The sequence below is a fragment of the Microtus oregoni genome, unplaced genomic scaffold (assembly GCF_018167655.1).
Source record: "Microtus oregoni isolate MIOR12 unplaced genomic scaffold, Mior012 000114F_ref0000099, whole genome shotgun sequence".
In the NCBI taxonomy this organism is placed as follows: domain Eukaryota; kingdom Metazoa; phylum Chordata; class Mammalia; order Rodentia; family Cricetidae; genus Microtus; species Microtus oregoni.
The window spans coordinates 761,550-905,728 of record NW_024544743.1 but is presented as its reverse complement, the minus strand read 5'-3'; the positions used below and the strand labels follow the sequence as shown (position 1 = coordinate 905,728).

General features: G+C 46.0%; 1 protein-coding gene and 1 non-coding gene across 2 annotated transcripts; both read left to right on the top strand.

Moving 5' to 3' along the window:
* The first annotated feature begins 86,067 nt into the window (after window positions 1-86,067).
* LOC121443902 (solute carrier family 28 member 3-like) lies at window positions 86,068-139,281 on the top strand. Its single transcript, XM_041645658.1, has 18 exons — window positions 86,068-86,222; window positions 108,915-109,004; window positions 111,847-111,932; window positions 112,424-112,515; window positions 114,176-114,365; window positions 116,415-116,559; window positions 118,894-119,007; window positions 119,711-119,788; window positions 120,466-120,546; window positions 122,132-122,212; window positions 124,228-124,353; window positions 126,265-126,395; window positions 128,346-128,514; window positions 129,487-129,684; window positions 133,103-133,184; window positions 133,693-133,791; window positions 134,009-134,120; window positions 136,554-139,281. The coding sequence occupies exons 1-18, from the start codon at window positions 86,112-86,114 to the stop codon at window positions 136,681-136,683; spliced, it is 2,115 nt and encodes a 704-aa protein (XP_041501592.1). The 5' UTR covers window positions 86,068-86,111; the 3' UTR covers window positions 136,684-139,281.
* LOC121443915 lies at window positions 120,766-120,872 on the top strand. The gene has a single exon (XR_005973726.1). It is a non-coding gene; the product is annotated as a U6 spliceosomal RNA (small nuclear RNA).
* Window positions 139,282-144,179: the final 4,898 nt, after the last annotated feature.

Genomic DNA, 144,179 nt, shown 5'->3' with positions numbered 1-144,179 from the left:
GAGAGAGAGAGAGAGAGAGAGAGAGAGAGAGAAAGAGAGAGAGATCCCTAATTGTGTTTTATATCTTTCTTATGAACTTGTCCTGTGCTCCAGTGTTGCCGGTTCCAGCATCTGCACATCCATTCTGTGATACATTGTCAATGTCGGTCCTTTGAACTATGATAGTGTATATTTGTCATATGACCTAAAACGATCTCTGTAGGTAAGTCCTTATAATATGTGTTATTTTTTATTTAGTGTGTGTCTGTCTGTGTGTGTTGCCTGAATGTGTATATGGTCAAAAGAAGGTGAGGGATCTCTGAGAACTAGAGTTACAGATGATGGTGAGCTAACATGTAGGTGCTAGGAATCAATCCTAGGTCCCGTGCAAGACCAACATGTGCTCTTAACCAGTGAGCCATCTCTTCAGCTCCATGGTCTTTGTGAAAATAATGTATTAACTTTTTGAGAAATTCATACAATGTATTTTTGCCAGATTATGCCCTCTCCCACCTCCCTACCCATCTAGCTTCATGCTGTTTTATTTCCCTCCCCCCTCCCCCTTTCCCTCCTCGTACCCCTCTACCTTTCTTTTGTAAACTATCTAAGTTCAGTTTGGATTGTCCTACCACTACTGAGCTGTCATCCACCCTTCCCTAAACATCTATGCTGCAAATACAAGGGCACCCTCATTCATAAAAGAAACATCACTAAAGCTTGAATCACACATCAAACCCTACACATTAATAGTGGGAAACTTCAACACCCTACTCTCAATACTACACAGGGCAACCAGACAGAAACTTAACAGAGAAATAAAGGTGCTAATAGAAGCTATGACTCAAACGGATTTAGCAGAGATCTATAGAACATTTCATCCAAACACAAAAGAATATACCTTCTTCTCAGCACCTCATGGATCCTTCTCCAAAATCAACCACATACTCAGTAACAAAGCAAATCTCAACAGATACCAAAAAAACTGGAACAATTTCCTGTGTCTTATCGGATCATCGTGGCTTAAAGTTAAAATTCAACAACAACCCTAATTGCAGAAAGCCCACAAATACATGGAAACTGAACAATGCTCAAGTGAATCACCACTGGGTCAAGGAAGAAATAAAGAAAAAACTTAAAGACTTCCTAAAATTCAATGAAAATGACTGAACAACATACCCAAACCTATGGGACACAATAAAAGCAGTGCTAAGGGGAAAGTTCATAGCACTAAATGCCTACATAAAGAAGCTGGAAAAATCCAACACTAGTGAGTTAACAGAATACCTGAAAGCTCTAGAACAAAAAGAAGCAAACTCACCCAGGAGGTCTAGAGGACAGGAAATAATCAAATTGAGAACTGAAATCAACAAAATAGAAACAACAACAACAAAAAAAAAAAAACACTATAAAGAATCAGTGAGACAAAGAGTTGGTTCTTTGAGAAAGTCAATAAAATAGGCAAACCTTTATCCAAACTAACCAAAAGGCAGAAAGAAAATATCCAAATTAACAAAATCAGAAATGAAAAGGGGGACATAACAACAGAAAAGGAGGAAATCCAGAGAATCATCAGGTCATACTTGGAAAACTTAAAGGAAATGGACAATTTTCTGGATAAGTACTGTATACAAAAATTAAATCAAGACCAGGTAAGCAAATTAAATAGACTTATAACTACTAAGGAAATAGAAACAATCATCAAAAGTCTCCCAACCAGAAAAAGCTCAGAGCCAGATGATTTCAGCACAGAATTCTACAAGAACTCCAACAAAGAACTAATACCAATTCTCCTTAAATTGTTCACATGAAAGAAACAGAAGGAATATTGCTAAACTCTTTTAATGAGGCTTCAGTTACCCTGATACCTAAGCCACACAAAGACACAACTAAGAAAGAAAATTGCAGACCAATCTTACTCATGAACATTGATTTTAAAAAAATTACTTAATAAAATATTGGCAAACCGAATCCAAGAACACATCAAAAAAATCATTCACCATGACCAAGTAGACTTCATCCAAGAGATGCAGGGATGGTTCAACATATGAAATCTATCAATGTAATCCACCATATAAACAAACTGAGGAACCCCACGTGATCATCTCATTAGATGCTGAAAAAGCCTTTGACAAAATTCAACACCACTTCATGGGGTATAAAAGACATACCTAAACATAATATAGGCAATATACAGCAAGCCAATAGCCAACATCAAACTAAATGGAGAAAAGCTCAAAACAATCCCACTGAAATCAAGAATAAGACAAGGCTGCCCACTCTTTCCGTATCTATTCAACATAGGTCTTAAAGTTCTAGCTAGAGCAATAAGACAACAACAAAAAAAAAAAAAAATCAACAGGATACAAATTGGAAAAGGAAAAGTTAAACTTTCATTATTTGCTGATGCTATTATAGTATACATAAGTACCCCAAAAATTCTTCCAGGGAATTCCTACAACTGATTAATAAAAAAAAACCTTTAGTACTATAGTAGGATACAAGATTAACTCAAAAAATTAGTAGTCATCCTATATTCAGATGATAAAAGGGCTGAGAAAAAAATCAGAAACATCACCCTTTACTGTAGTGGTATATTATTTGTATTTTGATAAATAAATCTTGACTTAAGAACAGAGGCAAAGCTAAAGCCATTAGAAGTCAGGCAATGGTGACACACACCTTTAATCCCAGGACTTGGGAGACAGAGACAGATGGATTTCTGTGAGTTCATGGCCACCCTGGGCTACACAAGATTCAATGCAGAAACAAATTCAGGTGGTGGTGATTCACACCTGTAATCCTAGTACTAGAGAGTTACATATTTAATCCCAACACTGGAGGGGAATATAAAATGAGAGGGAAGAGAGGCTGGCTGCTTAGTTTGTGGTCGCCCAGCCCTGGTAGAGGTAAGACTTCTTTAGTGGCTTGGTTGCTTTGCTTTTCTGATTTTTGGGTTGAGCCCCAATTTTTGTCTCTGGATTTTTATTATTCATGCTACACTTTACAATAGCCACAAATAACATAAAATATCTTGGGGTACTCTAAACAAACAAGTGGAAGACCTGTATGACAAGAACTTTCAATCTTTGAAGAAAGAAATTGAAGAAAATATCAGAAAATGAAAAGATCTCCCATGCTCTTGGATAGATAGTATTAGCATAGTAAAGATAGCAATCTTACCAAAAGCAAACTACACATTCAGTGCAATGCTCAGCAAAAATTCTTCACAGACCTTGAAAGAACAATATTTAATTTCATATGTAAAAACAAAAAAATCCAGGCTAGCCAAAACAATACTGTACAATAAAGGAACTTCTGGAGACATCGCCATCCCTGACTTCAAACTCTAATACAGTGCTAGTCGCGAAAACAGCTTGGTATTTGCATAAAAACAGACAGGAAGACCAATGGAATCGAATCAAAGACCCAGATATCAATCCACACCTATGAACACTTGATTTTTGACAAAGAAGCTAAAATTATAAAAATAGAAAAGAAAGCATCTTCAACAAATAGTGCTGACATAACTGGATGTTGACATGTAAAAGAATGCAAATAGACCATATCTATCCCCATGTACCACTCAAGTCCAAATTGATCAAAAACCTTAACATAAAATGAACCACACTGAACCTCATAGAAGAGAAAGTGGGAAGTACCCTTGAATGCATTTGGCACAGAAGACCACTTCATAAATATAACTCCAGTAGCACAGACACTGAGAGCAACAATTAATAAATGGGATCTCCTGAAACTGAGAAGCTTCTGTAAAGCAAAGGACACGACCAAGACAAAATGGCAGCCTACAGAATAGGAAAAGATCTTCACCAACCCCACATCAGACAGAGGGCTGATCTCCAAAATATACAAAAAAAAAAAAAAAAAAAAAAAAAAAACCTCAAGAAATTACTCATCAAAAGAACAGATAATCCAATTTAAAAAACGGGGTACAGATCTAAACAAAGAATTCTCAACAGACGAATCTCAAATGGCCAAATGACACTTAAGGAAATGCTTAACTTCCTTAGCCATCAGAGAAATGCAAATCAAAACAATTCTGAGGTTCCATCTCATACCTATCAGAATGGTCAAGATCAAAACACTGATGACAACTTATGCTGGAGAGGATGTGGGGTGAAGGGAACACTCCTGCATTGCTGGTGGGAGTGCCAACTGGTACAGTCACTTTGGAAATCAGTACGGCGGTTTCTCAGAAAATTAAAAATTAATCTACCTCAAGACCCAGTGATACCTCTTTTGGGCATATACCCAAAGGATGCTAAATCATACTATAAGGACATTTGCTCAACTATATGTTCATATACTATGTGTGTTGTTATATGTTTATAACAACGTTATTCATAAGAGCCAGAACCTGGAAATAACCTTGATGCCCCTCAACCAAAGAATGAATAAGGAAAATGTTGTACATTTACACGGTGGAATACTACCGACAGAACAAAATAATGACTTTTTGAAATTAACAAGCAAATGGATAGAACTAGAAAAAAGCCATACTGAGTGAGGTAACCCAGACCCAGAAAGACACACAGTATGTACTCACTCATAAGTGGATATTAGACATAAAACAAAGGATAAACAGCCTATAGCCCACAATCCCAGAGAAGCTAGACAACAAAGAGAACCCTAAGAGACTACATGGATCCACTTAGGAAGGAGAAAAAGACAAGCTCTTCTGAGTAAATTAGGAGCAAGGGGGGGCAGGGAAAGGAAGAAAAGGGAGTGGGAGAAAATGTATAGCTCAATAAAAAAGGACACGCACTCCCATACACATGCAACACTAAATAATACAAACCCTACAAGTAGCCAAGCCTAGTCCTAAAGAGTCTTACTCACTGGCCGGAAGCAGGGCTCGGGAAGTAAGTCTCCCCCGGTGAGTCCAGTTTTCAACAAGACTGAGGACAGCTGCCCTTCTAAACCAATGAGCTCCAGGGGTTTGGTCCAATTTGCCTTCAAGGGAACCTCTTCCAGACATTGTGTTAACTAGGGTTCTCGAGAGAAGCAGATTGACAGTGTGTGTGTGTGTGTGTGTGTGTGTGTGTGTGTGTGTGTGTCTGTGTGTGTCTGTGTGTGTGTGTGTGATTGAAGTGCCTTATAGCCTTATAGGCTGTGGTCCAGTTAGTCCAAAAATGGCTGTCTTCCAATGGAAAGCCCAAGGATCCAGTAGTTGTCCAGTCCACGAGGCTGGATGTCTCAATTGTTCTTCAGTATATGTGGGAATCCTAAAGAAGTGGGTTCTAACACCAGTGAAGGAATGGACTTGCCAGAGTGAAACTGAGTAGGTAGACAGGGAGAGGGAGAGAGAGAAAGAGAGGAGGGCTTCCTTCTTCCATGTCCTTTATAAAGGTTGTCAGCAGAAAACATGGCCCTGATTTAAGGTGGGTCTCCCTACCTCAAAATAATTTAGTCAAGAAAATTCCCTCCCAGGTGTGCCCAGCAGTTTGTGTTCTAGCTAATTCTAGACATAGTCAACTTGATAACCAAGAATATCCATCATAGGAATGTGTTCCCTTGTACCCCAAGTTAACAGAATGTCAGTATACACCTTTTAAATACATCTTATACCCATATCTGTGACCTAAACCTTAAAAAAAAAAAAATTGCCCCACGAGAACCAGTTTCATCCCCTTAAGGCATCATCAACACTTGGAGAAGGCGTCTTCTAGACCCGGTTTTGCCCAAAGCAGCCACAAATCCCTTCTATTGTGGGCATCAGGTCCCAGAATAGAGCCAGGCTGCAAAGATGCCATGGGGCAGTGACAGAACCACACAGCCATGACCCTCACAGGGGTGGCTGCTTAGCGGGCAAACCCTCTGTGCCTTCTACCACCCTCATTGCCTGTGGCCTCAAAGTGGTGTGTGCCCCTCCTAATTCCAACAAGTGAACTGTGGCATTACCCGCGTCTCCCTGCCTGTTCTCAGCAGTGAAGATCCCCTTGCTCGGAGGCATCCTCCTGGAGACAAATGAGTTCTCCAACAGCAAAATCTCTCCCTGAGATGTTTTACTGCAAGCCTTGATTGCTAGTGCTTGCTCCAGTTACACTGTAAGTGTGTGAACTGCAGGGGGCCAGGTGGAGGGAGGGGAGATTGGACCACAGCTGCTCTGTGGGAAAAAATAAGTCTGGGAAAAAGAGGAAATGGGAGTCTATAAATTGGGTGTGAAGAGCCTGCTACAGGGACAGCAAATGGAACTGTAATAACAAACCAGGGCAAGTAAAGGTTACAAAAGAGAGGAGAGCTCCTGCCACCCGGCAGGTGTCTGGCTATCCCGGGTGCAGAGTTTCCTATGTAAAGCCAGCTAGCAGGCAGACCCAAGTGTCAGTTGGAAGAGGGCTATATGTCACGACAGGGAAAACTGTACCTAGACAGGAGTGGGAACCTTGTGGTGTTTATCCTGGATGAGGTTCATGACATGTGGCCAGATGAAGAGCTAGCAGCTGCCATTTATTGGTCTTAGGATGTTCTGTCTTTTACAGCCCTGATGATGAGCTGGTGTGACCAGTAAGTCTGCTGTCTGGTAGGAATGTATGTAGTTGTGTGTATAGTTATTTATCGGCACCAATAAATTATCAGTTGTATTTGTTATGTAAGTAGATGGTAGCAGTTTATCTGTACAGTGTAGGCTTGGAGTACAGAGGGCTAGAGAGGTGTCTAAAAGCTTGTACTGCCCTAGCAGAAGATCCAAATTTGACTCCACACCCCACAGCAAGTTATCTCCCAACTACTTGTAACTCCAACTCTAGGAGAGCTGACACCCTCCTCCGGCCTCTCTGATGGGTAGACACACACACACACACACACACACACACACACACACGATACAGAGTATTCTATCTTGGTACTTACGCTCACACTGATGGACCTCAGGTATGTCAGAACTTGCTTCATAAGATTGGTTCTGCCATGCATGCCCAGACACAGTCTGAAAGCTGCTCTCTCTACAGCACACAGGAGCTCAAAACAGGCATTGTGGAGATGCTGCCCAAGCCCTGTGCAGTCTGTGTTGCTTCTCCGTAAACAGCTCTGGGGCTAGAGGGAAGGCGCCACAGGTAAGAGCCCAGGCTGCTCCTGTAAAGGACCAGAGTTCAGTTCCCAGCCCCACATGGCAGCTCACAACTGCCTGTAAATCCGCCACCTTCCACTCTCCACAGGAACATGCGTGCCTGTGCTGCACATAAACTCATGCAGGCTCATCCAATATGCATAAGTTAAAAACATACATAGATCCTAAAGGAAATGAGCACTGAAGGCGTTTTGAGTAGAGCAGGGGTAGGTGGCTGGGTCTTTGTTTCCCAGCATCAGCAGTGACCTGGGTAGGTGTGGCAGCATGGGATTGGCCCTGGCATCATCACTCAGGGAGATCTGCTCCAGACAGCACAGCTCCCGCTCTCCTGTCCAGAACCCAGGTGTCAGCATCACCTCTGCTCCATTGAGAGGGTGGGTTTGTTGTTGTTGTTTTAGCGTTTCCAACATCCTATGGAGCCATAGTAATCCCTGGAAAGCTCATGCAGGTGGATGGTGTTGAGGGATGCTTTCTATGAGCCAGGAGAGCACTGTTTTCTACGAGAGCACTTGTCAATGATTTCCCCCTCCCCTAGCTGAACACCCTGCCCCTGCAGTAAAGTGTAGACTTTGGGGGTTTCCTTCTCTTAGCCTCATTTACTGTGCCATAGTAAATATGTTCTTTGTTGCTCTATGCTATCTTTAACGTCAACACATAAATGACAGTCCAGTGAGTTATGCCCATGGGCTGATAGCTTGTGTTTAATTTTATGTAAGGAATCTAATTTAATTCTACTTAATTCTACAACCATCTTTCTAGGCTCCCAGGGGGTAATGCCTCCTACTTAATTTTATTTAATTTCTAAGTCATTTCTGTTTAATTAACCCACCTTGTGTCTCGATTACCTGTGGGTCTCTCACTGCTACTGTCCTGTGCCATACAGACTTAGTGTCAATTTAAGAGGTTTTTTTTTCAAGATTTCTTGATGTAAGGCAGCACGAGATGAACCGATGAGCAGTTTCTAAAGCACTCGAGCGCAAACACATAAAATGCTGCTGTTTGATTTTTAAGCAGTGGAGCAAATGGCAAAGAAAACATAAGACCTGAAAACACTGGGTAAAAATGATTCCCCAACTTCCAGGATGCTGCGGTACAAACCTAAACGTTACCAGAGATGCTTTCTGAGGCCAAAAGCTTGTGCTTGGCTGTAACTGTTGGGTGACTGAGTCAGAGGCATGAGCAAGTAGCTCCTTAGACTGCAAAAGTTTTAAATTTTATATAATTAGACTTTTAACTTTTTAAAAAATAATCTTATTTTACATACCAATCCCAGTTCCCTCTCCCTCCTGTCCTTCCACTCCCCCTATCTTCTCCCCATCCCAATCTCCCTTCCGCTCCTCAGAGAGGGTGAGACCTCCCATGGGGAGTCAACAAAGTCTGTCACATCACTTGAGGCAGGACCAAAGCCTCCTCCCTGTAGCTGAGCTCAAAAGAGCCAGTTCGTTCACTAGGGATAAATCCTGGTCCCACTGCCAGTGGCCCCACAGACTGCCCAAGCCACACAACTGTCACCCACATTCACAGGGCCTAGTTCAATCTTATGCAGGCTCCCCAGCTGTCAGTCCAGAGTCAATGAGCTCCCACTTGCTTGGGTCAGCTGCTTCTGTGGATATTCCCATCATGGTCTTGGCCCCTTTGCTCATAATATTGCTCCTCCCTTTCTATGACTAGACTCCAGGAGCTCAGCTGTGGATCTCTGCATCTGCTTCCATCAGTTCCTGGATGAAGGTTCTATGATGGCAATTAAGGTAGTCATCAATCTTTAAAGTACCCTCACCCTTATAGCTTAGATTCTTAGCTAGGGTCATCCTTGTGGATTCCTGGGAATTTCCCCAGTGCCTAGTTTCTTGCTAACCCCATAATGGCTCCCTTTTTTAAGGTGTATACGAGTGTTCTGTCTGCATCCATGTTTGAGCATCATACATGTGCAGTGCCTGTAGAGGCCAGAAGAAGGCATCAGATCCCCGGCAACTGGAGTGACAGAGATAGTAGGCCATCTTGTAGGTATAAGTCACTAAAGCTGGGTTCTCTGTAAGAACAGTCAGGGTTCTTAATGGCTGAACACTCTTCAGGATCTGTGAACACTATGTATGGGCTCTTCCAGGCTCTCGGGGCCTGCAGAGATCTAGCTGTCCTGCTCTTTTATAAAAAGGTATTGCCATTCAAGATAAGGACTGGCAGTGTGCAATGTCAGCTGGCTATTGCCTGAAACAGCAGCCCACCAGTGTCTCTCCCTTTGCGGGGCCAGTGGCCTCCGCTCTCTCCAGCTTCACGGGATAAAATAAAGTTCTCCTCAAAAGAGTCTGAAAAATCCACGGACTCAAGAGACAAGCATCTGAGCTCAGGCCTCTGCCACCTGATTTTCTGCATCTTATAACCAAAGTCAAAGAGAACATAAGGCTGGCCCAGCCAGTGACACAGGGGACAAGTGACAGGCAGTGAAGCAACCAGGAAAAGGGGCTCTCAGGGAATGTGGCTGGGGCAGAAACTGTACTTCCCTTATATGGTGGAGAATTCTGGTCTGTTGGACCAGAAGCTGAAAATCTTCTGATACAAACTGCAGATGCCCCAAACAGGAGTCTGGCCCTTCTCTTAAAAATTTCATTTCATCTGAACTAGCCTTTCATTCTAAGGGTCAATCCAATTACCCAGGATAAATACCAGTGCCTCTGCCATGGCCCCATCAATCCCTGAAGATCTGAGGAGGGAGGCGGAACAGAGAAGCAGACTCCCAGGGGCCGCTCTGAGACCATGGCTCAGTGAACCCAGGTGAGACGTGGCCATGAAGACCGTGAAGAGAGCCCTTGTCCTCTCTTCCAGCGCCCTCCCTGTAGAGAAGTCCTTCATGTACTATGATGATCAGACTCCTAATTAGCCCTTAAAGTCATTTTACCTCAGATGACATCTGTTTACACATACAGGCACTAACAACATCAGGTTCGGTTTGTCTTAGGTCTAGCTCACTCCACTCTATACTTCCCTGGGAAGGGTAAATGTATACAAACTTGGTGCTCAGAGCTGGTATGATACAGGCCCATAATTTTTCTTCCAAACTTAGAAATTCCTAAAGCTCTAAGATACACAAACACACACACACACACACACACACACACACACACGGCACAAAATTGTTGGACAACCAAAAAACGATTTTCTTATCTATCCCATTTAGTTTCAACGTCACTATGTTTCACTGCTAAAATATTAATACTGTGTTTGAGAAAGAGCGCTGTTCTGGGCCCACTGGGAGGATTAATACTCAAAACACATCTGGCTCCAAGTCCTTTAGGTGAGGAACTTAAGTATGTTGACTCCATTCTGTGAAAAGAAGCAACTGATATCTCTTCAGGAGAGGCAAGAAAAGGTGCATATTGGACTAAATGTATGTTACATTATCTTCCTTGTTAGGGGCTAGGAGGTAGTGCAATGTGCAAGAGCACTTGCTATACAAGCAAAAGGACACGAGTTCAAATCCTGCACCCATTGAAGATGGTAGTAGAAGATGCCTGATGTCCTCAAGAGTGTACATGCAAATACACACACATACACACACATCAAAAGAAAAAAGAATTCTTCCCTAATACATAGTGTATATCTTTATTTACCTTATAATTTCACTGATGTCCACAGAAGGCAAAAGCAAACTATAAAGGATATGCTGAACAAACAAAAAGGGATGGAAAATACCTCCAAAATAGACTGCATGATGCTTCATTAACCTTGAATTTTCTTAACACTAATGAGAAAACAACAACATTGTTTAATATTGGAGAGACATTGGATAATAGAAAAAAACTTCTGAATTAAATCAGCCAGTGTATTTCATGGATGTGTTAACCTTAGAACGGAAATCAGGAGATGTGCTACATTGGGGAAGAGGTTTCACTCTTGTTTCCACAGGAGAAGAAAAGCTATGGGTACCATCAAAATTAATAAAGATTCAGTTTGAAAAAGAGAAACCTCTGGAGAAAGAAAAATGACAGCTCATCCACAGAGGTGACAACCTTACAGATTGTAAGGAAACTTCACAAGGCTTGGAGCAGGGTTCTGTTCTTGTCTTTGCAAGAGAATATTTATCTTCAAAAGGTCAAGAGACCCTGGACATCTAGATGCCTAAAGAGGAAAAGATAATTATCCAGATAGGATCACCAAGAAAATTATGACTTTTGAGGACAGGTCATCTGAGGGTAAAAAAATATCACTGAATGTGTGGTGTGTGTGTGTGTGTGTGTGTGTGTGTGTGTGTGTGTGTGTGTGTGTGCTGCCCACTAGAACAATAATCACGATTCACTTAAAAATCAAGGCTGACTTTGGAGTTTGATGATGGCTCTATCCTTCTCTAGACGCAAGAATATTGTTAAAAGTTTCTGTCTCGTCAGGAGCCATCTGGTATGGGATAGAAAGAAGACAGAATTTAGAAAAAATATACTTTTCTCCATACCTATTTTTGTTATTATCATACCTTAATTGGATATGTCTATATAAATAATGTTTAAGTTTCCACAATGAACAATGAATTTTCCTGCAGTAACCTTTGAAGTTTCCAGGAAGAAGATGGGGCCCCATAATGACTCCACCTGGTTGATATTTATTGGACATTTTGGAATGTTGTTTGATTGCACTTCCTGTTTACTTAAGTAATATTATTTCCCTTGTCAGGTCTTCGATGGGGTTGAAGACTAGATAGTTGTAGTTACTTTCCTCTCATGACTTGGCCAACTTATTTATAATATAAGACTTAAACTCCTTAGGATAGTACAATTATTGAAACATTGATAGCACATGAAACCACACCCAAAGTGGGCTGATATCTTAAAGGCTATTGGCTGAAGGAGTTCCCACAGTATGTGTGTGTGTGTGTGTGTTGTATGTATGTATACGTGTGTGTTGTGTGTGTATGTGTGTATGCTGTTTGTGAGATATGTGTATGTGGTATGTGTGTATGTGTGTGTGTGTGGTATGTGTGTATGTGTGTGTGTGTGGTATGTGTGTATGTGTGTGTGTGATATGTGTGTATGTGTGTGTGTGTGTGTGGTATGTGTGTATGCTGTGTAGCTTCCATGTGGACTTAAATAGCCTGACTTTTTTTCCCAGTCCTTTCTCCATTTTCCTTCTCTGGGCAGTTTCTGAGATTTACAGTTCGCTTGCCCTGGTTGTGGGGGAGGATGTCTTTTAAACACTAATAAAATTGTCCCTGAGATAGATTCATTTGCGTCCACTCTTAAATTATTTTATTAATGAGACTAAGAACCCCAAGAAGGGACCCTGATTTCCCCTGTGTTGGTTATTCTTGTCACACCAAAGGAACCTAAAATACAGCATCTTTTTTATGTAGCTACTGAGCAGAGGACATAGTTCAGTCTGCATGGCACTTGCCCAGAATGCAAGAGCCCTGAGTTTTATCCTCACCACTGTATAAATGAAAAATAAAATAAAAAGGTGTGGTAGCACTCGCTCTCATCTCAGCCGCGGGGAAACAGAACAAAAGGATTACAGATTTAAGGTCTTCCTTAACTACCTAGCACATTAAAGACTAGGTAGGTGTATAGGAGAGCCTACCTCAAAAAATAGATTAAGATGCAAAAAGAAATTAAAAAACAGCTATTTAATAATTTATACTTGGGAAAGATTCAAGAGTCCAACTAGGTGGTATAGATTTAGGATGAAATGAGGTGTTTTCATTAGCCAAGGTTCTCTAGAGTAGCAGAACTTATAGAATGAATAAATAGAAGATAGATAGATAGATAGATAGATAGATAGATAGATAGACAGACAGAGATGGATGCATGGATGGACAGGTATATGATAGATAGATGATAGGTATAAGATAGATAGATAGATAGATAGATAGATAGATAGATAGATAGATAGATAGACAGAGATGGATGCATGGATGGACAGGTATATGATAGATGATAGGTATAAGATGGATAGATAGATAGATAGATAGATAGATAGATAGATAGATAGACAGACAGACAGGAAGGGATTTATTAGAGTGGCTTACAGGCTGTGGTTCAGCTAGTCCAGCAATGGCTGTCTATGAGTGGAAGGTTCAAGAATCTAGTAACTGTTAAGTTCTCAAGGCTGGGCATCTCAGCTGGTCTTCAGTATAAGCTGCAACTCTGGAGAAGTAGGCTCTAGTGCCAGTGACAGAAGGGACTTGCTATCCAGGGAAGGGCAATCAAACAAAGAGCAAAGGCTTCCTTCTTTCATATCCCTATATAGCTGCCAGCAGAAGGCTGGATTGAAAGTGCATCTTCCTACCTCAGGATCCAGATTAGAAGTAGATCTTCCCGCTTCAAATTAAGCAGAAATCCCTCACAGGTGGACTACTCCATTTTTGGGTTTTAGTTGGTTCCAGATGTAATCAAGGTGACAACCAAGAACAGCCATCACAGGGGTTGCCTGAAGAAAGCAACTCAAGAGGGAAGGGTTGGTCTGGCCCATAGTTCAAGGGTTCTGTCCACCATGGCTAGAAAATGCAGGCTTCAGGAGCACAGCTCAAGGGTGTGGTCCATTGTGGCTGGGACATATGGCTCCAGAAGTTTAAGGCATCTGGTCACATTGCATTGCTGAGTAGGAAGGAGGGGTAAAGACTTCATGTCTGTGTTTAGCTTCCTTTCTCCACATACACAGTCTGGGATCAGTCAGGGAATAACACCACCCACAGTGGGTAGGTGTTCCCATATCCATGAAATCAAGACAATTTCTCTACCAGCACACCCAGAGGCTTCTCCAAGATGGTCCTATATTCTGTTGGGTTGACTGTTAACATGCCATCATAGAAACAGATCAGTGCAGATTCAAAGAGAGAGCAAGAAGGTCCTAGCCAAGGTTCATCTTCTTAACACATCTCCACAGAGCGTGACAAAAAGCTATGTCGGTCTCTCTACCATCATCTCTGTTCCACTCCAACTCCCTCCTGCAGGACACAGGCATGTACAAACACACACACACACACACACACACACACACACACACACACACCATTCCTGGTTCCCAACCACAGCAATCCGTGTTGGGAACCACACTGGGGATTGTGGGATTATTGATTCTTCTCGTCTCAAGGCTTTTCATTAGTGCCCACACTGTTGCCCTAATGGATTCCTCTGTCTAGCTTTCTTTGATATGAAATTTGTCAACAAAACAAAACAAACCCAAATAGTTCTCTTTGATGTTTATGAAACATGGATAGAGCTCCCCCGAGCATTGGTCTGGTCTTCTATAGTTTTAGGATTACTCTTTCTTGGCTATTTCATGAGTCAGCATGCATACCCTTCATTAGAATAAAGGAGATTGCTGTGGCAGAGACTAGCCTATGCCCCAGCTGTGCTGGCCTGACCACTTCAGGGGAATCCTGTGTGCTGAGCGTGTGGACGACAGCAAGAAAAACTAGTCTCTCAGGGCTGCTTTCCCAGCCTTATCTGGGGCATTAGCAGCCTCTATCTCCTGTTCTAAGGCCTGGTTATTGTTTGGTTTTTGGTGCTTTTTTTTTAAAGACCCAGGTTTAAATTTTCTCACACACGTGATCAGAGCACATGGACCCACAAAAATGAATTCAGCAATTCGTAATTAGACCTCATTATGTGAAATGTGTATGTATATAAACGTGTGTTTATATTCATACATACATTATGGCTGACATCCTGAAATAGACCCACAATAGCACACTTTTTCTGTAAATGTAACATCTGAACTACCCACATTTGTAAAGTGGTTTTCTTCGTGTTTGAAGGAGAGGCTACATATGGAGGAAGAAACAGTTAGGGATGCCTTCCCAGCAGGACAACTGAACTCAAATCTTAACTGATCTTGGAAGAAACCTAACAAATCATTGTGGAAAGGAAGCCCACCCTGGTTAAATGAAGAAGGGGTGTCAGTCCCGGGAACCGAGAGATGAGAGAGGGTTATCCCTCCCGCCCAAGCTGCAGGCTGCACTTGGATTCGTGGGGATATTCACCACTGCAGCCCTTGATACCCAAAGCCTCACGCCCACCAGAGCCCCTTCCTCCTTGGCTGTGCTCCACCCCCTGCCAGGACTCAGATAACCTGACTCTTCCTGGAGAGAGAGAACACCACACCTCCTGAAATAGGTTTGCTTATTGCTCTTTTGTTTGTGTTTTTAAACGTGTCTGTTTAGCTTTTTGAGAAAAATCTACTGAGGTTTTCAAAACTCCTACATGGAAACAGGTGGAAAATTAAAATCTCACCCAAGGAGATTTTTTTTTCAACCCCCTTGTAAAGTCATTAAACTTAAATCACCTTCGGATGGGATTAAATATTGAACCCATTGCATGTTCTGACATTGGGGGGGGGGGGGCTCAAAACTCTAATTCTGATGTTCTTCCATCTAGATCTTTTTCATGTTACTTTGTTTCAGAAAGATTTAAATAAATCCCGAGATTGGAATATGCCTGCTGCAGCTCTTCGGAGCATGTTTTGGCCCATATGGATTCTAATGTATTCAGTACTGTGCCGAGAAGTTGGCGGGCTTGTGTCCAAGAGCTCAGGCCTTTGAATCAGTGAGAACAAGGTTTGAGGTCTCGGCTCTGTCCCTCCATAGCTTTGTGGCTGTCTAGGCTGTGACTCTTTTGTGTGATCCATTCCCAGAGAAGCATGTGTGATTCAGAGCGACTACTCTCCCTAACAGTGCAAATACTAAATAAAGTCTGGCTTTGGGCGGGGGTGGGAGGTGTCAAAGCCACCCTAAGGCTCAGTGCCTGACACCATAGGGCATGGCTCTGTATCGTGCCCCAAGTATAGCTCACGTTGGTACAGGAGATCTGGCCTCTGCCATCCTCCTTCAAGGATGGAGACCGCAGCTGCCACCATTTCTACAGCACCAACACTTACCACGGAAGAGAGAAGGGAGCTTGGGAGATAATGTCTAGGTCAGAGGATCTTCCACGTGGAAGTGACCTATGGCCTTTTACTCACTTGTCATTGGCCAAATCAAATGCTGTGACCACACCCACACTCTAGAGAGAAGAGGGCAGGATACAGCTGAGGAGTAGAGTCCTTGACTACCGACACAGGACCTGGGACTGACCCTGGCTGGGGGCGGGATGAAAGGAAATGAAAGCTCCACCCACACCCAGGGGAAGAAAGATTTTCTCCCACTTGGGGCTGTCATCTCACTCTCCTGGTGGTCTCCTTGGTTGGGAAGAAGCATCAAGTTCCTATAACGGCATTTGTCAGTTCTGGTGTTTTTCCCTGAGTCCTTCCCAGAAGGCTTTTCTGAGCCTGTCTTTCAAGTGCCTTCCTCTGGCCCTGTCAGATCTGACAGGGCTGACTAGCCTGTTTCTATGGCAGTGCCATGCTGGTTGGGATACTATAGTTCTGTAGTATAGTTTGAGATCAGACAGCGTGATATCTCTAACACTATTTATTCGACTTAGAATTGCTTTGGCCATGGGGGGTCTTTTATGCTTCCATATAAAATTTAGGACTATTTTTCCCAGGTTTATGAACAATGTCACTGGAATTTTGACAGGAATTGCATTGAATCTTTAGATCACTTTTGGCTGTTTTCACAATATTGATTCTCCCAATGGATTTCCATTTTTAGTGTCTTTTCAGTTTATTGCCCCAGTGTTTATCTCTAGTGTGTTTGTTTGATTGGTGGCTACTGTAAATGTTTTTTTTTTTCCAGTTTTATTTCTGGGCAAGTTTACTATTGGTGTATAAAAAAACTACTAGCCCAGCTTGGAGGGCACAGTTTCCTGAGAGATTGATGAACACTGCACACTATTGCCAGTGTACCCCTCAATCCTCAGCCAACATCAGGAAGATGCCAGTGTACCCCTCAATCCTCACCCAACATCAGGAAGATGCCAATTATAAAAAGACAACAGTAACAGTAGGTTTGAGTTAAATCTTGTGCTCAGTGACGGAAACCTGGGTTATACACACACACGTGTGTGCACACACACAGAGGGCAAGGGAGAGAGAGATTCAAAGGAACCTGCAGTCCATATAAGGAATTACACTTCTCAGTGTCTACTATTATGTAACATAACTGTGCTGTGGTCCCTCAGTCATGGTATTCCAGATTTGTACTTCAAGAAAATAAATCTTAATTTCAATGACACGTGTGATATATCAAGCTCCCTCTGTCATCCGGCACATTGCGGTCCAAGTTCATCCGCTTTGTCAAAAGAAGCCATTCCTTCCGTAGAACTGCAATACAGCAACAGCAAACCTCATGTCTCCTCACCTGACGAGGGGAACCTATTTTAAACAGGCGCTCAACCTGATTACTAATGAAGGCTTCCTCCGGCTCTCTGACCTAAAGCTCCAGTTATTAGCAGTTGCCAGTGTCCAGCCTCCTTCTCTGGTCGACACCGTAAAGGGCTGTGCGTGGCTGTCTGATTTATCACATCCATTGCATTTTGTCAATTACTCACAAGGACTACAGATGCCGAAACATTACAGATGTGGCACACCAGACTGAATAATGGATGGCTGGCATTGAGAAAGATACTAGTCAAGGTCCCACTGGTGCAAGGGAGACCACAACCTTCACATGCAAGTATTCCTTTTAACGGGGGCCAAAGGCCACATTAGACTGATGAATTCAAGAAACGTAATTCAGAAGATCACAGATTAGGAACAACAGGGGGTATATAAAGTTGGAGAGAAACCTAATTATTCAGTCGAAAAGGCAAAAGGCATTAACAGCACAGACTATGACGTCATAGCAACCTACATATCAGGCAGTCCCTGTGCTCATCAAAGAACCAATCAGTCCAAGGTGAGATACAGAGCAATCCAAAGCATCTGGTCCCTGAAGCCCAAGAGCAAATGAACTCTAGCTGGGAGTGGTAGAAGGGGATGGGAGGTGGACAGCAGGGATGCGATTCGGGGCCTCTTTACACTGTGTCTATAGATCATTAGCTGGCAGGTGCACGATTTAACACTAGCACAGCGGAGTGCCCAGGGAATTCAACTTCTCTTCCAACAAATAGCTCAGGAAGAGTTGGGTCATATCTTCATCTCCCCCAAGGCCAGGAAATAACATTGTGTGCATAAAATATACCTTGTAAGAACTGACGAGGCTATGCTGTTTCTACAATCATATAGGTCCCATGAAACTCCAAATTCCTACAACATTCTTCCAAAGTGCATAAATAACATCAGCTTTTGTCAAATGAAGTCACATTGCATAGGCTCACCACGAGGTCATCCTGAATGCTGCAGACACCAGACCAGGTAGAGGGTTACAAACTGTCTTTCCCAAGACTGTTCTTATTCTGACACCATGTCCTTCCCAAGGATTAGTATAAAAATTCTATTTTTTTTTTTTAAATACAATATATTTTGATCACGTTTTCACTCCTCCAGGTACCCTCCCTATCCAACCAACTTCATGTTGTTCTTTTTGTTCTCTCTCTATCTGGTTTGGTTTTGTTTCTCAAAACAGTGTTCCTCTGTATAGCTCTGGCTGTCCTGGAACACGCTCTACAGACCAGGCTGGACTCAGACTCACAGAAATCCACCTGCCTCTGCTTCCCAAGTGCTGGGGTTAAAGGCATGCATCAACACTGTTTTAAAGAACAAAGATAAGTGTGTTCTTTTTGTCATTTTTTTGTTGCTGTAGTTTTGTTTGTAAAGAGATAGAAAGCAAAAAAGATCCAAAACTGCAAAAATATCACTTATATTCTGAGGCAGCCTAGCTTTAACAAGCCATACTCATCCAGGTAATGGAGGCTCGAGAGCTCTGGATGTGGTGGGAGAGGAGGGCTGGGCGGGAGTTCTGAGCTGCCTGAAGGATGGACTGAGTGAATGAGGGTCTCTGCTTACACATCAAAGCAGGGTCTTTCATCCGTAGCATGTGGTGGCCTATGCCTGGGTCCAGACCTGGTGAGGATTCCCCGCAGGCTCCTAGCTGCCTCTGTTTCTCCCTCATTCACAGCACTGCTCTTTCCTGAGGCCTTACAGCAAGGGGGTGGGGCAACCTAATTAAGACCTGGTGATTGGACACTCCTCTTCCAAGGCTTGGTCAGCAAAGCTTTGGGGGAGAAGGGGACTCATATTGCAGGGGAAATTCCAATGAATGTCTGGCCCGTTGTGGAACCAATGCTATGTGGGCAGGGGTGGGGAGTCTCTAAGCTCAGAGCTGCTATGTGGAGAAATTTGAGGATCGTTGAAAAGAATGAGGAGCTGGAGAGATGGTCACTGGTGAAGAGCCCTGGCTGCTCTTCCAGAGGGCCCAGTTCCTGGCACTGACATCAGGGGCTTACTACTGCCTACAGCTCCAACTCCGGGGGATCCAGCCCCTTCTGGCCTCTGTAGATGCTGCATGCACTTGGGACACATACAAACACACACTCATAAATAAAAATAAAATAAAAATCTCTAAAGGAGAATGGTGTAAAAGAGCAGGCCCAGGATTTTCTGCATCTAGTCCACCACTGAATTAGAGGGGCCTCTCCTGCCCCGAAATTTCCCTCCTTTGTTTCTTGACCTCCATAGAATCATACACTCAAATATACTCAAAACCCGTAATTCCTCATCCTTCCCATTTTCTCAAATGTTGGACTTTTTTATTCTCATATATTACATCCCAACCTCAGTTTTCCCTCCCTCCCCTCCCCGCAGTCTCTCCTCACCACTTCCCTTCTCCCCCAGATTCACCCTCCCTCCATCTCCCCTCCCAAAACTGCAGGCCACACAGGGACATCAACCAAACACAGCACGACAGTCTGCTCTAAGCCCGGGTACAGACCATCACATCAGGCTAAGGGAGGCCACGCAGCCGGAGGAAACGGTCTCCACACGCAGGCAAGAGTCAGAGCAGCCTCACTCCCACGGTTAGGAGTCCCAAAAGAATATCAAACTACTCAGTCATAACATGCATGCAGAGGACCTGGGTCAGACTGCTACAGGCGCCCTGATCTCTGCGGGGGCCCCCGTGAGGCCATCCGTTGATTCTGTGGGCTGTATTCTCATGATGTTGGATTTTTTAAAATAGTAATACAGGAATATTTTTTAAAGAAACATCTTTCGGACAAGTGGCATTAGAAGCCCAAATGATTGCAGACACCTGTACCTTGTGTCTCTCTGCGTGTGCAGGACACCCTCCACGCGGGCTACGTGCAGAGTCAGTGGGTCAAAAGCCCTTCCTGCTGAGATTGAAGGCCAAAAGTCCAGAAAACCGTGAGAACCTAGCCTTTGACCTCCAGCATGTCAAAGAGAAAGTTCCAGATGTCAAAACTACTGAGATATTTATTTCTTTATTAGCATTTCTTCTGCCCCTGCACAAGGAAAAGCCCAATCTAAATGGCACAGATGTCAAAAGTCACCTTTTATTTCTCTTTAGGGTGCTTCTGCTGCATTCTGGGAATTCGTGATTGTGCACTCACGTGATCCGTGTTCTGCAGTCAGCTCTGAACCTCCTATTACATTTGCATTCTGTTGCTGAAATAAAACACTGGCCAAAAGCAACTCTGGAGGAGAGGACTGATTTCAGCATAGAGGTTACATCAACCACCAAGGGAAATCAGGGCAGGCACTCGAGGCAAGAGCCTGGAGTCCAGAACCGAGGCAGAGATGGTGGAGGGGTACTGCTTACTGGTTTGCTCAGCTGTCTTCTTTTGCTTTAATTTGTGTGTAAGTGTTATGCCTACATGCATTTTTCTGCACCACAGGCATGCTTGGTGCCCACAGGGGTCAGAGAAGGGTATTGGACCCCCTGGAACTGAAGTTACGGAGGGTTGTGAGCTGCCATGGGGGTTATTAAACCCATGTTAACCAGTGCTATTAACCCTTGAATCACCTCTCCAGAATACCAGCTCTCTTTCTAAACAAGGCCCAAGGACGGAACCATCCACAGTGGGCTACATCAATGAACAATCACTAACACACACCGAAAAAGCCCCAAGGATGTGCGCATAGGCCAATCTGATCCATCAATGAGCAATCACTAACACACACCGAAAAATCTCAGTATCCAACATCTGATGCTTACTGGTGACTCCTGGACTCTGAGAGTCATAGGTAGGTTCCGCTTCAGCTCTGCCGTCCGTAACACAAACATTTCTCCCAGGCTCAGGCCGGCCCCTCTCCATACCTGTTCTTCTTGCCATGGTAGACAGCCCACAGGCCGAACATCTCCAGTATCTCAGGATCTCTACTGCAGCTGAGACTGTGCCTTCCCCCGTAGCCTCTCCCGCCTTCTGTCTGTGTGTCTTTGTGTGTTTCAATCTCCAGCCCCTTGCCCGAAGCTGGCGAACTGTATGGTAGCGCTAGAGCGCAGACAGGCATTGTGCGCTGCAATTTCTATACATCCCAGTCTATCATTGAGGGAAGTCGGGGCAAGAACTCAACAGGATCCTGGAGGCGGGAACTGAAGCAGAGATCATGGAGGAGCACTGCTTGCTGGCTCGCTTCCTCTGGTTTGTTCAGCCTGCTTTCTTAAACAACCAGGACCACCTGCCCAGCACTGGCACCACACAGAGACATGAACCTCTAGTCACTGGTAAGAAGCCCATTATTGAACAGCACCATGGAGTGGGCCAACAGGTGAAAACCTCATCCTCTGATCCTCAAGGCCAAGGCAACACGTGCTCGTGAAGCAGAGCTTGTAAACAACATATATATGTATGTATGTATAAGCTTACATCACATTGACAGAGACAATAACACTCTTTCTCTATTTTCACACATGATAGAAATAAAAGCTCCAGGATGTTACCAGACCATGGCATTGGCCCTGTATTGACTCGTAATATGTAAGAGGCCCATTGCTCACGTGTTTTGATTTGTCAGTAGTGAGGATGTAGTCTTTAAAACCAATCCTTCAACTGACAAAGGTTTGATCTCCAAAATATATAAAGAACTCAAGAAACTAGACCGCAAAAGGCTAATCAACCCAATTATAAAATGGGGCACTGAGCTGAACAGAGAATTCTCAACAGAAGAACTTCAAATGGCCAAAAGACACTTAAGGTCATGCTCAACTTCCTTAGCGATCAGGGAAATGCAAATCAAGACAACTTTAAGATACCACCTTACACCTGTCAGAATGGCTAAAATAAAAAACACCAATGATAGCCTTTGCTGGAGAGGTTGTGGAGAAAGGGGTACACTCACCCATTGCTGGTGGGAATGCAAACTTGTGCAACCACTCTGGAAAGCAGTGTTTCGGTTTCTCAGGAAATTCGGGATCAACCTACCCCTGGATCCAGCAATACCACTCTTGGGAATATACCCAAGAGAGGCCCTATCATACAACAAAAGTATATGCTCAACTATGTTCATGGCAGCATTGTTTGTAATAGCCAGAACCTGGAAACAACCTAGATGCCCTTCAACGGAAGAATGGATGAAGAAAGTATGGAATATATACATATTAGAGTATTACTCAGCAGTAAAAAACAAGGACTTCTTGAATTTTGCATACAAATGGATAGAAATAGAAAACACTATCCTGAGTGAGGTAAGCCAGACCCAAAAAGAGGAACATGGGATGTACTCACTCATATTTGGTTACTAGCCATAAATAAAGGACATTGAGCTTATAATTCATGTTCCTAGAGAAGCTAAATAAGAAGGTGAATCCAAAGACAAACATATAGGCATCCTCATGAATATTAACCTTCATCGGGCAATGAAAGGAGACAGAGACAGAGACCCACATGGGAGCACCGGACAGAAATCTCAAGGTCCAAATCAGGAGCAGAAGGAGACGGAGCACGAGCAAGGAACTCAGGACTATGAGGGGTGCACTCACACACTAAGACAATGGGGATGTTCTATTGGGAACTCACCAAGGCCAGCTGGCCTAGGTCTGAAAAAGCATGGGATAAATCCGGACTAGCTGAACATAGCGGACAATGAGGAATACTGAGAATTCAAGAACAATCGCAGTGGGTTTTTGATCCTACTGCACGTACTGGCTTTGTGGGAGCCTAGGCAGTTTGGATGCTCACCTTAGGAGACCTGGATAGAGGTGGGCAGTCCTTGGGCTTCCCACAGGTCAGGGAACCATGATTGCTCTTCAAGCAGATGAGGGAGGGGGACTTGATCGGGGGAGGGGGAGGGAAATGGGAAGCGGTTGCGGGGACGAGGCAGAAATCCTTAATAAATAAATAAATTTAAAAAAAATAATAAAACCAATCCTTGAGAGTGTTCGTCTCCCAAGAGTTTCTGGGATCTTTTAACAGGCTGTTATTAACATTTCTCAGTAGGTTCCTGCGGATCTGCAGTTCACTGCCACATAAAATCATTTATTTCCCATAGCTAAGCACCGTCCTCCATTTGTTTAAAATGAGCGGGGCCTGGAGAGAGGACTCCGTAGTTAATATCACTTGTTGCTCTTGCAGAGGACAAGGGTTTGATTCCCAGCACCCCATCAGGTGACTCACAACTGTATTTCTGGCTCTTGGAGGATCTGACACCTGTGGCCTCCAAGGGCACCTACACTGGTGTGCAAACACCCACACACAGACACTCCCACCCCGACACATATTTTAAAATAATATAAATCTAAAATCCGACACTTAAAACTAGAACGTGAGTTCTCCACAACGGCCATCATGGGTGCGTGCTAGACTACGGTGATTTTGTTGTTGTTGGATGTATTTTCTCCCAGAGTGGGCTCAGGAAAGAATGCACACAAGATGCCATGTGCAAATGCACATTCTGTGCACATGTTTTGCTCATGCAAAGAAAAGATACCTTGACTAGGAAGATAAAAACTAGTTTTAAGACCAAAAAAGTGGAACCAGATTCTGGGGTATTCTAGTATTTCATGAAAGTTAAGAGGAATTTAAATTCCATATGCAAAGCAAGTTATGCACAGAGTGAAACAATGGCTTGTGACTAAAAGACTAGCTAACTAACTAGACCTAACTGCCATCTGCAAGGGAAGTCGTAAGCCAGTGTGACACCTAACGCTACCAAGCGTCTTCAACTCTAGAGCAGTTGAAGGGAAAGAGAACAATTAGGGGGCAGTCCGCACGGCCAGCCAGGGAAACCGTGTCTCAAGCGTCATAACGTGGGGCACAGAATAGCAGATAACACATGTCCCTGTCGGCACACGAGAGCCTTGAGGCCGTGGGTGACCCCGGAAAGAGAGGTATCTCCCCGAGATGCTGGATCTGGGAGATGAGGAAAACAAATTTGTTTTGTTTCCACCTTCACTCTTTCATATGTTTTGAATTATGTCCCACGTGTACATAATGCATAATACCAAAAACATATTAAAAATAATCATTTAAAACATAACCCATGAACAAATGGCTCATAGCCTTAAACCTCAATAAAGGATCTGGCACGGTGCCACTCATCCCATTCTCATTAACTTATTGAACAAAAAGTCATAGCTTACATGGAGTTTAACAACATACCCCCAAATGCCTCATTCAATGGCTTTCATTCGAATGATATGTTCCCAAAGAACGAAAGTCCTTTTGACCCAAATGAAGCAGCCATATTGTAGAAAGTTCCTAAAGCTGATGGGAAACTCTAACATCAGCTTCGAAATCAGATGCTTCCTACACTGGGATAATTTCCTCCAACTGGTTTAATCAGGGAATTCAGAGAGCTACATGTTTTTAATTACGCTATACCGTGACCAGGGAGAGCGGGAATTGGGTCCCACTCACAAGATTCCCTTTTCCCCTTCAGTAACACAAATCTACAGAGTTGCAAAAGGCTCTGCTGTTTTGTTCATATCAAACTGGAGAAAACAGCACTGTTTGTAGTCAAGATGAAGACAGCAAGAGGTGTTAGGTTTCGGCCAGAGCTGTCAGGCACCTGCCTTGCCCCGCCTACCCACTGTAGTCTCTCTGTCGCTACCCTCACCGCTGTATTAAGGAAACAGCAGGCCCCACTGAGAGAGGCTGTCTGTGAGCCTAACAGACCTCCCAGGAGTTCAGATTCCAGGAGAATAGTCCGGAAACTAATTCTCCCCCAGAGGAAGGTGACAGACCTCGGCGCCAGACTCCGGGACACTGGAGGGCTAGTGCTGGCACATCCCCTGGACAGTAGGCACCCTCCTTCTCACTCCTTACCAAGATCCCCTCCTCCCTTCCTGGCAATGCAAGACATGCCCCCTTCCCCCTGCCACCCACCAGGGAACCAGAGACTTCAAGCAGTACCACAGACAACTCATCAGCCAAGGACACACAACTTTCCCCTCCTAAGCCCAGCCCCGCCCACCCCCAAAGGAAAGAAAACAAGAGAACAAGGAGCCACTCCAGGCCAGAGGGCTCTTTATCTGGGAAAAGAAGCTCAGAGTCCCCATCTGCTTAGGGGGCTGGGCAGCTACAGGGCTGAAGGAGGACGGGGGAAATTGAATGTCTCCCCCTTTTAGACCCACAGTTGGCCATTGCCAGAGGTAACCAGTTAAAGAGTTCAGTGAATTAATAAACAGCTCCCTGGACTAGACATCCATCCTGGGGGAGGGGAAGAGGCCAATAGGTCAGGGGGGTAAGAATCTGGAAACTGGAGTTTCTTTAGTTCTAGGAACCTAATTGCTTTAGTTTCTGGAATTGACATTGTTCAGCCAAAATGGAGCTTTACAGAAGGCAGGACCATGGCTAGCACCCTTGATCTTTAAGAAGGGTCCCTCATTCTGCATCATGGGCCCCAACTCTCCTTAGAGCCCTACCATGTGGCTATCTGGCTGTCTGTCTACAGCACTGATAAATCTCACCCCTAAAAGGAAAGTCTGCCATAGAGTCCCTCTAAGCCTGTACCAGAGACTTTCCAATAAAGAGGGGAAATATGAGGTCAGGCATCCCTAAGGGGTACACAGGACTCTGCTACTCTGGGATCTGAGAAGAAGAACTGCCTGGCACAGCCTGAGTTTGCTTCTCTGTTCTCTGCCTGCAGGTGCAGTGAGGCATGTCTTGGTTGAGCTCAGCTGTAGTTCTGGCTTTTCTTGGTGTTAGTCTAGTCTCACACCCCTTAAACAAGTTCACATCCTCATTCCATAGTCTCAGAACTCTCCTAAGAAATTCAATTTTCCTCCCAGATGAATTGCTGATTTATCCAGTGTCCTCCTCAGGGAACAGGGAGAAGTCCCACTAAGTCTCTAAGTGCTTCCCTACCCCAATTCCCAAACCCACGTGAGCTTCTGTGGGTTAATCAGCTCCCGCAGGGGGAAACCTCAATGGGTCATTTTGAAAATAATTAGATCGGGGTCATTTGAATTCAAGAATCACCCCCCTTCATAGAAAGACCATGTTTTAAAGTGGATAACTCCAAGCACGGGTGTCCGCACATGAATCCTCAGGAAAACATAGGATTTTTCATAGAGAAAAGTGACTTTTGTAGAAAGTCCACTGTGCTCTTGGCTTCTCTTCCCAGAGAGCAGACTTTTGCCCCGTGTCTCACGGCTGCACCATCTGACAGGATATAGACACTGTTCCGGGGACAAAGGGGAGATAAGGGACAGGGAGCTTGCTTCAAGAGTGTTTTTAGCCATAGTCAGAGCTCCATCTTTCATAATTGCAATGGTCAGGATAGAGACAGAAAGAGACATTTACAGGGCACCTTCCACAGATCGGCTGGGAGCGGTGAGACATTCCAGTAATAGGGGTTTTAAATTTTTATTTTTTATTTCACACATCTCTTTAGTGAGTGAATGGCCTGTGTACCATGATCGATTTACCTTAGAGAGTCCTGTTCTATGCAAGATCTTGGCAAAGCAATTCTCTAGTTAGCCCTCCTTATTTCTTTTTCCATCATTATTGCATTTATTTATCTATTTAGGGGGCTCACACTCATGCTACAGTCTATGCATGGGCATCAGATGATTACTAATGGCATCAGTTCTAGCCTCCCACCACATGGGACTGAACTCAGATGGCCAGGCTGGGTGCCAGGCACCTTTACCCATAAAGCCTTCTCATTATCACTGATTTAACCTTTAGTTTTTCTGTGTTCTTAGAATGACCTCAAGGGTAATTTAAACATAATTTTTAAGTATTTGTGGCTTTATCAGTTTGCAATCCTTCATACTATTGATGCCCTCAAGAGAAGAGTATTCTTTGAGGAAAGTCTGTTTGGTCCCTTCCTTTGCTGGGCTTTTCAGTGTTGTTTTTACCTTGTGACTGGTTCTTAGGATGGAACCCAAGTGCTTCTTTGGGCTATTCTTAACAAGTTATTATTCCAGATCTGAGAATAGGCAGCTATTGAGAGCTCAGTCCTGAATGAGACTTCTGAATCACCCCCTGCTCAAGGTTCAGGGATCATAAGAGGGGCCTGGAAGAATGTAGGTGTTGGGGACGCAGAAGAGTGTGTGAACTCTGTCTTGCATGGACAGGAAGATTTCATGTTCAGGCTCAGTATAATATAATAATTATTATACTTATAATACTGTTCAAACACACACGCAAGAATCTTATAATATGGTTCAAACACACACACATGCAAGAATCTTATAATGCTATTCAAACACACATACACACACAAGAATCTTATAATACTGTTCAAACACACATGTACACACAAGAAACTTCTTAAAGGCACAAATAGGAAAAAAAAGACACAACTATTTTCTCACTAGATCTAACAGATATAAAAGTATTCTGTAACTGTCTAAGTTTCAGACAATCCCTCCCCTAACCACACACCAACTGGCTTGTGATGCACACTTTGGACTCTCTGGGTTAGGCAGTTGCCGGATTCTGTTTGCTGCTGTGAAAACAATCATTACCATATTTGGTTAGAGGTAGGGGTCCTAGGAGTTGAACCCAGAACCTTGTGCATCTCAGGAAAGTGTTCTATGACTGAGCTGCACCCCAGCCTGTGTGCTAAGCACCTTGCACAGTCTTCTTATGCTTTTATTTACTAACTCCGTTAGAGATAAAAGGACCAAAGCCCGGGAACCTGGGGGCTGCCTCTGGGCTCAGGGCAATGGCCAGCCAAGGCAGGGTTTTCTTATACTGATGACTAGAGTGTGAGCTTGAATAAACACGGATTATATAAATGCTTTCATTACGCGAAGGCTCAAATGAGGGTAGAAGGTGCTGAGGACAACCGCATGCTGTCTGAGTGGAGGTGGTCTTTGGCTTTACCTCGTCTCTGCTGTACCATTTGCTCCTCCCTGGAGGATTGCCTGCATCATCACAGGACTGCCTCAACTCAGAAGAATGCTTGGTTCTCACTCGTCCTACCCTTCTGCCCCACAGATGCAGAGGGTGTCTGGTGCCCTGGGGCTGCGGATATTCATCTAGAATAGGTTCTGTGACCTTCAGACCAGGTGGGATCAGACACAAAAATCACACATGCAGCAAACCCCTTACAGGCCCATTCCATGTTTGCCAAGGTGTTGTGTTGTGGACAGTTTTAATTTGTCTACTCAAATGAACTGGAGTAAACTGAACTTGTGCAACCCAAGGCACACTGTGTACAAACTCAAGGTCCAAGGAGCTGGGGAAACACAGATGCCAGTGCTTCGGGCTTCCTCAGACAGCACCATGGACAGCTCAGCATCCGCCTGGCTCTGTTCCCTGGATCTTAGTATCAGAAAAGACTTAGTAACAATCTGGAGATTGTCCAGGGCCAGAGTGCCTAACATGCTTGGGAAATGAGGAAGGAACAGCTGGGAACCACAGCTGGGGGGTACATGAATAGGGATGGAAAAAGAAGGGTGGTATATGTCCAGTCTGAAGCCCTTCCCGACCTTCCCTGCCAAGGACACTCCCTCCTCAGCCCTGCCGTGTAGGTCTGATTGCATAGGGCAGTTGCTAAATGCTGAATGTGTATATCCACCCACATCAAACACACATGCTGAACTGCAACTAGCGTGGGGTCTCTAGGAGTCCATTGGTTATGACATCATACTACCATGAATAGGATTTATGTCCTTATCAAAGAGATCCTGGAGGTAGGCTCTCGCCCTTCCCAGTGGGAACAGAGAAAGCACTGTGCCCAGCCAGGCACCAGACATGCTCGTGGGTGCTGCCAGACACCAAACCTACATGTGGACCCTGCCAGACAACACCAGACCAACCAAGACCTTGACTGAGGACTTCTCGATAAACGATGAGAAAGAGATCCCTATTGCTCTTCAACTGCCTCGTTTACATGTTGTTGACAGCCTGGATAAGCAAAGACTCATCTCACCATGACAGCCATTGAAGACCAATAGCTTCTTACTCAGGACAGCTTCCCCTCGAGGCTGTCCAGATGACATGAGTGCTCCCAGCTGAGCGCCAGGGACACGCTTTGTCCAGAACAAGTAAAGGTGCTGTAGAAATCTAAAGTCCATTCTAAGACCTAGAAGTAGAAATAGGGGTTGAATAAAGCATTTAAACAGAATGCACCAAAGCAACAAGATGTTAGAACATAAAGTCAATGGCATTATCAGGACCAAGAAATCAGCAAGAAGAATCAGGCCAACTAGGCTAAACACAAGCAGTTTGTTCTCAAGACCCTTGGCACCAGAGCCCCCACCAACTCCCTTCAATTGAAAACATTGTTTTAAAAATCCTGGGCCCACAAGATGATATCCAAGAATAAATCCAAAACCACAATGTCATTTATAAAACTTAAAATTTAATGGAGGAATTTATTTTCACGTAATGATGGGCACGGAGGAACAAACAAAACAATGTTTCCCAAAATCAAAGAGGTTCCCAGCAGTGACTGACCTCTGTCCCCTACACTGTGACCTCTTATCCCGTGACAGCAACATAGATGAACCTGAGACTCCCAGTGAGGATCGATGAAGAGATGTGGAGCCCCAGAATCATCCAAAACGGCTCCCAGCATCTCCTGCTCCTCACTGAAGAGTGAGGGAGATCTCTTTCTTGCCTAGTGATCACCTGTGGGAGCATCTTGGCTCATTTGCACATCTCTTTTCTGCTGGGCACTCCCCCATGGGAGCCCCATAATGACAATGTCCTTTGAGTCCCTGGCACTCTCAGCCAAAGGCAAGTTACCCAGTCAGCAACCCCAAGGGTGTCAAGAGTATGTTCTAGAAGAGGAAAGCTAACAGGATCCTGGTTAGCCAAAGTATGCCCTAAGATCTAGTGGTTCTAATACCTATAATTTCCTTTTCTTAGCTGTTTTGTTTTATTTTAAGCCTGGGTCTTACTCTGTAGACCAGGTTGGTCTTGAACTCAGAGAGAGCCTCCTGTTTCTGCTCTCTGCGTGCTGGGATTAAAGCTGTGTGTCACTGTGCCAGGCTAAGACTGAAATTTTTTTTCTTTTCTTTTTTTTTTTTTTTTTTTTTTTTTGATTTTTCGAGACAGGGTTTCTCCATAGCTTTTGGTTCCTGTCCTGGAACTAGCTCTTGTAGACCAGGCTGGCCTCGAACTCACAGAGATCCGCCTGCCTCTTGCTCCCGAGTGCTGGGATTAAAGGCGTGTGCCACCACCGCCCGGCTAAGACTGGAATTTTAAGAGAGGGATTTATTTCTCCATCAGAACCACTTCCCCCAAATGCCTGGATCTGTTTAAGTGGAAACTTGGCTCAGATGTAACAGAAGTACTCAAAATGGCCCTTTTGAGCCTAAAATCAGCGATACAAGTGCTCATTAATTTGACATCCTGAACCTTGGTCAAAGGCCTCTCCTTTTCTTATTCTAGATATACTGCAGAATAAGGCGTAAGTAAGCTCACACCTGCATCTTACTGGGTACATCTCATATCAAACGGGAAAGGCCAGCACCCAAGCAGTACAATTCTGGTGTGTGTGTGTGTGTGTGTGTGTGTGTGTGTGTGTGTGTGTGTGTTTCATTCAAGTTTGACTTGAGTTTTACAGATCCAAGCAAGAGGCTGGATTTGACAGACTGTCTGGCTAACGGTGTAACCTGGAATTTTTATCTGTAAAGATGCTGAGCCGAATGTCCTTTGGATTAAATCTGCTTAGGGTTTTGCTCTCACTCCCCTTCCTGGATGCCAGGACTTCAGCTAGGACAGACTCCATTAGATGCTTCCTCCACACACCTCAGTCCTATGCCCTCCTCAGAGCAGCAGTCACCCTAACCCCTTTGAAAGTCAGATGAGCTCAGCCCTTCCTGGAGGCCACGGCTAAAAGTGTGGGTCTCTTAGGTCAGCAAGAATCTCCCTTTCCCAAACTCCAAATGGCTTTGCCCCATTAAGCCATTAGTAGGCCAACTCTAGGTTGCATTCTGAGCATCTGTAAGTGCAATGAGTGTGTGAAGACAAGGATGGGGATGGATATTGATTCTTCCCGCTCTGTTTTGTTAAGCGTTCCTTCAGCTACAAAGACCCAAGCCGAGACTGACTGCTACTGACTGTTGCTACGACAATGCTCACTGGAACACACTCTCCACCCTGAAAATTAATATCACACCTCACATGCCAACTTTACACAGGACTGGGGCTGGTCCTGACTGCCACCCTAGGTGAGGCTAGAAAGGGTGGTTTTTACCACTCAGAAGAGGCAGAGTCACAGGCAAGTGCTGCCTTCCAGGGTTCGGCCTGGCAAGTGGCCTCAGCTGGGTTCCAGTTCCCGCACATCCTCTCAGCCACTTGGAGATGTGAGAAGACACCACCACCACTGTGTACATTGATCCTTCCTCTGTGGTTGAGGGTTTGCCTTTACAGACAGCTTCAGCTATGCATTTAAAAGGAGTGAAGGAGGAGAAGTGGGCAAGGATTGCTAACCTGAGGACATTAGAAACTTAAGTGTTATGCATTTTTAAGATCATCAGTTGTAAAGTTCCTTTCAAGAGATGTGGAGCCTTACAGAGAATAGAACCAGGAAGAAACTGTCTTTTCAATAGTCATTTTCAGAGGGGAAGGGACGCTTGGTTCCAGCCCCATGGGGCTATTTATTATAAGATAGTGGATTCTTTTACAGGTGGGACAAATGAGAGAGAGAGAGAGAGAGAGAGAGAGAGAGAGAGAGAGAGAGAACACTGGAAGCATGTCCTCCAGGGGACAGTAGGGTCTTGACCTCTGCAGCTGAGTCCTAGGTGTTGTTAAGCATGTGGCTTTCTCAGTTGAATATTTCTGCATATGCTTAACAGCCATAAGGTCCCCCAGACAACAGCAAGCCACTTGCTGGAGCCTCCCAACCACTGAGAACATTTTCTCTTTCCAGGGCAGGGGTGGGGGTGAGGAAGTGGGAGAGAGCTGGGGTTTTGCTGTGTAGCCCAGACTGGCCTGGAATTCACTGTGTAGCTCAGAGTGGTCCAAACTCCTGATTCTTCTCCTTTGGTCTTGTAAGTGTTCAGGTTGAAGGTCCATACCACCATAATCGGCTCACTTCCTTGTTTGAAAGTTGGTGATCTCAGGCATTTTGTTACAACAACAGAAACACAACTAACAAAAACATCCAGCAAAGTGAAGAAAAATACAGTCTTCCTGATCACTTTTCAGTGAGTTTTACCTCTATTGTGGCTTAGTGTGGGACACTGGGTCTTTCAAACACCCCATGGGGAATGTTCTGAGGCTGCTGAGGAAACCACTCTTCCCAGGAAGACTGCATCAGATATTTCTCTGTTGCTGGTGATAATGAGCCATGACCAAAGTGACTTGGGATAGAGGCTGTTTTGGCCAAGGTTCCTGAGAGAGAAAGAGAGAGAGAGAGAGAGAGAGAGAGAGAGAGAGAGAGAGAGAGACACCACAATGGCAGGGAAGGTACGGCAGTCTTTGGCCAGAGCAGGAATCTGAAAGATCATCTTGAAACAAAAACAGGAAGCAGAGAGAGCACACAGGAAGTAGGTGAGAAGAAGAACCCTCATAGTCCCACCCCCCGGTGACATGTGTCCTTCAGCAAAGCCTATCACCTCCCCAAATGACCAGGGGACCCAGAGTTCAAATATGTGAACCTAAGGAAGATGTTTCTCTTTCCAACCCGCACGGCCTTCACATCTGACCTCCATGGCTTCAATTCACTGACTCTGTCCTCGGAAGTGATGTAAGCAAATCATGTGGTTTGTGTTCTTTCATGTTGGCTTCTTCAGTTCAGCACAATATTGGTGAGTCTTGTCTGTATTGTAAATATATCTATGTAAATATTGCTTCATCTTTTGTTGCTTTGCAAAATCTCTTCAAGAGTTTACCACTTTCTTTTTATGTGTTTGTTGTGAGCCTGCATGGGCATGTGTGTACCCTGTGCAGCAAGAGGACGTCAGAGCCTCTGGAACCTGAGTTGCACGCAATCGTAGGCACCCATGTGGGTGCTGGGGAGTGACTCAGGGCCTCTGCAAGAGCAGCCAGTGCTCTTAGCTGCTGAGCCATCGCTCCACCCCACAATTTATTAATCGTCTCGCCTACAGATGTTTGGACTGTGACTAATCTGGAGATATTATGAACACAACATCAGTGGCCTCTTCCATGTCAATGACAAAAGCTCATATTAACACTCAGCATTATTCCACAGAGGGATTGACACAATCAAACAACAGTAAGCTAGAGAAACACAACGAATGAAAATAAAGGCAAAATTCCATTGCTTGGTAAGTAAACCAATATGCACCCTACTGGTTCTTTATAGCCACCATAATTGGGTTTCAAGATAGAGACTGAGCTTCCTGGAAGCAAAAACAAAAAGGGAAACAGTGAATTATAAGAACTTCAATCAGGGAGAGAAAGCCAAACCTCTCTTGGCAATGAGTTCTGAGAAAGATTCACATGCAGCTTCAGAGAAGGAGATGTCGAGAGTCGGAGGGCGCTAGTCCCCAAGGCAGCACTGTGAACCTCCACTGAGAGCTCTAGATCAGGACTTCATACAGTCCCCATAAGACTTGATGACACTCCCTAGGTCAAACAGCACCATAGTCAGTGATGTGTGTGTGTGTGTGTGTGTGTGTGTGTGTGTGTGTGTGTGTTTCAGTGTGTGTGTGTCTATGTGTGCATTTGACTGTGTATGTCTGTGAGTATATATGTGTATCTGTCTCTGTGTCTCTGTGTATGTGTGCATGTGTCTGCAAGTGTTTGTGAGTGTGTGTGTGTCTGTGTCTGTGTGTGTGTCTGTGTGTGTGTCTATGTGTCTGTGTGTGTGTCTGTGTGTGTGTCTATGTGTCTATGTGTGTGTGTCTGTGTGTGTGTCTGTGTGCGTGTGTGTGTGTCTGTGTGTGTGTGTGTCTCTGTGTGTGTGTGTCTGTGTGTGTGTGTGTCTGTGTGTGTGTGTGTGTGTGTGTGTGTGTTTTGGGAACCAAGTCTTACTATTCTTACTATGCCTCTCTGGATGTCGTGGAACTCACTAGTTGGGTCAGTCTGGCCTCAAACTCACAGAGGTCCACCTGCCTCTGCTTCCCGAGTGCTGGATTAAAGATGTGTTTTTTTTTTGTTTTTTTTTTGTTTTTTTTTTGGTTTTTCGAGACAGGGTTTCTCTGTGGTTTTTTTGGAGCCTGTCCTGGAACTAGCTCTTGTAGACCAGGCTGGTCTCGAACTCACAGAGATCCGCCTGCCTCTGCCTCCCGAGTGCTGGGATTAAAGGCGTGCGCCACCACGGCCCGGCAAAGATGTGTTTTTAAAGAAGGAAAACTATACTGCCAAGTCCTATTTTAGCCTTGCCCTGGTTTGCTTCCTACTATTGTGATAAACACCACAGCCAAACACAGCTGGAGAAGAAAGGGTTCATTGGGTACCACATCCCAATGCAGTCCCAGGCCTTCACTGAGGGGGTCAGTGCAGGAACTCAAGGCAGGGACCTGGAGGCAGGAGCTGATGCAGAGGCCATGGAGGGGTGCTGCCTACTAGCTTGCTCCTCATGGCTTGCTCTTTCTAATAGAATGCAGGACCAGAGATGGCACCATCCACAATGGGTTGGGCCTTCCCCCATCAACCATTAATCATAAAGTACCCCTCAGGCATGCCCACAGGCCAATCCAGTGGAGGCAAATCTTCAGTTGAGGTTCCCTCTTCCCAGACGACTCCAGCTTGAATCAAGTTGACAAGAAACCGAGCCAACACAGACCCTTTAAGTCAAACACCAGCAAAGTACAGCCCACTGCCCGAATGCAGGACCAGTCTGTTCTTCTAGAGATGGGTGCTCCACACTTACACTGACTTGACTTCTGTGAGTTCCCTAATTAATGATACAAGGACACTCACGCATCTTCCTCTCTTCCTTCTGGTGTGGCTGTCTGCAAAGCCCAGGCGCCTTTATACTGCGTTATGAAACAGGCGGAGTACAATGAATGTGGCCAATGGCAGCTAATGTAAGCATCTGTTCATGGTGGTTCAGTTTGGCTTACTTTTCCTGAATACATTCGCATCCTTATACTCTTCCGACTTATACCACCTCAGCTTTCGGTGGACTTCCTGGGCCACAAGCCCAGAGGAGGTCAAGCATCTCCTGAGTCCTCATGGCTGCATCCCGGCTGTCTATTTATGTACTGCCTCCATTGCTTTCCTGCCTATTTCTGTCCAGAGTCCAGTGGCTACAGCTAGAAGCATCCCGGCTGTCTATTTATGTACTGCCTCCATTGCTTTCCTGCCTATTTCTGTCCAGAGTCCAGTGGCTACAGCTAGGAGCCCCCCCCCACACACACACACATGCACACCCACACACACACACGCATTTGCACACATGCGCGCATGCACACACACTTCACCATGTGACTGTTTACAGACAAAAGAGTGCCAACTCCACTCGAAACCAGTGACGGCTGGAATATCAGGTACTGTTGACAGCCTTGTGGGGAGGAAACCTGGGAACAATCCTCAAGAAAGATAAGGGCTGAGAAGCTCCAGTTTTACTTTGGCACATACATCCTCTCATTTATCATATCACCAATAGATTTGTCTTCTTAAAAACCACAAGTGTCTCAGCCCCATCAGCTTCTGTTCTAAACCCTTCTCAGTGAGAACAGGGGGCAGGCTAGACCCTTCTCAGTGAGAACAGGGGGAAGGCTAGACCCTTCTCATTGAGACCAGGGAGCAGACTCGAGTCCTTTCTCAGTGAAATTATCATAGAGGTAGGCCCAAATCTAATGACCATGGGACCCAGTTTTCATACAGACTATTTCAGATTGATTGGGTTTATAGTATGGATTTATGATTCACGTTCTGTCAAAATCCATATAAACTCAAAAGTGTGTTTAAATCATATCTGCTGTGGGAACTCCTTCAGCCAATGGCCTTCCAGATGCTGGACCACTTTGGGCGTGGCCTTGGATACTATAAAAACAGATGTATAAACATGTTCTCTCTGTCTCTCTCTGTCTCTCTCTCTCTGTCTCTCTGTCTCTCTCTTTCTCTCTCCTGCTCATGCAGAGGGCTGTTAATCTATGAGTCTACCCCTAAATAAAGAACCCTTTTTTATCCTCCATTCTGAGCTAGTGTGAGACTACTTTATTGTAATTCTCTTACACATACCACATGTCTGTTTTGCTGGCGTTGAGGGAGAGAACATGTTAGACCCAAACACAGTGATCACTGAGTTCAGATCTTAGGTCCTGCCTCCCCGTATCTGTTCTGTGTGTCAGTTCTTCGCCATCTGAATGAACACACTATTTCAGGCAGACAGGCGGACCTACAGAGCAGCCACACAACATGAGATGTATAGGGTGCCTGCTAAATATGGAAGGGACAGAGTGAGAATGCATGGAGAAGGAGGGGAATTTTTATAAAGCAATAAGTAAATGAGGTATTTAACCTCCTCAGTCATCAAGGAAATCAGAATCCAAGTGAGATCCCACATCCTGCCTGGGTTCGGCAGAATGGCGCAGGCCGACCCCAGCTGAATCTTTCGCACATTGCTTGTGGATTAGATGGAGCAAGCACTTTGGAAACATCTAGAAATCTCTAGCAAGATGTGCAAAGTCACCCAGAAAACACTTCGTGCCGCTGGGGATTCGGTGCGACAGCTCTGCTTGGGGATAGGCACTGGTGCAGCCGCTACAGAAATAATAGAGCTTTCTCAAGAAATCCGGACTTCCACAGACTGTACCCATCCAGGGTGTTCACCCAGGGAACTCTTGTGTTTGCTGTCCAGGGCCTCTGAGGCTCCATTCACAGCAGCAAAGCTGTGGGACAAGACGGGGCGCCCGTCAACAGGTGGGCGGATGAAGACAATGTGCTGCAGACACACAGTGGGTTTATCCAGCTGTAAAGGACAAGATGAGGGTGTTTGCAGAAATATGGAGGGCGCTGGAGGGAGAATGCTCGGTGAACAAGGCAGACTCAGAAAGGCAAGTTCGTGTGTGTGTGTGTGTGTGTGTGTGTGTGTGTGTGTGATGTCTATATGACAAGAAACTGAACCAGAACTACTTGGAAGAGGGATGGGACCAGAAAGGGGGACAGCAGTGAGACCAAATAAAAACCGATACAGTACATACGTGTGAAGACATCTTGACGAAACCCACTGTACCTTATGCTAACTTGAAAGGACACAGCTTGTGCTGTTCCCAAACCCAAAGCTGTTATCACAGTCAGACTTGTTTCTCACATGGCCTTGGGTTCTTAGTGCCTTTGGCCTTTCACCCATAAAGTCACCTTGTAAAACTTGAGCCCTCATAAATACCACCTGTAAACAAAGTGGCCCAAGTTGGTTTCTTGGAACTTTATTATATTGTGTTCTGTTGTCATTTACAACCCAGGAAACACCCCATAGTCTTTACTCCTAATAAGGGTGGGGGAAAAAATGAGGGTCCAAATTACACAATTCTTAGAAGGCCTTAATTGCCTCTGCCTGCTAGGATACATCCAGCCCCTCAGCCCCACCCCGAGGCCTTCAGCAAAGGGAGACTCGCCAAGGCCACAACCTCGCCTGTAAAACTTTCCTGATTGGAGGTATTTTATTATTCATATAACTTTAATAGCATCTCAGTGCTCACTCAGGGTCCTGACACAGCCGAAGTGAATGTTAGGGGCATTACAAGTAGTTCCTTTTAAATTTTTAACCAGAAGTTTGCAATTCTGAAACAGCAGGGACAGAAGTTGAGACTGTTTAACAAGGCAGCCAAACTGTTACTGGGGCCCACCCGCACACACCCCTCACAACTGTGAAACTAATTGCTTAGTGGTTTTCTACCTCAAGGTTGTGGTGCTTTCTGACGTACGGACCAGAGTTAGGAAATACCACAGGGGGAAGTGAAGCAGGGGGTGCCCTTTTTCTCAGATAGAAGCCAAGCGAAAGCCGTGGGGAGGAAAAGCACTAACCAGGACACGTAAGAACCAAACCTGGACACATAAGAACCAAACCTGGACACCACAAGTCTACTTAAAGCACCAAGGCGGACAGGCTGAGGGGAGGCCAATGGTCAGCTTCCATGGACGGGAAATGAGCTCTGTTAAATACACAGATTAATAATCAAACCCTAAAGCCTTCCCAGCTCCCATCTGTGAGCAACATTCTACACGATGATGACACGCGTGATCCTGCTGGTACATTAGGAAACTTGGAACAGAATCCTTTCCAAATCCAGGGAATTTTCCCTGGCACAATTCCCAGCTGGGGGTAGTGAGACATCTTGAGAAAGGTAAGGTTGAGGGAGGAGGGCCCTGAGTAGGATCACACTGTAATTTCTTGGTGTGTGTGTGTGTGTGTGTGTGTGTGTGTGTGTGTGTGTGTGTGCGTGTGTGTGTATGTGCAGATACATGGCACAGCACATGTGTGGAGGTTGTAGACAACTTTCAGGAACCAGTTCTCTCTCCAGCAAGGGCTCCAGGGATTGAACTCAGGTTTTCAGGTTTGAGCAGCAAGCTCTTTCACCCACTGGGCCATTTTGTAAGTCCGTAATAAATGTTTACATTTACTAAAACACAACAGTAAGCTAAACATTGTTACTGTGCTGACTGTGGTCAGTCATGTTTTTACATACCTGGGATGAGCAATGGTGATCTCTGTAAAGTTAATCTCTGTGTCCTTGGCTCCCCGCTGGTATCTGTTGTGATTTCCTTCCTTCAGATTTCAGAAGGGTGCTGTGGGCTCTCTTGCAGCTCTGTCTCTCATCAGCTTTTCAGTCAAACTTACTCCTCCACGCAGACTTGACAGCCCAGACTCACAGTCATTTCCTCCCCCAAAGGACTATCTGCCTCAGACTTGGAGAAACACCTTTTCTTTTTTAATGCATTTTCATGGTTTACCTGCTGCATTCATACAATGCACTGATTGCCATGCAGTGCCCACAAAGGCCAGAAGAGGGCGCCAATGTGTTAGTATCCAGAGTTACAGATGGTTGTGAGCCACCATGTAGGTACTGGGAATCAAATCCGCGTCCTCTGAAATCGCGGCCAGTGCTCTTCACCGAAGCACAATTAATAAAAGTTCAGAGACTGAAATTGGGGTTCAACCTGAAGGTCAGAAAAGCAAAGCAACCACTGGCTCTTACCTTGAGCTGAGTCTGAAAATTGCAATTCTGCCTCCAGGCATCTCAGAGATGAGACTGAGATTGGAAGCTGTCTCCTCCCATTTTATAATTCTCTTTAGTTCTGGGATTTAAGGCATGCACCCCCCTCCCAGTTTCTATGACAACTAGTGTTACAACTGGGATTGAAGATGTGTGGCCCCGCTGCCTGGTCTGTAAGGCTGACCAGCGGGGCTGCTTTACTCTCTGATCTTCAGGCAAGCTTTATTAAAATACAAATGAAATATCACGACGGTTAACTACTGAATCATCTTTCCAGGTCCAGAGCTTGATTTTCAAACAAAACATTTTCAGACATCGTAAACTGATGTATGCGCCCCTTCCAGGTATCCTGCTCATCATCCTTCCTTCTGATTCTCAGAACACTGACTTTGAGGTCAGTGTGTTATACCCACCTCCTGCCTTCCCTCCATACCAGGGTCTGCTTTGGAAATTCATCCTCCTGCCTCCTCTTCTCTGAGGAAACACGCAAGCTTCAACTACCATGAATGGTGGTTAGGCTTCAGGGCAACCTGGTTTGTCTATGGTGCTCATATTTCAGTGAGACACTGCTCTTGGTGTTTCTGAGGGTAGACAGTTTTGTGGGTGCTTAGCATTGGCAATGAGTGGATTTAAGAAGATTGTGGTGTGGGTGGGCCTCAAGTTAAGGCCTTAAGACCAAAAATATTAAGTTTCTCTAAAGAAATTCTGCCTTAAATCTACAAGACTCTTCAGGTGATGGTGGCACATGCCTTTAATCCCAGCACTCAGGAAACAGAGGCAGGCGAATCTCTGAGTTCTGAGTTTGAGGCCAGCCTGGTCTACAGAGCAAGTTCCAGGGCAACAGGGCTACACAGAGAAACCCTGTCTTGAAAGAACAACAGCAAAAAAGACTACAAGTCTCCCCTTATCCGAGGTTTGTGCTAGAAGAAACTCAGTGAGTATGTGAAGCCATGTATGATAACAAATTTGCACTGTTTCTGTTATACATGCAACCCCACGACAAAGTTTAATTTATAAATTAGATGTAAAAAGAAATTTAAGATAACATGTAAAAACAGAGCAATTATGAAAACATATCCCATAATAGGGTCTTCCATCCCCTGCGAGCTGGACTTTGCAGTGGGCCTCAGTCCCACACTTCACTCTCCATCGGTTCCTGTCACGAGAGGCAGAGCTTTGTTCTGATCAATCATGGCCTCACCCAGAACCAAAAGTCTACATAAGCCCGCGTCTCTTTATAAGCTGGGCAAGCATCTCTGATGGTCGCAGCCACAGAAAGTGAGGGCCTTTCTTTTCCTCCAGTTTCCCTCTGAAATATTCATGCAGTCGCCAACTTTCCCTCTACTGGATTTGGGGACTGTTTTTTTTTCTTTTTTTAGGAAGCACAGTCCTGTGGCACCACGATAGAGTGGAGCTGGTGGGACAGGACGAAGGGGGACAGTGAGAGATGCCATCACCCCTCAGAGTGACGGACAAGGTAAGAATCCATTGTTTGTGTGAGAATTCTCCATTTACTATTTCCTGACTGTGGATAGCTTTAACTGTGGAAAGCACAGCCACGTAGAAGGGAGGACTTCCACATACCTTCAACTCCGGCCCGAATTCTACCTGCCACCGCGGCCTGGGACTGAGATTTGGGGCTTAGAAAATCTCCAGAGCTGCCCAAGCCAGGCCTGACATGCCTACCTTCCTTGTTATGCTGCCGCAGCTGATGGGTCCAAGCAGGGCACTCCCGGGTCACCCATCTCGAAAGAGGCAATCTCACAGTGCATATTAAACTTTATCTCCTAATACTTCACAGGTGGGAGATTTTTAAGTCCTGTCATTTCTGCTATAATTAAATATTATTTCTTCTATTTTCAAACTGACTTGTAATTTGGACAAACTGCCTGGCCACTTGAGTGTTAGCCAAACTGGATTTAGAATGGGTGAGGACTCAGCCACGGTGGGAATCTACGTCACACGGCGCTGCAAGCGGAGGCGGCATTTTCCTGGACTTGGGTTGGGAGGAAACTCTAAGTTTTAGAAACCCAAACCCCTGCTCAAAAGTTAAAGTATATCTTACAGGAAATAAAATGACTCACAAATTTCCCAGCATTTTTTCCAAAACAACTCTTCTTTTTCTAAATCCTTGGCTCTAAATACCTCTAAATAATCAGTCCTCTGCTGATGAGAAACAAACAATACACAGCCTACCTAATTCCCAGCAGAAGAGCGATCATGATTCTCGAGTCACTTGGTGGTGTGGTTATTGACTAGAGAAATCAAACTAATGAGACCACACCACCCACAATGTATGTTGTCGGGATTAACCACCACTAACCGCTGTTAATGGAGGCCTTCGTGGGAACGACTGTTGCCAAGAGAAGATGCCTAACGTATCCTTTGCAGAACTGGCCCCACTTGGTCCTGGTGCCCCACCAGTGAGGACTGAAGGAAAATTGTTCCGCTCTCTCTGGCCATTGAAAAGAGCAAAGTATCGGGATAAAGGTGCAGGCCTGCAATTGCAGCACGCAACCGTTCAGAGAACTGAAGCGGAAGATCACAACTTCGAGGCTAGCCTGAGTGTCACAGGAAGTTCCAGGCTACTCTGATGGGGTGTTTGGTGTTTGCCCCTTAAGTCTCACTCTTTCTGTCTAGTCTTTCTTTGCTGTGTCTCCAGTCTTCTTTGTTCTAACTGGAGTATTTATTTGGTACTATTTTATGTTGGAAATGTATAACTTTTCATTTGTAGTGGCTCACAATTGGCAGGTGAACTTAAATTCCGGAAAGAAAAAAAGACATTGAACAGGGTTGGACTGTTAGGTGAAGGGACTCTTGACAGGGAACTGAATGTATTCTGCATTAACAGAGCCCCATGATCCAGGGTTGGGACATGATGGTTGAAATGTGATGTATTTGTATGGCTGCAGAGATGTAACTGCTCTTGCTGGTCATGCAGAGGACTCCACGCAGCTCCCAGCATCTACATCAGACAGCTCACAGCTTTCTGTCGCTCCTGTTCCAGAGGATCCAGTACCCTCCCTCCTCTGGCCTTTGCGGGCACCTGCACCATGTAGTGCAGAGACAGACAGACAGACAGACACACACACACACACACAAGTGCTGAGTTTAGACAGGCACAATAGCTCACAACTGTAAATCCTAAGGCTCAGGAGACTGAGACAGGAGGATCGCCACAAGTTTTAAGGCCAGCCTGGGCTACATAATGAGCACCTGGCCAGTCCATTGTGCAAAGAGAGATTTGGTCTCAAAAAACACAAAATGTAATGTATTAGGTGCCAAGTGGTGGGATTTTGATAGTAGATGTTTATCACCAACCTGGATGGACTTTAGAATTGTCCAGGAGATGCACTCCTAGGTGAATACAATTTCAGAGAGGTTTAAACGGGGCAGAAAGATCCATCCTGAAAGGGGCAGGGCACTGTGGTAGCAGCAGCGTTTACCTCTGCCCCTTGACCAGTCACCGCTAACAGTGACCTTGTGCCCTCCCGTGTGTCTGCGCCTCTGACAGGACGCACTCCCTAAGGGTGCTTTTCCCTGCATCGTGCTGTGACAATAGAACATTTGAAGACAATGAGCCTGTCATGGATATTCAGAGGCGTGAGAAATGGCAGATGCTTATTCTCACTTCTATCCAAAATGGAAAACTACAATGTTGAAAAGTAAAAGACATTCCAGTCTTCCCATCCTCGTTCCTTGCCTTCACTCCCAGGAAATATTTTAGGAATGACACCACGAACAGTGAAGACACAGTGTGAATCTCGGCAGATTCTGCGGTCTCATTTCTGCTCGTTCTTAACGCTGAGTTTAAAATATGTCTAAATACAGCTTTTGGTTTAATGACAGCATCTTGTGGGTGGGGTAGGTCAATGGTACAGCACCAGCCTACAACATACAAGGCTATAGGTTCAGTCTCCAACATGGCAACGATAAACTAATTAATCCATTGAAATGCCTTTACCCATATAAGATTGTTCCCTTTTTTTCTCCATCAATATATCGCTAAGAATATGAAGAAAGTAAAATTTAAACATTTGGAGATGGCATGCTTTTAGCAAAGTGAGGGTGAGCTCAGAAATTGGCAGCTGTATCCTGCAGGTCGAATCTAGCCCTGAATAAAGTTTTATTAGAACATCTATGTCCACATTGCCTATGACCACCTTCATATTGTCTCCAGTTTCTTTCTCTGGACGCCTCCCAGCAGTCGCCACACTCCCACCCCAATGATCTCCATCCTTTTTGTTAACCAGGATCACACCATTTTGTAAAAGTCCTCCATTTTGGTTGAACCTTGACAACTCCAATAACAATGATAATTTGATTTCTGGAAGTAAACTAATTTCTTTGTCTAGATTCTTGACTCTCTGCTCCACAGACCCCAGAAAAGGCCTCGATAAAGGGTGCCTACTGTTTATCTAACATCGTTAACTGTCTGCACTGGTTACTACTAGCCATGGCCAATCTCAAGTCCAAAGAACCAAAAAAAGAAAAAATAAATAAGTAAAAATGAAAATTCAAGTCTCCTTCCCTGCACCCCATTCAGCCCTGCAACTCCCCAGCACGGAAGGAAACAGCAGACCCTGCTACTCTAGAGCTGCCCCCCCTCCGCAGACGTTCCCCAACACAAAGCCTGTGCTGTCTTAGGCAGCTTACTCCCCAGGCCCATCCTGCTCGCTGGCCTTTCACTTGCAGCTGCCATCACAAGGATTCAGATGAGGTACACAAAACATGAGCAGACTTTACTGCAGAAAAATGTGCAACAACCTCAAGAGAGAACAGACGGGGCTGAAGGAATCTTCTCCCAATATACCTTTCAGGATGGCTTTGTAGGGGAGTGTGGTACAGCAGTAGTGGTGTTGGGATATCCTGACTTATCGGGAAGCCGGGATACACTTAGACCTGCAATAGGACAGCTCTGGTGGGTAGACCTGCAGCTGGTGGGTAGACCTGCAATAGGACAGCTGGTGGGTAGACCTGCAGCTGGTGGGTAGACCTGCAATAGGACAGCTGGTGGGTAGACCTGCAATAGGACAGCTGGGGGGGGGGGGGGGTGCAATAGGACAGCTCTAGAGGCTGGAGCTGCAATGGGACAGCTCAGCCCTGGAGGGAAGGTGTCCTGACTATGGAGAAGCCAGGATACCTGAAGCTGGGGTGCAGTGGGGGATAGTCTTCCTGCAGGATATAGGGATCCTGCGCCTCTCCTGGAGAGCCGCTACAGCTGAGTTCCTCTCTGCTCCCTTATGGAAGCATCCTAGCAGAGCTGTCTGCTTCTTCTCTGACCCAAGATGTTTCTTCTGCTAATACTAGACTAGGGGAAGTCTCCTGCAGAAATGTAGCAATATCCTCCGTCTCTAATGAAAAGTTGTTACTTTTCCTCAGCTAGCCTTGCTCAACCAGCTTAAGGAGCATCCTAGCAAGGCTCTTCTGTTCTACTCCACAGCCTTGCTGAGGCCCTCTAGGGAGCATCTCAGCAAGGTTTTTCGGCTCAGTCCCCTAAGGGACATCCCAGCCAGGTTCTGCTGTTCTGTGCCAGCGGATGAAGGTCGACACCCAAGACTCTTTTGAGAAAGAGGTTTATTTGGGAAGGAGGAGTCCAGGAGAGCTGCTGCCTCTGCCACTTAAGAACAGCTCTTAACTGAACAGGTGGAGAGGCAGAGTCTTCTCAGGGAGAAAGGGGATTGGTTAATTATTCCCTGCTCAGGGATTGGTCAGTTTAGCTGGTCAGGGGCAGAGATGGCTCAGAGTTCATGGCCAATCTGTGTTTCTCTCACTGGTCCTTTTTAGCTTTTTGACTCTAATCTTAGGACCTGGGCATATTTCTTTCACTGTCTCTGATTCTAGGGACAAGGTGTGTTTCTTTGACACTAGTTTCAGAGCCAGGGTACATGTCTTTAGTCTTTCTAAAGGTGTGTTTCTTTCTCTGACTCTGGGTTTAGGGTCAGGGTGCTCAGTGATTGGTCGGTTTCCTGCCCCAGTTGTCCCTTTTACCCTACAGGCTTTCTGCTATTTCTAGAGTCTAATGTGAAGAGCTTTCCTGCAGGTCTGTCCGGACCTAATGATTGGCGTATTCCAGGACAGGGCAGAGAAACAGTCTTCCCCAGGAAACAACACTCTAACTGTGTGTCCAAAACCAAATAGTCAGCCCTGAAAATGAACACATGAGTAACTGTGAGAGCCAAAGTTACATTTTAAATTTTAATTACTGTACCTTAGAGATCCATGAAACAAAAGGCCTCTGATCTCCAAGTCCCTTGCCCAGGGACAGACGGTTCCTGAAATGCTGGAAGCTGTTGTTTATGGGAGACAACAAGCCATGTGTTTTCATTTCCCTAAACAAGTTTGTTTGACCCATCTGCACCTGGTGTGCTTAATCACACATGGACAAGAGGTTCATGGGCAGGAAATGCATGAGGATATATGCAAACTGGTGTGGGATTCCACTCTGTATGCTGTGAATGTGTTTTATTACCATTAGTTAATAAAGAAGTTGCTTCGGCCTATGGCAGGGCAGAATATAACCAGGCGGGAAATCTGAATAAAGATACATAGAGAGAGAGAGTCAAGGAGATGTCATGTAGCTGCCAAAGGAGACAGATGCCCAAACCTTACAAGTAGGCCACAGCCTCTTGGTGATACATAGATTAATAGAAATGGATTAATTTAAGATATAAGAGCTAGCTAGCAATACACCTCCTAAGTGATTGGCCAAGAAGTATTGTAGTTAATATAGTTTCTGTGTGATTATTTGGGTGTGGGTGGCCAGGAATGAAAGAGCAGCCTTGGCTTACACTTGTCCCTGATTGGATGTAGGCTGGAGGTATATCAGAATGTGTGCTTGTCCCTGATTGGATGTAGGCTAGAGGTATGTCAGGATGTATGCTTGCCCCTGATTGGATATAGGCTGGAGGTATGTCAGGATGTATGCTTGCCCCTGATTGGGTATAGGCTGGAGGTATGTCAGGATGTATGCTTGCCCCTGATTGGACCTGATGGGAAATACTTAAGCTACTGCAAAACTTGATTCAGGGCTATTTTTCTGGGGAATCAGAGATGGACCTGGCCAGAGCCCATCCTCCTGGCCAGTATTTAATTGCTTCAAACTTGGCTTTAAACTCTGATGGTGGGATTAACATAACATTATTCAGACTGAGCAGGATATATTTAGGAATATATATGTATATACATATATACATGCAATGACAGTTAATGAAAAAGGAGGCCATGAATTTTAAAGAGAGAAAGGAGAAGTATATGGGAGGGTTTGGAAGGATGAAAGAGAAGGAGGAAATGATGTAATTATCATAAATAAAAGAAATAATAAAATGAGATGCCTCCTCTGCCAACCAGGGCCCTGTCCGTTCTCTCAGCGTGGGATCAATGTGGCATTCAGCTACAGCAACAGTCTGAAGAAGCTAAAGTATCACCTGTCTGTACGTCTACAACAAGAGTTTACTGACGCCTGCATGCAGGAGGGAGACTCAGAGCAGAGGTCATTTGCTTTTAATGCTTTTTGATTTGTTGTAATTTCCTAACATTTTCAGTAAGGGCTGCCACCTTCAACAAGGCAGCAAGTCCAGTTCTGATAGAACGGTCGTCACCAGCACCCCTCACTTGAGCTTCAATGTCCTAGTTTGCCTGGGACAGAAAGAGACCCCGTGACACTCCAGCTTGCCTTGAACAATAGTGGCTACCATCGGCAAAGCTGGTAAGAGACACAAAGCAATAGGAGCTCTTAGCAGCGGAAATCTGTAGTTGGTCAGGAACCTGTCTAAAGCCAGGTGTGCCAATGGTTTGGGCCATATTCTTCCATTTAGCACCTGCTAACATGAGAACCTTCTAAAAGCACCCCATACAACTCACAAAAACAAACAAACAAGATCTACTCATTTACGGGAACTGAGACAGAGGAGTCGAGGATCAGGAGAAAGGGGAGCTAAGGAGTCTGCTCATCTGTCAACTGTCTTTCCACTACATGTTGGTTTTTTCTGGGCCCACGGAAAGGCCTTTTCTGAGGGTTTGAATCAGTAAATCTCACCATCTCCACTCTCCAAAGGACACTAAGTCTGTGAAACCCCTGTGATAGGCCTGGGAGACTTTGCCAGAGAAGAGCTGGGCACTGTGTGAGCCCTGCTTTGTGACCCTGCTCTCTGGGACCTCCTCAGCCACCAGGGCAGTCCCAGCGTGCGATGGACAACCACCCCTGCCCTGTTCCAGGCTTCACTTCAAACAACACAAATACTATTAAATAATTACACGGCATTCCAAGGGTGCAGAAGCCTGAGCCACTGGCCCAGCCATTTGCTGTTACAAACAGGAGGATGATTAAGACTCATGAATTAAGATTTTTCATGATTCAAGATGTTTTCTGCCTTAAAATAATTAATAATCTTGATCTTATTCCATCCTTGAATAAATGTACTTATTTCAAGAACAGTAAATCTCCCCAAAATCCAATAGTAATCATAATAAAATGATTTCTAAAAGAAACCTTCTGCTTCCCTTCTGATTAAAAAGCAATCTTACTTTTTAGTGAAAGGAAAAGAATCTGCTTTTACCAGAACGGCCACCAACCCCCAAGCTATCCCACAGAGCAGAGGCCTGCAGACGGTGGCTCTTCACGCTGTTGGAAAGGAAATCAGGGCCCCTCTTAGGGTGGGGGGTAAGTCTCATTAATAAAGGAATTTAAGCACAGACTCTAAAAGAAGCTCAATAACAATTTTATTAGAGTTTGAAAGAAAACCTCAAAAGCAGGCTGGCTGTCCCTCAGCAGCTGCCTGGAGGACAAGACAGGGCAGAAGAAGAGAGAAAGCCATGCCGTTGGGGTTAGGTATGGAGGTTGGACACATAGTGGACAAGCAGGCACAAGTCAGGGAGTGAACTCCAGGTGTGAAGGAAGCCATACTTAGAAAAGAGAAGAAACACGGAAGTTATGCTTTCCAGAGTAATTCAGAAATACAGAGCTAGGACGCCACCCAGCTGCAGGACGCCACCCAGCTGCAGGACGCCACCCAGCTGCAGCTCTGCAACCAACTCCATTCGAGGAGGAGGTCCAAGGAAGGAAGAGGGTGTTGTCTCACTGAAGGGATAATTATTCCTCCCATCTCTTTAGCGTGGCTTAACGCGAATCCTTCTACCTGAGGGGTGACCTTTGGCCAGACGGTTGGCCCACCCAAGTGGGGTAGCTCAAAAGGTAAGTGTCTACTCAGACTAAAGAAATAATTTTCCCCGAAGGGCGGCCACAGAACCCCCAGTTAAGACTGCTGCAACGAAACTTCAGCAAGTTTCTTCCACACTCAGGAGATTTAAGAACAAGTTTTACGGCATGCATGTTAGTTGATCTTTCTGTCCCTTTGACAAAGAAACTATCGAAAAGGAGGATGGATGTGCTTACTGTGGCTCAGGGTCTCAGACTTCTCGGTTGCAGATTAGCTGGATCTAGTGGTCTATGCCTGAGGAGAGGCAGATGGCATCATGTGGCCAAATCTACTCACTTCACAGTGCTTAGGAGAAGTATGGGAGGAGAAGAGGAGGAGGAGAGGAACTCAGATGAGACATGACCTCTGCCTCCAAGTACACACCTCCAATGACCTACTTCCTCCAACAAAGCCCTGCCTCTGAAAGTTTCTAACGTTTCACGATAATACCATCAAGTTATAGATCCATCAACAGATAAGTCCATGAAGCTAGTCAGAGACCTCCTGCTGAAGCCGTCTCTCAGTGACTGGATTTACCAGCCGGGAAACATTCCTGTAACATGTGGAAAGATGTTCCATAGCCAGATCATAGCAAGGTAAACACGAAAATAATTTAAAACCATAGCAAGGTAAACACGAAAATAATTTAAAACACAAACCAAAGTTGCATGATAAAGTTGATTATAGTTTATACTATGACTCAAAAAATCTGAAAGACACTTCTCTGTAGCGCACCACGCCCGTCTGCACTCTATGCGCTACCATACAGTTCGTGAACCAGGCAAGAGGCTGAAGATTGAAACACACAAAGACACACAAACAGAGGCACATGCCATCCTTGAAACAAGAATGCCCCAAAAATGCCCATTTTATTGTGTTCAGGGGCAGCTTATATAGGGCTCTGGCCACGCCCAGCTCTTAGGATCTTTCAGCTGCAGACCCATCAGCCTGCCCTCAGGGTCTCAGTGCTCAGAGCAGCTGCAGGCTGTCTCAGAGCAAAGGAAAACAAGTTGTTTACAAGAAATTCAGGATCTGGGGGTTCACTGCTCCCAACACTTCTCCTGAAGGCTTTCAAGATTTACTCTAAAGCTAGAGCTCTTTTGCCTTCTTCGGCCATCTAGACATGCAGTGAAATCTGGAATATCACCCAGAGCATATAATACATTCTGAATTTCCCCCATTACCTACTCTAACCCCGCAAAAATCTCTTCTAAGAAAAGAAAGGAAAAGAAGGGAGGGGAAGGGAGGATGGGAGGGTGGAGACTGGAGAGAGAAGGAGGGAGAAAAGGAAGAAGAGAGGAGACCCTTTGACATTTTTCTGAACAGTATCCTGCAGCGGAATATTCCTTTACCTTGTGTGAATATATGTCGCTGTGATTGGTTTGAGAAACAAGCTGACTGGGCAATAACTGGACAGAAAGAGATTGGCAAGAGAGCCAGACTAGGAAAACGCTGGGAAGAAGAATGCTGGCAGAGACAGATGCAGAGGGAGCAGGATGAACCCCACATGGTAATAAAGGTACCGCCACGTGGCAGAGCATAAATAAGGAATATCGGTTAATTTAAAATGTAAGAGTTAGCTAGTAACAAGACTTGCGTTAGCTAGTAACAAGACTTGCCATAAGACAGGCATTTGTAAGCCTCTCTGTCAGTTACTTGGGAGCCGGCAGACAGGACACAAAAGTCTGCCTACAGTATCTCCAGTTAATTGATAAGGCACTGTCAGTTAAGGAAGCCAGTCTTTCTACAGATGAACACTGTTTCTAGTTGAGGAAGATGAGTCAGAACAATCAGAACAACTCAAAAACAATCAGCTTGTGATTCTAGAGCGGAGGAGCAAACCCATTGTTGAATCTCAGAAATACTGTGTTCCATTAACCAGCAAGAACTAGCTGAAATACTCCAACAGAAAAAAGAACCAACAGAAAGAGGCTTGGCATTTTAAATTATAAGGAAAGTCTATGTGTTTAACTTTTTATTAATATTTATTTTTATTTCATTTACATTGGTGCTTTTTCTGCATGCATGTCTTTGTGAAGATGCCAGATCCCCTGGAACTGGAGTTACAGACAGTTGTGAGCTATCATGTGGGTGCTGGGAATTGAACCCAGGTCCTCTGGAAGAATAGTTAGTGCTCCTAACCACTTAACCATCTCTCCAGCCCCATAACTTTATTCTTCATGTAGCTAGAGCTTATTATTACATATTGTCATGCCATAAATATGTGTAGCCCTGAAAAGCCACGTACTGGAACATGGAACCTGATCTAGCATGATAACACTAACACGGGGTGCTTGGGGGAAGTGACGCATCACAGAGACGCTGGATTCGCCTGCCTCTGCACACGGTGGCATGTCATTCTGCTAACCAGCTGAGTTGTGTCACGTGATATCATCATCTTGACCCTTTTGACTTTGAGGGTTTGGGCTCTAAGGTGGACCTGGCATCTCTGATTTAACCCTGACAGGGCCCACATCCTCACTGACGGGACTTAGCCCTGCTCTCATGATGGGTCTACTCAGAGCTTCTACTTGGCAGGATCGGCTCTCCAGCATCTCTACAATGGGGTCTAAAATCGCTGCTCCCTGAGGGGCTCCACAGACACCGGCCTCTCCTAGTCTTTTAGATCTTCATCAGTAGACACGCCACTAAAGATAAAGACCTGGAGGAAACTCCCAGAGTGTGGCGTCTCTTGAACTGCCTCCCCTGGAGTACCGAACCCACCCACAGCCCTTGCAGCCTCCGCCTTCTCTGTCTCCCTTTCCCGCAGCATCAAGTCTGCTGCTCTGCACCCCGCTGAAGCTCCTCTTTCCTGAAGTTGGGGAACACTTAAACCAAAAAGGGAGTCTGAGCATGGCCCTCGCCCTGTGCACGCCCCTCTCTCAAGAGCCACAACCGGTGACATCTTCTGTATAAGGCCTACAGAGAGTTGCCGCCTCTTCTGCTCGGTCTTTTAGCTGCTAGTGACAGAAAATTTAGCTTGTTACTCTGTCTTAATCAGAAATGAGAGTCCTGCATGTTTTAACACTTTAGTAATTTTCATTATTATAATAATTACACAAAACTCTAAGCCAATGTTATCATAAAGGAATTTGAAATGAGTGTTGACCTCGGGACGCAATGCCCAAGTTACTCCGCGGACCCTTGCTGTCCAGCTGTTGTCACACAGGCTCCCTGAACCCCCCTCCCTGTGATAAACAAGCCGAGCATGTGACTGAACCCCCCTCCCTGTGATAAACAAGCCGAGCATGTGACTGCCGATACCCTTCCAGCTCCTGTGTATTAGGATGCTTCCATCCCCATTAGCTAATTGAATTAATGGGATGGACTACTTCAAGAATCAAATCAGCGGTTCCTTGGGAAGGGCAAGTTATTTCTGAAGCTCTCAGTTCATAAAAATCTCATTGACCCCTCCTGCAATCTTTCCACAGGCCCCTCTGAGGACTGAGTTATGTCGGGAGAGGCCCAGGATAAAGCAGGACAAAAGCTAGAGCAAGGCAGATGGGCTGTGTGACAGATCAAGTGAGACCTTGTAACCCAATTGACGCAATTTCTAAGCTCCTGTACACTGATGCCTGGTCATCTCAGAGTCCCTTTCTCATCTGCAAAGTGACCACAATGCTGCTGCCCTGCAAGACTGTTCAGGAGATCAGATAACACACACGTTTGCGGTGATTCAAAGCTCTCGCCATAGCCCACTGATATTTAAGGATTCCCATAAACCCACTTATGAGAAAGGGCAACTCATGCATTAAGATTTCAATGTCTTCCTCAACATGCTCCAACTACTAACATCCATTCTACCTGCACAGGACCAATTTATGGTCAGCTGTACCCCTTAAAGGAACACCTGCCTGTCCCCTTCTTTGGGAGGTAATCAGATTTTTGCTTTAGAACAAAAAGGAATCAACCAGGAAGAATAGTCACAATGCCACCTGGAAGAAGAGGGTAGGGGCCGGCGAGTTGGCTCATCATGTAAAGGTGCTGGCCACACAAGTCCATTGCCTGAGTTCGATCCCCAGAAACCACATTAAGGTTAAGAACCAACCCTACAAATTTTTCCTATAACCTCCACATGTATGTCATAGCAGGTGTGTGTCCCCACATAATATCACAGAGAGAAAGAGAACCCCCAAAGTGTTTACAGCCCTCAAGAACGAGAGGCTCCAATGGGGATTCCTGAGTCACTGTTGGGGGTCAGTCCAGGGGAGAATGTCTAAGAAATACTCAAGAGAACCTACCCAGAACCCCCCTATTCTGGGTAAAGCCAGAAGGAAGCAAACACCTTCCTTTGACAGGTCCTGCTGTGTAGACTAGCCCTTGGCCTGGGTTGAGATCACAGAGGGCAAGAACAGAGGACAATCTGTTTTCAGCAGTGTCCTCCAGTGGCAATCAGTGAAACTGCAGTGTTGCCTCGCTGAAAAACGAAAGCTCCAAAGCCACAGAGAAACCCTGTCTCGAAAAAGCAAAAAAAAAAAAAAAAAAAAAAAAAAAGTTTGGAATAGTTCCAAAAAGAACGTTAAACTTCGGAGAGGGTGTTTGTAGGTTGCAAGTTTGTAGAAACTTTTAGTTGACAATGTTTCAAAATCCGCAGATGCTCTTTAAAGGAAGAGCCTGAGAAACTGACCCTGAGAAACCCTAAGGGCCCTCTCTGCTGGTCTTTTGAGAGGACTCCTGTGTTCCAGGTCAGTGCAGACATGTTACACACGTGAAGGCCAGCAGACGGCTAAGCACATAGGTAACCAGCCCATTATCATGATGACTAAACATGAGCTGAACTCAATATGGACCAAGGTGTCCATGACCGGAGACTTGACGTCCACTAAAACCTAAACTGTGGGGGATGGAATGTTCTCTACGACGGTGAAGAAGGACGCCTAGCACATACCACTTCAACTGATTGGGGGAGGTGGAAAACGAGCATACTGTGTCACATAGCTGTACCCCGATGTACAGTCAGGCACCCCATAAACACATTTCACCCAAGATCACCCAATACATGATGGTTTCAGAAAATTATGACTAATAGAGATTCAGGGAGTTGTACAACATAGGCGCTGTGTTCTCTTTCTTTTTTAATAATTTATTTATTTTTATTTCATGTGCATTCATGCTTTGCCTGTGTGTATGTCTGTGTAAAGGTGTCAGATCTCGCTGAAACCTGAGTAACAGGCAGTTACAAGCTGCTATCTGGGAACTGAGAATTGAACCCTGGTCCTCTGGAAGAGCAGCCAGTGCTCTTACCCACGGAGCCATCTCTCCAGCTCGGTGCTACATGGTGTGTGGTGGTTTGAATGCAAACGGCCTCTGTGGGCTCACAGCATGTGTCACTATTAGGAGTGTGACCCTGTTGGAGGAGGTACATCACTGGGGATGGGATCTGATTGAGGTTTCAGATGCTCTAGCCAGGCCCAGTGTCTCACTCATTTCCTGCTGCCTGCTGATCTGGACGTAGGGCTCTCAGCTCCTTCTCCAGCACCTGTCTGCCTGCATCCCGCGATGCTTCCTACCATGATGACAATGGACTAAGCCTCTGAACTGCACGCCAGCCCCAATTAAGTGCTTTCCTTTTTACGAGTTGCCACAGTCACGTGTCTCTTCATAATGTAAAGCCCCTTTGTACTTCCTTCTAGGAGTCTCCGTGCACAGTGCTGATGTTTGGCTTGTTCCAATTCGACCTTCAATCTAGATGTCATCCAAATGACGGGCACAGTGTTTGTGAGCCTCCCTTCTACACAAAAGAGACAAGGGGGGAAAGGCCCCAACCCTACAAATCTCCAAGACAAGACTGACTACTTATCAGTGAAGACCTTTAATCCCAGCACTTAGGATACTTGGGAGGCAGAGGCAGGTGGATCTCCATGAGTTCTAGGCCTTCCTGGTCTGCGTAGCAAGTTCCAGGCCAACCAGGGCTACATAGTGAGACCCTGTCTCAAAATAAATAAATAAGTAAAAAGGTCACCTAATCAGAGGGGAAAGCCAAACTTTGAATTGACTGGCTGCCTTTGTTTCCCCTTGCCTATAGTCTTCTGGGAGAACGGATCTTTTGGACGTGAATCCACTGTCCTCACAGATCGCTCCCTGGTTCTCTCAATAAAACACAGCTTGAAGATTCAATCCTTATTGTGTGTGGAGCAGAATGGGCCATCACTCGCATTGCTGGTGACAATGCCACTGCCTAGAAGTACTTGTTCTACAGTGAGGTCACCTCAGGACATGCTGTAGGAGTGTCCCTGTCACTGAGGAACACACACCTGCATTTCCCAACAGCTTGGGGACAGACTGCAGCGGCCACCTGACCAAATCTATAGACATCAGCAAGCTGGGAGATACAGTCAGTGTGCTGTGTGGGTTAACGCATCCTGTGCCAAACAGAAAGACCACAGGCTGGAAGCAAGATAGAAAATAATCTCTATCCTTTCCCACCTATATATAGGCTATAAAATATCAGCTACAGGAAATCAGGACAGAGAGAGCTGGGCCTGCAGCAGCCAGCAAGGAATGGGAAAGTTCCAGCTTGGCGTCAAGGTCTAGGTCGCGCTTAATACGGAACGGTGGAAACTGTGTCTAGGATGGGGGACGTGGTGGCTGGTGTTCCAGAATGTTCACAGCATGCTGTGAAGAATGACCTTGGAAAATGAATAAAATGGGCAATGAGGAGGGCTGGGGAGTTGACTCAGTGTTTAAGAGTACTGGCTGCCCTTGCAGAGGACCTCGGTTTAGCTCCCAGCATCCACGCCTCAACTGGCAAGCTCCTGCAGCTTTAGAATGGAATCTTGTGCCCTCTTCTGGCCTCTATGGGTACTGCATGCGTGTGATACAGAGCTGTACATGCAGGTAGAATACTCATACACATCAAATAAAAAATCTTTTTAAAAATTAGTGAATGAGGAACCATTCATTTTTTAGACTTTTTGTTATATGTATGCATTATGCCACCGTGTGTGTGTGTGTGTGTGTGTGTGTGTGTGTGTGATATGTAGGCCAGAGGACAACAACCTTCATGGGTCAGTCCTCTTAATCCACATGGGAGTGTCAGGGATGGAATGCAGGTCATCAGGCTTAGCAGCTACCTTGCCGGTCCAAAAATTCCATTTCTAATGCTGTGTTAAATGTGTGCCACATCACCAAGTAGAGCTGGCTTGAGCACGTTTAGGAAGAAAACAGAGCTCAGCTTCTCCCTCTGACGCTTGACTCTGCAGTTAGGAAGGAAGACAAGCAGGAGCCATGAGGTTCCTGTCACAGCCATTACTTTCCACTCAGGGTCCTATTTTGCATCTTTGCCTAACACCCATAAGTTGAACCTTGAGGGATTGTCCAAAAGTCCCCAGAAGGACTGCCATTGTAGTGGGGCTGCACCAAAATAAGGGAAACACTGCCACCAAGTGGCCTTTTCAGGTCATCACAGGCTGGGTACCTTCCCTTCCTGGAGATAAAACTAGAAAGAGCAGTTAGACCAACACAGGCCTTCCCTTCTTTTTTTTTTTCTCTAAACTTAAAAAAAAAAAATTATATTCATAGAAATTTATTCACAGGACTTGGGGGATATCTCAGCCAACTGAGTGCTCGCCTTATAGACACGAAGCCCTTATTCTATTCCTAAACCTCCATTTTGTTTTGTTTAAAAACCAGTCAGGGTGGTGTAAATCCCAAGGCTGAAGAAGGAGAGACAGGCAACTCCCTGGGCCTCAATACCCAGCCAGCCTGGGGAGCTCGGCTCCAGGACAGTGAGAGATTCTGTGGTGGGCGGCGGCTCCGGGGGAACAACACCCACGGCTATCCTCTGGCCTCCACACACAAGTACACATCATAGTTACCTTCCCAAGCATGCTGAAAAGGAAGAGGAAAGGGAGAAAGGGGAGGGGCAGGGGAGAGGAGACGGTGGGGAGAGAGAGAGAGACAGAGAGAGAGAGAGAGAGAGAGAGAGAGAGAGAGAGAAGCACATGACACTAAGCTCAGAAGAACCTAGGCGGTCCCTGCTTGTCTGCAGAGGTCTCCTTGCCGCTGGGTGCTACTCAGGCATGTATCAAGTCTTTGACCCTGTGCCTGTGATGTCCCCAGCATGCTTGCCTGTTCCTAGTCCCAAAGTCCCTGTTCCCAGATGTTCAGAGTCTCCTTAGCATTCGCTACAAACTCGATTCAACAGCATCCAAGGTCCGAGGCTGAGTTCTGGAGTAGCCCCAAGTGGAAAAGCACTGACCGCTAACCCATGGGGTGGGACATCACTGAAACAGCTTCAGCTGTCCAAAGGACATGGTTGCTCCTACCATGGAGATCACGCAGGGCCTTGCTGTGAGACTCCACTTCGCAGAGGCAGGGTGATTCTGTACCTTGTTTGGGTAAACACCATCTTAGGGCATCACCACAAGGAGAGGAGCCGCCTTGTGAGGCTTGAGTAGAGGGGAAACATGGGCATCTAAAAATCATATTGCGGAATCCGGGCCCAAGAACTCACAAAACACGCCAGACTGAAGAATAGGTGCAGCAAGCTCCCGTGGACCCCACAAAGAGGAGGAGCCAACATGGTGACAGTCCTCGCTGATCTGTCATAGTCTGTGCGTCAAAGGTCCCCAGGCAGAGACACCCACCTGCCGCAGGGCCTTCAGCTCTGCTCAGGCCTCACTGGTGATGTGGCTGATTCACATCTCCATCCTTTCGTCTGCTCGTCCCTCACCTTGACCCGCCCTCCGTGTGTCCATCAACCTGTGCCACTCCTGCTTTTTGTCTCTACAGCCTCCGTGGAGATCTCGTACCCCGTTTCTGTAGTTCAACTATGACCCTGCTGAAGCACAATTAATAAAAGCTCAGAGACTGATATTGGGGATCAACCTGAAGACCAGAAAAACAAAGCAGCCAGCCACTGGCTCTTACCTCAACCTCAGTCCATGAATGGCGACCCTGCCTCTAGAAATTTAAGAATGAGACTGAGACTGAGAGCTGTCTCCCCGACTTAAATTCCTCTCTAGGGGGGCTGGAGAGATGGCTCAGTAGTTAAGAGCATTGCCTGCTCTTCCAAAGGTCCTGAGTTCAATTCCCAGCAACCACATGGGCTCACAACCATCTGTAATGGGGTCTGGTGCCCTCTTCTAGCCTATAGGCATACACACAGACAGAACATCGTATACATAATAAATAAATTTTTTAAAAAATTCCTCTCTAGGGCTGGGATTAAAGGCATGCACCACTGGGATTAAAGGCATGCACTGCCCGGTTTCTATGGCAACTAGTGTGACTACTGAGATTAAGGGCTTGTGTTACCACTGCCTGGCTGTAAGGCTGACCAATGTGGCTGTTTTACTCTCTGATCTTCAGGCAAGCCTGATTTATTAAAATACACATGAAATGACACTACACCCTGTAGCCTGGCCTCGCAAGCAGAAGCTCTAGTATCTAATTCCTGCAGATTTCCTCTGCATCCTAGCAACCTTCTGCTTGCCTCATTCGACCTCTTCAGTAACCCTTGGACTTTGATGTGTTCTCTATTGTGGTCAATCTGTAACTGGATAGACAATAGACACACAGACAGACATACGGATAGATATAGAAAGATAGAGAGAAGGATAGATGATTGATAAATAATTGATAGATTGGAAGATATAGATATACATACACAGACAGATAGATGGGTGGATTATTCATAGAAAGATTATTGATAGATTGTAGATAGGTTATTTATAGGCAATAAATAGATGATAGATAGATAGATAGATAGATAGAAGAGATGATAGATGGATAGATGATAGATAGATAGATAGATAGATAGATAGATAGATAGATAGATTTACTATGATATATAATTTGTGACCTGAGAGTTGACTACAATTAGGATTAAAAAAATCTGTGTTTGCCTCAGCCAACTATCAAGGGGAACCAGGACAGCATGGCACACTTCAGCCAACAAAATGAACGCAGCTGTGAATTTGTTGTTAGTCAGTAAGCTCTGACATCATGGAAAGATACAAGCGTGTCTGTTTCTGATATAGAGTGTGCAAGTCACCTACCAAGTGAGAAATTCATGCAGACACACACTATGAAAACCTTCAGATGGGCAGGAGGTTCTGTGGAGGATCTTAGTCTTATAAATTAATCCAACTAGGAATCGTGCTATGGACAATGACTCTCCTGCCATAGCTAAGTAAACACTCACGGATACAAGATCAACACTGCATTTGAAGCTTCTTTCCGACCTGTATTGACTGTGTGTGTTCTGCCGAGACTATTTTACTAATTCATATAAAGTGTGTATATTGCATTTGAAACATTGTATTCTTTCTGGCCTGTATTGACTGTGTGTGTTCTGCTGAGATTATTTTATGTAGTAGGAAGCCACTAGTTCATTTCCTAGCTGCCTAGACTCTGTAGATAATTGCACAGCAACTATATTATTTAAATCACTACTTGGCCCATTAGCTCTAGCTTCTTAGTTGCTAACTCTTACATCTTAACCCATCTCCATTAATCTGTGCATCACCACAAGGCTGTGGCCTACGAGAAAAGTTTCAGCACCTCTGTCTCCGGCAGCGGCTCCATGGCTTCTCTCTGACTCTGCCTTCTTCCTCCCAGCATTCAGTTTAGTTTTCCCCACCTAGTTAAGTTCTGCCCTGCTATAGGTCCAAAGCAGTTGCTTTATTCATTAATGGTAATCACAGCATTCAGAGGGGAATCCCACATCAATTTTAATAATTCATATAAGGTATGTATATTACATGGCCATGTCAGCGATCTGTCTAAGCACTTTACACTTCTATTAACCCAATAGTAACTTGAATTTTATCAGACCAATATTCAGGTTTCTGCTTAGTGAAGAAAACAACTGGTTTTTCCTTCATTGATAGTAGACAGACGTAACCAGACACTCTGCAGGTTTTAACTCTTTGGTCAAATATGGACCAGTCTGAGCTCCTTCAAAGAATTATTCTTCTGATTTAAATGATATGAACACAGTTGTTTTAAGTGTTTGGCCTTAATAAGTCAATCAAACAACCATGTTTACGAGAAATGGAAAATGGAAAGGCCAGGGTGTGTGCCAGGATGGACCTAGGGTCAGAAAATGTTGGGACTGGCATCCGAGTGGCAAGCGCTCACATGAGCCCTTTACTCATACACACATACAAATGCATTGTGTGTGCATATAAAATGGAGAAACTGAGTCCCAGGAAGATAGAATAGCTGGCCATTCATTTCTCCATTTGGTCTCTGAAATACTCAGCACTATCCAAGTTTTGAAACTCTCGAACTTCCTCCAGATCTCACTGGGTTTCAGTTTCCTTGCCAGCAAAATGATGAGGTGGACAGAGGTTATCTGTGATTTCCCAACACCCCCTCCTGTGTTCCCGACACTCCACACTAACTATGAATCAGAACCACCCGCAGAACAGAAACTAAACACATCCTCCCGGTGCAGCTCTCCCTATCCATCACATCTATAGGTCTTGTCCAGAGGACTCCAGATGTTAGGCAATTTCCTCCACAGCTGGCCTGACCCCAGACTACCTTTCTACTGCAAGCCTGTGTGCAGTGAGGGCCAAACTCCCTGCAACCGGTGGAAGCATCTTCCCCCAGCGATCTGCAGCTGGGAATATGTGCAAATCCACGCCTCAGCCCTGGAGTCAGGCAGAAAGGACAGTCGTCCCAAGGATTACAGCTGCTTCCCTCAGAAGAGCCAGAGAAACTGCACAGAGGCCTTCTGTGCACAGCCCACAAGTAAACACAAAGGTGCCACTGGCTCTCCTCAGTCCTCAGTCAAGGCTGACTTTTCTGTCCCCAGAGAATGAGGGGAAGCTGAATCTGTGCCTAAGCAAGTCTAGCTGGGATGGGGGTGCCTGACAAACCCTACTAGATAAAGGAGCACTAGAGAGTGGGTGTCCTACCAGCCCCCTGCCCTGGTCTGCTTGAGTCATCCCTGGTACAGGAGGCGGCCTGTTACTTCTACAAAACATTCTATCGCCTACAGCTGAGGGAGCTTTGTGAAAGAGGGGGAGGAAAGACTGCGAGAGAGAGGCAGAGGATCAGGGAGTTTGTTGTGAGCTGTGTCTCCCAGGAACAACGGCCGCTCTATCTGTGAGACTCAAACGAGAGTGATGCCAGTGAGCATGCCCAGCTGGACGGGCGAAGGACACAAGCCACACGAGGGACGTTATATACACGCAACGGGTTATATTTAGAAATATGTATGTATCTACAAAGACATACACGCATGCAATTACAATTGGAAAAAAAGAGGCCATGAATTTGAAGGACGGTGGAGAGGAGTATTCCAGAGAGTTCAGAGGGAGGAAAGGGAAGGGAGAAACATTGTAAATGAATTGAACTCAAAAAAAAATTAAATACCAAAAAGAACTCATGTCAGGCCTTGTCATGAGAGGGAGGGTGGAGGGAAGAAAGAAAGGGGAGGTGCGTGAATGCGTGTGTGTGTGTGTGTAAGAGAGAGAGAGAAATCTCAGCAGACATCTAAGATGTAGAGACCGCACAATGAGGCCTCATAGCAGGAAGAGATTGCCCTTGACTCTGAGCCCTGGTCCCAGGCCTTTGCAATCTCTGCTCGGCACAAAAGTCACTTCCACTCCGAAACTGTGTCCCAGGCTGCCATCATCCTTTTTAAACGTGCCCATCTGAAAGAACACTTTCCCAAAATGTACAGAGAGGCCAGCAAGACTGGAGCTGAGCTCTCAGGGGCCCTCCTCCCCCACTCCTGGAAGTATCCTGTGTCTCCTCCCCTCCAGCCCCTCCAAGATATGCTCTGTACACTCGGATGAGGATGCTCCCTGTCTGGAAAAGTCATTACTGTTGGAGAGCCCTGAGTCAGAGCTCTATGCCTCAGTGTCTACTCGACTGTGATCATCAACCACACTCCCCTGAAAGAGAAGCTGCAGTCCAGCCGGTGCAGTGTCCCTCAGTGTCCCCAGCAGGTAGAAACACTTCATGGTCTCAGGTTCGCAGAATACCTACCCCCCCACCCTGCTCAAACATCACCCGCTACAAAATACAGGCGGTTTTCACTTCTGCAGGGTTAGAATTTAACCTGAATCAATAAAACTGACTCACCGGTGACCTGATAGAAAAGCAAGTCCCAGTACTGCCATGGTTCTGTGGGACAATAGAAAGTCAGGGAAGGCTGGGGTTGTGGGAGGGAAAGGAGAACAGATGTAACAGAAAAGCCAGAACCCCAGCACGCAATCGACTGCTTATGGTTCTTCTCCCTTCACGGCTGTAAACCTGCAATTTCCTAGGAACCCCCCCCCAGAAAGTCCATTTTAGGGAAAGGACCCATCGACCCCTTGAGCAACCTTGGTGACTTCTGGTTTTACAACCTGTGAGATTGTAATCCATCCAAAGTGTCTGCAAGGCCAACCTGTAATACCAATTATCAAGAAGGAAACAGGGAGAGGAGGGATGGGGTCTCCAGAAACCCCTAGAGCAATGACATTGCGAAAGGCTTCCAAAACCCTATCTACAGTCACCAATGGGATACAGGGAAGGGGACCGCCATACTCACAGGCACGGCTGCCTTTCCCCTGATCGCCCCCCTCCCCCATTCCTTAAGCCTAGGCTAAAATGCCATCAACAAAATCTCCAACTCTGCTTCTTAAGCTGGCTCCTGGAATTCTCTCAAGGGTTGAATCCATGCACTCTGGTTGGGCCTGAGTTAATGCCCCTAAAAGCTAGAGGAAGTCCTCAGCTGTGGAAGGTACAGCTGTCTTGGTACCCCCAGCACTGGCTGGTGCCCTGCATTGTGGCAAGCTAAAGTCTGTGTCTAACCTGACAATCCACATGTCCCAAAATATAAACTGAACCCCTCTCCTCCAGTGTTGCCATGTCCCTGCCTGGTCCCTCTTTGCAGAAGTAAACAGAAGCCTGGCACCTAGTCCATGGCTACCTACCTGTGGAATCGTGTTGCTAGCCCTTCAAGCTGAGCCTCATAGAAAGCAGCTAAGCCTGCACCAGGGCCCTGCAGTTCACATTCGAAACATATATGTTGGAAATGACATATTCCTAGGGGAAGGGGGTACCTGGGAGAATAGTACGGGCATCTCTGGTATTCCTGTCCCCACTAAGGAACGCTGTGAGACCTCTTGCCCCAGCCACCCCCCTACCCATGGAATGTCAGCACTGAGCTACACTGCAGTATCGATTGTACACCGCAACCATGCGCAGGCCGCAAACCATTGCAGTCATCAATCCACCTGCACACCTCCTTTCAAGACTCCGTCTATCCCCAACAGACTAACGAACCCAAGAATTGGAATTCTAAGCTTACATACCCTGCCTCATTTGACCTTGAGGAAGCTTCTCCCTCACAAAATCATCATGGGCTGCAGAGGGGGAAGGTGTTGAGGAATGGGGTTCACTCCTCCTAGACATGTTTGGGAAAAGCACATCTTTGATCCCGGCATTTGGGAGGCAGAGGCACAAAGATCTATGAGTTTAAGGCCAGCCTGATCTAGACAGTGAGTTTTAGGCTACAAAGGGAGACCCTGTCTGACAAAGAAAATGGCATCCTGTCTGTATTGCTGGAGCCCTAGAGTACCACGATGGCTAAGAACAGGACAGCCTGACAGAGTCCCCCGTCTCTGTAGAACCGAGGGACAGTGACGAGAAGATGCCACTCCAGGGACTTGCGTGCTGGGAAACAGGGGAAAGACTGGACATGAGTCCAGGGTGGCCTCTGAGGGGGAATGGGAAGATGTGGACCGGGGCCTCCCCTCCTCACCTCTCTACATCCCATGTCCACAGCTGAGCTGTCCCTTAACATCCAGAGCTCAGTAAAGAGAAGTTGGGCAATAAATAAATATTTCAAAAACAAGATAAAAACCAAAATTTTGCAGATAAATTGTGACTCAACCAGTGATTCAGCCAGGAAATCCCGAGGGTCTTGCTAAGCTAGTCATCAGGGCCACTGAAGGGCACGAGGACTCGGGGAAAATAGCTGCGCGGTTCAGTTTCAAGCTACACCGAGGGACAGAAGAAAAGCAAATCAGCCAGCCCGATGCGGTAAGGCCAAGCCTGAGCACTGTCCTCCAGCTTCCCCCATCCCTGCACCCAAGTGTCTGCCAAAGGCTTCATAGCCAAGTGCGTCCTCTATGCAATTCCATCCTATTTTATTTTATTTTATTATTTTTTGAGATAGGGCTTCAGCAATGTAACTCTGGCTTGCCCATAACTTTCTCTGTATACCAAGCAGGCTTCCAAGTTATGAAGATTCATCTGCCTCTGCTCTGAGTGCTAGGATTAAAGGCGTACACCAAGACAATTCAATTTCAAACAGATCTTTTTAAGATATGCCTCTTTCTACGCACCTGCTATGCCTGCTGGCCACCTACCTACACTCCCAAGTCAATGAAAAAGCTGAAGTTGGATCTTCCCACTATACAATGTCCTTTCTAAGCACAACCAAAGAAACCGTATGAATAAAACAATTCCAGCAGCTGTGCAGAGTCCATTGAACTGAAGCCTTATTGATGTCCTAGGAAGAGACACCGCCTTAGTCATCAAAAGCCCTTCATGCCAAAGCTGAAAGGCTTCTTCTCCCTTAGGAGATATAAGCTAGGTTCCTTTGCTATGTTATAAAACAACGGTTTAAAGTAACTTGAGAAGTAAAGGGCTTATTTGGCTTATAGGTTGAAGTCTATCACCAGGGAAGCCAGGGCAGGAACTCAAGGCAAGAACTGAAGCAGAGAGTGTTCTAGAGCACTGCCTACTGGCCTGCTCCCCATGGCCGCGTGGCTTGCCCAGCCTGTTTTCTTACAGACCCAGGAACACCTGCCCAGAGATGGCACTGCCCACAGTGGGCTGGACCTTACCCCAGATACGCCTACAGGTCAATCTGCAGGAGACAGCTGCCCCGCTGAAGGTCCCTCTTCTCCGCGCTAGTTGGTGTCAGGCTGAGAAAAACTGCCACAGTTTGTGCAGGATGTATCATCGCAGGACGGCTGTGAACTCCCAGATCCAGGAATGGGGGCCTGGCTTGCTTTGCTCACACAGCATTCAGACACACAAGCTCCTTCCAACTCCCTCAAGTGACTTGAGGCTCACAGAGCTTAGCCCGCCGTAAACCAACACACCAATGTCTGATTTTGTTCTTTTTTTTAATATTTATTTATTTATTATGTATACAATATTCTGTCTGTGTGTATGCCTGCAGGCCAGAAGAGGACACCAGACCTCATTACAGATGGTTGTGAGCCACCATATGGTTGCTGGGAATTGAACTCAGGACCTTTGGAAGAGCAGGCAATGCTCTCAACCTCTGAGCCATCTCTCCAGCCCCCCTGATTTTGTTCTTAACCTAGATCTAACTAAGCAGCTTTTTCTTGTTGTTTATTTTTTTATTTTATTTTTTGTTTTTTGAGACCGGGTGTCTGCATGCTGCCCAAACAAGTTTTGAACTTGTAAACCTCCTGCCTCGGCCTCCCCCAAAGTATTACAGGTAACTCGGTTTATAGGTATGCACCAGCTAAGCCAACTGTTTTAAACTCGGCAGTAATTAACTATAAACCATGTAGAAAGGCAGTCTGGAAACACTTTGTGGGTTTGGCTAAGTCGCAGACCTTTAGCCTTGGTGGAAAGCATCTCACAAGATTAGTCCTAGCAATGGATTAGCGCTCAGTGGGGACTGAGAATGTTGGTGACAAGATAAACCCTGAACTGTGAATAGCAGATTCTGCACCCACAGGCTCAGCATCACACTTCCTCATTCCAGCTGTGCACACTGGGACTAGTCCCGGGACCCCCGGGAATACCAAAGCCTGCGTGGGCTCACACCCCCAATATGCAATGGTGTTGGGAGTTGCACATAACCTACTCATCCTCTTGCATTTTAGTCATCTCTGGATTACTCCTGACACTGAACACCATGCACATGCTATTTAAATAGTCACGGGGCTGGTGAGACAGCTTGCCAACAATGTGGTCTCCTGGGTCTGATTCCTGGAGCATCTGGCAGAAGAAGACTGATTTCCAAAAGTTGTCCTTGACAGCACACACACACATATACAGTGGTAATAAATAAATAACAAAGACAGACACAGATACATACAGAGAGAGAGAGAGAGAGTAGTTGTTATTCCCTGCTGCTTAGGAGTGATGGCAACAGCAGCGTGCGCACATGCTCAGTACAGACACAACCCTTCTAAGCGTGGTAGTACACCTCAGAAACAACAGCATTTAACCTGTGGTTAGTTGAACCCATGGACATACAGGGCTGACTACTGACTCTACAAAGTCCAGAATTTCTTCCAACTGATTGGTCTTTTTAAATTATGTATTTATTTATTTGCATACATGTGTGTGAATTATTTATTCATTCATAAGCATGTGTGTGCTCACGTTAGTGTGTGTGAGAGTACACTATCTACAAGCTACGTGTTGAGGTCAGAGAACAGCCTCAAGCATCCTTGCTTCATACCTTGTTTGAGGAGGGTCTGGTCTCTCTTGGTTTTTGTCAGCGTGCTATGTACTCTAGGCCGGCTGACCAGGGTGTTTACAGGGCATTCTCCTGTCCCCGATCTCACCATCATATGGGTGAGATTACAGGCACAACACAGCCCTGTCTCTTATGTGAGCTCTGGGGATCTGAGCTCAGGTTGGCATGCTTGCACGGCAAGGCTTTCTGTACTGAGCCAGTTCCCTGATCCATTGTTGTTACTAGCTTTCTGCGCTGGCCAGTTTTATGCCAAATTGACACAGCTATAGTCATCTGAAGGGAGGGAACCTCAACTTGGAAAATACTTCCATAAGATAGGGTTGTGGGCAAGCCTGCGATGCGTTTTCTTAAAGAGTGATTGATAGGAGAGGAGCCAGCATATTAGTCCTGGGTTCTATAAGAAAGGCGGCTGAAGAGCAAGTCAGTAAGCTGTCCTGTGTCCCTGTCCAGTAGTAAGTACACTGTCCTATACCCCAGTCCAACAGTACACTGTCCTGTGTCCCCAGTCCAACCGTACACTGTTATGCTCCCATTCTCCCGAGAAAGGATGTTACCTTCTGAGAAGCATCTTACAATATCTCTCTGAAGTGGACTGCTAACAGTATTCCTTGGTCCCGTGTTCAAGGACCACACGTGTGAGTCTCTTCACCTGAAAAGTTGGTGACTCTTTTCTTTCCCCCATGCCTGGTTAATTTCTGAATACTTTTTAATGTTTCTTGAGATTGTGTTTATTTTTATTTTACGTGTATGTATATGTATGTATATATGTATTATGTATGTATTCATGTATGTATATCTGTATATTATCTGTGCATCAGGTGTGAGCCCATTGGATCCCCTAAAACTAAACTTAGAGGCAGCTGTGAGCGCCATGCAGGTGCAGAACCCGACGGTCGTCTGAAAGAGCAGCCCATGCTCTTAACCACGATCACCTTCCCAGGACCCGAAGCGCGGTTGCCTGAAAGAGTAGCCCATGCTCTTAACCACGGAGTCACCTTCCCAGCCCCGTTATTCAGCTCTTAATCTTAATTAAGATTTTCTAGTCGCTACAAATACCACAAGGATACTAGCAACCGTACCCATTCGATAATTGGAGAAACTGAGGTCTGGAAAACGACTGGCAGAGCAGGCTGTGGCTTCAGATGCAGCTGTGCCCGTGTCCTAGGCTCACACAGCACACACACTGCTCTGGGCCCTCCGTTAATTTCGCATTCACAGACCTCCACGTGCCATAGTCCTCCAGATTGAGGGCACAGCCTCCCTTCCGCCATGGCCTCCTGCCTCCATGTTCTCCACTCTAATTCTTCTCAGCCTTCCCAGGCTACGAGGGACTTGAGAAAGTCACCTTCACTGTCACACATGCAAGGAACGTACAGGGATTCTGTCACCAGATCTCTTAGTGCCTGCTTACTGTGCTTGTCTCTGGTTAAAACAATCGGCATTTGTCTCTCAGGACCGGGCACTGCACTGGGTACCAGGAAAGAAACAAGGAGGCAATGAGGTGTGGCAAAGCAATGTAGTCCCTGTTCTCAAGTTACCAGGAATTCAAACTGAGTTAATAATCCAGCATCTATACAATGAGTTTGCATTCAGCAGTGTTGAGCAACTCCGCAGGCCGCCAGGGTCTGTGCCGTACTGTGTCCCTTCTGTCATTCATGCCAGGGACACAGCATTGCCCAACTGCTGCTCTTCGGACCGCCCGACCCACCCAAGAAAGGAAAAACTGGGAAGTCCATACCCCAAGGAGCAGATGTGGGACAATCGTGCATAAACACACACACACATGCTTTATCACACGTTATCAAAGGCCTACTTATTATTCAATGTTTTCCCTTCTTGTAGTGTAAGAAATTTGGCTATCAATAAAATGTAAAAATATAAATGAAAGGAAAAATTATTTTGAATAGTCAAATATCAAAACGAAAAAGACACACAGGCTGCTGGAGTCACCACACACTGCACTGGAAAGCTGGCATGACACTAAAGATCTATAATCTAAACACAGGGTGGGCTAAGGAAGGGAATCCTGAGCGTGTGGCCAGCCTGGCATATAAGAAAATGAAAAATAGGGGTTGGGGAGAAGGCTCAGAGGTTTAAAGCATCAGCTGTTCTAGCAGAGACCTGGGCGTGGTTCCTAGGCCCCACATGGTGGCTCACAACCATCTAGAACTCCAGCTTCAGGGCATCTGATGGCCTCTTCTGTCCTCCAAGGCCACAGCACACACATGGTGCACAGGCTGACATGCAGGCCAGATAGCCATACACATAAAATAAACAAGTCTAAATCAATTAATTAAAAATAAAATACAAACAATTTTAAATGAGATGTTGTAATGGAAATCAAGGATGCCTTTGGTAGGCTCGTCAGTTGACTGGACATGGCTGAGGGGACAAGAACAATCTGGGTGAACTTGAGAGCACCTTAAAAGAAATCTTCTAAACAGAAAAACAAGGAGAAACAAAAAAAAAAGCAAACTTAATCTTTGCTTAATCTTTAAACCTTGCTATAAACTACATATACTCTGTGAGGAAGATTAGACGTTATGGAGGTAACCTAAAAAATCCACACTATGAAGATTGTATATTTAATATCCACTAACGCACAGCTGCTAAAAGAAAGGGTGCTCAGACAAAAAGAGAAGAAACCCTGAGGGCATGGGTGTCGGCTTCCCCAGCACAGAGAGTGAAAAGAGGTAAGACATCCCCAAGTGTGGCCATAGGTTCCTCAAGGAGACACCACATCTCAATACAAAGAATTGGCATATGTGAAGTCAGTACTGCTAAGAAGCCCAATAACACAGCGTGGTTCCAGGGACACAGAACAGGACTGCGGTTGCTAAGAAGGATCCCAGGATGCAGGGAAGCAGAGTATCTCTGTCCAGAGCCAGCAGTCTTATTTCAGATTCTCAGGCGATGTCTGTGTCTTGTATGCGTGGAAGCCCAGCTGTAAAATGGAGTCTCTCCAGTGTGGAGAACTGGCAACCCTGGACCAGCAGCCTTTGTAGCAAATGTGTTGGAGTCCTAGCTTCTGGGCTTCCATCAGGAGCCTGAGGGAGGGGCTCCCCTCCTCTCCCCTCCTCTCACCCCCATGCCTGCCCAGTCTTTCTGAGGCTTCACTCTGACTTGTCAGGGCTGTGTGACATCTCCTGGGAGACAGGTTCCTCTTCTGATTGGCCTATTCCAACGTGAGACTCCAGGAGAAATATTAATTTCATGGGACCACCATCTCAATATTCACATGGCAGAAGGAAGAGCTCAGGTATCTGGAGAATATCTTCACACTTGCCGGGATTTTTACAAACTCACGTATTCTCACTTAATTTTTAAACAACTTAAAACTTAAGCTTGGTTTCCTCTTTAAACCTTGATATAAATTACATCTTTTGAGGAGTAATAAGCACAACTCTCTTTTGAGAACATTTGGTGTGAACATTGTCCTTTTCCCTAGGACTGTCTCAACAATAAACTCACTAACTTTGTTTCACACTGGGCTGCCCTGAAGTTTGTTTTCTAGAGTACAGTCAAGGGCCTGACCTTACCTAGCGGGTTGCTAAGAACTCCTCCAGCTGCTGGTGGCAGTGTCAGCTGCCTCCCCACGGCAACTGCCAAACACAAAGCAGTTTCTCTTAGGTATTTGTGAAGCCTGTGGAGAAGTGAATGAACATAAAAGAAATCCGGGATCTTCAAGATTATTTTATTTTATCCACTGGTCCCCCACTGTGCAGGTGTGAGTGTGTGTGTGTGGTATGTATGTGTGTATGTGTGTGTGGTGTGCTTGCATGTGTATGTAGTGTGTGTGTGTGTATGTGTGTGTGGTGTGCTTACATGTGTATGTAGTGTGTGTGCATGGTGTGTGCATGCATGTGTATGTGTTGTGTGTTTATGTATGTTATGTGTGTATGTGTGTGGTATGTATGTGTGTATGTGTGTGTGGTGTGCTTGCATGTGTATGTAGTGTGTGTGTGTGCATGGTGTGTGCATGCATGTGTATGTGTTGTGTGTTTATGTGTGTATGTGTGTGTGCGGTATACATGCATGTGTATTGTGTGTGTGTGTGTGTGTGTGCATTACTTGAGATATTCAAAAGCATTTACTCATTACTACTTTAAACTTATTTAATCATTAGGTATGTGGGTGTGCTGTACTGCACTAATACTAAAGCACATTATACCAGTTTCACTCACTGAGAGGTGGTAACTGCAGCACAGGTTTGGGGTGTTTGTGGGGACGGCATTAGTAAACACAGTGCACCTGCAGAACAGGTAGGCGGTATTCCAGAACTCCCAGTTCTAAGACACGTTCACTTTTGTTGGGGCAAAAAAAAGGATTAGACATTGGATGAACAGTTGAATAGATTAACTATGGGGTTGGTCCAGTCGTCAGTCCACAGGAAGGACAAACAGACAGTGGGGATGGTCCAGTCATCAGTACACAGGAAGGACAGACAGACAATAGGGATGGTCCAGTCATCAATCCACAGGAAGCACAGACAGACAGTGGGGATGGTCCAGTGTCAGTACACAGGATGGACAGACAGACAGATAATAGGGATGGTCTAGTCACCAGTACACAGGAAGGACAGACAGACAGTGGGGATGGTCCAGTCATCAGCAGAATATGCCTGTGGAGTGGTTGCAGGCCATAGATAGGTTTGGTAGGGGGGATTTGTTTTTTCTTGTTTTTTTTTTTTTGAGGTCCTTTCTTACATCATTTCATTTTTGTTGTTTGATATTTTGTTTTGTTTTGGTTGGCTTTGGTTTGTTAGAGCAGAGTCTCACTACACTGCCCTATGGACCTGGAACTTGCTATTTGAACCAGGCTTGCTTCAACCTCGTGCTCATCCTCCTGCCTCTAGCTTCCCGGGTAGAACATACAAATGTGTGATCTCATCCTGCTGGATCACCATTGTCTCTGCCACCATCCAGCTGTGCACCATCCTGGCTTAGCGTCACATCTTCCAACAATTTTATCCATGTGTGCACTTTGGTCATCTTCACCTCAACTCTTTCTTACCGCCCCCCCACCCTCAGGACCTCACCTCCCAGTAAACCCTTGTTCTACTGGTATGGCTTTAGGGCATACTGACTTTGTGAGTTGCTTGTGCTGTTGACTAGAGTGTGGTAACTTACCAGGGGTTTCACCTCAGTATCACACGTTTAAAATTTCTAATTACAGGTGAATATTGGTTTCCCTCTGTAATCATATGCATGTTATGATATGCATTTAAAAACGTCATTCTGAAAAGGGAGCTGTAGGCTCCCCCAGACCATCAAGGGGAGCCATAGCATAAAAACAAAGTCACCCTTGACTGAAAGCAGAAGAAGTCCTAAATGTTTTCTCCGTTCTGCCTGTGCGCTGGCTCTCACCGCAGACTCGGGTGAGTGGTTGGCACTCGACGATCTCTGGAAACCCAACGCTGTCTCAGAATCAGCACAATGAAGACAGCCCCGTGTCTCTGGAACCCTTCACACTGCCTCTAAGCCATGAAAGCCTGCTAAGGGCCAAGTTCCCCTCCCTACTCTGCCTTTATGCACCGCCATCATGAAGGAGCACACGGAGTCTCAGAAGCCAGGTCACTCCCCAGGAAGGGTACCCCAAATCTTCAAATCTTGTGGGTAAGCCTAGAACGGCTAGGATGCAACCCATTAGCAAATTTTCAAACCGGAAATTCCCTTCATAGCTAGGACTTACTGGGTTTTGTTTTGTTTTGTTTTGTTTTTTTGGGGGGGGGTTGTCTTGTTTTGTGTGTGTGTGTGTGTGTGTGTGTGTGTGTGTGTGTGTGTGTCCTGGTGTTGAATATTCACACACACATGCTGCCTGTTCTCTAGTCCATCCTAGGTTGGAACAAACAAGGCAGGGTACAGTGAGATGGTTTTGTGCACCTGGGCAGTGGGGCTTAGAGCCAATCTCACAGGCAGAAGGGCAGCCATTTAGGAGCTGGACGGTAAGTCTGTAGTCTGGTCACAGCAGAGAAGTCAGGTGAATACAGAAACCATCCAGGACAGAGAACTGAGAGACACTTTTTGGTTCATTTGACCACCTTCTTTTCCTTGTATAACTCAACAAGCAGGCAACAGCTCATGTCCTGAAACCGCCCCTATATCCGTCAGCATGTTTATTCCTAAAGTTCAGTTAAGTTGGAAGATCACTGTTTGAGGACATCACTGAAGACAGTTCATTCAGGCAAGTGTTTGTGGAAGAGAAAGTAGCTCATATTCATTGAGTACCTAGTGTGTTTCGAGCTCTAGGTAGTGAGTTGGGGTTGGTTTGCTTGAGGCAGGATCCCATCTAGCCCATGTGTCTTCATTAGGGTTTCTATTGCTGCGATGAAACAGCATAACCAAAAAGCAACTTGGGGAGGAAAAGATTTAACCAGCGTACACTTCCACATTGCTATTCATCACTGAAGGAAATCAGAATAGAAACTCAAACAGAGTAGGAACCTGGAGGCAAGAGCTGATGCAGAGGCCATAGAGGATGCTGCTTCCTGGCTTGCTTCCCCTGGCTTGCTCAGCCCGCTTTCTTATAGAACCCAGGACCACCCACCCAGGGATGACACCACCCGCCGTGGGCTGGGCCCTTCCTCATTAATCACTAATTGAGAAAACGCCTTACAGCTGGTCTCGTGGAGGCCTTTCCTCAACCGAGGCTCCTTTCTCTCTGATGACTCTAGCTTGTGTCAGGATGACACACAAAACCAGCCAGTACTCCATGACAGCCCCAAATGTGGTATATCCAAGAATGACCTTGAACTCCTGATCTTCTGCCTCTGTCTTCCAAGTGCTAAGGTCACAGGCACAGACCAGCACATTTGGCTTGTGTTGGAGTTTCAGATGTGTGACTTGGTTCACCGAGAGGACTAGGAGGTGCTAAAGCTAAGCTAACCATGGGTAGTTTCCTGTCCACACCGTTTAAATTCCTGTCTGGTCACATTCCTTCATCTTGGCTTCTGAGGGCTACATCTGACCTAAACTTCCTTCTCATCTTCTCTGCTTAGATGCCTCATGAGGACCTTAGCATTTCAAGAGTCTCCATGCCTCACCCAGCCTACCCCACCTCAATGCTTGTCTCTGAAGCCACTTATCCCAATAGATGGCAGCCATATTTATCTCCTGTGCTTCCTGCTGTCTTTCCTAGTCTGTGTTTCCACTCCCTGGGTCATTCAGAGTCCTGCCTTGGACATTGCTGTTGTTTCCATAGCTTTAATATTTTAATTAACAATTATTTATTCTAGGAAGTCATATTTCATGATGACCCCTGCTCACACTCGCCCTCCACTGCCCTCTTTAGTGCTCCCTCTTCCCCTGTTGTTTCCCTTCTGTGCTAGGGTTAATGTCACCCTGACGGAGAATCTCGAGTTCCCTGGGACAGGGTGTCTGGGTATTTCTCTGAAGGATTCTCTGTCTTGACCCCTCTTCCCTGTGGCTGTGACCATTCCCTAAGCAGGGATCCAGAACTGACGAATTAGCATGTGGCTCCCCGTCATGATGGACTGTAACTTGAATTGTGAGCCAAAATAAAGCCTTACGTGGCTTTTGTTCAAGAATTTTATCATAGCAATGTGAAACTTTGATACTTCCCTTTTCATACTCTCGCTTCTACTTTCATATCTTTTACATACAATATCATCAAATATGTATAATAGAGTCTTCCCGGAGAGAGAGGTGTGATTTGCCTTTGGAGCCTGACTTAACTTGCTTGTGTTGACACAGAAGCACAACTTTTACCTCAAAGTGGGAACATAATGTATTCAGGAGTCACACCTGAGTCACTGCGACCCAGGAACACAGATTCAGACCGTCCCGCTGATCCAAGGTAGTAGCGCTTTGTTAAGTTCTTTTAGTGAAAGAATAAAAATTTCAAATCGGGTATTTTAAAACATATTGATGGAAACATTTGGTGTGCAGGTTACAGTAAAGCAGAATCCACATTAAAGGCTGGGCATGGGGGATGGGGAAGCAAGAAGAGGAGGAGGAGGAGGAGGAGGCAACGCCTTGGTGCAGTGGCACACTTCAATCCCAGCCACTGCAGAGGCGTCCCTGGAAGCCTGGAGAGACTGCTAGCCTGGCCCATGCAGCAAAGTTCCAGGCCAATGAGAGATTTTTATCTCAAACAAAAAGCAGAGGGAGGCTGAGGAACATCAGAGATTGCCCTCTGACTTCCACACACACGCAGTGCACACACACACACACACACACACACACGCGCGCGCCCACCAACACACACAGAATTGCAACTAAGTCCCTACGGTCCCAGCACGGCACCGTGGGGGTGAAGGCAGAAGGATCCATATCCAATGACAAGTTAGAGGCCAGTCTGGGTGACATGTATTTTAAAAACATCCAACATTCTAATAAATTCCATAAGAACACACAATAGAGTCAGCAACGGCCACAGGCAGCTCAGACCCTGATTCAGCCCCCTCTCTGTGCCAAAGGCAGTGACTACCACAGGACCCATCCCTATCCTGAATACGTTTCTATGTTCTCCAGCCCTCTGGTCATTTCTGACTGTTCTTTGTGTCCTGTTTCAGATGCTAGACTGTGACCTCTCCCCTCCACCAAATGCAGCCCCCTTGGACCAGGGATGGAGGAGGTGTATCCTCACAGGCACAAAGACCAGCAGGGATATAAGAGGCAAATGGTACCCCCAGGGCCGTATGGGCAGGGGTCTTCCTTCTGCTCGCCTACCTTGGCTTGGCAGCTCCATCCAGGAGCTCAGCACATTTCCTCTGTGATGTCAGCTCCTCTCCTGTCCTCATCCTGTCTGTCAGATCGGGGACCTTGTGTGGTGTGCTTGTCACAATGACTTCTAGTTGTCCAAAAGTGCTCTGCTCACAGGGGCTTTCAGGAAATATCTGAGATGCCCAAGAAGACAGAAAAAGAATAGGGAAAGCCCACGTCGTTAGGACAGACAGCCCTGGCTTGGGTTATCTGCTACCACAGGTTCTAGCAATACAAGCCAAGATACGGTTTAACTTATCTTCTGGGGGTTAAACCCATCACAACAGTCACAGTAAGAAAGCACCCTAACCATGCCTGCAGCCCACAGGGTTTAACTTCTGAGCCTCCTGGCTTCTCTGGGTCTAAACAGGGTGATTCTTGGCTGCTCAGTGATTGGCTGAGCGTGGGCACCTGTGTTAGTAGAAACACTGCCCCATCTGCTCAATCTGGGCAGAGCCATACACTAAACACAGTCTCTACTTCCTGAGCCCTCTCCACCCTGCTGCAAAGAACTTGAGATTCTGAGCCTCTCCTGACTCCTTTGTGATCAGCCACACCCAGCAAAGATCAAAGAAGAGAGAGTCAGGGCTGGGGAATGAGGATTCCTAGTCACTTCCTGAAACTAAGCAGGGGTAGTGGCTTGGGGAACTCCGACCTTGCTGTGTGCCTGACACTGGCCTCTCACCCAAGCATTCAGCTCTTTGGGTGGTGACAGATGTGTACAGCCATTCTGCAAGCTGCAGACCTGTGCCACGTAGTTGCTTCTTATGCTCAGGACTATGAGATCAAGTTAAGAGTCATGTCACACTCAGTGAACAATTTTTGAGCAATCAAATAAAGATTTGGGCTGAAAGCATGTAGTCCTGGAGATGGTGTTTAGGAGGCAGAGTCCAGTCTCAGAGCTCTTACATCTCAGAGGTCAGAGCCTTTGCCCAGCGTGCACCAGGCCTGGGGTTCTACCCCTGGCGGCAGGAACAGAACAAATAAGAAGGTACTGATCATTCTCAGACATGTGCTGTATTCCAGGACCATTGCAGAGCTCAGCGTTCATCAGTGAATTTAAAAGCTCTGTCTTCATGGGACCCACAGTCTAGCAAGGGAAATCAGAAATCAGCAGAATCAATGGGTGCAGTATTTCTCCTCCTCTCTCCTGAGAAGGGCAACCATCAAGTCACCTTAGGCATGATCTCCAGAGGCCAGGAGCACAGTCACTCTGAGTAGCCTTTCAGACCCCGTGTATGTGCATGCATGTATGCATGTGTGCACATGTGTGCATGTGTGTGTACCCTTTCTTCCCAGATGCCACACCTTTCAGGTTCTCTCCACCCTGCCCACCTATCTTCTAGTCCCTTAAAGGCCTTCCACAAGTCCTGCAGGTGGCATTCTGGCCAGAAAGCCTGAAGGATGGATGCATCCTGGTACCTGCTGGAACCCTAAAATCCTGGGATCTGGGCCAAAAGGTTTGAGGAAGAAACATTAGTATTATATATGCTTATCATGACGATCACAAGCATTAATTTGAGAAATAGCAACATTTACGATAATAGTTGATTACTTTGCAACTATACCACGTCCCAATCTAACAATGTTTCAAGTAGGGTTCTCACTGGATCCACACAAGTCATTACAGGCTACAACGGGTGAAGAATGACTCAAGACATCAACCTGGACGTGCGACGATCCAAACCAAGCCATCTCTGACTGTCCTCAAACTTCCTACATAGCCAGGGCTGGCCTCGAACCCTTGATTCTCCAGTCTCCTCTCCCTCCCTAAACATGCATTTCCGGAGACAGCTTTGGTCTTTGAAGTTCTTAAGGAAAATAAGAGGCAAACATAGAAACAGAAGGGACAGAATGGGCCTCTTGTGGCTCCATACTGGAGGCTCACTGCGTCTAGGGGCCCACTGGAAGCACATGACCCCCTTGAACTTTGACTCTCTGTCGTCCGCAGCATGCTGCATCACCATCCCTTGCATCTTTGGCTCTAACAGTCAGCACTTCACCAACAACACAGCCTAGAGCTTAACACCAATTGCTAATCCTTGCCAAAGCGTCCACACCAGGATCCCAGGACTCTCCAAACTAAAGTATTAAACAGTTTTAGGTAAAACTGGGCCGTGCAGCAAATCATATATCAAAAAAAAAAAAATTAAACAACCAAAAGTATCCACATTCCCAATGTTCACAAAGAATTCCTCACCTTGAACACACTTTACCGCCCGATCTGAGAGCCGAGACACCGCCGCATTCTTCTGTGGGGTGTGAAGTAAAAAGACACCGCAAAAATTATGCTCATTCAAAATATGATTTGACCCATTTTCCTTTGACCTACAGTAAATGGTCAGGGCACTTACAGTCACGTAAATTTTTACCCCTTGTTTATTTTGTTTCCTTTTTAAAATGTTATGTTATTGTTATGTTATGTGATTGCTTGCCTGCATGTGCACCGTGTATGTGCCTGGAGCCTGCAGAAGTTGAAAATGGGTGTTGGATGCCTTGAAATGGAATTTCAGACAGTTGAAAGCTACCATGTGGGTGCTGGGAACTGAACCTGGGTCGTGAGCAAAAGCAGCCAGGGCCTAACCACTGAGCCATCTCTCCAGTTCCAATCCTTTTTTTAAAAAATGTAATATCACTAATAGTTGGTGTGTTCATAGCTCTGAGACAGACAGCTTGAAAGACTGAGTATGTTATAGAGAGGAATGATCCAGAAAAGGTCTCTCTAGAAAGGTTCCAAGAATAATCCACGCCCCCCACAGCAGGTCCTCCTTCACTGCCTGGCCTCGCTGCTTCCCTTACTGTTTCAAGCTCATTCACGTCTGCACCGTATTGCTGTGGCGGCTGTGTTTACGACTAAACCACATGGAAGTAAATCACAGTTTCATTCATAAACACTCCAGGGTGTGTGTCCTAAGACCATTCAAAAAAATACAATACAGTTCTCAAGGTCAGGATGTTTAGCATAAATACATTACCAAACTCCAAAAGCTGGAATTGGTCATGTGACCTTATATTGCAATCCCCTTTTTTCTTTGTTTGAGGCAGAATCTCTTTATATAACTCAGGATACTCTGAACTCATAAACTCCTGCCTCAGCCTTACCCACAAGCCCCCAACGTGAGGTTACAGGTATAGTCAGGTACCATCTTGTGCCTGCCAAAATACATTTTGTTTACTTGTTTTGTTTGTTTGTTTTTGAGACAGAGTAGGCTGACCTGGAACTCTCTATGTAGACCAGAATGGCCTTGAATTCACAGAACTCTGCCCGCCTCTCCTCCTCTCCAGAGTGCTGTGGTTAAAGGCACTCCAGGTTTACCTTGCAGTTTGAGAAACAGTGTAGGTTCTTAGAAAGTGCATGGGTTTTACAGTTAGAATCGAGGATTTTTTTTTTCCCCTCATTCAGAGCAACTTAGGGAATAACTTAGTTCCAGTCTGCTCTCCTGTAAAATGGGACTACTGAGTCCTATATCAGAGTTCTGAGAAACCAAAGTAAACGCAGTCCCTGTGCAGGTATCTAACATTCAGTAGAGGATGGGCTCACAGAACCATGGCGACTGAAAAGTCCAGCAAGTGCTGCAAGCTGAAGACCCAGGAGAGAGGGTGGTGTCTGAGGCGTCCAGATTGAGAGCCTCTGCTCTGGCTTCCAGTCACAGCATGAGAACCGTAAGTCTATGTTCTACCATGGTTTCTTTGTTGTTGGTAGTGGTGGTGTTTTGTTTGCCTACTCTTTTGGTTTTGTTTGTTTGTTTGTTTGTTTTTCAAGACAGGGTCTCTTTGTATAACAGCCTGAAGTCACAGAGATCCGCCTGCCTCCATCTCCTGAGTGCTGAATTAAAGGTGTGCACGACCTGGTATTCTCCTGTTTTTGTTAAAGTTCATTTATTTATTTGTGTGTGTGTGTGTGTGTGTGTGTGTGTGTGTGTGTATGAGTGTGTGTGTGTGTGTGTGTGTGTGTGTGTGTGTAAGAATGCATGGGATGAACTAGTGGAGATGGCTCTGTCCTTCGGTGAGGACTCGAGACTGGACTGACATCAGGCTTGGCCTCAGGCACCTTTACCCTCTGAGTCATCTCACCAGTTCCAAATTGTCTTTTGTAATAAATATTTCCTTTGCTCCAGGACCCCCACGGAGGGTACACTCCATCTATTTCTCATGTCTGGTTACGGTCCTATAAACCAGAAGTCCCTGCCTTGTTTGTCCCCAATGGTCTTACACACAAGGAATATGGGTCATGGCAGATGTCCCTCAGCAGGGCCCAGTGTCTCTTTATGATTACACTGTACATTGGGAGGAATAACAGAGGATATGATTTTCAGCCACGACTGTTAGCATCCACTCATTCCTCTTGCTATAATGGTTATAAAATAGTCAATAAAACATGTATTTGAGTATTCACTTCTTTCCAAAGATGATTCTCCCCCCTCAGAAAAGCCAAACACCTGAAAACACTGAGAAGGGACGGTGTTTTCCGCAGCAGAAAGGGTTTATATCTTTAGCTGTGAACCAAGTGTGTTCATGGATGCATGTGTTCCAGCATTCAAGATGCTGAGACAGGAGCATTGAAGAGAGTTTGAGGCCAGCCTGAGCTATATGGCTACTTCCAGTCTAAGAAGCACAGAGATGCCCTGTCTCAAAATAACAACAATAAAAAGGAAACAACTTTGGGGGCCTGGAGCGACAGCTAAGTGGGCGAAATGCCACACAGGCATGAGTTCAGGTCCCCAGCACCAAGATAAAAAAAACCAGGCATGATAGCACATAACCCAAAGTTGAGGAGATGGGGCAGGAAGATTCCTGGGCTTGCTGGCTACCATTCTAGCCAAAGTGGCAAACTCTGGGTTCCAAGAAAGATCTTGTCTCAAAAAATAAGGTGAGGAGGGATTGAGAAAGATGCCTAACATCAAGGCCTGGCCTCTACACTTTTGCTACCATTATACATGTGAGTGCACACATGCACGTGCGCGCACACACACACACACACACACACACCTTGGGCTGGGTTGCAGAGGTTTAAATTACACACAATTGATACGCTATTGCTCCGGAAGAATGCAACGGGCTGGATTGCTAAGAGGCTGTTTTCCAGAGAGACTTCTACCCAAAGTGCATCCATGTAAAGGTGTGTCTGCTGCCCATTCACAGAGCCAGCTGTTCTCTGAACACCACACACAAGCGATGATACTGTTGAAAGGAAAGGAAAGCCCTTTACCTCAGCACATCGTTTCTCAGAATGGATTTCCTGGAAGGTCTTTATTGACCCAGAAGTTGACTGTTGCTAAGGCTTTCACCCAGGACAAGTCAGTGTTTGTTCTCCCCTGCTTTTGTCGGCCTTGAATAGATCAATATTTCCATTCTTCTGACACTGCCAGAATGGGAAGAAGCCCACGCCTCCTCGGGGACTGAGCTGAAAGGCAACCACCCGCAGGTTTGTGTGTGGAGATTTACTCCATGTGCCCAATTCTCTCCGTGAAGCAACTTCATCCGGTCTCCAGACTCAGAGGCCAAGTGTTAACGATAATCCTCAAGCGCAACTCACGGCAGCCAGGGCTGTGGGCAGTCCCCTCACCTGAGACAGTTTAACACACAGGTAAAGCCTGTGTGGGAAGCAGATTAAAACCATTGCTCTTGGTGGAGTGAGCTCAGCAAGGAGTCTCCCATGCCCAGTCAAAGCCGGTACTACTCACTCTCAGTGCAAAGCCTGCCCGTGACCCTGACGGTGACTGCTCCCATGTGTTTGGGCCATCAGCTCTTCCAGCTCAGGCTCTTGGGGAGAACTGGCTGCTGTGAACTTAGGCTCCCTAATCACTCATTCCGAAACTCACACCTAGTCCTCAGGGCACACAGGAAGGTAAAGATGTCAAACTCACACTTAGTCTGCAGGACACACGGGAAGGTAAAGACGTCAAACGCACACCTAGTCCGCAGGACACACGGGAAGATAAAGACGTCAAATGCACACCTAGTCCGCAGGACACATGGGAAGGTAAAGATGTCAAACGCACACCTAGTCCTCGGGACACACGGGGAAGGTGATGATCTCAGAGCAGACCAGTGTTTGCTAGTTATGTAGAACATGTGAAGAAAGCTCTCTGGGGCTGGAAAGGAAGGCACACACCTTTGACCTCAGCACTCAGGAGGCAGAGGCAAGTGGAGCTCTGAAATCTGCGGCTTCAAGGCCAGCCAGAGGTACCTAAGACCTTGGCTCAAAAAGAAAAAAGAGAGGGTGGGGAGAGAGAGAGAGGGGAGAGAGAGAGAGAGAGAGAGAGAGAGAGAGAGAGAGAGAGAACTCTCCTAACTGAACATGGTGGTGTATGCCTGTAATCCCAGAACTCAGGAGCGTGAGGCAGGAGGACTGTCAGGAGTCTGAGGCTACTTTGAGCTATAACAAGTACCAAGCCAGTCAGTGCTGCATAGGGAGATCCTATCTCAACAAACAAACACACAAACATGAAAGGCAGATTAGGAAGGTGGGAAAGAGGGATCCCCACTACCGAGCTTCCCCTCAGTCCCTAGAGTTCCTTGTCCCTTCTTCCCTCACATTTGTTCAGTGAGTAAGTTCTTTATCACAGAGCCCACCCATTTCTAGAACTCTCAAAGTTCTGCAGGCAGAGCAGGGATCTCAGATGTGATTTCTGCCCCCTGTGCCTCTGTTGCCCACACTCCAAGCATTCATTTCTGGGGGACCGAGCTGGCTAGTGGCGCCTTGTGCTTTGACTAAACACCAAGCAGGTGAGGGTTTCAAAGTGCGTGGGTAAGCCAGACTCAGCCTCCCTGGCAGGTCTGTTGTTTCCGGGTTTTATTTACCACTGCTCATCTGCCATGCTGAGTATACAGTTTGCTTCCTACGCTGGGGGAACTTGGGACCGTCTTTTACTTCCTTTAGACACTACTTCTTTGTGGCGCCTATGAAGATGTCAGAGACGTGAGCCCAAATTCTGACTTTGTGACTTGTTGGCCTGGCCCTCTAGAGACTCCCATTGTCTTCTTGGTTTGGAGGGGTGCCTAACGGCTCAGTGTATGTTCCTCATCTTCTTCCCTTGCTTGCTCCAAAACTGTCCTTTTTGGGATTCTAAAAAAGTTAGACTCAAACAGCCAAATAAGCCACACAGACAGGCCTCATTCCAGTGCCAAAGGCATTGGCAGGGCTCTACCAGCACGAGCACTCTGCTGCCACTCCTGGGACCTGGTGGCAGCGTGTGCAGTGAGCAGGGAAACCCAGATGCGTTGACTCTGCTGCTGAGCAAAGCCTGGAGGTGGTCCAGTCTAAAATATGTATTTCCTTTTCTCTCAAAGTTGTTTTTTGTTGGTTGGTTGGTTGGTTGGTTGGTTGGTTGTCGGCTAGAGGCTGAAGGCACAGCCTCATACATGCCAGCACATTCTCTACACATCCAAGCAGCTTTATCCCCAAATAACGACACCTCAGCCGCTGGGTAACCTGGAAATTTAAAGTGGGTGAGGTTATGCATTTTATAAACCATGCGGGAGTACTGTTTTTGAGACAAAATCTCACTGTGAAGCCCAGTTTAGTCTCAGAACTCATGATCTTCCTGCTTCGGCTTCCCGAATGTGTGGGTCACGGGCATGTACCAACACACCCGGTGCATTTTATTCTAACTTCAGCGTCGATATTACTGTTAATAAGGTTCTTCATCCTGCACATCCTGATGGTGTGTGCCAGGTGAGGAGACCCGAGAACAGCAGAGGCAAATATGGCCGCAATGCAGCCCTGACGCCCCCCCCCCCCCTCTTCACGGCACACATGTTACACACAGTAGCCTTACTTTATTTTTTCTTTTGAAAACGCCTTCACAAAGAGTGACTTGGTCACAGAGTGACAAGGGCAGGAAGAAGAGTGTGTTCTCTGGGTTTGTTTTTGTGCTTCCAGTGCAAAGGTTGGTTTCGGTGGACACACACAGGGATCCTCAGCCATCGTGAGGCAAAGGGCATAGTTATCGATTGATTAAAAAGCCCACTGGTTAAAAAAATATCCACTGGTTTGGTTACTACATGGTGCTTTCAAGGTTTAAAAATGAGATTGGGCTACCTGGTGATGGCAGTGCATGCCTTTAGTCCCAGCACTCGGGAGACAGAGGCAGGCAGATCTCTGAGGCCAGCCTGGTCTACAGAGAGAGTTCCAGGACAGCCCAAGCTGCACAAAGAAACCCAATCTCAAAAACAAACAAACAAAAAACTCAAACAAACAAAAAAATGAGGTTGGAGGACTCTGAGATGAAAACCGTCCAAGGGGTTGAGAGACGCAGCTATTCCTAACCAAGCAGGAATAAACACTCCTAGAAAACTGGGAAGACTTCCATCTCTTTTTCCAATTGCACGGCTTGTTTTCAGAGTGAGAAAAACAAGCCACACTCGCTCACAGCAAGGCACCCCTCTCAGGTGATACCCCCAGAAACCCAGTCAGCACTGGTTTCAACAATGGGCTCCCATCAGTTCTGAGTTAAATCTGCACAGGCTCCAGATTGCATATGAGATAACCTGTCATCTGGACGGGACCATTTGAAGCATGCTAGGGTCATGGTTGTATATGCCCCTTCCTCAGGTTGCAAGTTTTCATGGTGTGGTTGGGAATGAGAAGCGGTGATCACTGTGTGTATCAGGGGGTGAGATAAGGTCTTGGGACACAGCCCCATTTGATCGTGAACTCACAGTCCTCTCTACCATCTCTCTGGTGTGCCCCACTATATCCAGTGCGCTGTATTTTATAATCAAACTGTACACTCCTCTCTATTGCCAGAGGATAGGCTCAGACATATCCATGTATCATGTCTTTAGCCAATGAGCAGAGAACACACTGTATTATGGCCTACTGCTCCGACTGGGGATTGAACCCAGGGCATTTTGCTCACTGTCCAAAAGTCCTACCACTGTGTTACAAACCTAACGTCAGGACTGTCGCATTTAACAGAGAGTTGCAAGAATGTCAGCCATCAGTCACCTGACTGCTGTTGTCATACAGCAACCCTAAACAGTGCAGCAAACGGGCATGCTTGGGTTCCAGGCGAACGATTTTGGACACTTCAATTTTAGTTTTTAAAAAGACTCCATTATTGAGGGGGGAAGGAGTCTGAGAACCAGGGTGATGGGTCAGAAGACAGTTTTCAAGGGTTGTTTCTCTTCTTCCAACATCCCCAAGACCTAAGCGGGGTCCTTAGACTTAGCCTAAAGTACTTTGATCAACTCTCCCATCTTCCTGCTCCTTTTTTTCTCCTAAGATGGTTTTACTACCGACTCTGGCTGAGCTGAAATGCGCTGTCCAGACCATGTTGGCCACAAGCTTGCAGCTACCCTGTCTCTGCCTCCCAACGCCAAGGCTACAAGAGTATGCTGCCACACCCAGCTTAAAATTAGAATCTCATATGACTTTCATGTGTCATAAAATATTCTTCCCTATATGTAATAGAAAATTCAAGAGAAAGCTAACTGGAGAAAGGACAGCAGTCAGCTGGAGGGTGGATGGCGCAATGAGGCCTTGGGGGGAGGGTAACTGTCTTAGTTAGGGTTTTTATTGTTATGAGAGACACCATGATCATGGCAACTCTTATTAAAGAAAATATTTAATCGAGGGGGCTCCCTTACAGTTCCAAAGGTTTGGTCCATTCTCATCAAGGTGGGGATCAAGGCGGCGTGTAGGCAGACATGGTGCTGCAGGAACATCGTGAGAGTCCTACACCTTGTAGGCATTAGGAAGTTTACTGAGACACTGGGGCAGTATCCTGAGCATAGGAAACCTCAAAGCCTACCCCACAGTGACATACTTCCTCCAACAAGGCCACACCCACTCCAACAAAGCCACACCTCCTAATAGTGCCACTCCCTATGAGATTATGGGGGCTAGTTACATTCAAACCACGCCAGCAATCAACCAGGACACCCTAGGACACATGCATATAAGGGTGCAAGGGTAAAGCCCAGTACTTGGTGTTCAAGTCTAAAAAATTGATTTAAAATAAAAATAGTGAAATATTCTTCCCTTTAACTATTTTTCAATTATTCAATGATTAAAACACACCCTTAACTCTTAGACCATCTGAAAATGGACAGTAAGTTAAATTTAGCTCTTAAACTGCAGTTTGGTGACTTGAGAAAGGGGCAGCCAGGAACTGAAGCACACAATAAGTTCGGATGATCCCCTAAGCATTATCTAGGGTCTATCAGTGAAAATAAAAGCCACTTAGAAAAACCAGCAACATGCAAAGGACAATTTAGCAACAATTCATAAAACTCCATCTATTTACGGCCTCTAGGAAGAGTTTCTCTCCAATTCTTATGTACACTGTCTCCCAGTATTAAATTTTTTTTGTTTTGTTTTGTTTTTTGTTTTTTGAGACAGGGTTTCTCTGCGGCTTTGGAGCCTGTCCTGAAACTAGCTCTGTAGACCAGGCTGGTCTCGAACTCACAGAGATCCGCTTGCCTCTGCCTCCCAAGTGCTGGGATTAAAGGCATGCGCCACCACCACCCGGCTCCCAGTATTAAATTTTATTTTTATTTTGCTTTTTCAAGACAGGGTTTCTCTTTATAGCTTTGGTGCCTGTGCTGGAACTCGCTCTGTAGACCAGGCTGGCCTTGCACTCACAGAGATCCGCCTGCCTCTGCCTCCCAAGTGCTGGGATTAAAGGTGTGTGCCCGGTGGTCACTCACGAGAAACTACACGATAAGAGTAATGGAGGAAGCTGGGCGGTGGTGGTGCACGCCTTTAATCCCAGCACTGGACAGAGGCCAGTGATCTCTGTGAGTTCAAGGCCAACCTGGTCTACAAGATCTAGTTCCAGGACAGGCTTGGACAGACTCCAAAGCTATAGAGAAACCCTGTCTTGAAAGAAAAAACAAAACAAAACAAAAAAAAAAAAAAAGACTAATGGAGGAGGAGGAGAAGAATCAGAAAAGGAAAATGGAAAAGAAAGAGGAAGAAGCTATACAGTGAGTGGTTCATTTAAAACACCAGGAAGGGTATTATCAGGGAGGGAACAGTCAGTCCCCTTCCACACGGGTGGCAACACCTCTGCATTTCTGTTCTTGGGGTTTTGAAATCCTCAGTCCGAAGCAGGGGGCAGTGAAAAAATTTCCAGGCCAGACCTGCACCTGATTCTCCTCATCCTTTTACTGTCTTTCTTGATAGTGTACCTATCACGTGCCTGAGTGCCTGGCATTGATGCAGCAACACCTGCCTAGGCCCCAACGCCATCCACAGGAAGTAGACGATTTTGCAAAGGGCTACAGAGTAAACGGAGGTTCCCGTTTGTGATGGAAAGTCAATGCTGGGCATCCCTGGAAAGAGGAAGGGGGTGGGCGTGCTCAAAGAGAGGCTTCACCCCGCCCTCCTGCCCGCCCCGCCTGCCCCACCCCAACCAGGTTCCAGTTCAAATCATTTAAAAGGTTGCTGGAAGGGTTTCCAAACTGAGGCGGTAGCAGGTGGCCCCGTGGCATAGCAGAGGCAGTGTTCACTCTCAGGCAGAGGATGTCCAGGTCAGAACAGGGAAAGAATGCTGAGCCCAGTGGCCCCGAAGTGAGCTTGGAGCTGAGGCCAACAGCCCCGGGCAACCAAGGACGCAGCAATGCAGCCTTCCAGGTGAGCAGGGCTGAAGGGGGACCAGGGAACCTGCTGTCTTCATGTCTGGCAAGTTCAGTAACAGGAGCTGTGGACTCCCTGAGCCACAGCGAGAATGTTAATTCTGTAATGGGTACGCTTTAAGCCCTTTATTTCCCCCACCCCCGACTTGGACTCCTCTAGGTTGGTAAACCTGAAGTGTCTCTCTCTCAAGGTCTCCTGCTGATCTGGACTGCTCTCGTCACTGGGGAAACAAGGGCCACCCTCCTCCATTTTTGCCCCTGGACTCACCAAGCTTCGGGATTTACCCTTAGGATCCTCCTCCCAAGATCTGGACAGGGGAAGAGCAGGGGCCTCAGACCTCAGGGGAGGTAGCAGAAACGTGAATGGGTCCTGAGCCCGGGTGGAATGTAGCCCAGGAGCCTGCCCAGAACAGCCTACTTACGCAAATCTGTGTCCTCAGCCAAGAACTGAGTGATTAATACTCCTAGTCTCGGGGCTGGGTGCCACAGGTGGCCAGGGAGTGAGGCCAGTCCCTGAGCTTGCTTCAATGCTCTGCCTCCTGGGAACCTGGGCTTGAGTCCTCCTTATTTGGCACTGGGCACCGAGAGCTTTGAAAGACAGGAAGCCTACCTGAGCAGGACTCAGTAATCCTTGGGCTCCACGGTCACCTCACGAGCAGAATACACTTTTGGAGCTAGCACAATATGGGGGAAGCAAGCGTGCTTGTTGGCGTGAGCCTGCTCTCTTCCTCCGCCAAGTTCCTGTAAGTTCCGGAAGCCCTGATCTGATTGTCAACAGTCACGATGCCGCCCATCCCATGGTTTATAGGTAGGAGGAGGCCTGCAAATTAAACTGATAAAAGACAGGTTGGTTCGAAGAGGGGAAAGAATATAGCTTGTATTAGTATTTTAATTTTGACATGCACGGTGTCCCAGAAGAAAAGAGGTGAAGCGTCTACAGGAGTGGTGTGCGAACTCCGGGGCCGTGTACCGTTTTATCCCGTGGCTGTGTACCGTAGAAGCGACCAGAAAAGACTAGGGGCAGGGCTTTAGGGACGGTAGATCATTGCAGCGACAAGAACTAGATGGCCAGTTAATGGAAGATAAGCGTTGTGTTTTGGTGTTTCTTTATGCGGACTTCTCCGCTGGTGGACTGGCTCGGGTCTCATCCCTGAGTGTGTGTGGGAGGGAAATCCGTGGGCCACATGTAGAGACTGTCTGCTCTTCCCTCAGAACCCTCAGTAGGACACATTCATAGGCGTCACTGGCATAAGCACAAAGGGAAGGGGCTTTAAACATGGGAGCTGCCATTCAGAAGAAAACAAGGTTGGTGCAGGATACAGTCAGAGTGAACGTAGCAGTGATTTAAGCAGAAGGGCTCTGCAGAAGATCTGTGTCACCAGCAGCTGGAGACAGAATGTGCACTGGGGGCTCCATTTTTTTTTTAATCCTTCCTGTTCTCTCACAGCACAGACACCATCCCTGGCAAACAGAATTCAAATTACTCCTTCCCAAGTTTGTTTTACCAGGGTTTGGGGGCTTTTTGTACACCTGTATTTACTAGGCAAAACCATTAGCTCCCCGCCCCCCAAATATGGCCAGCACTAAGAAGGAAGGCTAGCTCAAGCAGACGGCCATAGCTTTTGCCCTCAAGAAGCAGAGCTGGGCAGTACCTCCAGAAAGATGCAACAGAAGAGAACGACGTGAAAATGAGGGCAAAGTTGGAGCTGAACCTCCTGAGAGCCACGAGGGCACGGTAGAGGACGTGAGGACTTCAGGTGGGGCCATCTGAGGAGCAGGAAGGGGGTCAGTGGAGCGTCAGAGGCAAAGAGCTGTCTGGGGCGTATGAGGATTGCAAGTCTGCCATGGAGGTGGGCAGGAGCACAGGACATTGAGGAGGCTGGTGACACCGGATGATGAGGGCAGGGGAGGTGGGCAGGAGCTCAGGACATTGAGGAGGCTGGCGACACTGGATGATGAGGGCAGGGGAGGTGGGCAGGAGCACAGGACATTGAGGAGGCCAGTGACACCGGATGATGAGGTCTCTATGAGCTAAAGTGCTCAAGAGGAAATCTCCATTGATTTAAAGATACATCTTGTGTCCACACTGAAGGACGGACTTGTGAGTGGGGCTCCAGGGAGGAGGCCAGGCCACACACACAGGGCGTGGGTACTGCAGTCTCCGGGACTGACAAGGAATGAACCGCTCCAGGGTGAAGACTCAAGGTGGGGACAGGGTGTGAAGGGTTCTCCCGCTGAACTTCCAGTTTTCCTGTTAGACGGGATCAGAATGCTACATGTGCCGGGACTGTTGAGAAAGTCCAATGCACAAATATAAAAAAGTACGCGTAACACACACGTATTTGTGAAAAAACATGGCTGGCTCATGGCATGAACGTAACAACAGCAAGGGCACTTGGTGTTGTGGCAGTGGAAAGTGAAGCTGTCTGGCCCAGGATGTCAGAGATTCCTTTCGTTTAGCAAGGACATCCAGAGTAAGGTTGGTTCGAGGAAAGAATGAATTCCATCGGAGGCCTGTGGTTAAGATTCCAAGGGTCTCCACCAAGGTGTAAATCCACTGAGGCTCAAAGAATGGAGAAGCTGGAGGATTCAGAGAAGGAAGCAGGAAGAGCCTCTAGGGCAGCTGAGCAGACCCAGGCAGGGTTGAGGGCAGCCGAGAAAGCTGCAGGGTCAGTAGAAAGAATGCTGAAAGGCAGAGAAGATGGGAGGAGCAGACCCCAGGATCGCCAGTCCTAGAGCTGATCCAGGCCAAGCCCTCCCTGTTGCTGACCCTTTAACCTCTAGCTATGGATCCCATACAGCATCCATGCTGCTTTTAAACCTTACAGCCAGAAATGCGAAACACATCTTTCGCTGTCATCACACGTATGTGAAAATCAGGCAGAGTGAAGGTTTTGTTCCGGTCTTTGGGGGGCTTCCTAAGAGTCACTGTGGTGTTGTGGACTGCTCTTCGGTCCCCACGGCCGCACTGACATAAGTTCTCTATCCCATAAATATTACTATGAATGGCCACGTGCATTATCACGCTCGGAATTTTCTTGGCCCTTCTACAATCAGTGTAGGACTGGGCACACTTGTACACCCTCCTGGAACATCCGGGTCGTGCTCAGGAGTGGAATGGTGAGCTCACGACATTGAAATACATCTGTACTGTTTGTTGTTGCTGCCTTGGTGGTTTTGGGTTTTGGTTTTGTCTTGAAGCAGGGTCTCACGAAGCCCAGGCTAGCTTCCAACTCTGTGTGCCTTGAATTTATGATCCTCCTACCTCTACTTCCTGAGGTTGGGATGGAGGTTGTGGAGGGAGGACATTTGTGCATGCTGAGCAAGCTGTCTTCTAACTGAGCCCAGACACTTTCAACTTCCACTAATAAGGCCAAACTGGCTTCCTACGTGATTGCGCCAATTTAGAGCCATCAGAAGGGTGTGTGTTCTTGCTTCTCCTCCATGGCTTCACCGGTTTTCAGTTGCCTGTGTAAGTTCGGCCACTCTGGTGGGTGTGTAGCGATACAATTATACAATTATCAATTAACACAGCACACTGAGAAATGCATCATCAGGCAATTTTGTTGTTGTACAAATACCCTCTTTACACAGAGCTAGACAGTATAGGCCAGCCTCCGGGCTCACCCAGGTGAGATGAGGTGAGCAGGAAGTGACGAGCCCTTGCCGGGGTAAAGAGCCTCCCTCTGTAGGTTTAACCACACTCTAACAGAGCGATGTGCACTGGAGGGACCAGAGAGACGGCTCAGCAGTAAAAGGGGACTGCTGCCATCCCTGGTGACTAAGTTCCATCCATGGTAGGAGAAAAGTGACACAAGCAAGTTGTCCTCTGACCTACACACACACACACACACACACACACACACAAGTAAATAAATAGAAAATTATTTTTTATGTATGTGGTGACCCAAGGCTATACTCGGGAGACCAGGATGGAAAATCACACGTGTAAAGACTATCCTGAGTTAAGAGCAAGTTCCAGACCAGCCTGTGTCACACAGGGGGACCTTTCGAGTGAATGACTCTCAAAAGTAGACATGTAGTTTAAATGGGCGTGGCGCCACAGGCAAATCCCTGTATTTGGGAGCGGGAGGATCATGATGAATTTGAGGTCAACCTAGACAATATGGTATAATCCTATCTAAAAATTGTTTCAGAAAGAAAGGAGGGAGGGAAGGAAGGAGGGAGGGAGGGAGGGAGGGAAGAGAGGCAGACCGTGGGCTCTTCTATAGATCAGTGGTTTAATGCTTACTCAGCCTGCACAGGGTCCGGGTTCCATCTCACTGAGGTCTCTAGTTCCCCAGGAACACTGCAAACAGGAAGTTGTTTCCGACCCTCTCTTTCTTTAAAGGCCATCTTTCCCCCACTCCATAAACATGTCTGTCAAGTGTCCATACCTGGTACAGTTTCTGGAATAGGAAAACAGAAAGATTTCTCCAAATTCAGAGGAAATGGGAGACAATCAGGAGAAGACGAGCGAGGTTGACACAGGGAAGCCACACAGGGCTCAATTTCCAAAGGTGACATTCTAGGCAAAGTTTTGACAGATCAAGTTTATTAGAAGGAGTCCCTTAGCAGCCTAATTCAGCTTCCTTCCTCCTGTGCGGGAGCATCAGCCTTGCCACAGCCGACCTCAGACCCTATGCACCCAACGCTTGCTCTGAAGTCCGCTGAGCCAGGTGTGGTTGTGCGAGTCCTCAGTCCCCACACTCAGACGCTAGGGTCAGCCTGAGCTACGTGGATGGACCTGTGGTTCGTGGTTGAAGGCTTGCCTGACACACACAAGGCCTGAGTTCCGTGCCCAGCCTCACAAACAGCAACAAAACACAAGCAAAAGTCCGCTGGGTGGGACCCGCTTAGGCAAGGCTTGGGGCTGGACCAGAGTCGGGAAATCCAAACACCGAGCAGGGCCTGAATGACTCAGTGAATGAGCCATGGACCCAGCCAGGCAGGTTTGGGAAGCCTGCTCAGCAGAGTCCCAAAGGCAGAGATGGCTGGAGAGTGAGTTCTGCTGGGAGGAGAGCAGCTGGGGAGCAGGTGCAGATGAGTTCACGCTGGGTGGAATCACACAGCAGAGAGGAGGGGTGCACCCTATCCTAACGGGTCGTGTGCAGGTACTCAGGGGTTTGTCTTGGGGCTCAGGACAAGCTTGACTCCACACTTGAATTAAAATGCATAAAATGTGGAAGAATGATTTGCTTTTCTTGTTTCTATCTTTGTTGTTTGTTTTGGAGACAGAGTTTCTCTGTGTAGCCCTGGCTGTCCTGGAACTTACTCTGTAGACCAGGCTGGCCTTAAACTTAAGATCCTCTGGCTCCTGACCAGTGACTTCTGGTAAAGGGAGTTTTCTTAATACTTTTTGTTTAATCTTTGGCAGTTTCACACACACACACAATTCTCTTGACCTCCCTTCTCTACCTCCTCCCCTCTGCCATAACATGTCAACATGTCCCCGCTCACCTTCATGTTCATTTTATCTATCTATTTATTTATTTATATTAGTAAAGAAAGTTTTTAAAATATCTACTCTACTGTTTCCTAAAATAGGCATGAGTGTGTCTATGCTAACTTTCATCTAGGGAGAAAGAGCCCAAGAGACCGAAACCAAAATCCCTTCCATGACAGCCTCAGGAAAAGCACTTGGGATCAGCCCTTCTAGGCTCAAACACTTCCAAACAGTTCCTTAAGAGAGGCGCTCTTGCTCCCGGTGACAAAGACCTGGGCAGAGAACATAGGCAAGCTGTTCTATCCGACACCATTGCTCACGGTTTCCTTTAGCTCTGTATTTCTGTCATACGGTGCCCTCACTTGCATCCCCGACTCTAGGTGTTTCTATTTTGTTTCTATTTTTGTCAGCCTACTGAACAGTTGTCAATTTTGTTCTTTTTAAAATACCAACTTTGGATTTTATTACTTACTCTATTTTTCTAGTTTCTTTATTCTCACTATCTTTATTCTCATCTGATTTTCTTCCATTTGCTTTGCTTCTTGCGCCCAGGTCCTTCTGCATGTCAGGCAAGCATTCCGTCACAGTCAGACCTCAGCCCTCATTTTCCTTCTTCCTTCCATTCAGTGTGCTGTTCTTTTTCTAGTTTCTTTCTGTGAATGGTTAGATTATTGGTTAAAGATCTTTTTTATGATTGACTTTTATTTTGTGTGTGTTTACATGTAAGTCCGTGTGCCATGTGCATCCTTGCCTCAGAGGCCAGAAAGGGGTGCCATTCCCCCTCAGCTGAAGCTAGACAGTTGTGAGCTGCCATGTGGTTGCTGGGAGTCAAACCTGGGTCCTCTGGAAGAGCAGCCAGTGCTCTTAACTGCTGAGCCATCTCTCTAGCTCACGATTTAAGATCTTCTTTGTAATGCAAGCCATTACAAGTTCCGAATTTCCCTCTAGCTCCTACTTTATCTCAAAAGTTTTGTGTCTTTGTCTTTGGTTATTTTGAGACAGTTTCTTAGTTAGGGTTACTATTACTATGATGACATCGTGACCAGGGAGGAAAGGGTTTCCTTGGCTTACACTTCGTCACTGTTCATAACCGAAGGAAGTCAGGGTAGGAACTCGAACAGGAGGAGCTGGAGGCAGGAGCTGATGCAGAGGCCATGGAGGGTGCTGCTTACTGACTTGCTCAGCCTGCTTTCTTATAGAACCCAGGACCACCAGCCCTGGGGTGGCCCCACCCACAATGGTCTGGGCCCTCCCACATCAATCACTAAGAAAATGTCCCAGAGGCTTGTCTGCAGCCTGATTTTATGAAGGCATCTTCTTAATTGAGGATCAAATTGTGACTTAACTGTGACTCTAGCTTATGTCAAGTCAACATAAATCCAGCCAGCCTAGACGGGGTGTCACTATGCAGCCCTGGCTGGTCTGGAACTCGTTATGTAGCCCAGGCTGGCTTTAAACTCGTAGAAATCTACCTTCCTACACCTCCAAATGCTGCAATTAAAGGCCTGTGTAATCATGGCCAATCACAGATTTTTAGACAGTCCCTTTTTTGAGACAAGGTAGCCCAAGCTGGCTTTGAACTTGCTATGCAGTTAAAGATGACCTTGAACTTCTGACCCTGTCACCTGCCCTGGAGTTCCTAGCTGGAACCCAGGACATCCAAGTGTGCTAAGAAAACACTCCGCTGGTGGAGCTGCATGCCCAGCCCTCTGAGTCTCTCTACTGATATTCTCTGGTTGGGATATTCTTCTAGTACAGACTCGAGGCTTCTTTTAAGCCTAATTTCCTTTAGCTTTCCAAACACACTGAGAACAGATACCAAAACGTGTTTGTAAGTCCTGCATCTTCAGTATGACGCATCTCATCTATTCATGTGGCTCATCATTTTTTTTTATTAAAATTGAACTTTAAAAATCTAGTGTGGCAGTTTTAAGAAACAGATTACCCACTCATCGCTAGAGTTTCGTCTGTTTGTTGTTTTGGTTTGTGTTTTTGAGACAGGTTTCAACGCGTCGCTTTGTGGAACTCACCCCACGGCGTAAACCAGGCTGGCCTTGAACTCATAGAGATCCTCAGATTAAAGGCGTGTGCCACCACTGCCCAGCTTATTTGTGTTTTTGACACAGGGGCTTCCTTTGTAGCCCTAACTGACCTGGCTAGCCTTGAACTTGCGGTGAACTCCATTCTGCCTCCTGAGCAGTTCATTGGTTTTGCCGTTTGGCTGTTGTTCTCGGTTGTCTGGTGACTTGAGTAACTTTTTTGTAATTAGTCTTCTGGGTCACGTGCTCTATGTGACAGTTCCAGGATTTCTGCAGCTTCTCTAAGCCTGTGGGCTGGGATGAGCACTTGCCTAGCTCTGGAAAGGCCCTGGTTTCAATTTACAGTAGGGAGGGAAGTGGGTTTCAGCTACACACACACACACACACACACACACACACACACCTTCCAAAGCCCTTTTTGGACAACTCTGGATCTATTAAGGAATTTAAAGACAGGTTAAATACTAGCAATCTTCTGGGGGAGATTTAATGTAATTTAGCCCTCCATGACTGCTCGGTTGCCAGCTTTCTTGGTGGCTGCAGGTGTGTTTTCACAAGACTGCCCTGTATCTTGAAGAGAGACTAGAAGGAGGGGGTGGGAGGGGGATATAAGGTACCTCAGAGCTGGTTGCACTGTCTTACTTGATAAATGCCCTTTAGGCCTCAAAAACTTATATATTTTTTCTGAAAGAGTAATATTTATAGTTTGCCCGGAGTGCAGAGGGGTACTGAACATGTTTATAGGTGGAAACACATGGGTACTGGTCAGGAGGGTGGGGGTGGGGCTGAGGTTCAGAGTCATCTCTGCCACTTCTTACTGAAGAGAGAGAGACTTTAGCCATCTAGTGGTCACAGGCAAAGGAAAGGGGGAGGCTGGGTGAGAGAGGTGCCCTCCTGAGCCCAGGGGACTTCTTGGGGCTGCGGTATCTACATTTGGATTACACGGCACAGGCCCCAGTTTGTCACCCATCCATGAATTTAGCTGGACTGACATACAAGTATCAAGACAATCCCTAGTCAGCCTCAGGGCCAGCAGCTGTGACTGACTCAGACGGCCACACGTCCACAACCATCAGGGTGGGCTGTAGAGCGCTTCAGAACCACGCGTCCACAGCCATCAGGGTGGGCTGTAGAACGCTAGAGAAGACAGGCAGGACCCAGAGGAGTTCCGGTTTTAGCTTTCCCTCGCAGCGCACAGAAACTCCACTCCAGGGTCCCTGCCAACCAGTCTCATCCAGACACCCTTGGTGAAGGAGGAGTCTGGGATCTGAAATCTAATCTGACAAGAGTTGTCAGATTGGGTTGGGGGAGGATTGGTGTGCATATCTGGAATTTTCTATATAAAAGTTCTTTGTGAGCAGGGACTTTAGGTCCCCACACCTGAAACTCAGATCAGAGATGGCAGATAGCAGTAGCTGTCACTCAAAGCCAGGATCTCAGTCTTTGGTGACTTCAATTCCACCCCTTTCCTGAATGAGGTGGCTGACACACAGAAGCAGCTTAGGGCCTCGCTATGACTGATGCTCGTACTCTGGGAAGGGACCGAGAATGATCATATGCAGCCCTGCGTCCTTTGGCGGTAACTGAAATAGAGCCTTTGTGACCTTGTCCCAGAACAGCGTCCGTGACTTCCGGGAATGACTGAGGCAGGACCTGCAGACTTCACAGTCTGCCCTCCAGTCTTTGGCTTCTGTGATGCGGGCCTTTGTCTTTGAAGTATGTACATGTCTGTGCATGGGTATGAACATGTAAGTGTCCACAGAGGCCAGCAGCATCAGATCCCCCTGGGCTGGACTTCCAGGCAGTTGTGAGCCATGCTGCAGGTGCTGATCCCACTGAGCGAGAATGAAAACCACCACCCAGTTTAAAGTCGGCCAAGCCAGCTTTACTCCCGACAGCTAGGACTGCTTCTCAAAGCGGGATTAGAGAGAGTGGTGTGCGGTCACTTTTCAGGCCTCTTTTGTAGGGAAAAAAAAAAAAGAGTACAAACTGGGGATTTTCAGAGGAATTTGGTGACATAGGACTTGGCAAGCAAATTTTACAGAAGCAGACAGCAGACTTATTTGGCAGATCATCCTGGCAGAACAGCTCAAGATATTTTAAGATTCCTTGGCAGAAAGCCTTATCAGGATAGGGTAGGTGGAAGTACGAGTCAAACTCCATAGGGTAGGGAGCATGTCAGATTCCAGAAACAGCTAAAAGCACCGTCAACTTGAAATTTGCAGCAAATAGAAATGACATTACTCAGACCTTATAACAAAATGGCTTTTAACTCGAGATGGAGTCAGGCTGGTCCATCACGTAGACACTAGGAGCCGAACTCCAGGCGGCTGTAAAAACTGTGCGTCCTCTCAGCTGAGCCATCTCTCCAGCCCTCAAACCTTTGTTTTTGTTTTGCTTCTGAGAGCCAAAACTGTTTGACTTAAAGTGTGACCTACAAATTCAATAGGAGTTTATTGAGCCCTGACACTGTGCTAGGCATTATACTAGGAACCTCAAACAGAAAGTCACTGTTTGGTTATCGCCAGTGACAAACTAGTACCTCTGTATGTATGTGTGCGCGCACGCGTGCGCATACACACACACACACACACACACACACACACACGATTCTGTTCCCAGCATAGGTGGGACCTTCACTTTGTCTGGGAATCAGGGAGTCACTGTTTTACTTATGCCAAATGAACATTTTATCTATGATTTCATTCTTTCATTTAATCAAGTATTCTAAGAGGCTGCCTAGTGCTAGCCAAAGAGAACTCTGGCTAGGATGCTATGGCCTGAGCTGTTTTCTATGTTATATTTTACAAGGAAGAATCAGCTTTGGAATGGGAAGGTGGGAAAAGCTTGGTCCTGGAAATGGACATGGTGGAAAAGGGAGGCAGAGAGCAATGCAACCCACATCCTCCAGCTACCCTCAAAGCGCCTTGCTGAGTACAAACTCCTGGCCCGAAGGGTCTAAAATCATTAACCGCCTTAAAACTGAATTTATGTCTGCTACACACTCAAGAGCATTTTAGGATAAACTAGCAAGCGAACGATAAAGAGTTAGAACTGAAGACACCATGTGACTTCTCATGAAAAGGGTCAGAGAGCAGTTCGCTAATGCAAGGTGAGGCTCTGTCTGCCATGGTGAAGGGTCAGCCACGGTGGGAAAGGGACCAAGATGCGCAAATCTGTGACAGACATTATGAGCCCTAAGTCGCACGTTTACCTCACCCCCTGACCATCTTTGGGAGGGTACCAAAGCAGCAGGAGCTGTGAAGTTGTGCGGTTGTCACCTGAGAGTCCCCCGCTTTCCTTCGGGGTACCTCCCTTCAGTATCACAGCTTTAAGGTTAGGTTAGCTTTACAACATTTACAGGGTTTCTCTGTGTAGCCCTGATGGTCCAAGAACTAGCTTCATAGACCAGGCTGGCCTCAAACTCAGAGATCTGCCTGCCTCTGCCTCTGCCTCTCGAGTGACCCCCACCCAGTCTCCTTGCTGCACCCCCCCATGCCTTCCCGTGCTGGGATTAAAGACGGCATCGCCACATCCATCTTAAAAATTTCTGATTGAAGGAACTGAATTCAGAGTTTTCAACGGATCATATTGTGTCAGGAATACTCACACAGAAGAAGTTAGAGGACCTTAGCCTAGTGTGTAGGGCCAGGAAGCTTTGAAAGGAAAACGTGTTTCCCTGAGACCCCAGCACGCACAGGTAAACAAAGGGGATAAAGCAGCAGACGCTTGGTGAATGGTAACAGATTCAGCATGGGAGACTGAGAGACAAGCAACACCCACATCTCAGGAACCACCAAACCCCAGGCTTCCTCTTGGCCCACATGCTACTTCCTCATCCTCCTTCAGGTCGGAGTAAAGGAAGAGTGGTCTGGGAAGGTGAGCCAAGGCAGCCCAGGAGCAGCCCAGGAGCAGCCCAGGGAGCAGGAAAGGCCACTTTCAGTGCTCCCGGTACTGGCTGTACTCAGTGTGGCAGAGACCTCGGTTGGATATGACAAGTGGCCTCTTGCCAACAGGAAGACAGTGATAAGCTTCTGAAACAGGAGGCACCACAGGTGGGAAAGAGAAAAGTCACACACTCTGAGGCAGGAAAAGCAAAGGTTGTGTAGGCAGAGTTGAGTCAGGCTGTCTGGATCTGCAGCTTACATATACACACATACACTCACATGCATGCACGCACATACATATATACACACAATACACATACACACATGCACACACAAGCATGAACATACATACACACATGCACACACATACACATATGCACACACATACACACATACACACACATACCACTCAGGCAAGTTTTCTCACTTTTCTATTTCTTTCTCATCCTCAAGCTGTCTCAGTCCTTAAGTACAGGAATTTCTTCAGACAGGGTAGCTAATGCCCTGGCCTCTATGGGCACCTATATGGACATGCACACCCCTACAGGCAGACCCACACACATACACATAATTGAAAACAAATTCTTAACACTTTAGGTAAAAGGCTGGAGGGACGGCTCAGTGCGTAAGCGTGCTTGCTGCTCTTGCTGAGGATGTGTGTTCAGTTTCTAGCACCCATGCGGTGGTTCAGGGCCACCGTTACCCCATTTCCTGGGTATATGGCGCCCTCTTCTGACCCCACAGACACCAGGGACATACATGCAGACAAAGTACTCATACACAAAATAAAATTAATAAATAAAATAATTTTAAAAGTTAAAAAAAAAAGGTGAATGGGTGCCCTCATCACAATCCTGTAGAGAAATAAAAGCCCCAAACCACAAGTCCCAGGGGAAATGGAGACCCCGCCCTCACCACAGGACTTTTGCGCAATGAGGGCAAAGTCGTAGCCTCAGCAAACGCTAGAATATCAGCAATGATTTCACACCACTTAGCTGGGGGGGGGGGGCAGATATTCAGGTACAGAACAAAGCAAGCCAGAAATGTATGAAGTCAGTCTCTTCCTGTAACAAACACTGGAGCCCGTTGGTGTGGCCCTGTGAAGATGCCACACGATGCTTCCCCGACCAGACTCCCTACAGCACCGAGGTTTGGTCACAGCTCTTCCGCGCGCTCTACCATGAGTTTTGTCCCTGCCTCCTCCCTACCCCCATCGCTTTTTATCTGAACCCACGTCTCAATGAGTTAGCAATGCAGGCCTTGAATTTACAACCCTCCTTCCCCAGCCTCCTGAGTAGCTGGGATTATAGGTCTGTGCCACCTCCCTGTGTCCATACCCAGCACTGAATTAAATCATCTGTACAATGTGAAGCTTCTGCGCCTTTAGTCTGGGCCAAACTGGGAGAGCTTGGCTCCCAGATGTGTCTCGGAGAACTATGAAGTCTCTCTTCAGAGGCCTGGAATACGTTAGTTAGCTTCAGCGGCTGACTTGATGCATTTAAGGAGAAGGAGCCTTAGTGCGAAGTTTGCCTCCCTCAGACTACTTTGTGGCCATTCGTGTGAAGCACTTCTGGATTGGAGGCTCACTCTTCTCAGGTGTGCCAACTTGACAGCTGAAGCCAACTGTGCCCTGCTCATTTCTGCCTTCCTCCTATCTACGCAAATGTTTTTCCTAAAATCTTTATGGTATATGAATGCACGCTGTGTGTTTCTGTTTAGTCTATGTCTGTTTAATCAGCAACCCTCTGATGTAAGTACTTGGTGGCCAAGTTAACTTAGAAATCTCCACCAAAGAACTGTGTTCCAGATGTAACTTGGTCAAGCACAATGCTGATCCACTATCAGAACTGCGTGTAATCTCTCCTGCTCTCCTGCCAGGAAGGTAAAAACCCTGGGCTGTGGTATAAGACTCTGTTTTGGGAGGGAGGGAGGGAGGGAGGGAGGGAGAGAGAGAGAGAGAGAGAGAGAGAGGAGAGAGAAACTGAAGACATATTTTCTGCTCTGTTTTTGAAACGAATCTGACCAAACTGTGTCTCAGCCAAGCGTTGTCGGTGTCTGTGGTTCTTTGGTTGTAGGTATCAGACAACATAGAAGCATCCGTAGTCTCAAACTTCATCAGGAGCCTTAAAGGGAAAAGGCCTTCTTGCCACTGTCCAGGTGTGGGTAGATCGAAAAGACGCTTGCAAATGAGAAAACCCATCTGCAATCGCTTCAAAGTCCTCGCTCTTTTCTCTCTCACTCACATCTGGGGATTCGCTGCTGAGAATAGTTCCCATTTCACATGATAAACAGGATATGTTTTTGGAATTACAGACACAGCCAAGTTCATCCCAACTAGCCTGTGACGTGGCATCTTGAGGGGCTAGGGGTACAGCTCAGTGGTGGGGCACCCACCTCACATGTTCAGCGCCCTGGGTTTGATCCCCAATGCTATGAGGAAGGGGAAGAGGGAGGGAAAAGAGTGAACAAGCACCTTGGCCATCTTGATAGCCATTGTCACACTATAATTAAACAATCAAATTTATAATTTACAGTGACAAATTTTCTTCCATCCCCTGCACAGCGCCTGTCCTATAGTAGGGGCACAGTCATTATTTGTTGGAGGAATGAGTGAGAAAACTTAAGAAGGAACTCAGGACACCTTGGTGACATTCAGGCCTGAGCAGAAAGAGACCATGATAATACAGGAAGGGGAAGAGGGCAGTCTGGAGCCAGGAGGATATAGTCAAACTGTGATAGTCCTCAAGAGGAAGTGGGACTGGATGAGGGCATTTTAAAGAGAAATTGGACCTTGTATGATGAAAACTGGACTTAGGAGCACAGAGAACATTGAAACTTAGGAGTGTTTCAATCGAAGACAAAGCAGAAGTGGAGCAGTGGGATCAGAAGAAAGATTGGCTTCGTGAGTGAGGAAAGATGCCTGCCTACAAATTCTTGGCTTTGGGGATAAAAAGAATTAATAACAATACAAACACTGAAGATGCATGGGACAGAGACTGTGAATTCATTTTCTGCTATACCAGAATAACAGAGAATGGGTGTCATTAAAAAGGAAATAAATAAATTGCTCAGAGTTCTAGAGTCTGGAAAGCCTGATGTCAAGACACCAGCATCTGGCAAGGGAGGGAGGGAGAGAGCAAGAGGCCACCCAGAGTTATGATCTTGTTTGTCAGTTTCTGTCACTGTGACACAAACTAGAGTCACCTGGGAAGAGGGTTTTTTTGTTTTTGGTTTTGGTTTTTGGTTTTTCGAGACAGGGTTTCTCTGTAGCTTTGGTGCCTGTCCCAGAACTAGCTCTTGTAGACCAGGCTGGCCTCCAACTCCCAGAGATCCACCTGCCTCTGCCTCCCGAGTGCTGGGATTAAAGGCGTGCGCCACCACCACCCGGCTGGAAGAGGGATTCTTAACTGAGGAATTAGACTGCCCTGCACACAAGTCTATGGGACATTCTTCTTGATTGATGATTGATGTGGAAGGGCCCAGCCCACTGCAGGTAGTGCCACACCAAGTCAAGGAGTGCAAACACCAATCTTCTCTGGTCTCTCTGCATCAGTTCCTGCCTTGCGTTTCGGCTTTAGCTTCCCTCCATGGTGGACTGTGATCCTGCAGGCCAAACAAACTCTTCCCTCCTCAAGTTGCTTTCCATGTTTTATCTCAGAACAGAAAGCAAACAAGAATAATGAGCAAGTCACTGCCTTGGGAAAGAACCCACTCTGGCAATAAGGACATAACCCATTTGCCATTGGTGCACCGATCAGCTCCTGAAGGTCCCAGCTCTCGACTCTTTGCACGGGAACTCTGTAGCACACAGTCAGACTGCAGGAAAGCCATGGCACACATTCAGACTACAGCAAAGAGGTTCAGCAATGCCATGTGGAGATACACGTCCTACTGCAGCTGGCGCAGAGAAATAGAAGCACGGTCACACTGCTGCTCTGGCAGTCAGTGGCTTTGTGTTTCTAGACTTCTCTGGCCCTCTCCCTTCAGAATGCATTTTAGAAGTTCTCACCGAATATCTTCCTTACATCAGATAGGCAAAGCTACATCAGAGAAAGGCAAGAAACAGTGTCGGAAATTAGAACCAGGCAGAAATCATCATACGTACAATCCAGTACAAAAGATAGGCAAAACAGTCAACCAGCCTTTAAAAATAATAGGAGAGCCAGGCACAACAATGCATACTGTAGTCTCAGCACTTGGGAGGTAGAGGCAGGGAGATTGCTGTCATGAGCTACTATGGCAGAAACAGACTAACATATTTGTGTCTCTCTGTGACATCAGACTTTACAAAATAATAGTGAATTTACAAAGTAAGATGTAATGGCATCTCTTTGCTACATAAGATCATTTTTCTTAGCTGGGCTGTGGTGATGCTCACTTTTAATCCCAACACTCAGAAGGCAGAGGCAGGCGGATCTTTGTGAGTTAGAGGCCAGCCTGTCTACAAGAGCTAGTTCCAGCACAGGTTCGAAAGCTACAGAGAAACCCTGTCTTGAAAAACAAACAGAAAAAATATTATTTTTCTTGGTGACCCTCCTGTCCTGGCTAGTTTTATGTCAACTTGACACAAGCTGGAGTCATCAGAGAGGAGGGAACCTCAATTGAGAAAATGCCTCCATAAGATCTGGCTTTAGGGCATTTTCTTAATTGGTGATTGATGAGAGAGGACCCAGCGCGCTGTGGGTGGTGCCCCTCCTGGGCTGGTGGTTCTGGGTTCTATCAGAAAGCAGGCTGAGCAAGCCTCCTCCACGGCCTCTGTGTCAGCTCCTCCAGGCTCCTGCCCTGTTTGCGTTCCTGACTTCCTTGAAATATGGACTATGATGTGGAAGTTTGAGCTGAATCATCCCTTTCCTCCCTGCGTCGTTTTTGGTCACGGCATTTCATCACAGACATAGTAATCCTCACTAGGGCACCTGCTAGGGTAAACAAAGGTTCTTTTGTTCTTATTTTTTTATTTTTCAAGATGGAGTCTCATCATGTAGCCCTGACTGGCCTGGAGCTCATTATGTAAACCTAGACGGCCTAAAAGTCACCTGTCTCTGCCTCCTGGATGCTGGGTTTAAAAACGTGTGCTGCCACAATTAGCTATTTTATAAACGTTTATTCATGTGTGTTAATGTGTGCTTGTGTGAGTATATGCCACATGAGTGCAGGTTCCCACGGAGGCCAGAAGAGGGCGCCAGGTCCCCCTAGAGCTTGAATTACAGGTAGTTGTGGACCACTGTGAATTCTTGGATTAAAAGGGTTGGGTCCTTTGGAAGAGCAGCAAGTGATCTAACCACTGATCCTCTCTGCAGCCCCTTGTATCTAAGTTTTTGTTTTGTTTTTCTTTGGTTGGTTTTGGTTTGGGATTTTTTTGTTTATTTAGTCTTTTTGAGACAAGGTCTCTCTTGTCTGAGTTTTGTGTGTTGAATATTTATTTGGGTTTCAGATTATAGTCATGTTTTGGGTGTTACAGGCAACAGCACAGCCAGTGGTGGGACTTGTTGTACAGATCTATTATTTATGAAAATTAAAACTGTTTTTGCTCCCAAATCATTATGAGTAATAGACATTTGCCTCCGTCAGTTCTAAAGCAGCATTAGAGATCAGCTTCCTGTGCTTGGCTTTTCCTTTTTGAAGTGGAATGAGCTCTTAATTTCCACCTGCTGTACTGTCTGAATCTCAGCTGTCGTCCTATGGGTGGGGATGTAAGACAAGTCAGTGGTGTGGGCAATAAGTGGATGGGAGATTCTGCCTCCAGCTGCATCTGAGCGACATCTAAGATCAGTCAGATGGAAAGACTGAATTCGGAGCTTTGGGTATTTTGCCCCCAAAGAACAAAGCAAGACACTGGTATCAGTAAAAATCAGTGAGCTGACTTCACTCTGTGAGCTGGCTTGAGCTTTCTGTTTCTGTCAGGTGAGTTAGCCTTCTGAGGAAGAATGAGGAAACAGGGAGAGAGAGGTTCAGGCCAAGTCAGAGGTGTGGAAGTTGCAAAAAGCAGGAAAGGGTGGGAGGATTTGCTAACCGGCACTTACTCAAGTCAGGCTCCTCCTCTGGCCGACTGGAAGGCTGCCTTCCTGAACCTTCGCAGAGGGTTTAAGTCAGTTCTGGGCCGAGAAGTATTCTCTCCGCCTTTGGGGGCTCTGGAGGCCTTACTACAGAAGGTAAGCTCTCCCCACTCTCAAGAGCTTGGGAATCTACCTGCCTCTTTTCAGTACCATGCTAGTGGTTGCTCAGGTCTCTTACTGTGGGAGAATGGGCAAAACAGTGTGTCACTGGCCAAGAGAAAGGTCTGAGGTTTAAGGGCATGGACCTTTTTTTATCATTAGCCACTTCCACATGACTGAAACCACACTGCTGCCCACACACATGCATGCCCACGGCCATTACATCCAACTTTGCCATCGCTGGTCACTCTGGAGTTCCTTTTGGGTTCACAGGAAGGTTGAGTCAAGAGCAACAGCCAATTCAATGACACCCCGCGGGGTTTTTGTGGCGCTGTTTCTCAGGTGTCCCCGGATAGATTTTACACTGATTCCTTTTCCTTGTACTCTGGTAAAATAGCCTGACACAAGCAGGCCCATTGCTGGAACACGCCTTTAATCTCTGCGTGAAGCAGAGGTGCATACAAGGTCAGACTGATCTACACAGTGGGTTCTAGGACAGCCAGAAATACACAGAGACCCTGTCTCAAAAACAACTATCACAGAAAGCAGCTTAGGGAAGGAAAGGGCTACCCTGGCTCACAGTTTACTATCCATGTGGCAGGGCCATAAAGACAGCAGGTGCTTGAAGCCGACGGTCACATGATACCCACCATCAGGAGCTCCAACGCTGGCGCTTGGCTCACAGTGTCTCCTGCAATCCAGGAGCCAAGCCCAGGGCATGGTGCTACCCTCTGGCAGCGTGGGTCGTCCCCCCTCAGTTAACTTGTTCCACACCGTCCCTCACAGGGGTCCCTGGAAACTCGTCTCCTAGGTGACACCAGGTCCCATCACTAGTGGCTTGGTTGTGTTTCTTTGGTTTCCTGCAGTTAGCACATTCTCCAGTACTTGCTTGGCTTTGTTCTTCATGGCAGTGGTATTTGGACTTGAGGAAAGGCGGTGGGGGGGGGGAATAACTCCTACCAAAAGGGGGGAAGAGGTTGTTTATTCTGTAGAAAAACAGCCTAGGAACATGGGGTAAGGTTACCCCCAAACTCCGTGCCGCTATATAACTTCACTGACGTTTTTACTGTCACAAAGCAAACACTGTCATAGATCAACACGCTTTTCAAATCCTTCAGTGGGGTCATCTAACAAGGCAATTAATTGGTAGATCCAGTGGGGTGATCTAACAAAGTGATTAATTGGTAGATCCAATGGGGTGATCTAACAAGGCGATTGGCAGATTCAGTGGGGTGATCTAACAAACAAGGAGATTGGCAAATCCAGTGGGGGTGATCTAACAAGGTGATTGACTGGCAGATCCAGTGCAGTGATCTAACAAGGCGATTGGCAGATCCAGATGAATTAGCTCTTAGGGAGAGGGCCACAGTGCAGAATGTTCATTTGGGGACAACAGAACGTTGGTTCCTGACCTGGTCTGGTTTGATTTTTATGGATTTTTGCCTTAGTGTATGTCTGTGCACACACGCCTGCCTGGTGCTAATGAAGGCCAGAAGAGGGTGTCCGAGTCCTTGGAACTAGAGCTATAGATGGTTGTGAGGCATGGTGAGGATGCTGGGAGCTGAACCCAGGTCCTCTGCAAAAGCAGCCAGTGTTCTTAAGTACTGAGTTATCTCTCTGGCCCCGGATTCTACTCTTTTGACCAGAAACCGGGAGCTTCTCCTGAAAACTCCATCTTCTCGTATTGTGTCTGGGAGGCGGAGCCCAAAGCCGCTGGTGAGGACAGAGACTATGGATGCCTGCCTGTCTGCCCAGCACTTCAGCGTGTTGATTCCTAAGCCGGTCCTACTGGTGGAGCCTGCTGAAGTGGAGCTTAGGAGCCACTGTCCCCACAGCTCTGTGAGTGGAGCCCCCAAGTGGACACTGCACAGCAACACGCTGGTGCCGGAAGCCGTGCCGTTCATATAAACATAACTAGGACTTGTGAATGCCAGTGGGTAAAAGCAATCCTGTCGGAGGAATTATGCAATAGGATTTTAAAAACTCAGAAGAATGTTCAAACTGGTCCCTTGCTGTTTCAGAATCTAAGTGATCACAGTGCAAATGACCCCAGGGCTGAAAGCTCTGCTCCCGGACACATTTACACACTTCCAATGTACTTTCCAGACTGTGGTGTGGATAGCTCCAGAGACAAAACCAAGATGCCCCGCTATGTAAAAATAAAATAAAAGGGTTTCTTTGTGCACAGCTGTGTCCACTTACGATTGTTTCTTAGGGGTTGTGGACATGACTCGGAGGTTAAGAGCCCCGGCTCCTCTTGCAGAGGGACCACTGGGTTCCCTGCACCTCCAGTTCTGTGGATCTGAGGCCCTCTTCTGGCTGCCGTGAGCACTGCATACACACACGATGCACACACATACATGAAGCAAAGCATTCATAAGGATAATCAGTAAGTTTTTGAACTAGGATCTAACTATGTAGCCCTGGCTTTCCTGGAACTCACTATGTACAGCAGGCTGTCTCTATCATCCTGCTGGGATTAAAGGTGTGTGCCACTTGCCCAGAAAACATTTTAAGTAAATGTTTCTTCATGTAAAGACGCAATAAGCGGGGGATAGGAGAGAAAGACGTCAACATGGACCAGAGGGAATCACAGCATGTTCCCTAGGACCAGGGGAGAGCATCCCCTCAATGCACTAACTTTCCCCTGGACCTTGGGGTTTTGTTGTCATTGTTCCTTTTTTATTTCTCACTCTTCTCTTAGGGTTTTTATTGCTGAAATGAAACACCATGACCCAAAGGCAGCTTGGAGAGAAAAGAGTTTATTACACTTCCACATCACTGAAGGAAGTCAGGACAGGGTCAGGGCAGAATCCTGGAGGCAGGAGCTGATGCAGAAGCCACAGATGGTGCTGCTTACTGGCCTGCTCCTCATGGCTTGCTCAACATGCTTTCTTATAGAACCCAGGACCACCTGCCCAGGGATGGCATCACCCATCATGAGCTGGGCCCTCCCCCATTGATCACTAATTGAGAAAATGCCTTACAGCTGGATCTCATGGAGGCATTTCCTCAATGAGGCTTCTTCGTCTAGTGATTCTAGCTTGTGCCAAGTTGATACACAAAACCAGACAGTACAACTGTTAATAGAGATGTATATATGCTCTATCATAAATATGTTTTAATATATCATTAAATATGTTTAGTGATAGTAAATCATCAATATCTTGACATCTTAAATACATTTTAAAGTTTAATTTATACGTATGAGTGTTTTCAGCACCCACTTCATTTCTCTGAGCCATGCATGTGATTCCCACAGCTTCCCCCAGTTAGTGTCCTGGAAGACACTGTGTTCCCTGAGAACAGGCGTGCTCACAGGTATGAAGAACAAAGGTGTCAATAGTCCCACTTATTAGACAGAAAGAAATGGTAGCTAAAAGTGATAGAAGCCTGCATTACAGGCCCACAGTTCCAACTTGAAGAGGAAGAGAAAAGCTGGTCATTCTCCACTCACCCACCTACACCCACAGTGACCCCTTATTTCTCGAGGGTTTAACCTCAAGTGGGAGGAGATTTTCTTCCTGGAAATTTGAAGACCGAGGCGTGAGTCCATTGGACAGGACAATCCCAGCACACGAGGGAAAACCCCATCAGGGTTCTCTCTGTGAGCGTGCAAATCAGCATGCAACAGCACACACACACACACACACACACACACACACACACACACACACACACCAGATACGAGGACCCAGCAAAGATTCCCGATGCTGCCAGCAGGTGGCAGGAGCGGCCAGCATCCAAAGGCTGAAGCTTTAAAAGAAAAGAAGCTCCTCCGGGGAGAAAAATCTCTGGGTTTTGGAAAGAACCAGAAATTGGCGTTTAGAACCATACGATCCACGGAATATCACACAAAGTTGAAAATAAAAAGGAACAATGGCAACAAAACTCCAAGCAGACAGAACCCCAAGGTCCAGAGAAAGTTAGTGTATTGAGGGAATGCTCTCCCCTGGTCTTAGGGTTAGGAGTCAGGCCCATGTTGAAGTCTTCCCCTCCGTCCCCCATGTATTGCACCTTTAAATTAGGGACCCTAATTTTATGCACGCATGTAATTCCGGATCCTGGAACCTGACTGCAGAACAATAAAGAGTCCCCAGAGGACTCTCAGTGCAACGGCCCCCTTCCCGTGCTTTGTATACAACGGCCCCATTTCCTTCTATACCATGCCAGGAATTCCTGAGGGCCACTAGAGGTGCCACAGAGGTCTTGGGGTCTTAGTCTCTTTATAAGAATTTAAAGATGGGAGCAGTGGTGTTGCACGCCTTTGATCCCAGCACTCAAGAGACAGCAGGAGGGTCTCTGTGAGTTCAAGGTCAACTTGGTCTACTTAGCTAGTTCCAGGTTAGCTGGGGCCACACAGTGAGAACAGATTGCAAAAAACAAAGGAGGAGGAGGAAGAAGAAAGGGAAGGAGGGAGAGATTACTTAAGAACAGACCCACAAGAACAGTTTTATTTTTAAAACTTTAAAATTGAAGTTTAAAATTGAAGCACCAGGGCATTGAGCTGTAAATCTCCGCTTCTACTCAGAAGAGAGAGAGAGAGAAAGAGAAAGAGAGAAGCCATACCAGTTGAGTTAAACGGGCATGAAGGTGAACAACATGTGGGCAAACAGCCACGCTGCAAGAAGGAAGCTTTAGAGAGAAGCCAGGCGAGTTAGAGACATGGAAAGGAGAGGACAGCGTTCGCTAATCAGAATTATTCCGACATGCAGAAGCTGTGAGCTGGGGCTCACGTGTGGGAACTCGGGGAAGGAAAAGTACCTCATCTTATTCAAGGGATAATCATTTCTCCTATCTCCTGAGCATGGTTTAAAGGTGGGTCTGCCTTCCTGAGGGTGGTCCCTCAGCTAGGCGATGACTTTCCCTGCTGAAGTGTTAGGTCCCCACCCAGGTCCCCTGATACTGGCTCTGCAGTCAGGGCCAAGGGTGGGAAGCTGCTGTAACTTCCTCAATACACGGGGATCTTTCCCATCAGAATAAAATTAAAAACTTCATTCATTTCCTTATGAGCTCATGGTTCCTTGAATCAGGTACCTCACAAGAACACCGAAGCCCGCCTCCTGCCACTTTTCACAACCCTTCCTGGAATGGTCACGGAAGGACAATTGTATTTGGGCTCTGACTCTGGGTTGTTTTTTTTTTTTCACTCTGCATTTTTCTTAGGATGAAGACTTTGAAGAGCAGAACACACCAGGAAACAGCGCAGTCAGGAGCAGATCCATACAGAGCAGGGAACAAGGAGATGCCAAGCAGGTAAGGCAGGTGTGGAGGATGGTTGAGGAACTGTTGCCATGGTGATACTCCACCACCTGTGAATGAAGAGTGGTTAGTGTGTCTAAGGCAGTCATCCAGAAAGCACACATACTGTAAAGCAAGGCTTCACTTTTACAGACGGCCTCAGAGTTCCCTGAAAGGAAAACCAGCCCGAGGCACAAAGCCCAGTCTCAGGCCAGCATGTGAGGTCATCCTTGTAGCCCCAGCTACTCAGGGGGCAGAGGCAGGAGCAAGGTCAGCCTGGCTTGAAACCTCCCGGCAGAAAAAGCAAGCACCTGAACGTTAAGGTGAAGGAGGCCCGTGAGATGCCCTCCCTTGGTTCCATGGAGCCCAAGAGACTCTTAAGGACTTTAGTTCGTATGGGTCTCTGTTTTAGATTGAGATTTATTGTTTTTATTTTATTGTTGTTTGTTTGGGGTGGGATGGGTCTCATGTTCAAGTGACCAACGCCGCCTTCAAACTCCATATGCAGCAGAGGATAACCTTGAACCCCTGACCCTCTTACTTCAGTATCCCAGGTAGGGGGGTGGCAGGCATGGGTACCGCATCTGGCAAGGACCTCTATCAGCAGCTTTAGGTAGAATGTCTTCCGTTGCTGAAACAAAAGCAATTGCTCATATAGAACACCCGTTGAAAAGTAGTCCTGAGTCCCTGAAACTTGGGGAGAGATCTCAGACAACTGGATGGGGAAAGCTGTTTTTCCCATCCACGGGGAAGGAACTGGCGCATAGCCTGTGTTTATGCAAACGCACTTCTGTGCGCGTCGCCATGGGGATCACACTGCCCATCTTCGTTACTGCTTATCTCAGTTAATATGCTGTGCCGTGTTTGTACCACTCTGTCCTCCAGCAAGCAAACAAGTCCACGTGTCAAAAGTTCATAATGGGCAAACCGTGGGAGCAGCCCAGACGCCCATCAGTAAAATGGATGATGGGGTGATGGGGAGAACTAGTGGAGCTGTCAGTGCTTACTACGGAGTGAGAGAAGTCACTTTAAGATGGGGACACCACACCACCCCCAGCAGCAGCATCCTGGATGAGGCAAAGCCATGAAGGAGTGAAGAGATAGTGGTTTCCGGTGCTTAGGGAGAAAGTGGGGGTGAGCAACAGGAGTTTTAGGGCACTGAAACTGTTCTATACAATACTACAGCAGTGAAGATCTTATCCAAACATAGATTGAGCACTTCAGAAAATGACTCATGTATTATCCTGGGTTCTCTATAGAAATAAAACTCACAAAATGAGAGTGTGTAGATAGATGGATAGATGGATAGATGGATAGATAGATAGATAGATAGATGATTGATAGATAGATAGATAGATAGATAAATAGATGATAGATAGAAGATAGATAGATAGATAGATAGATAGATAGATAGATAGATAGATGATAGCTGAATAGATGATAGATAGATGAATAGATGATAGATAGGTAGATAGATAGATGATAGATAGATAGATAGATAGATAGATAGATAGATAGATACATAGATACATAGATAGATAGGTACATAGATACATAGATAGATGATAGATAGATAGATGATTGATAGATAGATAGATAGATGATAAATAGATAGATAAATGAATAGATGATAGATAGAAGATAAATAGATAGATGATATATAGATAGATGAATAGATGATAGATAGAAGATAGATAGATAGATGAATAGATGATAGATAGGAGATAGATAGAAGATAGATGAATAGATAGATGGATGGATAGATAGATAGATAGATAGATAGATAGATAAAAGATAGATAGATAGATAATTGATTGATAGATAGATGATTGATTGATAGATGAATAGATGATAGATAGAAGATAGATTGATGATAGATAGATAGATAGATAGATAGATAGATGAATAGATGATAGATAGGTAGATAGATAGGTAGATAGATAGATAGATAGATGATAGATAGATAATAGATTGATAGATAGATAGATAGATAGATACATACATACATAGATAGATAGATAGATAGATAGATGATAGATAGATAGATGATAGATAGATAGATAGATAGATAGATAGATAGACAGATGGATGATAGATAGATAGATAAATAGAAGATAGGATTTATTAGAGTGGCTTACAGGCTGTAATAGAGCTAGTCCACCTGAATGTTTCCCAGCTACATACAATAATCAGCTTCACCAGCTGAAGAATTATTGTGGGATGGAGAGAAGGAGCTACTCTGGGAACAGAATAGGCCATGGGTATTTGGGAGAAAGTTTATACTGTTCCTGGAAAAACTGTCCATGAAAAGTGGCTTGGGTGCACGTTACCCTTAAATTGTTAGGGGAAGGCAACACTCCTGTGAGTTCCAAGGGGAGTCTGTCAGCTCTTGAAGGATGAGGCAGGTGCTCATATCTGCAAGCAAAGCCTTGGTTTGGTTTCAGGACTCTGGAAATGAGACGGTTCAACATAAAGGGAGAATTGCACAGCCTTTGTGGTTAACTTCATTTAGCCTTTCCTACAACCAGAGCTGGTGTCTGGGGTTGAATGATTACAGCAGAAACGGGAACAAAATCAGAACTACAAACATGTTCCCTTTTCAAAAAAAAAAAAAATGGTGGTGATAGGGGTGGAGTACCAGAGGCTCCTCTGGGAGGGAAGAACGTAAGTATGATCCCTAATTTCTTATGATTATAAAGGGGAAAGGGTGCCTGAGAAGTAGATGAGGGGAGCCATTTCTTGAATAATAATTTTAAAAGGACTGTTGGACATTCTTTGCCTGAATGCTGAGCAAAGGAGTCCAGGGTCCATGTGCCGGGATTCTCATTATCCTCTCTGCTCTACGTTTGATCTCCAGGGTGACAGGCAGATCACGATTGAGCAGGAGTCTCTAGGAAACAAAGAAGACATGGAGGATGATGACCAAGATGAACGTCAAAAAGGGTACAGTTCTTAAGCCAAGGACACAGCCGCATCTACTCCCTGTGTGTTTATTCCGTGTTTGTCTTTTTATTCTCTTCTAAATTAAATTTTACTATGCTTCATTAGAAATTGTCAGCACCTCACCCAACACCACTTGGATAAAATTCATGGCTTTTGGGGTGATGGACGCAATCAGTTCAAAAAGATGTGGCTCTGGGAACCCAGTCTTTATTTTTATATTTTCTCAGAACAGTCTTCTCATTAAAGGTATAAATTACTAACTAATGGCTTCCATCACCATTCGGGTTCCCTCCCTCAGAGCGTGGCACACTCTTCAGTAGTTAATCCACATTATGGCCAGTGTCCACCAAAGATGACTGTTCCACTTCTGCTTGGAGACACGGCTTCAGAAACCTGTTTGTGTTGTTTGTGAAGCCTCTAACCCAGGCTGCGCACGCCAATATCTCATGTTTGGGTGCTTACTCTGTGGGTCTTTGACTTTTGTGTTGCAGGTGTTTGGAAAGGAAGTATGATCTGATTTGTGAGTTTTATAGAAAGCACAGAATCATTATTCGGCGAACCATAGGGGGCATTCTATTGACAGGTAAATACCAAAGGGCTGTGGGAATGCTGCTGTCATTTCTTGGGATCTTTTAAGTGTTAGCTTTCTGGGTAAAGAAAGAAATCTGCCCTTCCCCTGGACCTCATAGACTCACCCAGAGAAATGGTGAAGTCAATCAACAAACCCCAGAAGGGAAAGTCTACACAGACTGCTCGCCTGCCTTTCTTATGAAGCCAATCAGAAATTTTTGGTTTTGATGCACCTACTGTCTTAGTCCATTTTCTGTTGCTATAACCGAATACTGTAGGCTCAATCATAGATATTTTTTGGGTCCTGGAACAGAGTCCAGGATCAAGTATTGGTGACAGAGGGATTTTGTGGCATGAGATAACACACGCTGACCCATGTCTGTTTTTATGAAGCCACTAATAACACCATGGTGGCTCCAGCCTTAGGACCTCATCTAATTCCAATTACTTCCCCGAAGGCCCCGCCTCTGCTACTATCACTATTTGAATGTGGGAATTAAATTTCTAACATACAAACTACAGGGGGATACAGTCAAACCATGGCACTACCTTACTCTTGGGGCTCATAGAGCCCTTGTTATTGTGACATGTTTTCAAGGAAGCACGTTGGCTAATGCAAATGCAGAATACTTGGACAACTGGCAGACTTTGCCGTGAACACAGGTTAAACAAGAACAAAAATAAATGTAGGAGTGAAGGCAGAGTCAGACCCGGGACCTTTGGGCCCACACCTCAGCCTCCAAAGCAAAAACGTGGTTTAAAAGATGTGAACCTTCCCACTAAGCCCATAGGCATCTGTAGAAGAATGTTACACCGTCAAAGCCAAGAGTGTGATGATTTCCAAACAGCTGGGGCAGCTACAGCAAGGGTGGGTCAGCGTCCCTCCAACAGGCCAGAGAGTCTTTTAGGTCTGGCCATCTTGGACCTTCAACCTTGCCGTTATAACAAAAATATAACCACAGATACTGTGTAAGTGGAAAGACCTGGCTTCATTGCGGTAATGCTTGATTAAAGGATGCAAGTACGCACAGCAAATGCCACTTCCCTCGCAGCAAGTCAGACTGAACCTGTGGGCCATTGTTTGCTGACATTTTAGAAAAAGAAACTTTTATTTTTCTGAGGCAGGCTCTCACTGTATAATCCTTGGAGTCCTGGAACTCATTATGTAGACCATGCTGGTCTTGAACTCACAGAGATCCAACTATCTCTGTCTCGCAGGTATTGAGATTAAAGATGTACACTACCACATCTGGTATTTTTATCCTGGAATCTGTTCTTTAAATGCGGCAATAGTGACCAAGTGTCAGGATTCAAGAACTCCATCATGGTGAAATCTGAGGGACTTGCTTGAAAGGAAAGCAAAAGGCTCAGTTCAAGAAGTCTGTGCCTACCGGGCGGTGGTGGCGCACACCTTTAATCCCAGCACTTGGGAGGCAGAGGCAGGCGGATCTCTGTGAGTTCGAGACCAGCCTGGTCTACAGAGCTAGTTCCAGGACAGGCTCCAAAGCCACAGAGAAACCCTGTCTCAGAAAAACCAAAAGCAGCCTCCACAAAGCAGCCCTGCATTCTATGGGTGCCTATTTAAGCCACCCCTTGCCTAAATCAGACCCAGGCTGGAAGCCCATGACCCCTGGTGTGGTGATATTAACCGTCTTAATTTGCCTCCTGGACAGTTTTCCTGGCTCTGGTGATTGCAGCCTGTGTACTAAACTTCCACAGAGCCCTGCCTCTTTTTGTGATCACCGTGGTTACCATCTTCTTTGTTATCTGGGATCACTTGATGGCCAAATATGAGCAGCAAATTGATGAGTTCCTGTCTCCAGGCAGAAGGCTTCTCGACAAGCATTGGTTCTGGCTGAAATGGTAAATACATCTTTCTCTCCTACTGCGGTGGAGGCATGCTGGCTCTCTCCAACACCGTTCCAAAAATGTGTTCTAAAATTCCATCCTCATTTATGAGAGGTTGATGCTAGAAATAACCTCGAGAGCAATCTTCTATCATGCCTCCATTTGGCAAACAAGAAATGCAGGGTGAGATAAGGGATCATATGGAAGCTATTCAGGTGTACCAGCAAGCCCCTTGGTTCGATGGTAAATGTCCAGAGACAAACTGCTTATCTTCATGTTTGTATTAGAGAGATGCCTAGATATCTACACATTAAGAATTAGCCAAGAATATAGGACAAAGCAACATTTTGGACATACAGGGATGCGTTAGCATTTTCAACCTTGTCCGTAGAATGAGATCATGATCAATCAGTAGTGTCTGTCTTGACCCAGGTCAGAGAACAGCTGCACGATGCCGTCTGGTTTCAGTGCTAGCTTAAAAATTGGCTTAAAAGTCCAACACAGTAAAGACCTGATGACTATGTGAGCTCGCACTTTCGTATATAGTTATGTATGATCTCATTAAATTCTTTTAATAAATAGAAATCATGGATTACATTCAATCTTGAATGTTTTGTTTCACTTAATACTTATTATTATATTATATATTATTCATTATTATTTATTTATTTCTATAGTTTTCAAACAGGAAAGGAAGACCAAGATGACATAATAACTCAACATTTTGTTTGGGGCTTTGTGTGTGTGTGTGTGCATGTGTGCATGCGTGTGTTTGTGTGTGTTTCCAATGCACAATGAACATAAATATTATGTATATGTATATCTGTCTATCTATATACAAATATATATTTAAAAGTTGGACCAACTGATACCCATTATTTGCACTTATTTATTGAATATTGAATTCAATAATTTTTAGATTAGGGTCTCAATTCCTCTCATTTCTTTCTATGCCTTTTGCTCCTTAAAAACTAAATCTTACTGGGCAGTGCTGGCTCTCACCATTAATCCCAGCACTTGGGAGGCAGAGGCAAGCAGTTCTCTGAGTTCAAGACCAGCCTGATCTACAAAATGAATTCCAGGACACTCAGGTCTACATAGAAGAACCCTGTCTCAAAAAAAAAAAAAAAGAGCTTATATCTTTAAAAATCTTTAAAAAGATTTAGCACACAAGGTTTTGTGTAAGCCTTGGACTAAAATTATGACATTTTTTCCCCTTGGCACATTTTATTTAGTAGGAAATATCTATCTCCATTTGTACAAAAGTGTAAAAGCCTTAGGACCCCTTTGCTTACGCTTAGCTAATGACCTAATGACTACAGGTCTAGTTGCAGTTTGAGGTGTTCCTTCCATCTCTGTCTGAAGAAGACTCAACCTAACGCCTTGTCTTTTCTTTCTCCCAATTCCTTATTCTAGGCTTGACTCAAAGCCAGTACCAAGATGAGGACATTGATATCTCTGACTTGGGGAGGGGCTTCCTGCTCTAGGAATGGGGCTGGCTCCTGGGGACCTGACTCCCCCTTAAAAGAACCCACAACGATTCCCAGGGCTTTTCTTTGGATTCTCACCACAGGATCTCCTCTCCTTGGAGATGGCCCTGTCGGGTGTTCACAGGACTGGTTCTCTCCATTGAGAACCATGTGGGCTACCCTGGACACTTCCCCCATCTTCAGTCTAGGTAATCAGCTCATCATCCCCACACAATGGCCTCTTCGTCCAGGAGCCATGAATCACCTATCATGTCTACCAGACTCTCATGAAGGAAGATAGGACCCAAAGTCTGACTCAGCTCCTAAATACAGAAAACATGTTCTCTCGTAAAGGGAAGGAGTCAACACCCATCCCAAAACTGACAGAAAAAGGTGAATGTGTCTCTCAAAGACCCTACAGACAGAGACCAGACACTTCTGTACAAGCACCCACTCTCCTCTGGGATGCTCATGGAGGGACGGATGTCACTGTAGCCAACTGGCTGAAGCAGAGCTTCCGGTTCTGGGGCACGGTGTCTCACTACAGTCTTCACTTGTTAGCATTGGCCTCATCCTGTTACTTTTGTTCTCACAGGGTGATGTGGAGCTCATTAGTCCTGGCCGTCATTTTCTGGTTGATCCTTGACACTGCCAAATTGGGCAATCAGCAGCTGGTGTCCTTTGGCGGTCTCGTGATGTACATTATCCTGTTATTTCTCTTTTCCAAACATCCAACCAGAGTAAGTACAGACTGGTCCCGGGACGAGGAGAGCATAGACTCTAAAATAGTGGCTGAGAAAGAATCTAACTAGGCAAATTTTTCTCCCCACCGCCCCACCCCCTGCAAGTCCTTAAGGTGGCGAGAAAATGAAGGTGCTTGTCTGAATTGTTTTATTTCTAGCAATTTTCAGTTACACAAGTAAAACATCCCTCATGCCTACTCAGGGAAAGTCATTCCCTTTGACACATATTCTACTCAACCCTGTACTTCTGAGTTTTGAGATGGGAACTTATATATCACAGGCTAGCCTTAAATTCTTTCAAGGATGACCTTGAACTTCTGATCCTCCTGCTGGAAATCAAAACAGGTGCAGCAATACCCAATTTATAAGAGAACTGAGGACCTGAATGCTAGGCTTTGCACATGCTAACTAAGCCGTCTACCAGTCTTCAATCCTGTGTTTTATGGAAATGCTGTTTATGATTTGGGCTTTTTTATTCTCAAAATTTGTCCTTATACACTCCTCCCTTGTTGCATCCAATTTTCAACCCCCCCTTTTTCTCCTTTTTTTGTAATCAGTCTACAGCCCATGAGATGAGTTTGAATTCTAAGACTAAAAGCTTTTACCTACAAATCACAATGGCAGGCTGCAGAAGTCCTAAGTTCTTTTTGGCTGAAAGGATGACCCACAGAAGAAACGTTAATCAGAGACCGTGTTGACCTAATACAACGAAAAGTATTTGCCCTGCTCAGAGGAACATCTCCATTCTCTGTGCCATCAATCCCAAGATTTTAGGTCACTCATTTCTGCTCTGAGAGAAGTGTAGACGGCAGTCCGTTTCTTCTGTCATCCTAGGTCTGCAATAGAGGTCTTTGCTCCCTTTATTGGGGAACAAGAGTCTCTCAACTGAGCTGAATTTCATCTAATTCAGTTATAAATTGTCAGATAAACAACCTTTGAACACAGAAAAATCAATTTCTACCTTTCCATTTTCCAAGTGAAGAAATAATTGTACATGCAACTTTTACAATTTGACCGGGTGTCTCGGAGACAATTCTTTGTGTCCAAGGTATTTCTCAGGACTTCACAGTTACATAAGTTCTCAGATTTTGCACCAAGGTTTATACAGAGTGGATGCAGCCCTGATATATGCATGTATTACAGAACGGTTCTCTGAAGTCTCTTTGTAGTGAGCGGTGGGAGAATGCAGACTTGCTGCTACCCATACTGCTGAGAATGGGTGACTGCTGAGGGCCCGCTCTGGAAGGACATTTCTAACATCCCCTCTGAGGCTCAGAGAACACTGTGGAAGAGGGTGCAAGACAAACAGAGGATCCAGAGACAGGGAGTAGGGCTCCGAAATGCCATCCAAGGCACTACACAACCTTTGCATTGAGTTTACTTGTATGGGGTCTGTCTTAGTTTCGCTTCTTGTTGCTTTGACAAAATCAACTTAGAAAGAAAGGGTTTGTTTTGTTCACAATTCCAGGTTATAGCCCACCATTGTTGGATAAGTAAAGTGGCAAGAACATGAAGCCGCTAGTCATATTATACACAGTCAAGAGCGGAAAGCAATAAATCAGTGCATTCATGCTTGAGCTCAGCTCCCTTCTCCACCCTTACACAGTTCAGGAGAGCCTGTGTAGGGAATGGAGCCACCCACAGTAGGCAAATCTTCCCACTTCAATTAATGTAATAGAGATAATTCCTAACAAATACAGCCACAGGTCAACCTGATCCTTTATTGAGCTCTTCCCAGATAGTTGTATGTGCATCAAATTCGTGGGTTCCTGAATTGTTTCAGGCTATTGATAAATTCTGGGAAAGGCATGGTCATTGTCTTCAGTTGTGTGCCCACTGCTGAACCCACCAGACTCAGTGGATAGCTCCAATCCACGGTCACACAGACAGCCCTGTTTAAACTCAGTGAGTTATGAAACCAAGCAAACAGACAGGAATGTGAGAAAGATTTGTAAGGATAAGCGGGATAGACAGGGTGGGAGGGAGATAGGCAAGGCTAGGGAGTGAGGGTGATCAACGTGATTATGTACATGTATGAAGTTGTCAAAGAACACATTTAATCAATTGGAAAAACATTCTCTGCTCCTGGCTGCCCCAACCACATGTGAGAATGCTCCTAAGGGGACAGTGGCCCCTTGAACATCTATGTTGAGGTCACCCTTAACTTCCTAATAAGGAAACTACAACCAAAAGGGGTCTGTTGCCACTTCCGAAAGCTGTCTGTCTCTGCATGACCAATGTTTTGTTGTTTCTTTAAGTCTCGTTACAATAGTGAATGATTTTGTGAATGAAGTTAGCGCAATATTTAATGGTCTCCATCTTTCTCCGCAGGTTTACTGGAGGCCTGTCTTTTGGGGAATCGGATTACAGTTTCTTCTTGGGCTCTTAATTCTTAGAACTAAGCCTGGATTTATTGCTTTTGATTGGCTGGGGAAACAAGTTCAGGTGAGCAGTTCTAAAGAAAATTGGGTGATCCAGAACAGGTGGTCAGAAATGCAAAGCCAGCCTTGGCTATAAAGCAAGTGAAAAGCCAACCTGAGCTTCAAGAGAGCTTATCCAAAAAAGATTTCTTTGTGTTCTTGTACTTTTAACATTTGGGTGTAACCCTCAGGACATTTTTTTTAAGTAGGTAATTTATCTGTAATATTGTACCCTAATTTTAATTCCATAGCACAAATTAGATTTGCTGCTTGTCTCGAATACATTCATCTATGTAGCTGATTAAGCCGGCTGCTGCCCCTACCTGTGGCACCCATTGGCCACGCCCCTTTCCCTGCCGTCCCATCACCCTGCCCAAGGGGTGGTACACTTCTGAGATAGTTCCCCCAAATAGAGAACAGGCCTTCCTCTGTGTCTGGTGGTAACTAGGGCCATCCTCATGTAGCACCTATGACTTATGGGAGCCGATGACCACAGTCAGAGCAAGGCAGACTAAGTGTTAGAAGTGGCAGAAAGTCTAGATGTTGGGATGCTTTAAAAGGAGGCTTCATAGCGTTCGCTGGAGGAGCAATGCTGAGAACATGAACTTCCCAAATCTGCCTGATGGCTTTGCTGGCCCTCATCCATCCCTGCAGGGCCTCAGGCTCATCTGTGGCTTGTGACTCATGGTTTGTAATGACACCTCTCTCTCTCTCTCTCTCTCTCTCAGACTTTTCTGGGGTACACTGATGCCGGAGCTATGTTTGTCTTCGGGGAGAAGTATACAGATCACTTCTTCGCATTTAAGGTAACTCCAGGTATCTTTTCTCTGCCTGCCTGTTAAAATTAAAGGAACGCTAACGCTGTAGACACAATGTGTTTTTAGGGATATTTTAATAGATTTTTTACAAATCAGATCCTGCACAAATTTCCCTGGTTGGTGTCTTGCTGTGGACTAGCAGGGAAGGATGAGGTATTGCAGGAGCAGACTCCAAGGAGAGCCATTATTTCTGTTATGGCCATTCCATTTTCATGACTTCGTCTAATCTTTTTTCTTGGTTCATTTTATTTAAAAAACCGTATGGGATTGGAGTCACAGGCAGTTGTGAGTTGTCATGTGGGTGCTGGGAGCTGAAACTGTCTTCTGCAAGAGCAGCAAGTGCTCCTAACCACTGAGCCATCCCTCCAGTCCCTGACTTCCTCTAATCTTAATTACTTCCCAAAGACTCCATCCCAGATGCTTATTAAATGTCTACCATGTGAACCTTAGGAGACACATTCAAACCAATCCCATAAAGAACTTAAAGAGTCGGATGCTGTCCAGAGGACAACTTCTGGATGGAGACATCTGTAGCTCAGAGGGACTTTGCTTCTGTTACGGCACATCTAGGGTCAAAAGGGAGGCAGAGGGGAAGCTTAGTAGGGAATGCATGGTACTTTTTGCATCCACCAGTGACCACGTTTTCACCCCCACCCCACCCACAGGTCCTGCCCATCGTGGTCTTCTTCAGCACTGTGATGTCCGTGCTCTACTACGTGGGATTGATGCAGTGGGTCGTCAGAAAGGTACTGGGATGAGAGGCGCTTTAGAACAGCCTCTCTCCTCTCTCTCCTGAAATCAGACTCTACTTCTCTGGGATGTACTGATGGAGAGTTAGTTCAGATTCAAAGTCCGTTACTCAGGCACTGAGAATACATCAGATCTTTCTAGACTCTCTCTACCACCATCTAAGTTCTTAGAATCCTACCCATAATCCTTCATGCACCCATATTAAGAATGTTACCATGCTCGCTTCGACAGCTCATATACTAAAATTGGAACGATACAGAGAGTATTAGCATGGCCCCTGTGCAAGGATGGCACGCAAATCCATTAAGTGTTCCATTAAAAAAAAAAAGAATTTTGCCTCAGTGCCCTTCAAAGGGACTGACTTGCAACCCACTGGGCATGTCCATGAAACCGCAAACGTTACTTCTGCAGAGAGGGAACAGAGGTCAAATGCCTGCCCAGGGAAGCAGCATTGCTGTTTCCTTGTGGTTTCTACATAGGTCCATAGCCTTGGCTTCTCACAAGGTCCTCCAGGCCTTGCAGGTAGTGCAGAAACAGAAACAAAAAGATGTTGCTTTTGCTCTTGAGATTTTTATAAGCATAGAATTTTTTTAAGCAAGTAAGTCATACGCTTGCTGCCCCAACAATTGACTTCTCATCTTTGTCAGGACACAGGGGGCTAGAGAGATGGCTCAGTTGTTAAGAACATTTTCTGCTCGAACTGAGTTCAGCTCCCATCACTCAAAACCAGGGGCTCACGGTCAGCTCCACTGACATCTTTTGGCCTCTGTCAGCACTTGTACACACGTGGCCACAGCCACGTGTACAAATATACACATGCATAAATAAAAAGCAAAAAATGAGTATCAGGCAGAACAAAACACTGGCTTCATGCCTAGAAATCAGAACAGAGGGAAACCAACTGAGCCCCAGGATCTCTTCAAGGATGGCTTCCAACAACTTCCGGCCTCGCCTTAGGCTCCACCCCTTAAATGCCTCCTCTTCCTAATAACACTGTGGCTGAGGACCAGACCTTTAATATGTAGATATCTGGGGGTCTTTCTATTCTAACTATGCCACAAAGCCATACAAAAGTGAACCCCCAAAAACGTGCTCATTTGAATTAAATAGGGAAAACCCTTTCAGTCACGTCCGTCTTAGTACTTCCTGTGGGCTAGCCTTGAATAACCGCTCTGTGCCTTAGTCTCCTCTTTTGCAATACGGAGAACAATAGCATCTGTTCCAAAGAGCCAAGAATAGATGGATCACTCAGGTCTGTTGCTTACAGTCCTTCTCAGACACAGAAAAGCTTTCTGTCAGTGGTAGTAATGATTTATTCATTACTTTTATTTAATCTGCAGAAACCCATTTCTATAGTGCTCAAAATGATACAATGGTGCAGACTTAGACTCGAGTAGGAAGACTTGGGTTGATTGACCCGGTCTGGAGGAGTCTCAGGCATGTTCAGCCCATCGCCAATCACCAATCTGCCATCAACCGTTAAAGACCTCAGTGTCTTAACACAGTGAGATGTTCACTCGACTGTTAAGTCTTTGCTATATAAACAATTCTTTGCTGACTTGGTCCTTTTCTTTCTTTTAGGTTGGATGGTTGATGCTTGTCACTATGGGGTCATCCCCCATTGAGTCTGTCGTTGCTGCCGGCAACATATTTGTTGGGCAAGTAAGTTGTGATCACAGAAACGAAGCAAAGCAGAGCAGCTGCTGATGGGATTGTTCTCTTTCCAAAACAGATGAAGACGAGTTCATGGATGCATCGTCTCTTTGGGGTGGAGTGAAGAGCATGAAATAAGAAATCTCTAGCACCATGCACACACACACACATGTGTGTATGCATGTTTGTATGTATAGAAAGGGAAAGGAGGGAGGTTATGTTAGCATGGAATTGAGCTACTGAAAGCTCAGAGAGAGAACACCATTATTTTTATCAAATCATAGGGCTTCTTGTATACACATTCTCCACAAACCTTTATCCATTCCTGGGGCCTTTGGCCAGCTCTGCAGAGGCTCGTGATTGTTCACCTCAGATGTCTGAGCTACAGATAGTGAGTAGGGACCCTCTCGCTCTCCACTGCAATGCCTGTGATGATGAAGAAGACAAAGCTACCCACCAACCGTCCTACAGGCACACACTCAAACCTCATCCCTGATGTGTTTAGCCATCCACCTTCACTGAGCCTGCAGAAAATGCCTCAGATTTGTTTCTTCTCCTCAAAGACAAGCTTTTAGTCTACCATCCTCACTTCTCTAACCCATCAGATGAATAAACACCCCTTTGTCTGAGGGCCGTTTAAACAAAGAACTGAATCCCTCAACATTGAAGCAAACCTAAGCCACGGACAGGTTAGGAATGGCAACGAGCTGCATCACTCAGGATACATAGCTTCGGGGAAAATGGAATCATGGAATCACCCAATGAGGACATGGGAATCCTGCCAGCAACTGCCCAAATAAAGTGGACTTGAGGAAAAAACCATACCACAGAAAAATGCATGGCTCCAAGTCCCAGGTTTACAGTGCTCAAGGCAGGCTGAGCCTTCTTGGTAAGGCTGGCTCAGTAGCCTGAAGCAGTCTTTAGTGTGTGTGGTGGTAATGCTTCCTTCCCTAGGAGCTGAAATTATAATAATTACAGTCATAAACTCTCTCAGGACTAATTAAGGCACCATCTTGAGATGATTGCTGGTACCTGTGGGGTAAAAGGTCTTGCATACTGGGCTCCTATTTAGTCTATAAATTGAGACTCAGCACATTCAATCTCACAGAACAATTAGACATAATGAGCAGAAAATTGTAAAATTGCACGCATGCGTCTGTGGCGCTCAATTTGACAGTTAATATGCCCAAAGTGCTGCTGTTATTGATGGAGAGCCCACATTGCAGGCTGCCTGCCCTTTGTAATGAGATTCAAGCCTATTCCACCATACCCTGGCCTGTCAGAGTCTCAGTCATGAAAGGGCCCATAGATACCTGCTCCTATTCTTTTATCTATAATGGTCTCTATTTCCACAAAACATGCATGAGTCTGTCAAGATCATCTTGAAGACAGAAAGTTATAGTGGTTTGGAAATCTCCAGTCTATAAGGCCGGAATACTAGGTGGAGATACTTGGCCAATCTTCAGGAAAATATCCCAAGTCCTCATAGCATCCAGCCCAAAGTAGGGTGGAGGACTCTGTTTAAATAGCCCCACATATTACAAGATTTACCCAGGACTACACATGCACACTGATCTAGAGTTCAAATGACCAGGACAGCAATGGTTCTGGACATGCTGCAAAAGCTGAAGCACCTTGGGCTCATGGATTCTCTGCGGTGAGAATCTTCGGAGTCTAATTAACTTACACAACGTTCGGTCTCTTCTTTTCTGTTGTTACCGCTCTTATTTCTCATCATCGTTGAAGAGACCTTGTGAAACTGCTCCTTGTGAAAATATGAACAAAAGTTGCTCCCGGTTACTTTGGCATTTGAAGCCAGGAGCCCCAAGGAGTTGGGTACCAGAATCACCTGGAAAGCACAGACTGTGGGGGCAGGGGCACTCTCAGAGTTTCTGGTTCCAGGTGGAGAATTTGCATTTCCAGAGTTCCTGGTGACCTCTGGAGAAGGTCTGAGTCTCTCTAAGACTGCAATAGGGAATACAGTGTCAAGCACCTGAAAGGTAACACTTAGCTTTTGTCTCCAGACCGAGTCTCCACTGCTGGTCCAACCATATCTACCACACGTCACCAGGTCAGAACTCCACGCCATTATGACAGCTGGGTTCGCTACGATCGCTGGAAGCGTATTGGGTGCCTACATCTCTTTCGGGGTAAGAATGTTTGGGATATAATTAAGTAAGTCTGATCTCCTACTTCCTTATTGTTTCTTTTCCTTTCCTGTTGTTGATGGAAAATGACAAGAAAGTTTCCCCCTTGTTAGCGTGACAAAAGTAGCCACTGTTGCTTTGGTGTTTGGACATAGCGACCCCAAGGAGACTGAGGTCTTCGCTTCCATATTGCTGCCACCTTCCTGTAACTATATCAACCACTACAAAGTGAAATTATATGACAAGGTTATTTTGCCTAAAAATTTCAATTTGGGGGAAACACAAAACCCATTACTGACATCAGCCAAAACAGTCTAAACCAGTGGTTCTCAACATGTGGTCGTGATCCCTTGGGGTTGGATGATCTTTTCATAGAGATCACCTAAGACCATTGGAAAACACAGATATTTTCATTACAATTCATAACATGAAGTAGGTTGTAATACCAGTGGAGGAGTGCCACAGCGGATGGATGGGTGGACTTGTCTTAGAGAAAGAGAGCAAACAGGCAAAAAGTCAAGTATGCTTCTATGTCCTTTTATCTGGGCTGCAACCATAAAGTGAGGTCCACAGTTAGTGTGAATCATTTTGTTTCAAATAACCTGATCAAGAAAATTGCTCACAGAAGTGCCTGAGGCTAGATGCAGTGTCTTAGTCAGGGTTTCCATTGCTGTGAAGAGACACCATGACCATGATAGCTCTTATAAAGAAACGATGTTTAATTGAGGTGGCTCACATTTTCAGAGATTTGGTCCACTATCATCATGGTGGGATACAGGCAGACAGGATGCTAGAGAAGTAACTGAGAGTCCGGCATCTTGTAGGCAACAGGAAGTGGACTGAGACATTGGGCAGTATCCTGAGCACATATGACACCTCAAACCCACCTCCACAGTGACACACTTCCTCCAACAAGGCCACACCTCCTAATAGTGCTAGTCCCTTTGGGGGCCATTTTCTTTCAAATCACCACATGCAGTCAAGTTGACAAGATTAAACCTCCCAGTCTTGGAAGAAAAATCCAGAATAGTTCCAGGGTTGGACAGGCTAGAAGGGAGTAGACCAGCAATGAGGAAGAAGAAATAGTTTACAACACGAAGGAGAGAGGTGTGTTAATGATGTGTGAAGACAGATAGGGTTTCGAGAGAGAAGAGGCAGGGGGAGGGACCATCCATCTCTGCGCATGACCTGGAGGCCCTTTCTCCATCTTCCTTCCACCTCAGACTCCAGCATCTGAACTGAGGATGTGACAAGATGCAGGCTACAGGGGACAGCGGTGAAGCAGGATTAATAAAAACTCAGAGAGGGAAACTGGGGTTCAACCTGGAGATCAGAAAAGCAAAGCAGTCAGCCACTGGCTCTTACCTGAACCTCAGTCTGAAATGGCGACCCTGCCTCCAGGATCTCAGAACGAGACTGAGACTGAGCGCTGTCTCCTCCCGTTTTATAATCCTCTCTGGGGCTGGGTTTAAATGTGTGCACCACTGAGATTAAAGGCATGTACCACCTGGTTTCTATTGCAATTTCCTTATCTACTGGGATTAAAGGTGTGTGTTATTGCGGTCTGGTCTGTAAGGCTGACCAGTGTGGCTGTTTTACTCTCTGATCTTCAGGCAAGCTTTATTTATTAAAATACAAATAAAATGTCACTACACAACAGAATGTTCAGAGAGACAACAGAGAGGCTAAGAAATCTTTGAAAATTCTTACAACGCAGGATTAATTCTCAACCCAAATGACCAGATTTGGGTGTTGTGCTTTTTCCACGGAGGTGTCAATTGACATGAATTCCTGTCTTGACCTCTGACTCCCGAGGCGGCAGGACTGGGCATACTGGGAGAGGCTATTCTACAAGACCTCCCAGGAGACCCTGTTCTCTGGCACGGGATAGAACGGGCCTCTTCTTTTCCACAGGTGTCCTCCACACACTTGCTAACCGCCTCAGTCATGTCTGCACCTGCGTCCCTGGCTGTAGCCAAACTCTTCTGGCCAGAAACAGAGAAACCCAAAGTGACCCTCAAGAATGCCATGAAAATTGAAAATGGGTAAGTCGACAGATTACTGAATTTATAATCGTACAGGCTGGAGAAGGAAGCACAGACGATCTTGGCTTTAGAATGATATGACATTCAATTTCCCAGTGACTCCTTAGAATTTAAGAAACAAAACAACCTCTCTTTTAATGCTCAGGAAAGTCTTCCTACACACCTGCTTCTGAAGCGTCCATTATGAAGGTGCTTCTGTGTAAATACACCAGTGTTCGCTGAGCCCTGCTTTAACACTGTTGGGAAGTCACAAAATGGCTGCTTCCCAGGTCACTTGTGGAACCAAAAAGCTGCTTCATTCTCCTCTGTTCTACAAAAAAGAAATAAACCGGCAAAGGGGCTCCAGGAGCTAAGATGTTGATAAGTATCCCATTACATCACACAATGCCAAAAGTGGAAAATTCATGCCACTCGGCTTTGTTTTATGCACGGGTTATTTAAAATATTGCATAGGGCTTGCGGGAGGGTTCAGCAGGTAAAGCCACTCACCATCCAGGCTTGAAGACCTGTGATTTCCGAGGGCACTGAAAGGCAGAAGGACAAAAGTAACTCCATGACCTGTGTCCTATGTATGTGTTCTATGAGCTTGGCACATTCATCATGCTCATGAGAAGTAATAGAAAATAATAAATATCTAATTACTCTCAAGTCATGTGTATTAGGTACATATAAAATATCAGTTAATAGCCTCCCGGTGGTGGCGCACGCCTTTAATCCCAGCACTTGGGAGGCAGAGGCAGGCGGATCTCTGTGAGTTCGAGACCAGCCTGGTCTACAGAGCTAGTTCCAGGACAGGCTCCAAAGCCATAGAGAAACTCTGTCTCGAAAAACCAAAAAAAAAAAAAAATCAGTTAATAAAGTTATATTTTAAGCCTTACCCTCGTCCCACAAGAGCCCTTGTTATGGATAATGCAACTATCCCAAACACCAAAATATGAAATACTTTTGGCCTAAATAATGGGGATAAGAGATAGCACCCTGAAGGCTCCATTTAGAGTCAGAACCATGAAGATTTGCATGGTATATTACATAAGGCATGCTGTGTAAGGAGGCAGCCACATAGGTGATCAGTATAGTGGGGGAGGTGGGTAGATTTAAGGGTAGACTTCTGACATTACAAGGGTTAATGGGAGATCAAAGAAGAGCCCACAGTAGGAGTCAATCTGTTGGTGGGAGGGTTTCAAGACAGGGTTTCTTTCCTTGTCTGTCCTGGAACTCACTCTGTAGACCATGCTGTCCTCAAACTCAGAGAGATCTGCCTGCCTCTGTCTCCCAAGTGCTGGGATTAAAGTGACTCAGTCTTAAAGGAAGTGGAGTGATACAGGCTTTGTTTCAACTGTTAGTTTTTAGAGCCAGGAGATTCTATAAATACTCCCTGATAATGACTTTTGATAAATAGTTTTTAAATTTATACAATTTTGTCACCTCTGGGTTTTTTATTATAAATATCCCCAGGTTAAAAAAGCACTATTGGGGAATGGAAAGATTGCTCAGAGGTTAAAGAGCACTGGCTGCTCTTCCAAAGGTCCTGAGTTCAATTCCCAGCAACTACATGGTGGTTCACAACCATCTATAATGAGATGTGGTGCCCTCTTCTGACCTGTAAGGATATATGCAGGCAGAATATTGTATACATAATAAATAAATCTTTAAAAATAAAATAAAAGCACTATTGGATTAGAGGTGGTAATGGGTTTGATACTTAGCATGCATGGAGCCCAGGATTCAATCTCCAAGGCTGATGCAGCAGTGGCGTCCACATCCCCACTGGGGGTAACAATCCTGAGCCCCGTGGTGAGTCTGAGGCTGTAAGAGCCTGAGGACTTTGACCAAGGTCTGCGCCTAAGGGTTCACCTCATGCCCGGCAACTGTGATTGGGCCATGGCTGTGCTGGAGCATCCATTCAGAGATACTCCATGGTAATTCTGGAATTCCCACTTTTTAACAAAGCGATTCAAGAAATTTCCTGGAGGCGGCAACACAGGGCGCATCCTCGTCCATCCCCCTGGTGGCAAACATCGCTGTGAATCTGATTGCCTTCCTGGCCTTGCTGTCTTTTGTGAACTCAGCCCTATCCTGGTTTGGAAACATGTTCGACTACCCACAGTTGAGTTTTGAGGTATGACTCTGTCATGTTTTGTTTCTGAATATCTTGAAGTTTAGAAGCCGGGTACAGTGGCTCGTCTTTCATTCTGTCGCTTAGGAGGCCATGAGTTCAAGGCCAGTGTGGGCTACAGAGGGAGCCCTGGTCCCAGAAAACAAGTCATGAAAGTGCAGCCGCCTTTCCTAACCAACTACGTCATGTTCTCTCATACACTCTGGACACACCCATCACACACACACACACACACACACACACCACACACACACACCACACACACACACACACACCACACACACACACACACACACCACACACACACCACACACACACCACACACACACACACCACACACACACCCCCCCCACACACACACACACACACCACACACACACACACACACACACACACACGCGCGTCATCTCGCCCTGTGCTGTCTTCTGTCATCCTCTTTCCCCAGAGCAGTCATTCTCTGCTGACCTCCCCAGAATACGTGCTGTTCCCAATGACCCAGTTCTTGGCTTCAGTCTGCTTTCTATGCTGTAACAGAACACTTGATTGAGAAGCCTTTCAGGAAAAAAGAATTGTTTATCTTGCCATTCTGAAGGCTGAAAATCCACCATCGGTGTGAGGGTCATATCTGGTAAGACCCACACATGACAGAGAAAATGAAAAGGGGGGACCAAGGAGCTGACCGTCTTCAAACAAATGTTCTCTCAAATAATGCATTCCACAGAGAGCTAATGCAATATCTAAGAAAGATACTCAGTGATTTTAAGGGCTGTGCATCCATTAACACCACTACACGGGAATCAAGCCTTGACACCAGTTTTTTGAGGATCAAGCATATGCTCCTGATACATAAAGAAGGGCAGCTCAGTGTAAGGGGTTCTTTGTGCCCAGAAGAGGCAGGAACAGTCCAGTCACTGCAGGGGACGGGGTGGCAGAGTTAGAGGCAAACCACTTAGTGCCAACACCTGTCTCTTGCAGCTCCTCTGTTCCTACATCTTCATGCCCTTTTCCTTCATGATGGGAGTCGACTGGCAAGACAGCTTTATGGTTGCCAAGCTCATAGGTTACAAGACATTCTTCAATGAATTTGTGGCTTATGACCACCTCTCAAAATTGATCAGTTTGAGAAAAGCAGCCGGACCCAAATTTGTGAATGGCGTACAGCAATATATGTCGGTATGTATGAATTTTATCACATAAATACATGGTGACTGTAGCTCTGTCTGTCGGGAACAGGACGGACAGCAGAATGGAGCAATCCAAGAACTTGGTCTCATAGCACTCACAATGAGCACAGCATAATTTTCAGTCAGGTTATCTTGATCATGTGATATGTGTGTGACGAAAGAAAGAAAGGGAAGGAGAGAGGGGGAGGGAATTTAAAGACTATAAGCACACCTGTAATGAGATCTGGTGCCCTCTTGAGGAAGAATCCTGGTCAGTCATCCTCACCAACTTAGACCATGAAATCCAACATGAATATGGACAAGTTCAACAGAATCGCCATATAAGGGCTGCCCATGCATGCTACAGCTTATGCCAGGGCATAAATTTTATTTTTTTCAAAAGCAGTCCTAGGGTCCTATGAGCTGGGACAGGTATTAGTGCACTAAGGCAAGAGCACCGAGGACACCACAGGCCTCTGCTAGCCACCCTTGTGCTCCAGTAACTTAACATCCAAGGTCGGCAGCTTATGATGAGGCAGGCTCCTCTGGGCTCACAGTTTCCGAGGTTTCAGCTCATGATCCTCTGACCTTGTTGCTCTTCTGTACAAAGTAGCTCATCAGCATGGTAGCATAGAGCAGGGGGACTGCTCACCACAAAGTAACTGGGAGATAAAGAAGGGGGGAAGGGACAGAGTCTCAATATCCCCTCCAAGGGTGTGGTCTGGCCACCTAACTCCCTTTACTGGGCCTGACTTCCTGTCCTCATCTGCTCTTCTCTTGCTGTGATAAATGCTATGGCCCAAAGCAACTTGGGAAAGGAGAGGGTTGCACTTCCAGAAAGTTCATCACTGAGAGAAGCCAAGGACAGGAACCTGGAGGCAGAGCCCACAGAGGAGCACTGATTCCTGGCTACTCCCAGGCTCGCATTCAGCACCTTCTTACATAGCCCAGGCCCACTTGCCTAGGGATGGTACTGCCCACAGGGGGGCCAAGCCTTCCTACCTCAATCAGCAATGAAGAAAACACCCACAAACATGCTGAAGGTCAGCCGATAGAGGCAGTTCTCCAGTTGAGGGTCCCTCCCTGAAGATTCTAACCTCCCGCCTTCAGCACCGAGGTCTTTGGGAGCAGGACTGATTTCTTGGAGCTGGTGGCTGACTGTGAAGGCCTCTTCAACACTGTGGTTTCGAAGAAACTGACTACACACCCTGTACCTCATCAACCTCAAAAGATAATGAGGTGCAATTGCTGGTATGAAAGGGAGAAGGGGAAGATAAAATATTTCTGTCTGTGAGTGAAAACTGTGGGTCAGTCACCCCATAATCATGCAAAGAGGCTCTCACCTTCTTGGGCTTTGATGGAGTGTGGAACTTAACTTGAATGAAGATGTCTTTGCAACTGAGTGTCCAATTTATTTCCTTCCAAAGATCAGAGTCATCACCTCAAAAAAAAAAAAAAACCCGGAGAAATGAACATTTCTAACTATGCAGTCTGTCTCTGGAACAAAACATGTGGAGTGAACGTCCCCAGCATTAAACCTATAGCCCCAGTACTGAGATGCTCACCCAGAGACCTCCACTTCCTCCCTGGACTCCCAGAAACCAAACATAAGGATTATATAAGTGGAGTTACCTCCCAAAGGCATCCTCATGAGAATGACTTTGTGGTCAGGGGCTCTGTGCCCCCAAATGAGATAGGAGTGGGGTTCCTGGGTCTTCTGTCCTCACAGTTCATTTTTGTGGTAAGCCAAGAGCGGGATGTGGACAGCCATCTTCATTGTTTGGCTGCCATCTGAAGCAGTTTGTTTCCCTGCCCAGAGTAAACAATGGGCTAAATTAACCGACAAGTTTGCTACTTCCCTGTTGTCAGGAGAAAGCGCTTTTGTTAATGAGCAAAGCAAGCTGCCAGTTCTGGCAGTACTAATGGCGTCTCTGAAAAGCTTGTTGGAAAGGCGGAGCCCCAACTGTAGAAATGATTCCATTTGGAGTGAGCCCAGCCAAAGGCAGGCATATGGGGTACATGTGAAAACAGCTCGGCGGTCTCTGCTATTGTCGGGTTGCAGTGGGAAAAGCAGTTACCCCAAATTTCTGAGCATCTTGGCTCACACACAGGAGACCATTACCTTCTTAGTATGGCCCATCTCGTTCCATTGTATAATCATTTACGTTTGGGGGCAAAAGAAAGTGGCATCGGCCCAGCCTCCGTTTCTACTGGTAAAACCCTACACGGCCTCGTCTGCACACACCTCTGCCAGGTTCCTGCCAGAAAGAGGCTAGTGGGCTCCGGCTGCTGAAGTGTGAAATGTCTCCTATGGGGTCTGGGGCAGGGTGCTGCACCTTTTCTCAATCTGCTGTCCAGGGGCCTCTCAGGCCTGGATCCTAGTGTGAAGCTGATGCGTCCATTTTCCATACTTGCTCTGACAAGTGTATAGGTGACACCGTTTTTACTTTTAGGGTAAGTGACTTATCAGTCTGGTCTCATTGATGGTGCCAGGTAGACAAAGAGTGTTGTTTTGAGTGTGCACTGAGTATAGTCATCCTGTATTCACACTCACATTCCTAAGCAGTCTTCCTGTGGCCTGCATTTTTTTTCTCCCACGGGAGTAGAAACAGACGGTGATGGTTGAGTGTGGCACTGTCTCGTTGATGGGCTCTTCCTTGTAGCCACTGCTGTGGCTGTGTTCTTCTCCAGGGCTATTCAGGCAGCATGTGTCACCTCGGTGAGACGCCACTGGTTCACCACGAGAGCAAACTCATTGTGTGACTCTCCTAATGCAATGCATAAGCAGCCCAGACGCTTTACATCCTGACAAACTTAGGATAGGCAGTCGCTGCTTTTTAAATTTAGTTCTTTCAGTAACTGACAAAATACCTAAAATAAATCCACTTAAAGAGGATTTATTTTGGCTCTCCGTGCAGTGGTTGGCACCTCCCCATCGCTCCATATGCTTATTGCCAATTTGCATATCCTGTAGCAATGCTTCCAAAGCTTGGACAGTAGTCTTCTTGTTGAACTATAGCAGCTCTTCATATATTCCAAGCAAGTCCTTTGTCTGCACATATATAGTATAAATATTTTCTGAGACCAGCTTCTCATCTCCACCAGCTAGTACTGTGCCTTCTACAATGGGGCAGGTAGCCAAGTCAGATGGAACATTAGAAGTTATTTAATGAGCAGGAAGTAGCTTTTCTAGACCTCAAGGCCTCTCTAATCCCCAGCCTGTTGGCAGTGGTCCTTGAGCCTACACCATTCTTTCCACTCTCCCTCAAAGGTGAGGAGCACAAGGAAACCATCAATGGTTATCTGACAGTCAGCAGTGTGTGTGGTTATCAGCATTAATCCTATAGCCAATGAGGCCCAGCTGGGGTGTCAGATTTCTGAAGGGGTGGTCAGATCACGTACACATCAGTGTTTATGCTTGTTTACAGATTCGTTCTGAGACCATTGCGACTTACGCCCTCTGTGGTTTTGCCAATTTTGGTTCCCTGGGAATAGTGATCGGCGGACTTAGTAAGTGAAAAGAATATTCTTCCACCACAGCTGTGGACTTCACAAGTCTGTCCTCTAGTGTTCTGTCAGAAAAATGGCTCTTCAGCTGTGAAGTCCCCTGGGGCCTGTGTTTATCTCTGCTCTGGACTAGTTTTCCTATGCACACTCTAGTATTCAAGATAAATATGTTCAGGCATACAGATGCTTCTCTCAAGCCAATACAATCAGTCACTTGTTTATCAGGGCTCATAGAGTTATAACAGCCATCTGAAGGGTTCTTGGGGGCCCACGGCATTTGATGTCTGCCATGGGCATTGACATAGACGGTGACAGCAACTAGACATCATCTTGTTGACAGTTTCTTCCTGGTAACATTGGCATTGCCTTGTTCTCAGTGTTCTGTGGGCCCTCTGGATAATTTCATGACTTGTTTCTTTTTGGTTGACCTGAGTCCAGTCTCTAAAGAATGGACTAAAAACTTGGGTTTCTAAATTGACTTAATCTCCAATTAAGTCTCTTTCTCTTCCAGCATCCATAGCTCCGAGCAGAAAGCGCGACATTGCCTCTGGAGCAGTGAGAGCCTTGATCGCAGGGACCACTGCCTGCTTTATGACAGCCTGCATCGCAGGTATGGCACTGATCCTTCGTGTCCTGGATGCCCATAGGGAGGCAGGCTTCCAGGCTGCACACACAGCATATGCTGCCCCAGGAAGCTGAGAATTGGAGCTGGGCTACGCACACTGTAAAGTGAAATGCGTGGGGTGGAGTGGAGAAGCCGAGAACAGAAGGAGGGTTCTGGGATTTTGCTAAATTGCGACAATAAATGGCACTCTGTTCCTTTCCAGGCATACTCTCTAGCACCCCCTCAGATATCGACTGCCATCACATTCTGGGGAACACCAACTTACTCAGCAACACAACCCAAGTGCTATCTTGTTGCCAAAGTCTGTTGAGCAGGTACTTTTTTATTATTCCTACAATCTCTAAGTAATAATCAAATCCATCTTTCGTGTGCCCTTTCCTGAGGGAGGTGTGGACAAATATCTGTTCACCCCAGATAGGGCTCGACAACAGACAAAAGTAGACAGTTCCTCGAGGCCCTGCTTAGTGAACCAGTGAGTCTATTAGGTTTCCTTATAGAAGTGTGGGTGGACCCAAAATGGTAGTATCAATGCGAACTCTCACACCATTATTGGTGATGACTTACTGAAGCTGTCGTGGAGTCCCCGGAGTCCCCGCCTTCATTGACCTTCCATGAGCTGCAGAGTCCAGCACCCCCCAAGGTCGCATGCAGTTGAGAGGTGGGAAGTCGTAGATGAATTCCAGGTGACCTCTTGGCCTTCCTTACCCATCTTCTTAGAGGGAATGCTAACCGCTCTCTGACTAGTACCATAGACTTAGCTATCATGGTATTACTGCACTTATTTGGTTGCCATGACTACTGGGCCAAGCTCCATGACAATGGGCAGAGAGGCAGATAGTGTGATCACGTTGTTTTTGGAGCAAACAGCCCTACTGTAGTCCCAGCATAAAGACCACATCCATACATTTCAACTGTCGCGTGAGAAAACTCACGGTATTTCGGACAACCTTGGATCTTGCTTTTTCAGAGAAAACTAGAAAGCTAGAAAGTAAAACACTTCTAGGCTGCTCATAAGTGTGTAGTGTGTACCCCTGTGCACGGTGCTCTTTGTGTGAACAAACTCACTTGAACCCTGCAATCACCATGTAAGTTCGGCACAACCACACTTTTCCTTTGCATTTGAAGCTTCAGGGAGGCTGTGTCTAGTCAAGCAATATTAGTCCCAGCATTATCAAGACAGGAACTTCCGGCCTGTCCCCAAAGCCAATGTCCTTGATTCCTGCTGCTAGGATCTCACTCTGGCCTCACCTCAGGTCCCCAGTCCTAGAGATCTCAGTTGAACTTGGATGAGATACCAAGAGTGTAATATTTATTCCAGAGTGACGTGGAGCAGCCTCAAGGGGTAAGAGTGGACAATGGCCAACCCACATTTTTTGATAAGTTTTGTATTTATGTTACTGTTTAAAGTCCTTTCCTGAGGAGTGTTTTCTTGTCTGGGTGATTGGCAGCCCTGTTTAGGTTAGTTCTTAAAGGGGAGGGACATAATTTCTTCTCTACAGAAACCTTCTAACTAGATAAAGATGTCAGGATCTTCTAGGCAGTTTATAAAGGTCCTGTCTCCACCCGGGGGCAGAGATCGCACCAGACCTCACTCTCGGGACCACAGAGAATGTGTGGCGGAGCAGATGAGAAGAACTAGAGAAAGAAATCTGTAAACTCAGCCACGCTTCGCCAGGAATTGCCTTTCTTGGGCAGATAGCAACAGAGCCCGCCGCCTCAGCCTGCTCCACAGAGCCTGCTGCCTCAGCCTATGCAACAGAGCCTGCTGCCTCAGCCTATGCAACAGAGCCTGCTGCCTCAGCCTATGCAACAGAGCCCGCTGCCTCAGCCTGCGCCACAGAGCCCTGCTTCCTCAGCCTGCGCCACAGAGTCCGCTGCCTCAGCCTGCAGACCTTCTGTGTCTCTCCTCTCACACAGCATTTTAAAGTTCAAGGCGGTGCAGCTGTGATACGTCACCATTCCTTTGCCTGTCACTAATTCTCACTAGCACAATTACCAGGGGCATGGGACTTAGGGCAGAGCCTGATTCTTTGGGATGGAATCAGGTCTAGGTGACCTCAAGATTGCTATTTTCTAACTATCTACCTACTGGGTTTTTTTTTCCTTTTATTGCTTCATTTTCAAATGCATCCAGGTGGTCCTGACAGCTTGCTAACTCACACTGGTGAATGAGAGGCTAGGCTCCCAGAGACCCACGCCATCCACCTCCACCCTCTGCAGTTTTGATTTGCAAAACCGGTGTTTGCGCATGTTCTTATTAATGTACAAGCAGTCTTAAATTTTTTTGAGGTTTTGGTTTGATGTATATAAGCAGCTGCATGTGTGTCTTTTCACTGTGCATATGCAGTGCCCATGGAGGCCAGAAGAGGGCATCAGATTCCCCCAGGGCTGGAGTTAGCTGTGAGCTGATGTGTGGGAACTGAACCAGAGTCTTTCAGAGGAACAGCCAGTGTTAACTTCTTACTCATCTCTCCAGGCCTCTGCAAGTGTTTGTTTGTTTGTTTGTTTTAATACGAATTGATGCTATCCTGTCATTGCTATTCTGAGATAAATACGGGGAGTCCTCAAGGCCACCCAGAGTTTGAGAACCAAAAGTAACCAACCCTCAGGAATCTCTGCCTTAACGCATCCTATCCAGCGTGGGAACGAGGAAATCGGCTTCCTGCCCTTACCATTTTCAATGCATCACTGTCTACTCCCCTCCTGTGTCCTGAGACCCAGCTAACGGTTTCATTCTGCTTCCCCAGCACCGTCATCAAGGGACCAGATGAAGTCATCCCAGGAGGAAACTTCAGCCTCTACGCTGTGAAGAGCTGCTGCGAGCTGCTGAAGCCATCGACTCTGAACTGCAGCTGGGTCCCTCCTGCTACACCATGAGCTCAGCCCTGCATCCGGCGGGATTCTGAATGCAGATGCTAGGCTTTCTGCTCTGGAAGGGATAGCAAGCATTGCTCCAGGTTGATGACTCCAGCATGGACTCAGCTTTAATGGCAAAGAAGGAAGAAAGTCTGGAGTGCATCCTTCCTGCGACAGTGTGTCCTGCTTCCTCCCTTCTCAGCCCACCTCTTCCCATGGAGAGCTCCTATGATGACGTCCCAAACCATGGTGTGTGATCTCCAGTCCAAATAATGTTCTATTTTCAAGGATTTCATGAGAAAATATGTGTGTGTGAGCATCTATGTGGTAGCTATCAACAACTGGACTATGACTCGGCCATACCCTCTTTCAGTGCTCTAAGTATTTCAGAGAGATGGGATTTAAACACATCTCAAGGAAGGCCATCCTACCTTCTCTCAAGGCTGTCTGAAATACCTTCAGTTTGACTCTCATGGGAAGAAGGGCTAATCTGCAATGACCTACTCATAGGTTACCCTCTCCTTAAATCAAGAGTCCTTCAGCAAATCACAGAGGCCATGTGGAACCCAATCTAAGTCCGTAAACTTCAGAGAATTCTAAGCAATCAGTTTACAGAAACTTTGGCTGCAGTTCCTCCCCCAAACTTTAACGTCTCACAAATCTTTTTCTCCTATATGTAAAATGCTCAGTTTCAGGACTGAAGTCTCGTGAACTGCAGGAATTTGTAAGCATTCAGGCCACATCTTCTTTAAATTAATATATTTTCTTAAGAATATCTTTTACCTGTTCTTTGACAGTTTTACACGTGCATATAATGTATCTTGATCATGCCTAGCCCCAGCTCCCAGTCTCCCTTCCCTCTCCTCTCAGACATGGCTCACCATGCCCCATCTCTTTGCTTTGTAACTCACTGAGTCTCTCACTGCCTGCTGGGGGACTTGATCTTCTGCAAGTAACCATATCTATATTAAGCTCGGGAAGGCAGGCCTGAGGCATGTCCAGAAGACAGTATTTCACTGTGATCTTCCTATTGCCTGGCTCTCACAGGCTCCCCACCCCTGTGTGTTACCCCTGTGTCTTGAGGGAGTTTGTAGAAATGCCTGGCTTTTGGATGAGCACTCAGTAGTCACTAATTCTCAGCACATTTATCAATTAGGAGTCTCTGCATTGCTGAATTTGGACTTAATCTATGTGTCCATTTCTAGTATCTAGGCCAAAGAAGCAGCCCCTATAGGGGGCTCGCAGACCTTAGGGAAACATGTAGAAACAACATGACACCTCCTAAAACTTCTTCTGGGAGCCAGATTTGGCCCACTCCTGTAATCCCAGCACTTGGGAACGGAGACAGGAAGATTATGAGTTCCAAACCAGCATAGGGCACCTAGCAAGACGGTGTCTCCAAGCAACAACAACAGACTTCTGCAAGGTCATAACACCCTTCCTTTCCACAATATGCTATGAGCCAAAGAAAGACCTGTGGCACTCATGTTATCTGTGGCCACAAATGACTTGTCCTGTCACAAGAAGAGAACAGTGACCACTTTAAAGAAATAATACAGTAGGCTACCAAGGTGCCTGATATCCATGTCTCTGTCCTTGGGTAGACTGTATTTACAGGCCTGTGAATTATTATTAATGTGCAATTTTGTTATGTTCTTGATGACAAGATTGTAAAACATTACTCCTCAGTCAGAAAGACCTGTAAGGACCAACCACGAAGGGAAATCAATGCTGACCAAGACGGGAATGCCTTTCATCGATTCTCCCATCAACCAGCAAGACATCACACGTGCTTACTGAACTCTGGGTTTGGAAGATGTCAGCGGAGCAGTGCAGACACCAGGCCGAGGAAAACCTCAACACCTCTGAGTCTCACGGGGACTCCAAAGGGAGAGCCTCGCCGGGGAAAGGGTGATGCAGCGCCTTGAATGGTTTATTCTGTCTCCCTTCTGAGCATACACAGGAGCAATTTTTAAAATAATCTACATGTAAATAGTCGGAATTATTTGTGGTTTTTGCTCTAGGTTTGGTGGAATGGAAGGAGGAGTTGCTTATCCAAAGGACGTTTTATACCTGAAGTGAAAAGGTCAAGATAGTCTAGTTTTTTATTATTTACATCAGTCCCAATCTTTAGACTTTAGGAAAATCCGTTCGCATGTCTTCATTGCAGCCGACGGTACGACATCACGAGTGGCAATTATTCCCGCGTTGCCTGTTTTTTGTCTGCTGTAGCTATTGTCTTCTTTCTGATGCTTGCTAACGCACTGATTTTTTTTTTTTTTCTCTAGTATGTTTTTCTTCCTGAGAACCACCAAGAGAACCTCTTGGCTGCTTTTAGTGTGCCTGTCTGTCAAGCTAGTTTTGTTTTTGTTTTTGTTTTTTTGGGTTTTTTTGATTTTTGTCATTATGTTTCCTTGTATGTTTAACTCTTCTCTGAGTTTACTGGCTTGCTTCAGGGAAATCAGTTGCCACTGTGTTTGTCAACAGGTTTTCCTCCTGAGTTTGTAAAAATGGACATTTGTGATGAAAGCAATGATTGTGTTGAAAACTGGAAGAGAAAAACCTAACATATGTAATAGTTTTATATAAACGTAACTAAGCTTCTTTCTCTCCACTCTGGCCAGCAGAGTCAAAGAGGTCACTGGTAATTGACTGGTATATGCACCTTGCTTCTCGTTAATACAACATACAGGAGCATGAAGGGAGTGTGTGACTATGAAGACCAAGCATTTGCAGGCTACATCCCACTTCCTCTTTACAGCTGGTGAAATACCTGGAATACTCCTACACCTTTCTGTTTAGAGTTCTGGCTTTAGCTCTTCCTTCTCGCCTTTTTTAATGTGTGGCGCTCTGTAAGTGAGGTAACATAATGCCAAGGAGGGGATGGAGTTAGACATTCCCCAGAGTTCAGATTTTGAGTATTTCCCAAAGGTCTGTGGGTTGAAGGCTTGGTTCGCAGCCTGTGACACTGCTGAAGGTGGTGGACGCTCTATCCACTGTCCCCAGGCCGCGTAAATAGAACCAAGTTAGATCACCTGGTAAAGTGGCCACTGTCACTATGCAACCCTTCATGGCCTGGAAGTCACTATGTAGACCAGTAAGATGCTCCCTAAAAGAGAGTGGGATACAATCAAACAATGTGTTAAGATTACCACATAGCCATCATGTTTTAAAAAAAAAAAACAAAACAGTAAAGCATAAGATCAATTTTAAAGTATCATTTCAAGGAGATGTTTTATATTCCCTTATCAAATGAAGACTTTAGAATCCAGTGTGCCTACCTCAAACGAGGTATTGAAATTTTACCAGAAATGCTTTATCTGTATTTAGATTGCATAAAATTTAAAATTAAAAAGTAAATTCACATACCCAGGTTCTCCTAAGCATGCTGAGTCTCCAGATAATAGAAATTAATGGCTTTTAAATATCAGCTCACTGCTGCCTCCTCGAGAGACTGCTAAGGGAGGTGTTTGGGGCCATTTGATTTTCTCTGGCTTCCATAGGCACAGAAGCAGTGGCTGCCGTTCTCACAGCTCATTCTCTCCCCAGCTACTCACCGTTCTGTGCCCCCAGGTGTTCCAGGCCTCAGCTGGCCCACACCGGGACATTCACTTTGGAGAATTCTGCAACCTAAAAGTTGCCAAAAGCCACAGGATATCAAATAAAGATTCCAACATCGGGTGTGGGATACCTGCCTGTAGTCGGACCACTGGCACCCCGATAATGACACGGAGACTTATTAATTACGAGAGCTCAGCCGATAGCTTAAGCTTGTCTCTAACTAGCTCTTATAATTTAATGTCTATTAATTTGCTTTCTGCCTTGTGGCTTTATTACCTTTATTGTACACTGCCCATGTCCAGCTGGGGACTCCACTATCTTCTTCCCAGTGTTTTCTCTGCCCCCAAAATCCCACCTACCTATTGTCCATGGCTTGGGATTCCTAGACCCCAAGAGCGAATCTACTCCTACTATTTTCTAAGTACATATTTCTCTGCCCACAGATTAGTGTAGCCCTCAGACCTCATCAGAGAACTTCCTCTGGCATTGGACAGTGGCTAATGCAGAAACTCAACTAATCAGGGTGCAGAAAATCAATGTCTGTAGAGCGCTCAGCCTTAGATGAGGAATTTATATCTACCCTTTCCCAGTGCTCAGGGAGCACCACAGAGAGAGGCCAGTGGCGAAGGTGCAGTCTCAATAGCGAAGAACCCAGAATAGAGGGGATCATAAAAAGGAGGTAAAATGAAAATACGTTGGGCACATGCATGATTTTTTTAAAAAATATTTATTTATTTAGTATACAATATTCTGTCTTTGTGTATGTCTGCAGGCCAGAAGAGGGCACCAGACCTCATTACAGATGGTTGTGAGCCACCATGTGGTTGCCAGGAATTGAACTCAGGACGTTTGGAAGAGCAGGCAATGCTCTTAACCACTGAGCCAATTCTCTAGACCATATTTTTCAGAGAATTAACAAAAATGTGTTTTTTTTAAATCCCCAACCTTCTCTTTACATTGTATGAAAGTGCCTTTTCATACTTGGCATTATGGTCCCAAATGTGAGATTCCCAATTTTATAAATGAGCCCTCTGTCCCTGGGGAGACCTTAGCATCTCAGCCAAGAGTAGACTAGAGTCGTGAGATACACATCATTTTCTTTGTTCTCCCCTCCCCCATTGGTAAAATCAGCATATCCGCACACCTGAGTGACAGGGTCCCTGGAGCTAGGCAGAGCTCTAATCTGCATTCATTTTGCAAATATCCCCACCTAACTGCTATCAGATTTCTGTAGTTTAATTAGGCTGCCAGGGAACTCTAAACAGCAGTGATGTGCCCTGCCCAGGGGGCTGAGCCCCAATTCCCAAATGATTCTGTCGGGCATGAGTATGAAGAAGGGATTGGAAGCCAACAAAGACCCAGGCCACCAGGAAAGACTACTGCCTACTAGGCAGGGCCTGGGGACTAAGGAGGGGTAATCTGGTTCTCCTCAGCCTTGTGTTCTAATGAACCAGTGGGTCCCGAGAGAGGTCATTTTCTGTGTTTCTTAAAGATTTATTTGGATTATTTTTTCGTGTTGTACGAGCATCTGCCTACATGTATGTATGGGTACCACAAGCATATTCGATGCCCACAGAGGAGAGCACTGAGTCTCCTGGAACTGTCTTAGAGGAAGCTGTAAGTCACTGTGGGTGCCAGGAACTGAACCCAGGTCTCGGGAAGAACAGCAAGCGCTTTTAACCATTCAATCGTCTGCCTCTCGGCCTCCGAGAGGCTATTTTTCATAGGCTGCTACTAATTTTGTTTAACCCCAAGCAAATGAATACATTCATTCATTCTATTCCCTGCTCTAAAGACCATGCGAGCCTCTGATGAAAGGATATTATCCTGAACATCCTACTGGCCACATCACTACAGGCCGTCTGCCGTGAGTCCTTCTGACCCTGGTCGTAGACAATGCTGTGTTTCAGGAAGCGCTGAGAAGTAAATCAATTCCCATCAAGTCAGCCCTTCCAAACTACTATGCATTTTGCAAAAATGGAAGGGCAGCTCTTGTGCTGGCTGGTTTATGTCAACCTGACACAAACTACAATCGTCTGAGAGGAGGGGCCTCAACTAAGAAAATGCCTCCACACGAGAAAGCTGTGAGCCGTGCATGGTGGCGCATACTTTTAATCCCAGCACTCAGGAGGCAAAGGCAGGCAGATCTCTTTGAGTTTGAGGCCAGCCTGGTCTACAGAGTGAGTTCCAGCATAGCCAGGGCTACACAGTGAAACCCTGTCTCAAAAAAGCAACAGCAATATTAGCTCAGGCTGTGGTCAAGCCTATGTAGCACTTTTGTAATTAGTGATTGATGTGGAAGGGCCCCGCCCATTGTGGGAGGGGCCACCCCTAGGCTGGTGGTCCTGGATTCTATAAGAAAGCAGACTGAGCTAGTCAGGGGGGGAAAGCTGGTAAGCAGCACCTCTCTGTGATCTCTGCACCAGTTCCTGCCTCCAGGTTCCTGTTCTATTTGAGTTCCTGCCCTAAGGGCATTTGATGATGAACTGTGATAGGGAAATAAGCTCAGGTGGAGAGGGGGGAGGGGAGGGGAGTCCATGACCTTCACAGTCAGCAGAGTGACAGCAAGTAGGCAAAAACCGGTGTTAGAAACTTGAAGACCCTCGGAACCTACTGGTTTCTTTGAGAGATTTCAAAGATTCCTGGATTCAGGGGGCGATCAAGAAGGCCAGTGTGCTGATTTATTTTCATCCACTTGACACAAACCAGAACCACCTGGAAAGAGGGAGCCTCTATTGAGAAAATGCTCCCATCAGCTTGACCTGTAAGTCAATGTTGCAGGGCATTGTCTTGACTAATGATTGGTGTGAATGTGACTGTCCCCTGAGGGCAGTGCCACCCTTACGTTGGTGGCTCTGGGCTGCAGAAGAAAGCAAACTCCACGAGCCATGGAGAATGAGCCAGCAAGCAGCATTCCTCCATGGCCTCTGCATCAGCTCCTGCTTCCATGCTCCTGCCTTGGGCTCCTGGCCCTTGCTTCCTTCTGTGATGGATTGTGGTCTCTCTGTAAGGTGAAATTAAACCCTTCCTCCTGGCTGTGTTTTATCTGAGACAACCAGCGATGCCTAGCTTCCCAAAGGAGCAAGGCAGAATGCCACAGAGTCCCTTCATGCTGAAGGGGATGTGGGACCTGTCTCCCACAAGTTTGAGAAAAATCATTTGGCTTTTCACTTCATGTGGATATAGTGTAAGAACAGTAGTGGAGGTGGAGAGGAAATGTGAAAAGGGGGTGTTCGGAAGTGCTAGAGAAAAGCCGCTGTGCACACATCCTGAACCTTGCACAACAGAGCACACCCCCAGCAGCCTGTGACACAGAGCACCGCCAGCTGAAAATCGTGCTATTCGGTTGTTATTTAAAAAATTACCCCTGCCTATCTAGAAGATGGGCCAGTTCTATCACACGCGTGTCTGTCTCGTGCGAATTATATGGCCAAACACAAACACAACCTACAATCCTGGGACCCCAACACTGAGAGCCTGCGGCAGGAGGATCAAGAGGTGGAAGCCAGCCTGGGCTACACAGTGAGACTCCACGAAAAGAGAAGGGAGACAGAAACAGAAAGAATGAGAAAGAAAGGAAGAGAGAGATGGAAAGAGGAAGGAGGGGGAAGATAAGAGCCTGTGGCCCACCTGGCAGGAGCCGCTAAGAGTAGAGAACCCCTTGATCTCCTTCCATCCCTTCATCAGAGTCAGCCTTGGAGAGCAAATTGTCCAGAAGGTGCGCGTTTCCATGGCTACCTAACCAAACAGAAGGAAACAATATGCTGGGACCCAGGAGAGGTCCTTTTGTTGCAGAGTGACTTGACTACTGTTTCCATAGTAACAGACCAAGGAGTCCTCCTCCCGCTAGAGACAAGTGCAGAATGCGATGTGCTCAGGGAGGCTGCAGCTGGATACTCAGGGTTTTTGTTTGCTCAGATGCTACTCAAGTATTCAGAAAGAATCCAATCAGAATT

Bases quoted from the DNA above. Each gene is read 5' to 3' on its own strand.
- LOC121443902 (XM_041645658.1), top strand. From the start codon at position 86,112: ATGTCCAGGTCAGAACAGGGAAAGAATGCTGAGCCCAGTGGCCCCGAA. The intron at 114,366-116,414 runs GTAAATACATCT...TTGTTCTCACAG, and splicing joins CATTGGTTCTGGCTGAAATG to GGTGATGTGGAGCTCATTAG. The intron at 120,547-122,131 runs GTACTGGGATGA...TCTTTCTTTTAG, and splicing joins TGCAGTGGGTCGTCAGAAAG to GTTGGATGGTTGATGCTTGT.